The sequence below is a fragment of the Mastigoproctus giganteus genome, chromosome 2, assembly GCF_048544385.1.
Source record: "Mastigoproctus giganteus isolate SK-2022 chromosome 2, ASM4854438v1, whole genome shotgun sequence".
NCBI classification, from domain to species: domain Eukaryota; kingdom Metazoa; phylum Arthropoda; class Arachnida; order Uropygi; family Thelyphonidae; genus Mastigoproctus; species Mastigoproctus giganteus.
The window spans coordinates 98,512,117-98,617,884 of NC_143576.1; the positions used below are offsets into that span (position 1 = coordinate 98,512,117).

A 105,768-nucleotide genomic window follows, 5' to 3' on the forward strand; every position below is an offset into this window, starting at 1 on the left:
CGGTGGAACAAAATCCAGGAAGTTTAGACTCGCAAGCCGACCCTGACGTACTGCAAGATAAGACAACTAAAATAATCACAGATACAAATTTGTACAAGCAACGAAGCTATCAAAAAGAAGAACCCGAGACCTGGAGCTCACCCCTGGTGGACTCCGGAAATCAGTGCCCTCCGCAAAGTGGTAACCAAAAGAAGAAAGGAGTTTCAACGAGCGCGCAGGACGTGGCCAGAAGCCGAAGTAGAAGCCCTCAGGCAACATTATAGGGAAGCCAGAAACCGATACACGGACGGCATCCGGAAAAGTAAGGAACGAACCTGGGAACGCTTAGTGACAACAACTGGAAATGATGACCCTTGGGGAACAGTCTACAGGGTTATTAGCAACAAACTCCCTAGGGGGGAGGTAGTGACTACCACACGAACCCCACAAGGTCAAATGACAGCAACTTGGGAACAATTGGTGGACAACATCTTGAATGCCATATTCAAGGAACCGGCAGTCCCAACTCTACAGGAACAAAATCATCTCTGTCAAGAAAACCTGAACTACAATACACAAATCATGGAGTCCCCCTTCACCATGGAGGAGCTCAGTACTGCTGCCGCCCGGATAAAAAAGAGAAAATGTCCCGGCCTAGACATGACAGAACTCGAAATACTTAAAAAAGTAATAGAATATACACCACAACTTCTACTGACCCTGTTCAACAGATGCCTAGAGGTAGGGAAATTCCCAACAAAATGGAAAACGGCCAACATCAAACTTATCATGAAGAGTCCGACTAAGAAATCAGAGTGCCCGAAATCCTACAGGCCCATCGCACTTCTTTCAGTAGTTAGCAAATTATTTGAAAGGCTACTGCACAAACGAATCCTCCAACACTACGAAGCAGCTGGTCTCCTAGCTGGGAATCAGTTTGGATTTAAACCGGGATCCTCCACAACAGAAGTCCTCAGAAACCTAACTAACAAGGTCAAAGAATGTGACAACAAATATTTCCTCGTAATAGCGATTGATTTCGCCGGGGCGTTCGACTCACTCTGGTGGCCGAGCGTCTTGGGCGGATTCAGGAAAGCTAAAGTACCCATCAACCTCTATAAAGTCATAGAAACCTATCTCTCACAAAAAAAATTGAGATAAACACTCCATACAAAAAGATCGCAAGAACAGTACACAGAGGATGTCCACAGGGGTCTGTATTGGGCCCACTCCTCTGGAACTTGGTATTTGATGAGTCCTTGAGAATGGACCTAGGCGCAGTGGGGGTGCAGGCCTTCGCAGATGACCTGATTTTGACAGTGCAAGCAAACTCCAGAGCCCAATTGGAAATCCTAGCTAATCAAGCCTTGCAGATACTCCAACACTGGGCCAAGAAGAATTTCTTAACAATTTCACCGACAAAGACATTGTCGGCGCTGCTCAATGGAACCCTGCAACTGAGACGACCACCCCAGATTAAGATTAATGGGACAACTATCAAGTTTGCTAGTCAACTAGACAATAACTTATCCTTCCAACCACATCTCAAATTCCTAAGACAAAAGATCAGAAACTACTCTGCCATGGTAGCTAGGGTCACAAGGCGAGACTGGGGTCTCAAAAAGCGTAGCCTAGCCTTATACTACAAGACAACCTTCCTCCCAATAATTACATACGCTTCAGCAATCTGGTATGACAAAACTGCCTTGGTCGTAAATAAGAGAACCCTGGATGCAATTCAACGCACCATCCTCCTCACTACCACCCGCGCCTGCAGAATGGTGAGTAACCCAGCGCTTCAGGTGATAGCAGCAGTACTTCCACTTGATCTTGAAATTGCAAGAACAGGACTCCTCTACTACTTATCTAAGGGAATAACCACCACTTTCTTGGAATTTACAATAGACCCAACAAACAACCATAAGGCAGAAAAGATCCGGCTTCAGTCTCACCTGCTGCAGGTGTGGCAGGACAGGTGGGCAGAAACAACCAAAGGAGCAATCACCCACAAGTTCTTACCGCAACTTGAAAAAAATCTATCCAAAATCGCCTACTTGTTTCCGAGGTTGCAAACAACATACTTGCTAACTGGACACGGCCCCTTTAACGCAAAGTTAATGGACTTCGCCCTTGTAGAGGACCCATGCTGTACATGGGTCCTCTACAAACCTGGGAACACTTCATGTACGACTGTCCGCAATACGAGGATCTCAGGTGCATTCTAATCACGAGTATAAGATACCTCCCCAGAGGGTAAGAGTTTCACCTACTGGATTCAGAGCCCTGACCAACTTCGCTCAAGAACTCTTCTCAAGAAGGAGAACAGTATATGCAATACACCAGGAGCGAAAGACGACCAGCCAGATAACAAATCAAAACATCCTTTAGGACACACCCCAGAATGAAAATTATGTGGAAGCTACTAGCTGTCTACCAAGAAACCCTGTCTATGTACCAACAAATATGAGACCTAAGTGAAACTGACAAATATACTGAATGAAGATAGAGAACCAAAAACAAAGACATTCAACTTGGACGGGACACTATCCCACGAGTGACTCTACTATCGGACTTATGACTACACTACGACTGATGCAGCCTCACTGCCATGTAGCCAAATGGCGATCTCTACCAGCTCCCTTGCCTGGTACCTTTTTTTCCTATCCCTGGCAGGGGGAAGGAGGAGGAGATGGTCTTCCAGTTTCCTCCCTCCCCTACCACCCAATATATTTCACCTGGTGAGGCATGGCATGCCTTACTGACCATCTGGGGTTGCCTTCCCTATCGACCCCATACTTCTGTCTTTCCCCCCAGTCTTCAGTCTCTTCCTCCTACTCTGACTAATACGCCAGCGTAAACCCCGCATAACTAATTAAAATTAACGATTTCTGAACTGAATCATATCAACCTCTCTTGGCTTTTCTAAACTTAAGTGCTCCTTTTTTTTTTTTTTTTTAAGGTCCTAGCCACCGAAATCTCAGGAAATTAAGTGGCAGGACCTGCCAGAGTGCATATAAGCTACTGGGTTCCTGATCTGCCTCCACGGGGCAACGTTGGGCCCCAATTGGGGTTTAGCGGCTAAACGACCAGAAGAACAACGGTACACGACACTAAACGATCCAAAACCCAGACACTTAAATCTCTGGCATTTACAGCGTACTGTAACACACCACAATGTAAACTACGTGGAGATGGGGAAAATCCCTGGTGCCGCTTGACCCTAAACACACACAGATCTGTCTATCACTGTCATGGATCCATCACCACAGTGTTCCAACTTTCTGCGCTTGCTCGGATGACTGCAGCACTGTAAAAGGACTGCACCCTGGAGAATACTTTAACTTGATAACATGCTGTTGTGTAAATATTTTCATATGTAAATTTTTCAATTTTTTTCCAATGTCCTACACTTGTATAATTAGCAATAATATTGTTTTTTCCCTCCTATCTCATCCTTGTTTATTACATTGTATTAGCCTTTACTGTAAACCCCTGGCTTGTAGCCGTGAAGGGTATTGTGTACGGGGTGTGAATTTTCTATGCAATAAAGAGTTCTTCAATGTTTCACTCGGAGGGGTACCAATACCAAACGTGCCCTCGCACACAGATGTCTTTTGTCAACCAGATCGACAAAATCAGTACCAAATTCTCTCGTCAAATGTGGATTTGCAGCAGCTGCTATACATTCGATACTCTCATTGTTAAATGATTCATCACCTTCGCGACCTACCCCGCCATTCTCTTTGGTGTAAAAATATGGGCCTCAGCTGCACTTAAACACCTTAAGCAGGTGTACACCGACGAATACTGCTTACTTAAAAGGGCCAATACCAAACTTCGTCTGCCTTCCGCTACCACCATGATGGCACAGGCACTCGAAATGTCGAGGGTGAAGTTCTTGATCATGGAAAAGAGGTTAGTCTTCACAGCCACACTCTTTACAGGTAGGTCAGATATAATCTCCCAATGTTTGGAGCGCTTGCTCTTGAAGGATCTCACAGCCAAGCCCAAGATCGTCACTCACACTTGTCGCTCACTACAATAGACTTGTCGCCCTGAGCTGTGCGGGCGCTGACTTTGAAAGCCTAATAAGTAAGAAGAAAGACAGGTACAACTTTATCAAAGCCTTCGAACCATGATCTACTAAAAGAATCACGATGCTCCCGTTTCCCATCCCCCAAGTTCATATCTGTCATCACTGGAGTCCTGCTGAATTATTGCTAAGCTGTATTCTGTTTTTCTCAAGCTGCTACATGTGAATCCCTGGCGCTCGTCGCCGTGATATTTTGTTGCAATTCTGTACCTAACAATGAAGATAAAAAGTTCACGTCATCGACGGGACTCGAACTCAGGTCTTTTACACCCAGCATAGAGAGGACGGCGATCCTAGCAACTGTACTATACACATTTGTCATGATGATATGTCTCCAGGGAGTGGTGCCTAGATTTGCTTGTAGGATAGATCTGGAGATAGTTAGGGGGTGGCCTACCACCCTGTTCATCCATCTAAGCAACCAGTACTCTAAACTAAGATAGTTCTGAAGGTATGAGGCAGGGGCAGATGACCAAGGTTAAGTGAAGAAATCGGTCAGTAGGTATGACATAATCATCAACTTTGGAACTGGTTCAGGACGGGTTTTCTATAAAAATGAACTGCAACTGTTTGTTCATTTTTCATGCGAAAACGGTTTCCTGCAGCTCAAGTTATAATCCTGTCAAGAGTACCTTGAAGTTGTCTCAATCATTGCTTTGAGTGGCAAGATATGCGCCAAGGTTATCTGCTTTAAAAAGTAGTAAAATAGTAGTTGGAAATGTCTGAGTTACTGAATTGATTTTTATAATGAAAGTAACAAAACTTCGCCCTGCAGTACACCTTAGATGAAATTACGAGAAAGGAAGTTTTGAATGCAGACCTGGAAGATTGCTGCTCGCAAAAGTTTGTAAAGAACTTTGGGAGATTTCCCCTTAGACCTAATGCGTTCAGATCATGCGAAATTCTAAGGCCAAGCTGTGTCAAAAGCTTTCTGAATATCTAAATAAACTAAGTTAAATGTTCTGTTTTACGAATGTATTATGCATCTGGGTTTCTGTTTGAACCAAGAGGTCTAAAGATGATCTACCAGTATGAAATCCACATTATTATTATTATTTATTAAAATCAGTTTATTTCCCAAGAAACTTTGGGTCACCCCGGGACGGCTCTGTGCCAGAAGGGTGTGAATACAGACTAAGGTGCGAGGAACACAATGTACAATAAACAAGGGTACATGCGTGCTCGACCCGAGACTTTTACAGGAGTAAATAAACAATAATGTACAAAATATACAAAATACATGAAGACAGAAAGTCTTTGTCATATACAAATTGGCAAGTTAAAAAAAAGGTCTGTCCAGGAGCAGGTGAGTATTATAGGTTCATAATCTGGTAACAGTTCTTGAGGATTTCCTTCCTGTAGGGCTTGTCTTCACAGAACTTATCAGGGTGGATCCTAAATTTATTGAAGATCCGAAGACAATTGGCTGGAACCATGCTCCTCAGGGAATCAATGCTTGACAGCGTAAGACGTAGAGGGAGACAGGAGTCGGGGTGCTTCCCTCTTGCCCTCCTAGGGCCAGAGATTAATGTGGATACTGATGGAGCATCAATTCGCCTCGTTATAAGCCGTGCAAGCGTGAGGACATTTGTCATGATGATATGTCTCCAGGGAGTGGTGCCTAGATTTGCTTGTAGGATAGATCTGGAGATAGTTAGGGGGTGGCCTACCACCCTGTTCATCCATCTAAGCAACCAGTACTCTAAACTAAGATAGTTCTGAAGGTATGAGGCAGGGGCAGATGACCAAATTTCCTTCAGAAATTTGGTCATCTGCCCCTGCCTCATCTGCCCCATCTGTGGAGGAGGTACCAGCTCCTCCACATTGTGAGGAGCTGGTACATTGTTGTTGTATTTGGCACAAGGGCCATATCGTGCCTGTTCACGATTTACCTATGACTATTTCGATATGACCATAGATAATTATACAAATTTATCCGTTTCAAATAGGTGAACAATTCTTCGAAACCTCATCATTGCCAAGGATATGTGATATAGTTAATGGTTTATGCGAGTTGGATTGGAAGCTAAAGCTGGATTTTCGAATAATTGATTGATTGTTGAGGACAGTGAATGACAATGCGCTTTTTTTTTTCTTATGGGAAGCAAAATTAAATTAAGTTTATTATGTAAATAATCCCAAAAGAAATTGTCGGTAACAGGAATCAGGCTGTTTTTTTTTAAATATTTCCGGATCTGGATGTATTTTGCCTTTTTTACAATGAATTGCAGTGGATTTTTCTGCTAGGGAATAACCATTCCGTAGTGCTCATGATCCTACGAGTAATATCAGGCCGTGATTTGTTTACTACTTTAGGCAAGCCCCTTTCACTTCAAGAGTCATTCATTTTTAGTTTTCAAGGAAAATAAGTTAGAAATATGAACACTTCTTTAACAGAGGCTGATTAATTTATTTAAACACGGCAATCTGGTAGGCAATGGAATATCCGCGGACGAATGTTCTTTTGAAACGTGTGCACCTTTATGGTGAAAAGAAGACATATCTGGACACTTGCTCGACTCATGTTTTGCAGATAATTTTGGATGAAGTTGCCGAAAAAAAAAATTGGATTTTCATTGATGAAAAAACTAATGACATGAGACGATATAATCAGTGGACCCATAACATACTTTAAAGAGCAAATTGTTGAACCTTTTACATGTTATCTTTCTAGACTGTAGCCGGATAAAAAAAAGGCATAATAATATCGCACTGTTATTAATGGACGCAGCTCCTTACAATTGTGATTTTCAAACTTTTTGACGCTGGGAACTTATCAAAAATTACTCGATATTCACCCATGATTTTGTTGTTATTCGACACTCGCCCTCTGTTGTTCTATATCTTTACGTCTATAGTAAATGCAACAGTATAAACTTCATTTATGTCTGCCACAAAACATGCAGACAACTGTTGTTGGGTTTTATGTGCACCAGTAACTTTGACCATATTGTGCCATATACAGTATGTCAGGTTTTTAAATTGCGCGTGTTCTGTGGTCGATTTGCTGTTCTAGACGAAAAACCCGAGTTTCCGGAAGTACCATGCTACCCACCCCTGAAACCGAGAACTCAGCCACGTTGTGAAAAGGCCTATAAAAATTCCACTCGTCATTGACGGGATTCGAACCGAGGTATTTTTCACCCAATGTATGGAGGACAGTGATTACACCAACTGTGCTACCCACGATAGCGCGGACAAGAGGGGGTGAAGGAGGGAGAGGTGTGCGGTACTAACATAAGCTGAACCACAGCTATTTGAAACTAACCGCGTCAATTAAAGCTGACCGGCCGTTGAGTTTGAAACAACTAAAACAAAATGTCTTAAATTTTGAATGTTTTAATAATTATATTTTAATCTACCAATCGCATTAACATATGCAGAGAAAAGAAATCAGAGTGAAAACGATACTGATACGATACCAAAATTTGCCGGCACCCTTTAGGTCATGACGCGGCAGCCCAAGGTGTCATGACACACTTTTGAAAGATCTGCCTTACACAAAGAATGCGAACAGCTCTAATTTCTTTTTCTTCGCACGACTAATTTAGCGCTGCACCCAGAGTTTCAGAGAAAGTGCGTAGTTTATTTTCTGAATACGTTTATAAACTTTTAAAACGTTTATGAATTGTAAATAAGTATTGATGATATCCGGGTAATGGCCATAAGCAATTAGTAAGTAATTATATATTTCATCTGTCACTTACAGCCTTTTATGTGAATATACAAGCTCATCATCTTCTGTTAATTCTTTTCTTGAATGCATATGTGATTCTGACTGAGACAGATGCATTTTAATTTGTATCATGCTGTATAAGAGCTTACCTTACGGTTAAATAAACAGATAATAATATAGAACCCGTTTGTGTCTAGTGGCAAAAACTTTTTTGTGAAAGCTTCATCACTAGAGTTCCTGTACCCAGTTATTAATTATATTGCTGCAGGAATTTTCATTAACTGTTAAAACGGTCTATTCTTCATTGCTGTTCAAGCAGGAATTTCTTCTTTTTTTTTCCATTCTACAAACGTTTCCTGGTGGCAGCCATGCTGAATACGCGAGGAAGATCGTGGTCTTTGTTTTGTCCACTTATTTTCGAGATCATTGTGGATTAAAATTTGACACGTTCACTAAGTTGCAGTTTTGTGTATCAATATTTATCCTTTCTAACAGTCATAGCTCCGTTTTGTATATGTTTAACGTTAGGAAGGCTGTCATATCGGTAAGGTATTCCTAATGAATTGGGAAAGGAGTGAATTTTTCATGATAGTTCAAGTTTAGGATGAAATTTAACTTTTGGACACCAATGCAGGGGAAATATGGACTGCCCGCACCAGAATATTAATACAAAATACGTTAATTATATTAACCTGTTTATCGAAAGTTTTAGTGAAATTCGTCTAGTAACCCAAAACAAGGATACAAAAATGCTAGAGATTTCTTTACATGAAGTGAACTAACCTTTATAGATCTGCCGATTAGACTTCCATGGGAGGAGAGAGTAGTGGAGTAACTAAGGGTACGAGAAATCATTAAGTACAGCCTTCCTGAAGTACACTTTAGTAATGTTAATAATGTCATTAGTGGTCATAATATAACCGAAAGTAAAAGATTTTTTAAGAAGAGCATAACGATAAAAAGAGTACCAGTATATCATGACCTCTAATAACAGTGTTAAGATTACAACTCTCCTATTCAAGTGCTGCACGGGTCGCAATTGGCTCGAGTAGCTCTTCTGACAAGTGAAGAAATTCACTGAATAACTTGTAATCAGAAGATCTATAAGTTGGATCAAATATACATAAATAGATGTAAAGAATATTACTACATCCAAAAAGTAAGAAATGGGCATGCTTAATTTTTTCATGATTTTTTTCGTGAAAGAAAAATATGCACCACACATGGATTACGAATTTAAAAGTGCGTCAACTGTAATCAGACTTTTTTTTTAATTTCCAAATTGTTCCATATCTGTCTTGGGTGGCACTCAACACATCGCTAGCGTAATATATATAGCATTACAGAAAAATGTTGGTCAACCCTGACGTACACAAAATTATGAAATGCTTTGGAGCACCAACGAATAATCACATTTTATGTAAATTCTTATTTATAAAAATAATGCAGAGGGCAGTGCGGTAGCACAATGATATAACTAAAACTGAATAAGGTCGAGATGCCAATTAAACTGTTCTGCTAGATGACAGGAATTTCTTTCACAATGTGTTGTTGTTCAATACGCTCAAGATTTCCAGCTGAAGGAGGCGTTTCTCATTCAAATGTTTAGGCAACTCGAATAGCCAGCAAGTACGACTGTCATGGGCGACTTCAACCTACGTCTCAGACAAGTTTTTGAAAAACTCGGATGATTGTTGCTTATCTGATGTCAGAAAGGGTACAGGAAGCGCTGATATCCTAAATCTACTTCTCAGTAAGGAGCCTAACTGTGTTAAAAACTTGACGGTGGGGAACCAATATCGGGCAGTGACAATCTATAAAATGGATTGAACGTAAACAAACTTATGTAGTCAAAGGTAATGGCGAGAGATTCAGTTTCAAGGGAGGGGGACTAAGATTATCACCGTACAGCGATAGTACTAAGGCATATAAAGAAGGAATTTAATTGAAACATAAGGCTTTGAAGAGATTTAACAAAATGAGTGAGGAAGGTCTGTTCTCCCTCGGAGAACAAAAACAGGGGACACAAATATAAAATCTCAGGGAATAACAGAAGATTGGATCCAATGAAGTTCATCTATGGGCAGCTGGCTGTCGAACATTGGAATAAGTTGCCGCCCAAAGTGGCTGAGGCAGTGAGTCTCTAAGCGTAAAGTAAAAATGAATGGTTATCATGTGGGAATGAAATAGTAGGAATATTCTGATTTGTATAAATTAATTTTTATTATTTTATTTTTGAATTGTGCAGAAAAAGTTCGTTTCCTTGCATAATAAACAATTAATTTTTCTTAATATAAAATATATATTGTATTTTACAGCCTTTGAAATACTAGGATGTGAAAAAAACTTAAACTACTAAAAACCATTCTAGAGTAATATGAGCACTCGTATGATCTCATCTCAAAGTATTTTATGGTTGAGTTTTGTTTATGACAACATGGCATTATCTTGTTTTAATAAAATAGTCCAAAAACAGGTCACATTATTTTATTAACATAACTGCAGACACTTAGGAAACTGTACAGTGATAGTCATCACATATTTACTCGTTAAAAACAAGTAAACTTAATATCAAAATATTCTAAGATTGAGAAAAATAATTATGCTCCTAAGAAAGAAAATCAAAATAACCTGCCTTAGAAATGCTAACTCTAATTATTCACTCGATCTTGTCTATAAGTAGATCTTGTCTACTTATTGTCTCTATCGAACGTATTTGCAGTAATCCATATATAATACATATCTATATAGACATCAGTTACTGCGTATAGTCACTTCTTTCGGTTTGCTGGACGAGGAACCCTAATTTCTTGTAGGAAAAAAAAAATCATTCTCGCTCGATACCAAAAACTGGTCCATGTTGTAACTCGGCCGTCACCAGGTTTACAAGTTCTTCAGGAGTGCAACCTAATATTTCACTAGTGCATGGAATGATTTTAAAATTTTCATTTGGCGTTAAAAAATCATTGTCATTGATTTCTTTCAAATCTCATTTGGTTCCAGGAGCAGCCTTAGACTTTCCGTTAACAACTGGCACCCTGAAAGAACAATATAATCGGTGGTCCTACATCCAAACTCAAAGCGCAGATGTAGGATGCGAGTTTGGCGTCCTAAGCCCTTATTTGGCTCTACCAAGTTTTACGAAATATTCTAGAATATCTCAAACTCTTAACTAGTTGGAGATGATAACGTCTGTTAAAAGATTGAATACAAATAATTTGGTAATAAGTTAGAACTAGCAGAGTTCCAATTACATGAAGAATCATCCATCTATTCTCTTAAGTTAATCTTTTAAAACTATCGGTCTAAAACAGGAGATAAATATTTCAGCCGTTAATTGTAGAATCGTTTTAATATACACTGAGTGGTTACTTTATTAGGTAAACCTACAATTTTTTTTATGTGGAATCTTCTTCAGTTACAGCATCACGTGTTCGTACCATGCCATATAAAGCAGAAGGGAAAATCGGTTCGGTTGAGTTGTGTGCGACATTCATTCTGTATGAGTACCTCGGAAGCTGCAACCTTGTTGGGGGTTTCAAGTACGATTGAGTCTCGTGAAATACAGTCGTACGTCAATTAGAAATGGGTCATTGATTAATCCGTTTATTCATATTGGTCAAATAACACCTAGCCAACGATCATCCCGTGCTATCAAGACTTCTGCAGGATAACAGAAAAGCTAGTCAGTCAAATAACAACCCAGTACAACAGGAGTAACCAATGACGCATTTAGAATGGGAAAATCGTCGTACCTTGTAATGGACTGACCTAACAAAAAGATAGTTATAGTGGGCTCACGAATACTAGATAGGGAAGGAGTGAAAAAAAATGTTGCCTACTCTAACGAATCTCGGCTGTTTCACGCTGATGGCACCAACCATATGATAAAAACAGATGAATCCATTGGCGGATCCTACCGGTTTCAATGACGCAGGCTGGTGGTGGCAATGTAATGGTGTGCGGAATGTTTTCATGGTGCAAACTTGGCAATTTTATACTAGTGGAATAACATTTGGTTGTCAAGATATTTGGGAATTGTTTCCGACAAGGCGTATCCTTTCATGACTAGTGTATTCATCTAAGAAATAACGCGTTCTTTTCAACATGATATCGCACCCGTGGGGTGAGGTTGATCGAACTCTTCGGAGTAGAGATCCGCAATTATTCGATTTGTAAATGACTATGGGAAGTAATGGAGTCAACGTGGCCCAATATCTCTGTTGTACCCTTTTTTGGCATTTTGAGTAAATGCTACTACGAATAAATGCTGTTCAGAGTGCTAAAGGTGGGAAGAGCTAGTCACTATTACGTAGGTGTACCTAATAAGCCACTCAGTGTGCTTCACCTCTGTTAACAATATAGAGCAGACTACGGAATTTCAAGGAAGGTTTTAGCGTTTCTTGTCACTTGAAAACTGATTGAAGTAATTGACATACAAGATTCATGGTGGTTCATGCTTGGTCGCTGAAGTCAATAGGATTCCATAATATGAACAGTTCTTTAGAATGTCTCTATTTGACTAAATGAGCACGTTTATGCTGATAGGCATCCTCTTCTGCCTGTTTATCTATGAGGTAAACCACAAATCATCAGAAAGTAAAGATGCCAGCTAAAGACTTTAAAGTTTAAGATTTAAAAACATTGTATGTACATGGCTTCTTAAAAGCATTTTGCATTGAAATGCATTACAATTAAAAATTGCTTTTTCTTCTCCAGTTGGCGTACACGGAGAAAGGGACTATTCTTTATTATAATGTTATCACATTTGGGTCGAGCATACTTTTTCCTGGAGGTTGTTACTGAGACCATTCTCTGTATTTCTGTCTTTAGAATATACTTGCTTCACCGGTACCTCCACCTTTGGCAGGGGGTTGCCCGTTTTTTTACTCTTCTTCGGGAACCACACTTCTTCTAGATTAAGGAACGGAGCCTCGTACAGCACGTGGAAAGTGAGCGCAAAGGCAACTGTCAGGAGGAGATTGCCCAAGAATTCATATACCTAATGAAAGCACAATGAATATTAATTATTAATAAACATTGCTAAAATATTAATATAAATGAATATATCACGTAAATATTAAAATAAATTAAACACTGACATAATATTTGTTGGGAAAAGAAAAGTGAACATTTTCCACTTTTTTTAAAGTGTTCATTGGATGTAAAATTACACGGGATTCGCAGGAATTATAAAAGTTGGAACTATCCCAATTACGCTGAAAACAAGAATGAAAATCAAATACTAACCACGTGTGATTAGTATTTCGAAATTCGTGCGAAAATAGCAATAAAATGGAATGTAAGAAAAACTAGTTATACTTGGAGTCTGTCCAACTAAAAAATTTTATTTTCTGTTTCGCGATTCTAAATGGCCGATGATCAGGGCTGCGACATCAGTAGAACTTTGAAGGGTTAGTTCTGTTGTTTTGACATAGTTAGGAAAGTAGCCAGATTCTTAAATTGTTCATCAGGCTAATTTCAGGATATTTTAACCAGAAACAAGGAGAAATTACCATGTTTCTCTGGTAGAAATTAAACTGAAATGAGCTAAAGTTTTGATCTTAGAGAATCAATTTTAGTCTGAAGCACCTGCTGAAGATTAAATTTCTATTGTTCCAGAAGTGAATATTCGGGATGGATTTTGCCAAGTCCAAATTCCATCACAGTAAGAGTGACGCTTTCCAGCCACTATTTGTATCACTTCCATTGGTGCGATTCGAAGAACTGAAGTAGACTTAGTTTCCAATAGAAGTTCTTCGTTATGCATTCGTTTTCTAAGGAAAATTCAAAACTATGAAAGTATATAATAATAGAAAGATTAATTCTCAGTAAAGTTAGCTGGCTCCTTACTCGTGAAAATTAAAGCTGTAATTTTCCTCTGTGGGGGATTTTCTCCCACTACTGAGAAGCAAATCTGGGGATTTCACTTCCTGGTAAGTGAATTTACCTGGCGAGACGTACGAGGGTCGTTTAGAAACTAAACATTTTGACTGTTAACGAATTAAGTTGTATGCCCAGTTAAAGCACCTTCCTGCGCTTGTGTACCGCATTTTATGGGCTTCCTAAAACGCTTTTCTTTTATGTGGTGCTTATACAAAGGTGCCACGGATATGTCGACAGATGAACAAAAGTAAATTCAATTTAATTGTGATTTATCACCTTGTATGAACATCACTTTGATGTAAGGAATAAACAATCCTGGAACCCATTTTTAAACACCTCGCCCATATAACAGAAAAACGTGTTAGGAAAAAAAATCAATTTAGTACACAGTTTAAGATCTGTATTAACTGCGCATAAAATTTAAAGCTAATGTCTTAATGCTCAGTAATCAAAATATAAATATTTCTGAAAGTCTTTTAAAAATAAAAAGGCACAGCAAAGAAACAATTCCGCTTTAAGGACACTATCATTCAGAGAAACACGCTCTGTAAATCAACCCTCCCCTCCCTCCTTAGAAAATACAAGGGGCGGCCAGAATAACAGAAACATTTAGGTACAAAAACCCTATGAAATTTATTAAAGCCAGGGAGCGCCACACATAAGCGGCTGGTTAGTTGTACATGCAAATCCCTTTTCGACAATTCTCTGTCATGAATATACATGAAAGGAAATTGCTTCAAAGAGCCCGGTATTTTGATCTAGCATGGCTACAGGAGCAGACCAAAACGACTTTGAACACAGTGAACACAAAGTATGAGTTTCCAGCTCATGTCCTTTGTGGAAACAGTTGCAGTATCAAAGACTGCCCAAAATTTAGAATACAGCGATTGTGTGAAGCTTACCCCTTCAAACACACATGCAGCATGTTTTGCAGTGTATTCTGGAAGTTGGGGAATTTTATTTTTGCTGCACTGTATATTTACTTTACCCATTTCTCTCGAATTCAACGACTACACTTGTATTGTACTATGTACAACAAGATGCAGTACAGAAGTGCTATATTTTATTTTATAATAAAATATAGCACAAATATTAAAATAATACGCTAAGCACACTATAAAAATATGTAAATGATAAGAGTTACAAGCTTAACTGCTGACACCTCAGATGAATTCGTGATTTGAAAGTGAAAACTGATATAATCCAGGTAATTGAAACAAAAAAGCTGAGGTGGTATGGACATACAAGAAGAATGGAGAAGGATAGACTTCCAAACTTCTTTTTAACAATACCATTTCGTTTTGATTGCAAAGATTGATTAGCAATTATTGTTCTGCTTTTATATTTTACAGTAAATAATGGTTTGAACTTTAAATTTGGCCTCTATAAATATTATTTATTTATTTGCTATTTTTAATATAATACTAAATTAATGTTCCATTATTTTTATAATTATAAAAACATCATACGATGGAACAACATCATACGATGGAACACACTGTAACCGGGTGCATCACCTGTAATGCGTTTAAATCTAAATAAATAAATAAATAAAACGAAAAATTGAAAGACCAAAGAAGAAATGGCATGTGACTGAAATCTGTGACTTGGCTTAATTCCCTGGAATGAAGACTATTTGAAAGTAATAAATTAACTATATAAATTAAAATAATTAATAAATTACGTAATTGCAATCGGGATGGCACTTACTATGTCGTAATGATGGAAGAAAAGTGGCACCCGCCTCCAGGCATTCTTCGTCCATATGACAGGGAAGTGAAGAAGGTAGATGGAATAGGAGAGGCGACTTAGTGGAATGAAGAATTTCCAGGACAGAAACTTGTTGATAAGACCTGAGAGAAAGGTAATGAAGTTGTGCTATAATTAAGGACGTCATTATTTGAGAGAAAAATATTCCACCGATGCCCTTTCTACGTTTAAGGCACTTTTTAACTGCATTACAACTAACTTAATGGATTTTTATGCAAACTGTAAACTGTGCTTTAAGGATATTTTAAGCAATTCAGAAAATAGCAATGCTAAATTCTTCCATTTTCTTTTAAGTTCTCTTTGATTGCTTATGAACAGGAATCAAGGCGAATGTCAATTATTTTAATAGTATATACTGCATTTATGCAGTTAAGATACGCCAGAGAACTTTATTTTAGGAAATCAGCAAATTAAAATTCATTCAGATTAAGTATTTTATTTTTTCATTTGTATTAATTTTTTAAAAAAACATCACCGCTGTCGCGATTAATATTTATATATTCAAAATAAATTCTAGCAACTTAATAAAATAATATCAATCTTGTTTTCCTGACACAGTTGGAAATCGGTGATATATTAGAAATAAGCATCGGATGGAACATAACAAGCAAGATATATATAACTTTGCAATTTGGGAAGAGCTGTAACACGCTTAAAAATGCTTGTGTTAACTATAAAGAATCCGATATAGATTTGAACTTCAATAACTTACCTGCTCGTCCGCTCACACTCATGTATATGAGCCAAGCGATGCCAATGCCCCATCCCGTCCGATGGAGCATGGCGTATGGCACTGAAATGTCAAGGCCTGGAAGGAACCCTCTGTTCCATTCATACGGGCCAAACATGATAGATACGTTCAATGCAATGGCGGCACACCATCCCAGCAACTGGACAATCTGCAAAGAGGCAACATTTACTCCATTTGAAAGTTAAGTTCAGCCATTTAAGTTTTTATGTTTATCTTTATTTAAAAAGGCAACATCAAGAATACTCAACGTATACGCTCAAGTTTTCTTCTATAATCTGGAGTAAGAAAATGTAAAACTCCTTTTTTACTGCGAGAGAATCTTAAGTAATATTCTCTTACAGAAACTCCTTTCTCTACTCGAATTTCAGGGGAGAATTCTGTTTCCTTCTTGAAATGAAAGACACCTAGAGATAAAGCAGCTATTTGCGTTTTTGTGTGGTGGTAGAAGGGCATTTCTTCCCTGTACATAATAAGACTAACATTTTCCTGAAGCTGAGAGTATACGTGCCAACTATATTCAGATAATATTTACACATTGAAAATAACGGTTTTTTACTTACTGGTTTCATTTTCATATTTCGATGTTTCCATACGATATAGCCCAAAGCTAGTCCTACACAATAAGTCCCTACGTGAGGATACGGACGGAAGTAGACAAGATTTAGCATTCTCTTAGTGAACCTGTTAAGTGAAAAAGTATTAAAAAGGTTGAGAACAACCAAAACGATAATTTTAAAGATTAAATTTTTATTATATTCACACTGCTATAAAATGGCATACACACCTTGCAAAATTAAATAATTCTATAAGGAAAATGATCAACAATATGCGCTATCATGAGATATTTCACTTTAAGAAACATTTTATTGAAGTTTCCGTAACTACACAGTTGACTCGTCATAATCATCATCTTGTTCTTCCCAATTTCCCTGTTTGGTGCAAACTGGTACCATACAGTACTTGGTGAATATAAGTTGGGTTATTGAATGTGGTATTTGTTTTCGTCTGAAAGTAAAGTTCTGACGATGCAAAAATAGTAATAATTTTTGTTATTAAAAATGCAAGAAGAACAGGAACGGTGTACAACCTGTGTTTTATGGAGTATCAGTGAATTTACAAGTATGTATATACACACACTTGTACAGCCATAATACAAAGCTCTCCGTTTCCGACAACCCAGACGTCTCCAAACGAAGGTTATGCTTGTTGTTTGTGGGCTTTATGGCGCAAAGGCAATATGGCCATAATGCGCCTAACTATAGTAAAGTTCAACGGTCAGTGCTCTATTTTTTTTTTTTTTTTTATCAATATGGATTGAGGTTGAAGTTTAAAGTGCGTTATAGTGTTGTATCTTTTTGAGAAGAGTAAAGATTTTGTCCATGTGTGGCGTATCTGCTAGGAGGTGAGCAATAGTCAAGTGTTCGTTGCTGAATGAGTAAAAACGAGTTTGTCCCTCACTGTTGTAAATGGGGCAATCAATGAGTATATGCTGGACTGTAAGACGAGTGTTGCAGTTTGTGCACTGAGGTGGATCAGTGACTACAAGCGGATAAAGATGTGTCAAGTGTGTGTGGCCTATCGGGCTAATACGACTTCATGTCGGTTCTCACGTATACTGGATATCCATGGTTTGAGATATTTTTTTAAACCGAGGTAGCTTGTTGTTGGCTTGACCCTGCCAGATGTGCTCCCTTTATTCAAGACATCGTTTCTTTATAATGTACATGTAGTCAGATGCAAATGTAGTGAAGGATTGGTCTATAGGATCAGTAGCCGTTTTGGCAGCTAGGTCGGCATATTCCTTTTAAGAAACTCCATCGTGACCATGGATCCAAACAAAAGTTTGTTTCTTCTGGTTTAACTTAGTCAGAGTATTCCAGATCTGTCTATGTAAGGGTTATCATCCATCGTATTCTTATATGTAGCTTGGATAGCACTAATAGAGTCAGTAAAATTAACATTGTACAATATGGTTGTTGAGAGTGTGTAATTTGGCTTTTGTTTCGAGCTACGCGAAGGTTTAGCGGTGAACCCACAACACTGTCTCAGAAGATGCATTTCAAAGTTCACCATGGTCTGGCGAGGCACATCATTTGAATTTATAGCATGTGCGAATGAATCTGGGCTTCGGAGTACGAAGAAGTCAAATGATGGCTCACGTTCGTCTTTTATGTCTTGGCCAGCTGAATCTTAGATGCGAATGTCTTTTTACGAGATGGTGAATTTAGCAGTATCCAGTAAACAAGTTGTTTCTTTATATTTCCATTCTGTTCGGCCTTTATTGTGCATAAAGACTGATTACAGCTAGTACATCCTTCCACTATGTTTCAAGAGAAAAAAAAGAAAAAAAGCAATTCCGATCAAAATGTGCGATTTGAAAATTTCTCCCCAAAATATCGGTACTTTTTACAACGATTATTAATTATTTAAATGTGTATTATACATACAGTATTATAATACTCGATACAACGCGGGAGCTGTGGATAACCTTAATACCTGCGCTACAGCTTAAAGTAACTTTCCCATTTCTTTTTCCAATTTTTAATGAATAAAAATGCTTTTATTGAACTGAATTATGCTTTTATATTACTGAATAAGTGCTTTTATTGAACAAAGAGCAATTTTCATGAGTTTTTTTTTTTTATTATTTAAATAATGCCATATTTTAAAATAAAAATGTCAAGGAAGAGAAAATGTTAAACCTAGAGACGTTTCAAAAACTAACTTTTATGCGATCAACTGTCTGCACCTTGATTACCAGATGGCACCACTATCGCGAATAGCGTAGTGGCGCCATCTATTAGATTAAATTGGAACTGTGCTAAATATTTGTTAAAATGTAATTTGATACCCTGAAAAGACCATTATATTATTATTAAAATCCATAGGGTGCAAGGAAGCCTGGGGCTTATGCTCCACGGACCAAAAATAAAATAGAGAAGTAGAAAGGAATCACCAAGAAAGAGAAGAATGATGATATCCAGCTTGAGACCCTGGGTGTGCCAAGCCCATACTCGCCAGATGTGAGCCGTGCGACATCATGTGAGTAACGAATGTCGAAATACAAGAAGAAATACCGAACACTACGTTAGTTACTATTTTAAGTTCCCTCATAAAACAACCAAAGCACAATACAGAAAAATCTGGCACAATACAGCACCACACTAAGGCTGTTATGCCACATCAGAAATGCTACGATATTTATTTATTCAATTAATCTAGTACATTGTAATTGTGCAGATACCTAGATTAAAATAGTGTATTTAATACCGACTAATGCAATGGTCAGAGTTGATTTTCGAATTTGAACTGAACATACTTCCTCTTAAATTAAATACATACATGCCAATTGAAAAAAATAACTAGCTCTTTCTACTATCTACTCTAAAGAGCCTTTATAAAAAAAAATTTTTTTTTACTTATCTGCTCTAAAGAACCTTTATCGAAATCGCGGTATGCCTGCAAAATCGTAAAGTTGGAGTAAAACATATACTCAAGGCATATATTACCTACACTTTGCAATCTTGCAATGCTTGTGATTTGGAAAAAGGTTCTTTACAGCAAAAAAAGTTGCGAAGTTACACAAGGTATACATTTTATGAGATACATATCTGCTTGTTCTTAATTGTTATTTTTAAATACAGAAGAGTGAGTAACCAAACAGTCGCAGGTCTGTAAATGTTGAGAATCGGACACATGCTCAAACTTTCTTTCAAGATTGTTTCGGGGTCATCAGACCCCGAAACAATCTTGAATGTACGATCCACATGTTATGAAACGCTTTGTGTTACATAAACTTAGAACACTTTTAGGGAGAGCAATACCGCTGACAATTCGGTCCAGAATAAAATCAGTATGCTAAGCTAATAACGAGTCTAATTTAAGATATATTGGGGTTACAGTAGAAAACATCTGTTTGCAAGGTGAAGCAGGCTAGTTTTATAATGGTGCCCAAAGTGCTTCAGCTATCGCCATTTGAGAATTCTCCAGCAACATTAGTTCCAAAACCGCGAATTATCTTGACAGTGATGATTAGCCTTCTTTGACGTAATATACCTGGAAGCGTCAATCATTGCCAATTTATGAACTGTGTTAACTAATTTGTGCTCTCTCTCCATTTCAGGTGACACATTTTAATGTGCAGCGAGTTTTCAAGTGGACATGGAATTGGAGTGTTGAATAAAAGTGACATTAGATCTGTTTTTCAGAACGATTGATGATATTAGGATGTTTCAAAGTGCTAAGATTAGTGGATTAATGTTTTAGGGAACAACTCATGACAGCTGACACTTCGTCGGGTTGATCTTCCGGTCGAAGAGTGTTTGCAAAGTCCATAATTTATACTTGATGTTCAGAAACACGAGATTGAGGTGGCTAGAAGGCAACTATATATTCGTGATTTTTTACATCATCAGCATAACAGAGGATCTCGTTCTTGTATGCCATAATTAGAACCTTCAAGGGTGTAAAGAATAGTACTGAGAGAACCCCCCCCACCTTGGAGAAGGCCCTGTCCAAACATTTCCTTGTAGATTTGTTAATTTAATATATTAGTTAGAGCTAGTACTTGCTAAGTAGTTGCTGGCTCTAATTATTTGATGCCTCGAAATGTGAATGTTAGAGAGTATATCAAGATTTGTTTCATTCATAGAGCGAATGGCATTAACTGCTCGTATGAAAACGTCTATTCGAACGCAGACAAGGACATCTGCAGAACACCAACCATTACGAATTATTTCTATATCAACTTCTTGGGTTTTATTTCTGCCATTGTTTACCCCATTGTGGAAGCTTTCGAAAAATAAATAGGACAAAAATGTTATTTTTATTAACTTTTAACTTCTTGTTACTCAGTCGATCTTATTTCAGCTCATATCAGTTAGAATTACGTCGAATTTAAATCCTTTAATAAACTTCGAATTCGGTTTCCTGATTTAAATACTATAACTCCGCTTTTGTCAATAAATCCAGGTCTCTTTGAATACAATAAATAAAGTCAGTTAACTGATAAACTTAAGGATTAGTATTATATTTTTTGGTTTTTTAATGTATTTCATATATTTCAAGATATAAAAATGGATTAATACGTTTAATATATAATAAATCAAGCACATTAATTTTCTACTTACTGTTCATCTGGTGTGAAATACAATATCGTTGGATAAAAGTTATTGATAATGGTGATTGCAGCAGTAACTGCAGTGGCTGCTAAAGCAAAGAATATCATCACCATGAAGCCAACAATCGGCCACCTAGAATCAGAGAACAGTCTCATTTTCAACATCAGTGAACTCAATCAACAAAACATTTTACATACAAGTTGTTTTAAATGTTTCAAAAAGTTATACTTAGTTCCAGAAGGACAACATAATTTTACACATTATTTAATCAATTTATTAAATCCCTGAAGCGAAAGTTAAACAAAATGCTTAAACCACTTTAGTACCATCCATTAGTAATAAATTCATTTGTCATTCATTTAGATCTCCGAGGAAACTTGCCAAATTTGCCTTGAAGGATATTTAAAGTTTGATCTCAAATGTCGACAAAAAAAAAAAAAAAAAAAAAAAAAAACTTTAGTATATTAGGTCTGCCTTTTGGTAAGGAATAAGTAAGGTTTCGTAAGGTTTAAGACTTTTGTCTAATTTCTACTTCAAAGACCCAACAAAGCCATTTAAAACTGCACAAATAACATTTCGTCAAGCGCACCAAGTTTCTTTTTTTAATTTTTGAGAAAGTTCACTTTTTATTAAAAAAGAACTTCTATAAACAGGAGTGGTTGTTAACCTTGAGTTGCGTGGTTGTTTACAGGTACGGATATTGCACCTACAATTATGCAGTGACAAAGATGTCCCTCCCATTTAAGAAATACCCTGCTCTCTTAAGTTTTATTTATGCCTGCTCATCTGTATTTGCTTTCTTAAAGAAAGATTGAATATCTTTAGAAATAAGCGATTCATTTGTAGCGAGTGATGAGTTGTGTGTACTGCAATACTGGCAAAAAGCTCAAGTCTTTCATACTCGAGAGGCCAACGCACTCTTTACTGAGGGCATTGCCTATCTCAGTGGCTGTTACAAGCGATATCACAATACACAAGGTTATGTCCTCCAAACCTCGTGCGTCATCAAAATATGAGATTTGTGATAAGGAGTTGTGCCAAGTTCGTGTATATTTTGCTCCCTTCTACGTAAAATCCACTTGGAGGAATTTGCGAACTAATGATGCGACGAGTGATTCTCCAAGGTATATTTGAAATTCATCCATAAAATTTCTCCCGTTAATTCTTCGAAAAGTAATAAAGAAAAAATTAAGTTCCAGCTAGCAGTGTAACATAATATTTAGTAATCGAAATGCAGTACAGTATGTGATATTTAATAATACATGGCACACATCCTTCAACTTAAGATCCGCTATTCAGAAACCTCTCCCACGCAATAGAATTTCGGATGGATTTGCAGATGGAATGAGTAAAGACTGACATCAGCATTTGGAAAACAAAGATGAGTAGGAGCGTGTTATAAGCCAGGTGATTGTGATGGGTATTAACGAGCATTTTTACATACAAATAGAGCGGGCCAGAAAATAAGAATGTTTTTAATGGAGACTTGTGGGTTGGTCATTCACCCAGTGGCAAGGTATTTCTCGATTTGCTGTTTATTTATATCAGCATGGTTAGAGATTCCAGAAGTTGAAAGAAATATTCTAGTATGATTATCAGTAAGAATTAATAAGATATCTTCCAATAAAGGAACCATTGCCAAGCAGCGATCACAATGTATTAATGAGGAATTTATTTTAAGAAATAACTACTGTCAAGGGAAAGGATTTTCCTTGTCACAAGAGAGAGAACAATACTCTTGTAAATTATTTTAAATGCGATCAAACTGAAATTTTAATAAATATAAATGCTAAACGTTTAAGGAAGCTATTCTGAATGCTACTGTTAACTTTTTATATCAGATATTTTGAAGTTGTAAACCAAAATGTATGTCAGATGAAACGATGAAAACAGTGACCAAGAAGGAAGATGCGTGGGACGATTAAGTTATCTGATCCTGTATAGTAAATAGAACTTGGTCCCATGTTACTCAAGGGGTAAAACATGCTACGGCACATTATAATAAGGTCCTTTGTGGTTAATAATGGTCTCTCAATTTTAGGTTTTCGAAAGATCATGGGTTTTGGTATAACATTTGTTCCCCATATCGAAGGTGCCATGTTCGATGGTCATGATATTCCCCGCGTATGAATACAAGTCCATGGAATTTTGTGACCTATTTTCAGCCTACGGAAAGCTAACAACTGCGTGCACTTCACGAGTCTATTCCTTCAACGTTTTGAGGGATTACTGAGCACATAACAATAACTGGAGGAACAAGTCGCGGTCTGCAGGCTGCTGTTCTTAAAGGTTGGTGTTAAGGTCAAAACTGTGCAGCTAATGAAGCCAGATAGAAGTCTCCATTATCTTTGTGTTAAATCTCAGGGGTTCGTTTTCACTCACCGCTGTAGTTTTTCTTTGAATATGAAGAAAAATCTTCAAAAAAAAAAAAAAGTGATGTTTTTACCTAACATTTTCGAAATTAATGTTGAGAGTTTTTAATTAAAGAGAAAAATCATTAAAAGAAAATCTGTAGACAAATGTTACATAATAGTGATACACAGGCAGTTAAAAAAGTAACTTTTTAGAAGGAATTATGAGAGTAAGTTTATATTTCAATGAGAGTAACTTGTATAAAACGAACAGAAACTTACTTGTACAATGGAAACAACACCAGTGGAGCAAGGAAGTAATAATGAATGTCTGCAGATATGTACCACGTATGGATAAGACACTGCAATAAAATATTAAACATTAATAGAGCTTCTGCAGAGAGAATATTCACTGCTAATTTTAATTTAACTTGATCCTTAAATGTTAACTGGAAAGAAATGCATTTGCATAATACATGTACAACACGGAATGATCCCGGCCATGATTAAAAGAAAAACCACGAGGAACAGTAATTATATCGAGCAGCGAGTGTTTACAACTAGTTAAATATTAGAATATTAAAACTTTGACAACATTCTCACTTACACTTCGTGCTTTAGGTTTCTAAACTGGAGTTTGAAGAGCATTATGTATGACTATGTGATGACAGATTGGAAACACTGGCGTTATAATACCAATAATAAACTTTAATAGATTGGAATTTCATTCCAATCATTACAATATATTAAATAATATTTATGACAATGATTGAGGTAGCTAGAAAGTCACTTAAACAGTAAATGAGCTAAAGTTCTTACATAAAACATATATGAGAAGTTCTTAAAACGTCTTAGCATATTGCGATCAAAGACAGAAAATCTCTTCTTGTCGCCCAACCATAATCTCAAGGATATGCATATGAGAAAATAAGGATCACAGATACGCTTCACGTTTTAGAAAATAAAGGTGCATTAAAATTAAATGAATGCAAAATTTTCATTCGGCATGCGAATCCCATTTTCCTTCATCTCAACCTCGCGTTCTTTTTTACTTCTTTCACTGCAATTACAGGAAACTTCTGTGTTTCCTTATACGATCTGTGGTTTGTAAGGCCAGTGACCAAAGAATGCATACCCTGCATTATTAATACGCAAGACATTTTAATTTTTACTTCCAAGTAAATTATCCTAAATACCTTTTCTACTTCAGTCGATCTGCTTCCTTTCTTTTCTTTTGCATTATTCTCTTTGAGGGGGAAGGAGTTTGAGTGTATCATTATGGCTACGTAGGATATAATGATAGGGAAGGAAATAACGTTAGCTTTCAGCAAACATGTCATTTCCTTATGTCGTATTGACACTGCGGAAACGTTGATCGTATTTTTTCTCTTCAGGGTTTACACATTCTGCACAAGCTAATAGCGGTATAAAAGGTATCGGTATTCTTAAGTCGCCATTCTCTTTTGAAAAATACAATCTCCTAACCCAGCGGTATTGTGTCTCGAGATTGATCTACCAACGGAATAAGAAGGAGACTTCTTATTCCAAAGCATCTTAACCGAAAACTACAAACACTAAAGTTGTAAATGGTGTTACATGAAGTGCAATTACACCGCGTTACAGACAAGCCACTACCTCACTTCTCAGCAAAGATTAAGTTTCTCCTGGTTTAAGAACAAGAAGTGATTCTCATTGGAAGCAATGCTGTTTCCTTGCCACTACACTTTCCGGGATTCATTACCTGTTTTTGGAAATTTGCTTACGAAGTGGGGAGTTCAGAACTATGAAAACTTTTGAGACTGAAATATTGCGAATAAGGGGGAGGATGCAACATCTTCCTCTTCAAGATCAAAATTTGGCCGCATCAAGTGACAACAATTTTATAAAATGTTAAGGATACGCAAGATTAACCGTAGATTATTTTTATTTGTTCAGTAGATTCGAGTAAATTATAAGTCATCTGAACCGAACTAATTCCTTCAAAGCTGCAAAAACATTGAGTCCTTCGCGTACTGCGTTTCGATTTAATACGTTTGGATGCTGGTATCAGAACGCAGTTAAATTGAATGCTTGAACTGTTCCGATTTGGATTGCTTCAGCAAAAAAAATAAAATAATTTTAATTTTTCGCTTAAAACTGTTACAAAACTTGATTACTGGTAGTAAAAAGAATTCTTATTCGATGGATTGCTTTATTTTGTCATTCTCAAAGTTTGATTCCCTCTTTTTCGTGGTATAATGGTAAAAAAAAAATTCTGTTAGAGTTTGTTTAAATAAACAATTAATGTTTTGTAGAGTGAATGAAAGCAAAAGTAATAGGCCTCCTCCTAATAACACCTGGGCCGGCAATGTGCCGAATTTTGTTATAAAATTATTCTTATTCACTATCTACAATTGGTGCCTGAAAGATCAACATTTTCAGCCTTCCTAGATAAACTGTCACTTTCTTTTCCTATTCCGAAAACCACTAATCTTGGTGCCTATAAGGATTGGCACCGGATTTACATCTCATCTATATTCATAAAGGGGGGGGAGGTTCCATTACGTTTAATTTACTAAAAACTCGATTTCTGGCCTCTGATGCTATCAAGCGGAACGCCCAACTCGACCTACTTTGCTCAAATCTTTACGCTTTTTTTGGATGTGGTTCCCCGTGAACACGTCTGTGGTATTTTAGGAAGCATTTTATTCGTTCGTCTCTGCTAAATCGTACTCAGATTGAAAGAGTCATGTATATACTCGTAGTTCATTATTCTTTGTGTTAAATGCAATGCGTAATTAAATTTAAATCATCTTTATGTTAACTATATGATACGTTATTTGTATATTATTTGGATTTCAGTAAGGCTTTTGATATTGTTCCTCACCAAATTATTGTATAAACTAAAACATTGGAGGGGAGGGGAGGGTGGAGAGATGTGGTTATGAATGGGTAATTCTTCAGAGTGGACTGGAGTAACAGTGGAGTATTTCAGGGATCAGTGCTTGGAACTCTTGTTTCTTATTTTCCTAAATGATATTGCTGGAATAATACAGGAGAAACTGTTAAAGTTTGCTGAAGACTTGAAGGTTGAGAGGGTGCTTAACAATCGGAATCAAGCCGTGCTGCTGCAGAAGGATCCGAACCTGAAAAGTGATCTTCAAGATTTAACGCTATTCAACGCAAAATATTTCATTTGGGGAACAGAAACCCAAGAGTAGTTTATAGATTAGGCACAGAGGAATTGAAGGATGTCGGTATGGGGTATATTTGGGGATCATGATACAAGACATGAAATTCAACATGCAGTGTAAACAGGTAGCAAGAAGGGCACGTGGTATTCTGTCGACGATTTATCACAATTTTGCAAATAGAGAGGAAGAGGTCATTATCCTTCTATAAAACGATGATGCGACAAACCTTGAAAATATTATATTTAAGTCTGAAGTTTACATCTTTAGATGTAAACTTCTGGAGAATGTGCAAAGAATTATCCCTGAGGAACAGTTTAAAGAACGTGGTCTGCACAGTATAACAAATATCTTGGGGGGGGGGGGGGGTGTATGAACGAAGTGTATAAAGCTCTGAGAATTATAAAATGAATGAGGAAAGAATATTCTCAGTGGCGAGTAGAACAAGAACCAATACCAACTATACAGTCTTAAGGAAGAACAATGGAACAGGCCTTATGAAGTTTATCTTGGGGCTACTAGTTGAGGAAAGTTGGAATGAGTTGCATGGGTGGCCAAAGATTTGGAAAAATTCAAGGAAGAACTGGACTACATAGGCACTTTTTGACAGATACAGAAAGTGTTGGCTTCCTCACATCATTATGCTATTTTAATACTAATATCTAACTGGATGGATGTTTTTTTTCTCACTTTACAAAAGTGAGTTTCTATATGATGTAAACCCCTCTGGCCTAGGACGTACAGGACAGCCATGTTAGGGATACGTTTCCTCTTAATAATAAACTGATATTAATTATTTATCTATATTCCTCTTACCTTCCCCACAAATGAGATATACCAAAACTGCGTTTTGGTATATCTCATTAGTGGTAACATGCCTTTGCCTCAAAATATCGGCATGTTCACAGTTAGAAGCCTGTTAAGATGCTAAATTAACTGTCTGTACTTACCATGTCATCGAAATTCACCCAGGTGTTAAGTGGCAATAACGCCATCCACCATCTTGCTTCACATACTGAAACTTCATGTCCTAACACATCTTTCCAGACCGGACCCGAGCCAAGCAGAGGAAGCAAGAAAAGAATAGCGAGTGTCGCTCCAACTGGAGGAGTTAATCTGTGGAGAAACCAATATTATAATATGTGTCAAAACATTAAGGCTGGCGTGCCGGAGTGCTAAAATGGCACCACAAATAAAAGATGTGGATACATAACTTGTGAACTTTTAGCTTCATCATTTACTTTAGATTAATTGCGCAGGCCTACCTCTATAGTAAAATCACTGTTCTTTCAAATTATGGTGCAGTTTTATTGGACTGACCAGCTAGTACTTCCAATACTGCGTAACCAGATGAGAAAGTAAAAATAAATACATCTGCAAAACTTCTCAAATAAAACAGTAATACAAGCTCACTTCTGTAATAATAATTTAATTTTTTTCTTGAATTGGTGCATACATTTACTGGCATTGCAAAATAAAATGAAACTAAATTAAAAGGGCGAAAACAACAGTTCAAATATTTCCATAATTCCCGGCATTAAGTATAAAAACTACCTCACTTCGATAGTAGGAAGGAAATGTGTATTCAAGCAAGTACATCAGTATTCGATGCCGAAACTTTAAAATTATTTGCAAGTTGTCTCTATTTACGTTGACAATTTAAATTAGTTTTATTTAGTGGATAAGTGGAATGGTCAAATCAAGAGTGAATTCAAATCTACCTTACATGATAATCTGGTTCTTTCTATCGAACTTCTTCAAATAAACACAGGCCTAATAAATGGATATTTCTCTATATAAAGATGGTTATTCCGTGAGGACTATTTTCAAAAAATTGGGTGTTTCATTAAAGGAATACAAACTACCATTAGTCCTTTAAATTTCATTAAAAGGAATACAAACAACCATTATTCCTTTAAATTTCATTAAAGGAATACTTTGTGTTCCTTTATTGGCAATTTAAAGGACAAACCACGATCAGGACGACCGCCCGTAACAACGGAAGCACAAAATAACACCGATTTGTAAACGCAATCGACGACTTACTGTACATGAAATCCGAACTGAGTTCAATAAAAACAGAGAAACTCTCGCGTCTACATCCACTGTAAAACTTGGTCTTGAACAAGCAAGGCTTGGTCGAATAGCGGTCCGAAAACCCTTGTTAAAACCAAAGGTCGAAAGAAACGGTTGGCTTGGTCTGAGAGCCATCAACATTGGACAACTGAGGAGTGGAAAACTACTGTGGATGGATGAACCCAAATTTGAAATATTTGGATTCAAGCGTAGAGGTTATGTAGCCAAGTGGTCAGGGCGCGAAGGTGAATACGTACACGTGCTTTGAGTGACCGGGTTCAAACCCCAGACTGCTAAATACGGTGCTGTTTCTTGTATTCTCTATATTGTGCGCTCCTCTGACCGTTTGGTCGTCCGTAGTATAAACAGAAAATTCATTTATTTTTATGTGAAACTATCAGATGAAGAAGAAATGGTTCCACATTTTTTAGCGCCTAAAGTCAAGCACGATGGTGGTTCCATCATGATTTGTGATTGCTTCTGTTTTTCTGGAGTGGAAAACAGTCAGTGAGCAGACTTCACGGACTTGATTATCAAGTCCGTGAAGTCTGCTCATCTTCACAAAATTTATGGGAACCTTGCAGACCCGTTGGAATAATATTAGTCAAGAGACACTATTATAAAATCAATCGCCAAAATGCCACGTCTGCGTAAGGCAGTGGAAAAATCTTGTGGGAGCATTTTGATGAAAAATCAAGATAGTTATTAATATTAATCATTTCAATATTTTTTCCTGTAAAATTAAATTTTTTGTCGTAAGTTTTTGCTTAATAAAAAATTCTTAAAATGTTTTAGTGTTTTTTTTTTATTAAAACTTACATTATCATAACTAATTTAAAAAAAAAACAAAAACTTGTTATACGTTGTGATTCCAAAAACTTTTAGGCGGAAGTGTATGTATATAATAACGAGTAGCAATATGACGCTACGGTTTAAAAATATATATTCTCTTTATATTTCAGCACGACCTCTAGCTTTCTAACCTCTAGGTTAAAGTTTAGAATTAATTATTTCAACAATTAAGCAACAATCATTAACCATATTTAGCAGTCACGAGGCTTGAAATACGGTTCACTTTAAACGCGTGTACTGCTGAACTCTTGCATTCAGCACACTCAGCTATGTCGGGCCAACGAATTTTTGCAAAAAGGTAACATAAGAGCCCAGTACAAGCACTCAAAAGAAGCAACAGCATCCAGATTTGATTAGCACCAGAAACGAAAGAAATGCAAAAGGGAAATAACTCGATTTAAGCATAAATTTTTATTTAAATACACAGTTTTATTTTATATTTATTTAAATACAAAATTGTTTAACTGCATATTTAAGATAAATATACTAAGAATAGTATATACATAAGCACAACTAGTCAAAGATAATACTGAATATTTTATTATTATCTGTTTATTGCTGTACTTTAGAGCATTATATGTTAATACAGAACGTATAAATAAGCCTTAATACACATTATATTGTAATATAAATAAATGTTACTTCAGTGTTGTTATTGCAAAACAATTTAAGAATATACTCATATTACAATATTGTAATTCGATCCGTGGCTGAGTCAGTTGGTCTCAGGCGAGGATAGCAAAATTTCATCCCCTGGAAACTCAAGCTTATCGTCCAGAAGAACAGACAAACCGACTATAGAACACACCCAATTTACGGACATAAATACACAAGAATAGATAAAGTAATTCTCGGGTGGCTCTAATATGATAGTTTTGCATAACCCTTTTGAGTCCTCCATAGCACGATACATCGCTGTCTGTTAATTGTTTGGAGAGGTTTGGGTTCGAATCCCGTCAAAAACTGCAGGAATTTCTGAGTACGCTTCATTCGGGGCTGTTGTAGTTAGCCAATCTCGAGTGAGGGTTTGCTTATGAATTATTGCAGTTTCAGCCTGCCATCGGCATGTGAATACATACTTTTTTTACACACATAATACACTTAACGGTTATGAGCACACGTTTGAGAAGGATGGTGGTACCTAATAAATACCAATATTTATTATGTACCACCATCTGTTGTTATTAGCACCATACTATATGTAATTACCATCCAGTCCCTTGATAATTACTATTAATTATCAATAATTACTGGCTGCAGTAAAATACTGCATTAAAAAAAAACTTACCGCCACAATCGATGTAAGTAATAGCGAACCCAGTTAATTCTTCCTTGTTTTCTTTCGAGCTTCTTCAGATTAGAATGGGCAACCAGGAAAGCTCTATTTAAAAAAAAAATCAGAATATTTAGCGGTAATAATAATCGACCATTTTATGACTAAGTCGAAGGGATTCTCTTTTCTAAGGAGTGGATGATCACAAAATACTCCTTTATTTTGTTTAAAGGAATTATACTAATAAATCTGAGTACATATATGGGAAAAAGACTATTTTGTCCTCTTAAAATGTTTTCTGACAAACAATTTAAATGCTGTGAATACTTTAATTGTCTTGGCACTCACAGCAGAGCAAACTCCTACATCAGGAGTTGAAGTACTTTTAAATAAGGGAGATCACTGTTGCAGGACTTGTTGGTCCTCATTCTTGAAAAGTACTCCTTGAAATTGGCCGCAACAGATGTCATCTTTTAAATAAACGACTAGCCTGTCAGTGATGCTATTTGAAGGTGGTGCAATACCTAGGCAGCTCTGTGGTATAGTAGTTTGCTCTGTTGAGTACTAGGACCACTGCAGTAATATTTATATCGCAGTTTAAAGTCTTGTGGCAAAGAGTGAAAAAAAAAACCGAATAGTTCAGTGCGGATGGGTTTGACTGGATTTAATGCCAGCCTGGAACATACAAAAATTTACTCGATTATTAGTAAAATAAAAAAGAACTTTGCCACAGCTCTGACTATATTAAAGATTGCAAAATTAAAGTTATATGATAAGAATTAATTTTAATTTCGTTACTCACCCCAAGACGAAAAATGTATCTACAGAGAGCCAGGCGTTGACAATCGCTTCGAAAGTTACATCTTCCAAATACTGTTTTCCATTGTCCATCCTCGCTATTAAGATATAAATCAGAAAAATTGGAGCAATAACAGAGAAAGTAAACTGCGGAAAATTTAAGATTAACACGCAATCAAGCCATTAGAGTATATCGCGATAATCACTACAGCAGATAAATATTTACAACTATTTTATTTAATAAGAGGTTCACCGCGAAAAATTATTAGTATATGAACAATCTGTATAAACATAGGCTCTTGTAGAGATGAATGTCACAAAATGACTTGAAAAACAACACCAGCCTTTATGGTGCTTTCTCATTCTTCCAACTCAACTACAGAATCAGTAAAGTTTATTGTTAAATGATTTTCAGGAATCCACAGCTGGGAGAGTCACGGCTAATAGACGGATCAAAGACAGAAAAACGTTGGGCAATAGAACTAATAGGGCAAGATCACTACGGTACGTACTAATTTCAGGAGAGTGGAATAATAAAGAGATGATCGCTATTTGTTTTGCACTGTCCGAAAAGATGACTGAAGCGTGCACAATGAACGTGAGTTTTATAGAGCCACAAAAGATTAATATCAGTTTATATCATGTGCAAACCATCTGTCTACCAGTAATTTACACTCCATTGACAATATTGTCCCTCTCCATCTAGATATTATCATTATAATATCTAGATGGAGAGGGACAATATTGCGGTTGAACTACACTACTCGACAAAATTAGCAGAACACGTAGAAAATGTGGTAACTCATGCAGCTAGAAACTTCAGATAGGTACAAGGGACATTTAATGTACAAGATTTAATTGTACAAGAATTACCAAAAAGGTCGCATTATAGAAGTTGATATATGATGCTCGAAAATATGATCGCATGACATCAGTAAGGCGTATAATCTCCTCCAACGGTTAAACAGGCCTGGCAACAATGAACCATATTCAACATTCGGGTGGCTATAAGATTTTATGGCAACATCCCATTCTTTCACCAGCGCAGACCTTAGCTCACGAAGTGATCGAGGAGTTTTCTGTCGTAAGCAGTGCGACGCCCAAGGGTGTCCCACACATGTTCGAACGGATTTAAGTCTGGTGATCATGCTGGCCACGGCAGTCATTGGATATCTTAAGTTTCAAGATATTCCACCACAACTTGATCTCTATGTGCAGTGGCGTTGTCGTGCAAGAAAATCTGGGCCAACTGCATGCCTAAAAGTCACACATGGGTTCCAGGATCTGTCTCGGTACCTCGATCAATAACATGAAGGTGGTGGTGGTGGTGGGGGGGGAGTGAAGCCGTTGATCATTATCCCGCGGCACAGAAAACACCGCCTCCTACTGTCAGTGCCCCTTTTCTGATGTTCGAGGAATGGTACTGTTTTCTTCCTTGTGTACAAATGAAATTACGTCTGAAATCTGTTTGTAGGATAAAACTGGACTAATTAGAGAATAGAACTGTAACTCATTTCTCAGAACTCAAAGTCACATGTTCATGGCACCAGTTTCGACGAGCTCTGGGGTGGTTTGGGGTTAATGGGATACAAATCCCCGACTTCGTTCCGTAGAGTCCTCTTGAATTGAAACTTCTTAACACAGTCCTAGAAATATTTTACAAACAGTTCTGAATTGGAAATACTTTCCAAATGTTTTCCAGACAGTCTTAAATTTCACCTGTGGCCCAGCAAACTCAAGAGACGGTTGATGGCAGGGCATTGTAGGGTTCTGTCTTGCTGTTAGAACCAGGTAGCGGCCAGCTTTTTTCTTGTAATGGTTCCGGTCTCCTGAAACTGCTTCCATAGTACAAAGACAACATTGAATTGTTATGGTTTATAACAATAAAAGTGCAATTTAAACTACGTTCCCTCTCCAAGTCGGTGCACTTTTGGATTCCTTCACACAGCCCAGTGTAACTGCAATTTCTGTCAGACTCCAGAAAAAAAATTAACTGTCCTCCTTGCACTTTAATAACCACACAAAATCTTGATTGTCCTTTCTCTTAAGTTTTTTGAACTCCTGCTGTGGCGTACCTGGAGATGTGGTGTTTCACCACTGCCCTCAACGTTTATAAATTTGTTTTTGATCAGAGTGTACGCAAAGTTATTCGGGGCACACGAACGCAATCATTTCATAAACCCATTTTTCATTTTTGGTAAGTTCACCAACTAAAATTTAGATGAGAAAACCATTCTGCTCAATGATTGGTTGGAATGCACGCGGCTAGCGGCGAAATAAATCAACTTCAAAACGACAAATCGTGGTTAGCCACGCATGCGGTGTGTGGTGGCTCCATCTATTGGCCAAATCTAAAGGCTTGGAGTTTCATTTTGTAGGTTAATAATTTTATTTAATACGGCGAACGCATTTAAAACATTCTCCGATAACAAATATATTTCGATGTTCTTCGCTTTCCTAATTCACGTCACGCCTAGAAAACACTTCTTGAAACAGTCTGCTGTTCAAACGCGCTCCTCTAATCAACACAACACAACTTGAAATTCTATTATTGTCGTTGTTATCGTTAAAAGAACGATCGGGAAAAGTGAGACGAGCAGCACGCACTTAATCAGAGTGAAAGAGCTTTGGTTCTGTTTTTATTCAAAATAATCCCCATCTGACTGAATGCACTTATTACACCGTTAAAAAAAAGTTTTGAAAAGAGTGAGAAGGCGTCGAAAGGGATCGTGTTCAATTTGGCGGTTACGTTTTTCTTTGTCCTCAACATTGACATCGCTTTCCTGTGACGGCAATTTTAACCTTGGGAAAGAATTTCGCTGAGTTAGATCGGGAGAATAGAGTGGATTATTGATCTCTACAATGCCACGCCTACAATCAATGCATTGCAGCGAAAACACTTCACAACAAGTGTGGGACGGGACGGAGCATTGTTGTGCGACAACCAGCTGCTTTTCTCTCGAATTGTGGCCTCACCCGGAAATACGCTAATAGTCTTTGAAGCACCTGCACACAGAACGTAGCATTCATTCTCTCCCCTTCAGGTACAAATTCTTCGTGAATCACAACCCCGTTCGTCGAAAAATCATCTAGATTCTGGACACGAAACGTTTTGGGTCTTGGTGATGACTTTGAAGTCCACTGCATGCTCTCACGTTTTGTCTCTGCGCCGTACTGTAACATCTGATACTCATCCCAGTGACAATACAGTTGAGGAAATTAGGTTTGTCTTGACAAAGTGTTCTCATGATCACACTTTGTTGCTTCTGCTCATCCGTGAGGCTGTACGGCACAAATTTTGCAAATTTTTTCCCTAAATTTTGATGGACAATGAGGAATAGTCGCGTAATTCATATCCAACTCGTCATCCGTCATTTTGGGGGTCAAACGACGATCTCTTGCCACAATTTAGTGAACTTTTGCAACTTTGTTCTAATTTCAAGAGGTTGACGGACGTCCGCTTATTGGATCACCGCGAGCAGCCTCATGTCCATCGTTAAACCGCTCATGGCATTCAAACACACTAGTACGACTTTAAATTTCATCATTATAAGCAGTTTTTAACATTTCATTCGTTTCTGGTGCAAATTTTCCAATTTAAAGCAAAATTTGATATTCCTTCATTGCTCCATTGCAAAATAGTGACACGGAATGTTAACACTACTAACGAAACTGGTTGTTACTTTCAACCTGCTGAACAGTCTCTGTACCACCCTCTCCTGGAAGTTTCTGAACTACAACATACCACTTCCGTTTATTTTCAGGCTCATCGAACGTGACCTCAATAGCAAAAGTCCGGGAATTTGTTGCCATGCCGCGTGTTGTTTTATATAAATTGTAATTGTCACGTGGAAAGTTGTCACTTAATCATATAAATAATATACAAGTCTTCTGTTTATACTCCTTGACTGACCACTTAAGGTCACAGGAACTAGAGATATGAGACAGAGAATACAGGAATATCACGACTACAATCGCGGTTAACTGATAGGTCGATACTAAGTTACCACAGTTTGATCTCCCATCTACTGCTTAACGTTATCAAGACAGTAACATTAGGTTTAACCCCACGAGGATTGCTATTGAGTTCCTCCTCTGTTACAAAATACAGATCACACCCAATATCAGATTCGGAAAATATCAATGAAAGGAAAGGAAGAATAGATGTTCTCGGTTTTCATAAGTGCCAGCAACTTAGACCATATTGCTCTGTTGCGTATTATGTCTGCAGAAGCGTGTGCTCATGGACCGAACACACACACACACACACACACACAGCATGTTGCGCGGTGTGAAAAACCCAGAATAACTCACCAAGGAATTCTACCCCCCTCCGCCTGAGATGCTAACTACAGCCTCAATTTAAGCAGCCTTTGTAAATTCTTCCCCTCGTTTACGGGATCTCCAAAGTGGCAGCCCACTTGTTTGCCACTTTTTGATTATGGAGGACCAAAGGGTAAGAAATGCACTGTATTCTCAGAGTACGTGCTAATGATTTAATTAGCTAATTCAATTAATTAATAAAGGGAATTTAATAATGGCATTGAAAAATTAGCTGAGGATCAGTCAAAATTAATAAATTGTAGAATTCAATAGTTAATATTAAAGGATTATATGTGTGACAGTTGATTTATGGGATATGGATCTATGAAGAGAAAATGAGTGGGATCAACGTGACAAGAGTTGTCAGAAACTAGTTTATCTACGATTAAATTACCGTCCTATTTGCAAAATATTTCTGAAACCAACTACAAAAGAAGTGCTATTTTTCACGAACATAATTTAGACATTTTTACAATGCTTTAACTTGTTTTCGAATAGGGCTTTTGAGAAAACAAAATGAAGATGGAATTGTTATATTGTTACTTACAAGCTACAATATGATCAACCTCCGCTTTCTTCATCTCACTGATGAGGAGGTTAAAAACTAGGGATCGGTTAATGTTTATGCGAGTCCAGACTAGCTGCAGTGTTCTGGATGTTAAAGAGCAGAGAGCAACTGAGGCCAAAATGTGCCTATTCCTATATCTGATTCTACAATGATTTGGTCCCATTTGGCATCAGAGGCGATCATATATGATTATTTTCTTAAAGAAGTAAAACAGCTCATATAGATTTGCACTATTCCCAGTAATACTGGTAAGAGATAAGAGTTCTTGCAATCGTGACAGTGAGAAGTACTTCTTTTGATATGGGAATAGTACGTACAATCTAATGTTGTCGTTGTTGTAGGGTTTTAGGAGAATCAGCCACTAAGGCCATATTTCTCTGTGTGTTCTGTCTATGAATTTCATGTGTTCTGTAGTCAATTTCTGTTTGCTGGACAGTTTCCTGGAGAAAAACCATGCTACCATCGCCTGAGGCCGACTAACTCAATCACGCTCTGAAAAAGGGCCATAAAATTCCTCATTTTGAGGGGAATCGAACTCGGGTCTTTTCCTTCCAGTGTGGGAAGGGACAGCGTATTGTATTGTATTGAAGGGACAGCGTAGTTTATTGTATTGAATAAATACAATAAAGCGATCTTACCAAATGGTACCATTTGGTAAGATCGCTTACCAAATGGTACCTAAGAGGGCGTGCAATGTATGTGTTTGACAGTGAGCGGTGATAAACATTGCATGCATAGAGGAGGGTCGTCCCCGACAAGAAGAATCAAAGGCTGGGTGTGTATGCCCGATGCGTAATCTTGCTAGCACAACTTGTTCCCGTCTGCTTTGCCTGATGCTGGAATTCCATAATATTGGTTCCTGTTTGATTTGGAAAGCAATTAGTTATTCATTTGTGACTTCCACATTTCTGATCACTGAAATGTACAGACGTCTTTTATAAGCCTCAAAAATCTATACAATACGTGGTAGTATGCTGGTACTGTACCGTTTGCTTCTTTTGTTCCCTGATCTGCTTTCTCATTACCTGCGATACCAGAAAGTCCTGAGCCAAGCAGAACTTCAGCGATTATTATCCAGTAGATGATTTGTTTTATGATGGGATGCGAGACTGAAAATTTATCGTCCAATGCGGACAACGCCCTCATGAAATCGATGCATATTACGTTGTGGAAGGTGTTAATATTCCCCAAAGTTAATTTAACTGCGTATAATTCTGCAGTATAACTGCTACATTTAACAGGTAGTGTTATGGAGACTGTAAAAGAAGAAAGGACAGCCACGGCACCAACAGTAGTGTTTACGAACCATCTATATATTAGTTGCATTGAGAACATGGCCTTTATGCAGTTGCTTAATACTTACATTTGCCAGGGATTTTTCCCCCTTTCCAAAAATAAGTCTCATAGAAAGGGAGATTTACGACCAGGTGGGGCAGGTACATCGGTCTCTTGATGTATACAGCCACTCCCCGATTAACGTAAGTCGTATTTTACTAAGTGGGAATTTCACTCATGCTTGTGCAGCACTCGCAACTGTGCTCGCTGAATTGATTGAATCAAAAAAGAAATGTTCAACGAACGTGTAAATAAAATTGAATAAATACAATAAATAATTTATTTCATGCGCAAGAAAAATTAAAAAATTGTGCAATTACAAAAAATAGAGGAGACGGGCATAACGTCAATAAGTTTTACCACTCGAGCATCGTTGCCAGAATCGACGTCTTCAGCTGATAAGTACGCCGCTGCGGAGATTGAGGGCTGTGCAGATTTAGAAGAAGTTAGCCGCTCAACCGTACGAAAGAACATATTAATGGATGACTGGACGGTGGCTTTTTCTTCTTTTCTTCGTAGATTTCTTTGTAGCAAGCAAGCATATCATTCACCCCTCTGTTAACATATAACAATCGTTCGCTCTTAGGATCCATCTTCTCAAACCTCGCCATCGCCGATGCAATTTCACGAAATGGCCATTGCAATCTCTCTGGTGACGAAGCGTCTCGGTTCCTCATTTTGCTCATCTTGAGCTTCGTCAGCAATTTCTTCTTTCACTATCGCTGCCTGCAAGTCAATAAGTTATTCGTTAGATAATTCCTTCACTTGTTTCCTATTAACTCCTCCATGTATTTGGCAACAACCTCCAACTGAAGTAGATCTGTAACTGTAACTTCTTCATATGATTCGTCTTTTTCAAAGCCTTGGAAGTTTTACGTACGGTGGGCATATTTTCTTCTATGCGCCTTTTAGTAATTTCCGCCCAGGCCTTATGTTTAAGATGGCGTGGTAAATATTGTAAGATTTCCAAAAGTCTCTTAACGTATAATTTTTCTCACCGTTTACTGCAGACAATGCCCGAGCAAATGTTGTATGCTTTTAAATTCGAAATAACACTCCGATCCATAGGTTGGATAAGTGAAGTTTTAATAGTAAATACAAGTGAAAATTAAAGTCAATTGCAATTATGAATAATGCTCGCTGATGGCTCACTGCCAGATTCAAGCAGAAGTAAGCAAAAGAGAGTAAGTAATTCAAGTAGAGAAAGTCAAAAAGGTTCCAAAGCGGTTTATAGAGTCGGAAAAAGGATACGAACAGCAAACGAATTGATAGAATAGGGTTAAGAAGATGAGGTCAAAACGGCGAGACTGCAGAATAGAATGTCCCTGGCAATGAACCTAACCTCAAGGAATAGACAGATTCACTAATATCACTTTAAAAGGGGAGAATATCAGAGGGTAATTAGGGAAGGTGAGATGGTCGAAGAAAAGAAATACTGTTAATATAAGGAAAACTGTTTTATAAGAATATAACGTGAAAGGGTCGCGCTGAAATATTAAATATTTATGGCCTCGATACCTTTCTTTGCTTAAGCTTTTTCAGCATGATCATCGAGGAAAGTCTATTTAGCTGGGGGGCTTAAAGCAGAAAGGTTCCCGTACAGGTATGTCTCGTAACGCGATTCATTTCCTGAACTTACAGGCAATTTCCAACTTTGTTTTTCTGGAATACAGAATTTCGCTGTTGATAACCTGTGTACGTTAAATATTTAAATGCTATTGGTTCATTTATTTGCAGGTTTTTATTGATAATTTTAATCATGCCTGTTTATATTTTAATTAGTCTTTACCACATTCAACGAATTTATTTGGTGTTTTTTTTTTAAATTACTATTGTACTTAGAATCGTTAAGTACTTATTTCTTTTTTTCATCTGGTTTACTTTTTTTTGTAATCTATCTATCGGAAAGGTATTAGGCTATAATACCTAACTATTAGGTTGAATTCATTTGTTCATTAAATAAAAGTAAAAAAAAAAAAAAAATTCCATCTTACCAAATGAAGCTCTATAAGCGAATCCGTAGGTGTGAACCAAAACAATCCACATCATACTCAGACATCTCAAGCCGTTCAGAACACCGAAATTATCTTTGGACACGTCTGATTTCAATGCTGATTTGACATTGGCATCAATAGAGAACGCCTTCATTGTATCAACAAGCTTGCCTAAAAGAAAATAAACAAGGTATACAAGTTTTCTCCTTTACAGCAACAGAACACAACAAAATGAACTCTCTCTAGGACGTCCATATTTTTATATGCATCAAACAGAATTTCATGTCACTTATCAACATGAATTATTTCGATAACACATTCTGATAATTAGAACTGTTTCGTCCACTTTTGTGATTTTGCTGATGGCAGAATTTAAAGATCACTTAAATTACGAGCAACAGGATTATTTAACTTACTAGATAAGTGAATTAACACTAATGCCCACAACGTAAATGAATCTCGCCTTTATAACACAACAACCTGCCTCGGCACCGCACTGCTTTTAAACAAATAGCATAGTCATCCAGTTATTCTCCTCCATTTATTTAAAAAGATAAAACATTGCTACTGCAGCCAGTTTTGGGAAATTATTAGTAGCTTACTAGATAGTAGGTGGCCTATAGTGATAATTCATTAAGAAATCCTGTACGTCAAGAACTCAAGTGTGAACGAGCAAGTCTCCTCCTCTTTTCATAATTTTGAAAGAGGGAAAAATGGCATTAGTTATTTTATAATTTAGAAATTAAAAAATGTGTACACTGCGGAGGATCGTTTCCTGTGAGCAAAAAAAGATGAGTGAGGCGAGTATGGCCTATTCGGCTTCTGGCTAGGATTACTTTTCTATTTTTACGAAGGCTGGAATTCCATAATTGTGGTTCAGGTTTCAGCTGAAACAGCTTGTTCTGTGTTTGATTTCTCCACATAAGTGCCCACTGTTTCATACATTTTCTCTGGATATTGCATCAGCAATCGGTATACGGGACTAGATCATTTGTTGATGCTATGTTCGAGGGATGTTTTGCAGCATCATCTGCATATTCATTTCCTGGAATACCACTGTGCCTGAGATCCAAGAGAAGACAACAGTTTGCTGATGCTCGTGAAGACGTATTAGCGCATGTCTTATGAGTTTTAGAGAGTTGAGAGAGCGTAGTCTGAGTCCGTATATATGATGCTTTTGATTGACAGGAGTGAAATATTTTCCAAGGCAATGGGATTCCTGCCTTCACCTGTTCTCCTTGAAGCTCCTTTGCTGACACCGCCTCTCCATCGGCATGGGGTTAGATGCTTTCGGGCTCTTTTGCTGGCCTGGGACACTCCCCAGTTGGGATTTTAACCACCCTCGATGAATTCTCATCGAAGGCGTTCTGCTGACGCTCGTCAACTGACAGGCGTGAGATTATCTGGAGGTTTGGCTCTCTGCTGGGGGGGTAGCCTTCCGCCCTACCTACCCTTGCTTCCTTCCCCTTTTATTACCTTTCCTATCCAACTCGTTCCGTTCCTCTAACTTGGCCACTCCTCTCTTGCTTTGCAAGTGGAGAGAGAGCCCGTCAGGCGTTCCTTCTACCTTCCTGGCCCGGCTCCTCGTGCCGGTGGACGGATGCTAAAAGGCTCCTTCCATGGTGATCGAGCCTCCCGGTAACTAAGAGGCCAGTCAAACAACACACTTATCACACAGAGCCCCCACTGACTGGCCTTGCAATGTTGTGCCTACGTCAGAGTACTCAAACTCGGATTTGTGGGGAACCACAGGAACCGCTTGACAAAAACACTATGTCCACTATTTTCCAAGGCAAGCTTAATGGCATGAAGCTCAGAAGTATAACTGCTGCATTCTGCAGGAAGTGTAAGTGAAATAGTTCTATTAGGGAAAACAGCAGCTGCACCCACTTTATTACAAAACTTTGAACCATCAGTGTAGATCTTGGAAAAGAGGGAATAATTGTGTGCATAGAAAATATGTAGGTGCTGGATGTTTGCTCTTGTTTATTATTACTATCCTTGTTTCCAGACGTTCTCCGCGACATCTTAGTCCTCATAATACATAGCTGTCAGTCACTCGTTTGGACAGATCTGGACACAATTACTGTCGATAACTAGAGGAATTTCTGGAATCCTTTTCAGTCGGGTCTGTAGTCAACCTCTCTCAGACCGAGGAAGTCTGTTTTGCCACTGTTGTTTCGATTCTTTAGGCTGCACAACGTGCAAATCGGCAATTTAAAGCACACTGCTCTAAAACATAAGATACTTAAATGATCAACAAGCTCCCCTGCGATTAAAATATAATAATTGGAAAATAAAACTGGAGTACGGCTGTCCTTGAATGCTGTACACCATACATGCGCCTGTTTTTAGCACAGTACCATTCCTTTCTGTACTGAAGCATTCGTGAATATCAATTTGGTATACTCCTCCTGTTATAAAAACTGGTTATACAATCGCTGCTCCAACTTGTCACTAACTTCTACAGATGTCACTTTGTGACTGTGCGCAGTATGATTAATGCGAAGAGAGAAATATGAAATTGTTCAAAAGTGACACCGATCCACATTTCATTATAAAAATTAAAAACGTCCCACCGTTTAATTTAACAATGAATGTATTAACGTTAGTCATTAATCTTGTTAGAGGAAAAAAAGATTAGCGCTACAGTGCAATATCAAACAATTTCTGTTATTCTACTGTAGCGTTAGAGATGAGACTTTAAAGCTATTGACAAATTTGTATTGCTAAAACACTCCTATTCCCGAAGTTAATACCCCATTTTAATCACAGTAATACCGAAAACAACTTACCCAGTATTTCAAACCCCATCCGATAATTTTTTTCTCTACATTTAAACATAATTTTATATTGTGGTATTTTCTACATTTTCAATTTAAAGGTAACTTTGTTCGCGATTCTTTGAAAATACATAAGCAAAATAGTTCCTTCTTAAATGGAAGCATTATGCACAAATAAGCTTCTTTACTCTTTCGCACAACATAAAGGGGATAATAAATGAGTTAAAAACAAGGTCATTAATTGTTTGTTGTTTTGTTTTTAGGAGCATTAGCAACTAAGGCCATATTGCTCCAGGGATATGCGGTGGTAATTCTCTGACCTTTCCGCATCCTTCGTATTTGGTGGTCACAGGCTCGAACCCTGGTCTAATCAAGAAGCGTGTGCTAGGCACTGCTGCTCCTTCCCACCTGGCTACGGAGGCGCCAAGGTCATTAACGTATGGTATTTTTAGGAGTACCGTAGATTTATCACTCCATTCAGCAAGAACACTACGAGGGGGGGGATTCAAAATATTTTAATTCACCCAGAAGTAATTGTGACAGAAAGATTATTTTTGTTGATACCATAGCAACCACAAATTTTGCTTTCGATCTCACTATTCATTTTTTGTCTTTGCAGTGCTGAATGAAGTGTCGCAATAGAAGACGTGGAATACAGATCAGCAATTTGGTTCCTCTTTCTGCAAGAGAAAACACCCGAAACGGTCCTCCACGAAAAAATGGTTGCTGTAATGAACATTGCACAGGTTACAGTATTGTTACACATTGGTATAAACAATTCAAGTGTGCAAGAACCTCAGTGCATGATGATGAAATTCCAGTACGTCCAGAAACTGCTGTAACAGAAGTGTTGCAAAAACTGAGGCATTAATCCTGGAAGATCGCGTATTAGCGTCAAAGAAATATCTGCAGAGCTCCAAATTAGTGTAGGGTCTGTGGAGATAATCATCCATCAACATCCATATGAGTCAGTGTCTGCTGTATGGGTTCTCAGACTTCTGACCCCTTACCAGAAGAAAAGGGCACTAAGTGTACACGAAATGTTGTCGATGTGCCAGGAAAAACTGAAATACTGCCGCAGCCTACTTATTCTCCCGAACTTGCGCACTCGGATTTCTTCCTCTTTCCTATCCTGAAGTCCTTCGTAGAAAATACTTTTCTGATGAGGTGATTTCTGCTACCGAGTCGTGGTTGTGAAGGATAATCTGTGACCATCTACAAAACTGTCCTGCGGAAGTGTATTGAGAGATGGCAAAAATGTGTAAATTTGTCTGGTGACCATGTTGAAAAAGTGTAATACATGGTGTTTGTTTTAACCTTCTATCACAACTACTGGGCGAATAAAATCTTTTTTGAATCCTCATCGTACGGTATGGGACATCACGTGAGACAGTACTGATCAACATCAGATTTTTAAATTTATTTTTGTGGATTACAAGTGTTCCATAGGAATCTTTGTATAATTCGTAATGAATTAACTATTCAAGATGTTTCCAGTTATTCATTAACTTACTATTATTTTTATTTTCACTGCTGCCATCAATATCGTCTGCTTTGGTACGTTTCGTTATTAAGTCGACTATAGTTCCAATTATTGCCATGAGGACCATGAACCCCAAGACACATCTGAAATGAAAAGGATCCAAATATTGATAAACAAATTCACAGGGAGCTGAATTTAAATTATCAAATAACATTTAATAAAAAAAAAATTAAATTTGTTTTTATTATAATTCTAATTGTCATTGGCTGACAGAGAAAGTTGGCCTTTACTTACATCATTGCAATTTGCACCTTCGACAGACTACTAAACGTAAACTTTTCTTTCACTTCGCAATTCCTGACGGTGGCTTCAACTGGCATATCTTTGGTTACTGAAATAAAAATACAGTTGCGTTTAGAACTGGACACTTCAAATTTCGCGCACACTTTCACGCAATTTTAATACACTTCCCAATGAAAGAGAAATTTGCTTTAAATGTTAAGATATTGACCAAATTATGAGTCCGTTTTGAAATATGACTAGATTGGGAGAGGAGTGCCAATCCGCAGAAGGGAAAAATTATCAACACTTTTCGTTAAAGAATGCTTTACATAATTTCTTTATTAAAATTCGACTCTTGCATATTTACGCATATTAAATGAGGATCATCCTCTCACGTTTCGATCTATAATAATTTTCTTCATCCTGCTGAAATTGCATGTTGAGAGCTGCTCTACTTTCAGAGATGAAATCCGGTGCATTCCGCGATTTTACAATTATCTACGAGTGGCGGTGAGCAGCAGATGTAACTTTTCGCTGAAAATTTACAGAAATACTTATTACAGTGTGTATGAAATAACTCCTCAAAGTAAGCTTTTGCTTCTTATTATGCTCTGATTATTGTATTTAAAATATGGTTCTGCTGTATGAAAAGCGAATTATTGTACCTTGTTTTTTCCTGTTTTGAGAGGAAAAACAAAATGAAGAAGCACATGATTGAAATTTAGAGCCCTGCACACGTCGTGGCATGAATTGCAACAGGTGTCTGAGGGAGTCCAGCACCAGATTCGACCATTCTTTCACATCAGGATATTTGTCAGCTGCTGCATTGTGGTCGGTAGAGAACTACGCAGCCGAACTGCCCTTTCTTGTATGTCCCAGACATTCTCAATTGGATTCAGATCTGGAGAATTAGGCGATCATGGTTGGTGTTGGAAATCGTGAAACGTTCTTCTAACCATTCGGATACAATTTTTGTACGATGGATAGTTGCGTTGTAGTCTTGAAAGAATCCATCGCAATCCGTGTAAAAATGAAGTGTAAAGATGGTCTGATAAGATAAAGATATTCATTACAAGTAATAGTCTTATAATGGCATGAGGGGACTCGTCCCTACCAACACAACATACCACCTCCAGCAGCTTGAGAGTGACGGACATAGTCTGGATGCATAGACCAACACAACATACCACCTCCAGCAGCTTGAGAGTGACGGACATAGTCTGGATGCATAGCTTCACGCCATACTTTCACTCTTCTATTAGTGCACAAAAGTGCAAATCGAGACGTTAAACATCATGATTCTTTTACACTGTTCTACAGTGCAGTTCTGGCGGTACCATCCCTTTCAATTTGTTTGCGGAAAAAAGTGGATTTCGTTTAGGGGCACAACTACCAAATCCTTAAACTCCTGCCGCACAGTTCGGTTGAAAATGGGTATTTCTTTGATTAAACTGAATTTTTAGTCATTTTTTGCACACCGGACCTTTACTGAAGCACCAAGGATACCATGCGACAACTTGCACGTGTATACCGTACGTTAAATTTGACGCCAATTGCAAGACGTTTTTAATTTTTTGGTGACTATTCAAATAGTACAGTTGTCAAAAACAATCTCTCCTTAAGTAGCCCTCTTATGCCCCACTTCCTCGTTTTGAATACCTCTTCAGCCTTGTTAAACAGAGAAAAATAAGCAATCTGTAACTCTTTACGTAAAACGAGTTGGGTGGTAAAATGGCTGTTGCAACGGCTTTTTCACCGATGACGATTATGCAATTTTAAATTAACGCAGATGTCAATATCCACAATGCTGATTTCGTTAATATTCAGATATACTAAACTGATATCAATCATTTTCACGAAATAAAGTCTTTACCTAGGTCGACTATCTCTTGAAGGTCATCTTCGGTGCATGTCGAAGGAACACACATACCAAGTCGAATAACCATCAGATAAAATATCGATGCTTGTCTGGCGAAGTCCTGGAATGCCTGAAAGAGAATAATTTCGATAAGTTTCTCTCAACTACTTCAGGAGCGGAAAACGTATAGCACTAAGTCCCTCCAAAGTTAAAATGGCAATACACTATTTGATTCATTATCATACCAATATTTATTGAGACAACAGCCACAAGAAGAAAGTTTGGCGGTCCATCTTTATCAAAGATGACCATTGAACTATTTTATTCAATGCCATACTGATTTTGAATACCTTCTACAAAAATATTTAATATATGAATGTTCTCAGTGATAGTAAAATGGTTCTGCTTTCAAATCTGAACTGGAATTCAAAAATTAGGCTATCATAATGAAATCAAATCTGAGATACTGAAAAGAAATTATGTATCGGATAGAATTGTATCAAGGTATTTCCTGGAAGGCATTATAATAAGACTCGATTACACTGAGTTGTTTCAAAAGAAATGCACTTCTGGTTTTGCAAACCATTACTATCCAACACAAAATGGCGAGTCTTGTGTAATTTGGGTATTAAATATGAGTACTGTCACCTTCGAAGAGCTAATAAAAACTCATACGCAGCTCCAATGCTACATATAACTGATGAGAGCGCACAGTGGAAATAAATCCCTGTCCTCAAAAAAAAAAAAAAAACACTATCTCAGCACATCGACAAAGTTCCGAGAGGAAGTTGTCATGCCTCAATTTAGTATTATCACTATTACCAGTAGCAAATGGTGCAAACAAGCTTATAGAGCATCAGCCAGGAAAAAAAAAAAAAAAAAACTACCAACCTCAACCGTCCATCCCCTCCAAGAATTTGCCTAGTTCTTCCTTTAATTTATTCGTACTATCCACTTCCAACAACAGATGGAAGCTTGTTCCAAAAAGCAACCACCCGCTGACTAAAGGCGACCATCCTTCCTCAATTTGAATTTATTTAAGCTTCTTCTGGTGTAGTCTCAGAAAGAGAAGGAATGCCATGAATATTGAGTTTTCTCAATCTATTCAAGGCGTTAAATACCTCAGTCATATCTCCTCGCAAATGTCTAGTCTCCAGACGCTGCAATTTGAGGAAATGGAAGCCTTTCCTAGTAAGAGCAGTTTTGTTACCTTCAATCTTTTTCCCCTTCTCTGCAGCCGTTCCAGTTGATTTACATCTTTCCTGAAATGAAGCCTCTAGACCTGTGTACAGTACTCAAGGTACGAGCATGGTCGTGTACAAAGGGATAATCACTTCCTTATCCCTGCTAGAAATATTCCTGTATATCATTGACAAAACCCATGAGCTGTTCTGGCAGCCTGTTTGCAGTTTGGTACAGTATATTAATCTGGAATTACTGCTACCCTTATACATTACTTTACATTTGTCAATGTAAAACTTCAACTGCTATTTCGCAGCCCATCTACCCCATTTTTCTAGACCCTATTGCAATAGGTTACTTTGATCACTGTCATTAACCATCCTGCCAACCTTTGTATCATCTGCAAACTTAGACATTAAGCCTTCATCAATATCATTAGCAGATATTGAAAACACCAACGGGCCCAACAATGAACCCTGGTGAATCCAATAATAACATTAGTCCACGTAGAGCGCAGTGCCCATTGATAACCATTCTCTGTCGTCTCCCACTAAACAATTCCATTAATCCATAGCAATAACTTGTCCTTAATGCCATATTGCTCCAGTTTATACAGCAGTCTTATGTGCAACAGTAATAAAAGCCATCCTGAAATCAAAATTATTTTGTATCCATTTCTTTTTGTGAATTGATCATAGTATCCAATCAGATTGGTCAGACAAGACCGCACCTTAACAAATCTGTGCTGGGACTGCAGTATAATTGCATTCTTGTCTAGATGGTCCTGCATTACTTCTTTAACCAGTGACTCCATTGTTCGTGGAACATTTAATAATAATAAATTTTCATTTATTGCAACTACAGCAAGCCCATCACAGCACTAGGCTAGGGGCGTAAATCCAGTACAAAGGAGACAAATATATCAAAAAAAAAAAAAAAAAAAAAAATACATAGCATATTCTATATATACATTAACAACGAATATGAATTATAATGATCAAAAATATATATTGCAGAACATCACATTTGGCTCTCGGACGTAGTTACTGGGTTTCAGCAGGCAGCTGTTTGTATTTCTCATAATTTGTTTGGAAATGACTCCTGTAGGCTTCAGAGTTGAGAAACCTCTTACAATCAATGTTGTGATAATTTATGAGGTGAAGGGATGCACTGGGGAACATCCTGTCCATTTGTTTTAGTCTGGGGAGTTTGGATTTGAATTGTTGTTGGTTTCTTGAGTTTTCTCTGTTGGTGGGAGCTATTATGTTGGCTAGGTTTGGTGAACTAGTTGCAGAAGTAATTAACTTTGCAAGAAGCATGACTCCAGACTCGTTGATCATCTGTATCAGAGGCTTTGTTTTTAAGTTTTTATAAAACTGTTGCCTGGATATTGTACGGGAAAAACGAAATTTATTGTTCAGCCATCTAAGAACCCAATACTCTAGGGCAAGGAATTTTTTTACGGTAACTTGTTGAGCGCCAGACCAGATTTCGGAGGCATAAGACAGAATGGGAAAAATGCATCTCTGAACATGGTTAATGACTGTTTTTCTATCTTGAATCGCCGCTGTTTCTTGCTTGATCAGCCAGTTTGCTTTTTGAATTTTTTAGCAACATATACATAGTGAGAATTAAATGAAAGATTTTTGTCAAAAAACAACTCCTAGGTCTTTGTGAGCATATACGTTGGGAATTGAAACATTTGCAATTTTAATTTCTATGTGGTTTGGTTATTTCTGGAAGGAATAAGTTATTTGAGCAGATTTGTTTGCATTTATTGTCAGATTGAGATTCTTGAGATACTTGATGATTCCGCACATCTGTAAATTTGCATCATGGCTAACCTTGGAAAAGTCATCACAGGATTTGGAAACAATAAACATCTTTAAATCATCGGCATAAGCCAGCAGATTTGGATTTTCTTGTAGAAGTGGTTGTAGAGATGCTGAAAATATAACACTGGAGAGAACACCTGCTTGAGGAATGTCTGTTGTGGTTGTGACGAGAATATTATCAGTATTAGTGAGGAAGATGAGTTTTCTATGATTTAGGCTGTACTGTAGATAGGATATAACCATTGTGTCAATGAGGAAATGATTTTTCAGTATTTCAATGGCTTTCTTGTAATCAATGTTGTCGAATGCACCTTTGATGTCTAAGTAAAAGACATCGCATTGTGCTTCATCCTGAAACGCAGTTTGGATGCGCACAATGGTGTCAGATAGGCTTGTTGTTGTGGAGCGCCCTGTAGGACTAAAATGCATGTTGACAGGTGCATTAGCGAAGATCACATCCTGAAGATACGGCGGCATGATCTTATCAATAATTTTAGCGATTATTGACGGTACAGCAATTGGACGATAGCTTATATCGTTATTACTAGTAGCCTATTTTGGAATCAGGGTAATTCTAAAAGTCTTCCATAGTCTTGGAAGGAATGGCTGGGGGTTACGCTAACAGGTCTGTAATTATTCATCTCGACTATTGATCCTCCTTTGTGATACATTCGCACACGCTAGTCTATAAGGACCTCCCCTTAACCCATGGATGTTCTCATAATTATGGCTAAAAGTTTTCTTACTTCTTTTGATGCGTTCTTTAATATAATTGTATAAATCCCATCCACTCCAGGCACGGTTTTTTATGTTTAGGCTCAACGATTTCTCTCCCACTTTCCTTCCAGTTATAAGAAAAACATTTCGCTTCGAGTCAGAGTTTGATAAACTTCTGGTATTCCATTTCCTAAAGAACTTAAATTCTTTAGAAGAAATTAGGTTTAGATTAAAGAATTTAATCCAATTGAAGTCCGAAAATCTGGCTGACTACTCTCTGAAGAATATCTTCAACTCTAAAGGAATTCGCCGACTAGCTGAACCCTATGTGAAAAAGGCATTATTTTATTGAAAATTAGTTCATTAATTATAGTACCTTTTAAAAGTCTCATAGGTTCTGAAAGATCTCGTTCCTCTACATATAAGAAGGTATATGTGAAAACCGACGTTTGCCGTCTATTATGATGCCTCCTCAGACCGCTGTTTTGATAAATGGTCCATTTGCTGATGTTAGGGGAACAGAACGTTCCATTCTAATAATATTGGCTCATCCGTAAGGAGAATGTTGGTCCATCGGTTTTGGCTCCACAGACAGTGTCGTGTGCACCAAGATAAGGTATTATGTGGGAGATGGTGTTGGGGAGGAATAACTAACTAGCCATTTCGTATAGTCTCCTTTACTGAACATTTGTGTATGTATTCATCTACTTTGAAATTCTTGCCTAGAATCCCTAAAGAAGCTGTCCCGGCTATCATTTCCCATTAAGTTGTTACGGCCTGATAGTGGCGGTTCCGAGATATTTTAACTCTTCGCTGACCTAGAACTTTGTTTGGAGATATTCTCCTGATGCTGTCTTCAATAGCAGCTTGATCGGCACGATACCTCGTCATCTGCTACTCTTTTGGAGAGGTCTAGGTTCGATCGGCTAATTGCAACAGAGGCTGCAATTAGCAGATAAGGCGGTGAGAGTAGGGTACCTCCACCCTTGAGTTATTCTTCACGAGACACTTATCTCGGGTGTGGGCGTCAGATTTCTCTCGAAATCTTTCTAGGAAAGAGACTAATCGACAGAGAGCCCATGCAACCTACAGACATAATACACAAGGGTGTAAGAGTTTCGGTCCCGGTAAAATCCTAAAACTGGAAATGCTTGTTTGTTTGTTCGTAATGATATTGCCATAACTACGAAAATTCAATTCTTTACCCATTTAAGGCTCTGACCCCCCCTACAGATCGCAGCCCTTTTAGTCACTGCACTGAATCTTCGGAACGTACATTACATTCTACAGAAAGAAAACACCCAATCAGATATATTCTGTACCGCGTTAGATTTACAATGTTAAATTACACTGACATCAAATATGATGTAAAAATTTACGCAATTACGTTTAAACAATTAACATTCGCTTCAGCTAAATTTAATGAAATTAATAATTTGAAATAACTTGAAATAAATTAATAAAATGCATTCACTCTATTTAAACGAAAGGGGAAACAAACGCATCTTAATCGATTTTATAAGAAAACCACTGATTAGTCGCAGTTAGAGCACAGCGTTTTATTTCATATATAAGACAAACAGTGCCATTATTAAAAGAGCGTATAATTTATTTTCCTTGTGATAGGATATATGCCATCTCATAACTTGCCAGCGGTGTATTTAATTAGTGGTGTCCCTTATTCAACACATAGCTATGGCCCATTTAACTTACAGAATCAGGAGCCGTGAAGTTCTCGAAATTAAGCACTTGAGTCTTCAGCGTAAGGCGTTTGGGTTTTGGTGGCAAGATGGGACTGGCTTCCAGGGTGCAGTACTGCCCTCTGAAGTTCTCAACTTTTTTAACGTTGTCATACTTAACAATAGCGACGCACTCATCGTAGTCTCCATAGTCAGAGAAAGTTCCATCTAACAAACCTGTTGGAGGTTTTCCAGTGGCGTCAATCACTGAAAAGATAAAACAAAATAATCGGGTAAGATTCACTAGATGCAAGCCATTCATTTTAACATTAACTTAAGTTTAAAAAAAAAAAAAACGTGCGAGCTCATGCACAACTTCACTGCGGTATTTTCACTTAGATTAGACATGTGAATACAATGTTCGTCTTACTGGTTTAAGAGTTCAAAGATAGTTTGTGGGAATATTCCATGTGTAATAGAACTAATTTTGCCATGATTTTACAGAATCAGAAGTTTCTTAGAAGAAAAGAAACGCTAAAGCCAAAGCCTAGTTTTTTTTGATGCATGGGAAGTGATGCTTGTGATCTGCTTATACCAAGAGAGAGTGGATCACAGGATTATCCTGAGTTCCAATCTTTTTTGATATAAGGATCATCCAGTAGAGAAATGACCTTTCCTAGAAATAGAATTGTTCAAGATGAGAATGGGAACAGCACAATATTTTTGTGAGAAATAAGGAAGGATTGTTTTATAGAAAACTGTACCATGGGTATAAAAAATATAAAGAGAGAACACGCTTATAACATTAAGACAAATGCAGGATGATTTTCTATTTATGTTACCATTTTATTCATGTGAACATCAAAACATTGTTTAGAAACAGGAATTAACACTTGATTTATAAATAGCAGTGTTGTCATGGCACATGTTCAGTGTGTCGAAGTGTGATTTTGAGAAGAACATGATCCAACGTTTGCTATGACAGAAAAAAAATGAGGTCTTGCTTCAGGGCAGGTATGGTTCTTTAATTGTCCTGAAACTGTCTAAAAGAGTTTCAGGACAATTAACGAGATGAAAATCACTTCAGTTGAAGTCAGTGACAGTTCTTTGCCATACACAGGGCAGTGGTTAGAAACCTACCCAGTTGTAAAAAAAAATTAAACTAAATCGATTCCTGCAGTATGGGTTTGCACCGTCCAGTTTCAACTGGACGGTGCAGACTGTCATCTTTATCAATGCCATACCAATAGGAAAAAGGCAGGAAATCGTCGTTAACGACACTGACGTTAACGTCGCTTGTGACGTTTCCATCGACAAACACTGGTCCAAAAATGCCAAAATGCGGGGAGTGCACACCACAAAGTGATCCTTTGTGCGTATAATAGATTAGTGGACACAATGTGTTTGTTACGCGATGCTAGTGGTTTCCCACAAAACCGTACTTTGAACTGCAAAGGTCCACAGATTTGCAGGTAGTGATAGTGGCACTGTGAAGCTGCAAGAATGCAGAGCCAAATGAGTAAGTTGTTGGTCTGCTGTTTGTGTTTTTCATCTAGCAACTTCCTGGGAGGCGCGATCACCAAGGAACCACCTCCCCAACATCCGACCACGGCACGAGGAGCCGTTCTAGAACAGTACAGGTACTTTTACAAGGCTGACCGTGCTCCAGGACAACAGCAGAGGCGACCTAATGAGAGAAATAAAACATAGGATAGAGAAGATAAGGCTGGGAGGGATGATGACAGAAAAGTTATCCTTCTAGACAGTGCGGAGTTTAAACGTAAAGTAGGTGTGGGCCGAAGGGCGAAAAGAGGGCCAAAAAAAGTAAAATGATGATAGGCAGAGAGAGAGAGAGAGAGAGAGAGCCGTAGTGATGGCAGAGCGATCACCGAACATCCCACTCTGGAACGACTCCAGAATCACCAAGAAACTCCGAGCGTGATGAAGTATCCGAAGGGAGGTAGTATTCCGGTATCATGATGGAGTGGACGAAACGACGACAGAAGAAATTATATAGTACGGGGATCAAGCCGACCATCCTATTCAGAACAAACCCTGGATCAGAAACAGCTTCACTGCTTTTCTTCCTGAATAAACCCCATTTACACAATATGCACTATATACAGTCTGGTAGAAGGGTCAGGGCTTTCTCACAAAATATTCGCAGAACGAATTCTAGGTCTGCTGGAAGAAGAGGGTCCAAGGCAGAGTTCGAAGAGAAGTGCAAAGGAGTAACACACTCCTTTGTTCTGGTCAATAGCATAAAAGATGGTGGTATCCAGAGTTGTAGTGACTGTTTACATGATAATTACATGAAGCAGGGCCGCCTGGAGCAGGGTTTTCTAGGTAAGCAGAGCAGAACGGAAAGAACATCGGCTGGGCGAAACAGAGGTACCAGGTTCAGAAAACCCTTTGCTGTACCATGCTGGTTCGGCCCAGAATCGAGAGCCAAAATTCAAGATTTTGCAATTTATACATCCAAATGAAATTGCGCTTCTCCAAAAAACCAAAAACTGTTTATAATGCCAGGTTCTCGCTTTAAGAGTGCATTGAATTGTGGCAAAGTAAACACTCCGTTCTTCGCATTTGGCATTAATGGCTTTATGAGCAGAATTTTGTAAGGATATGCAGACGAGTCACTTTGATAAATCTTCTTCACGGTACTGTAAGACACCCTCATCTGTCTTGAAAGTTTACGAAAATTCTTTGGGCTTCGCAGAAATATATTCCGAGCTTATTAATCCTCTATAAGGTTTTAATGACGGTTGATCTGCATGACCTTTCCTATTATCTAAAACATTACCTGTTCTCTCAAACTGATATTCTAACCTCAACGCTGTTTGGGTTGTTGGTCCATCACGCACTCCCAAAGCTCAGTCAGTATCTTCTCTGAGCAGACAATTTAATTTGCACTTCTTTAGTATTCCTTAATAATAAACACTTTCTCAATGCTGTACGCTGCCATTTTCTTTATGAAAGCTGGAAAGTATTAAAATGTTGTCAACCATATCTTTAAACCCATCTCTGTAGAGAAATTAATATCACTAAGAATAGAAAAAAAATCCCTGTATGTTTATTATTTGTTATTAGCGGAAGAAAATCGCAGGTGGCTAACTGCGTCTATAGGAAAAGACTAGCAGTATGCCATTTTCACTCCAAAGGATTAGAAAGGTAGTAACACGAGACAAAGATGCGCAATAACAATTCATAGAATGAGATAAATACAATTATGAAGGCAACGGGTAATAATGAATACGATCAGCTTAATTAAAGAATGGTTTGCCTCTGGCGAGACCATGGCAACATAAGAATACACGTATTTCTTATAACAAGGAATCTTAATGGCCATATTAAAATAGTAGGAAATAAATTCATAACCAGTTCAAAAGTAGAAATTATCTCGGTAAGCTGGAAGATTAATAAACCAATTTCAGCCTGCGCGAACTGGGAAATTGAATATCTAATTCCGAGAGGGAAGCTATTTGAGTAAAAATAATGCATATTTTCTTTTGATGTATACTTTCTGAAGAGCATACAATAAATTGTTTTTATCGATCCACACATATCGATCCGATAATGCAATGATTTATGTAAATATCCATTTCTTTCTAAACAATGGATAAAGATGGCAAACAATATCTTATTGAATGATGAAACAGATAAGGGATCAGCAAAAGTTTGCTGATCCCTTATCTGTTTACAATAGAATTGCCGGTGGTGGCATATTCATCGTTTACTGACAAAACATTTTATTTCGCTCCCTGTTAAAATTCAGGATGATTCTTGTAGATTTTACCTTGCTGAATTCAGTTATGGCAACTATAATCCTATAACATCCACCAATTTTAAGGGAGAAGGGATTAAAGTCAAAAACTAAGTTTCTGGTAAAAAAAAGTATTTGATGTTTTAAGAAAATATTACATACAGTACTAAATATTGAACAATGGGTCTATTAATTTAATTTTCAAAAATGTTTGATAACAAAAACACTTATTGTTGTGTTTTGCCTTTTGTAATCGTACATTGGTGTCTCCCGTACGAGATTCCAACAGTAATCTGCCAACATATTTGGACTCCATTTTCCCTGGTATCTCATTTTTCATTTGAGAAATATCTTAGTGAAACTTTTCACCTTGTTCTTCGGAGACAGCTCCCAAGTTTTCAGGAAAAATTTTAAATGGGAATGTGGGAAATGAATCTAATGTCATGTTGTCTCAACTCTCTGTAAGCTAAAATAGCACATCCACAATCACTAATTTTGTGATCTCTCACTGCATAAAAAGTTCTGGCAGACGTTTTAGAATGTCCTCCAGGCTTTTTTTTTCTCTGTAGAATTAAATTTTTTAGTGAATTTCTCATCCTAGAATGCAGTATGATTTAAGATCCCACAAAAGTTCATTTTTTATCGTAGCCTCACTGATTCAGGGAAGCCTTTTCTTTAAACAGGAAATTCCTTTTTTGTCCATCGCTTTTACAAATAATTTCATCGAACCTAGCTTGATATGCAATGGAGGTAAACAGATTTTATTTATCCACCAAAGGAGGATGTGCTACATTTTTCTGGCCTGGTGTAGTTTCTGAATGGTCTGGCAATTTTTTACCTTTTCTGGCAATCCTTCGCTCAGCTGTCCCACTCGCATAAAAAGCAGAAGTATTTAGTGTATCCACCTTGCAACCCACTCAGCAAAGCTACCACTTTTAGGTCGGCACAAATATTCCATTTGTATTCTTGATAGCATATTTTTTGCAAAAGAACCTGTAGGTTCTCCTACGTTTCCTTCGTGTGAACTGCATGGGCCAATGGTATAGATGGATACTTATTTCCATTTTGAAGTAAAACTGCTTTCAAACTGACGTTGGACGACGAATCAATGAAAAGCACCACTGCTCTCTCGGGGAAATGCTCCAGATGCAACTCTTTCATTAATTCCTGGACACCGTTACAACAAACAAAAATACGATCCATGGAATAATAGGTGGTTATATTAGATTGCCTCTTCCTATAAAAAGGATACCTTGACACCCTTTTCAAGATGATTCCACTGCTGAAGCTGTGATCCTAATAATTGAGTCTTGTTTTAGAGAGGTTCAAGATCTCTGACCAAATCGTTCAATTCTGAAAAGTCTGGATCTGTACTCGTTCTGGGGACTCCTTTTCCGATTCTGAATCAGAGTCAAGTCCATAAGTTTCTGGTGGCTTTGGCACTGTACCATCGTAAAGAATGGGCCTTAGAGCAGAAGGTATGATGGGATACTGTACTTTATGCTTCGATTTCCCAAAAAAAAAAAAAAACCCAGAAATATTGGTCATGAAAAATTAACAATCGTTTATGTGCTCTCGAGGTTCTCGCCATATCAAATTGTGATAGTGGCTTCACTGCGATTTTAATAGCAGTTCTCCGTAAATCTTGCAAAAGCTATGTCTTATTTCAGCAAGAACGCCACATACTTCATGTACGGTTGAGGTACGCGCACATAAAGACACAGTTAAGAAATTTTAGATTTTTATTTGTAATTTAAATACACTTCACGATTTACACTAATCCACGCAACACTTGTTTACAAACACTAAATCACTTGTTCACCACTCGCTTCTCTGAAACACTTTTTGGAATACGAAAATGCTCGCTTGGTGCGAAACCAACTCTTATACAGTGGCGGACAAAAAAACTGAATCACTTGTGAATTTTGCAAATAATGTTTTGCGCTGCATTGTGGGTTGCGAAATGTATTTGCTAGATGGGAAATATATCTCTGTGAATGAAATCCAATAAAAGGACTCCAACTGATATACCTAATTGCCTATATCTTCCCAAAGGGTAAAATGTGTAATTCATGAAAATGAGAAATCTTGCAAATTGCAATCATGACAACCAAACATTATTGCATTTATGTGTACAAACTGAAATGACAAGTTAACGTAATAGTATTATGTACTGTAAATCAGAAAAATAAGTCTTCAGTATTTTGTTGTTCCTCCTCGAGTTGCAATTACAGCCTTACAACGATCTGGCATAGAGTTAATCAACTTCTGGATATAGATTGCCCAATTTCGTGGTATCACACCCTTAATGCTCCTACAGTTGAATCATACTTTACTTCTTTTGAGCAATTTTAGACGACATTATGTAGCAGAAATTTTCAATAGGGTTCAAATCTGACCGTTGCCGGGCCAGTTCAACACTAATGTCAGTATTTCTGAGGTATGACTGCACCTTAAGGGAATAAAAGGAGGGGAAACATTGGTGTACGTATGTTTTACGGCTTGTAAGACAAGATAAACTCATCAAATCTAATAGCATAAAACTTACCAATTTTACTGTGTGGCAAAGTGCTGAGTCGTGTTAAAAAAAAATGCAATTTGGACGTCCGTGTGGTGATCCCTAATAACGTGTTTCAGGCACTCCTCCAAGATAGCAGTGTAGGTTTCTGCGTTCACAAGCCTAATTCGCACCGCCCCACCCCTTCGCTTATTATGCATCCCCAGACCATCTTGACCGGCGGGGAACTTTACAGTCGGTGTTATGCAGTCAGGATGGTATGCCTCCGATTTTCGTCTTCTCACATATTGCTTCCCATCCGAGCCATGCAGATTGAATTTCGATTGGTAAGAAAAGATGGTGTCCCATTGTTCTTTTGTCCATGAGACATGCGTTTTAGCGCAAGCAAGTCGCTTCTTCCTCATTTGTTGAGTCAACAAAGGCTTCTTGTGCCAATAGGTATGCAGACCACATTCCGAAAGCAGTCTTTGGATAGTTGCACTTGTTTCAACACCAGAGGCATCTCAAAGTCCAGTTTCAGATCAGAAGCAGTAGCATGGCGATTACGAAGGCATAGCCGTTTCAAATATCGATCTTGGGAAGGCGTAGTCGCTCTCTCACAGCCTGATCCAGGTCTTCTCTTCACATCACCTGGTTTCACGCTTTAATTTCAGCACCCGGGATACTGTTGACTGGTGACAGCCTATTTTATCAGTGATAGGACGCGTAGAAAGCTCTTCCTGGGACAGAGCAACAGCTACACTTTTTTTCTTGGTGTCAACAAATATGGAGCGATGCTTACACCTCCGAAAAACAGGATACTAATGAGCGGTGCACCCCTCCAACGCCGTATTTATAGAAACGGCTGATACAATACTTTGCAATTGCTGTCTGATGCAATAGAAGCGTTATCTGACGCAATACTTTTGCTTTGCGACAAAAAAAAAAAAAAAGACTAATTAAACTATCTTAGACGTTTCACTAAAAGTGTTACTTTTTTTTAAGGTGATGCAGTTTTTTTGTCCTGCACTGTATATAGTGGAAGAAATTTCTAGAGAACTCTCGAAAGTTCTAGAACCTTTCAGAAACATGCCCACCTTTCTTCCATTCGTAACAACATTCTAGAACGATCCGGAACATTCTCAATGTTGTAGAAAGCTCTCGAATGTTCTAGAAAAAAAAAAAAAAAAAAAGATAAAATAGATGGAAAAGATGATTAAACCAATTACAAGTCTGTTTTCAGTCATTAGCCTACGATATTTGAAAACTGAGGGTGAGAACTTTTCTAACCACGTATGAGTTTTTGAACATATTTCCTACGAGAATCTCTCGAAATATTTCAGGGAGGAAATTGATGCTGACCAGTGTAATTAATTGCTTGATGGGAATGTATCTGTTCTGTTGCTGACAAAAAAAAAAAAATCTATAAATCAGTTAATTCTACATGGGGGGAAGGGGTTAATTAAGCTTCAAATGAACTAAGGAATCTATATTGTTATTAATTTCTCTGTTTGCAGAATAAAAAACTAGAGCTGGGAGATTAAACCGTGGAACTCTTGCCTGAGAACGACTAACTCAGCCACGTTGGAAAAAAAGCCCATAAAAATTCCTCACGCCATTGACGGGATTCGAACTCTGGCCATTTCCACCTGATGTGTGCAGAACTGCGATTATATATAATGTGCTATCCGCGAGGGCATATATATATATATCTCAGCGGAATTTAACTTCGGTATTCAGTAATTGAACTCCCATTTACAGACGAAAGAATCTTCCGTAATATGCATTTCGAAAAGGGTGTTTCGAAATGGTTCTAATAGTTGTGTTGCGGACAAAAGTTTTATCATTTTCCTAAAAAACAAGTACTTAAAAACAAATTAAAAATTAAATCACCTGGTTGCGTGCACTTTTCTGGCGACAGGAGAATTCTAAAGAAGAGAACTTACTTTGTGCATTCACACCACATCACATTTCGTGTGTCATGCTGTGACAAGGGGAGATCTGCAGTGAATTGATGACATCCATGTCTTTTACTCGAGTGAAGGGTAGCGTGTATTGTCTCATGTTGACACAGGTGCTTTCGCATTCTATGAAGGAAATACAGGGATTCTCTCACCTGACAGAATTCCGTCAGGAGAATATTGGACACCGATGTTTCCGTGATGAAACAGCAGTTGTGTATATACAACTGTTATATTTTACAAGCATTTCTCACTTTCCAAGAAATAAGAACAAGGGAAAGGGGGAGGGGAAAACAGCGTGGACTACCGAATTTCCTTACTGACTCAACCAAGTTGTTATTCTTTAAGTCCTATGAAAATTGGCGTTATTCAGCAGTCAGCTGTTGGGACAGCCCTAGTAGAACCAATGCAAAAAGTACTTCATAAGAGTTCGAGAGGTAGTTCAGTAAATTTATGTCCTGAATTACCAAGGAGAAATAAATCGACCACAAAATAAAAGCAATATAAAGATCCACTAAACTGACTCATTACCTTAGTTGTTTCGTCATTAATCTAAAACAAATGAACTGAACTCTAAGATCCTCTGGTGTAGTTACAACTAACTACACCAGAGGATTTGAAACCAGGATTAAGTCCATTGTTAGTATATGGTATCGGAACTCTTCGTCACGTTTCGAAAGAAAGTAACATATTTACGACTTAAATATGCAAATAAGCTTTCCTTTTTATGACCGATATTTTCATTCCTTTTCCATGCTATTTCTAAATGTGTCTGTTATAAAAATATACATATTTAGGGAAAATCTTAAAAAATGCATATAAAAACTTTAATGTCGATCAAAACACGTTGAGAAATCAGGAAATGGAGTGAACATTTACATCATTTCCTCCATCTTCCTGGAAAGGAAATTGAGGCTGGTTCTACTATTGCAACTGAAATATGGGAATTGAGTTCCCCAACGTTTCTGTATATCTTATACAGATGGGAAAGCACTATCAGCGTCTTGGTGGTAGTGCTTTCCCAAGGCACCGAAGCGCCAGTATACCGCGTCTGTAACAATAGGTATCCAATCTGAGTTTCCATACTCGTTCAAGATAGACTAATGTGAAAAATATAAATTAAACCTGGTGAGAGTAATCAAGTAATGAAATGATTTAGAAAAATTAAAACGCTATTACACGACGTATAAGAATTTACCGCAAACTGCCATAAATAACGCTAAAGGGGTACTAATTACCATCCTCGTACAAGCAATGACATACGACCATTTCATCAGGGATGCACCAACACAGAGTCGCGCCTAGCGTCAGTTCATGTTGTTCAAAAAACAATGGCGGACGACAATTCGGGAAACTAAAACCGATGCGAATATTTATGGCTACCCCGATTCTAAAAGCGTTCTAGGGATGTCCATTTGTAAATAAACCATTTTCCGGCAGCAAATAGCCCACGTGTATGCATTCCTGCGCGAGCCAACGTGAAAATTTCCAAACACTCACATCTCTGACGTGGTCTTATCAGGTTGGTTGGTTGGTCTAGAGATTTATTAGGCGCATCGGCAACTATGGCCACAGTGCGCCAGTCTAATCAGACAGCAGAACGGCCACGGATGTCCCAATGCGAGCGATAAATACAGGTTGAAATTCTAATACGTAGTATAAATCTTAAACTGTTTAAGGAGTTGGAATTCGGCGATCGTCATGCAAACTTGTGCCATCATACACTGCCTCTTAGGTTACGATCGCCTGGAAACGCCCGCTTGTTTCTTATTACAATAACAGTATCTGTCAGGATGTATTATACGAAGGGAGGGCCCCTTAGGGGACCCTCCCTTCTTTACAGTCCGTGGCGTGGAGGCTCAGGAAAAGCGACAGATTCCTGCCAATGGAGATGCTCCAAAACGTCCAAGATATGGATGCTGACTACAAGAAATTCATTGAGGAGAAAGCCTACAGAAGACGTATCATCAGGGAGTAGCTCTCATCTTCAACCGAGTGACTGGCACTATTTTTCCTTGATTGGTTTGTTGATATTGAGAAAAAAAAAAAGTTTTCACGTGTTTACAACTTAATTTTTTGTTTTCAGAGTTTTCGTTTCTATATTAAAACCCTAGCATTTTTGCTGTTATGGGCATTGCATCAGGCATACATGTGAAATTTACTTATTTTCGTTGATTGCAATAAAGATATTACAATACCAAATAAAAACTGCAGCCATTATCAACCCACTGCAGGATGGAAGCCTCTTCAACAATTCATGCTGACGGAAATAGACCATAATCTGCCACGTTGGTCCCGTGCGGGTTGGCATTTCGGCCGTATTCAGCAGTCAGGGGCTTGAAACCCGTCTGCTACTGCACTCCCGCTCCTGCCACTCGGATGCGGAACCGAATACTTTGAATTAATTATTTGTCTTCCTCGGAATTATTTAATAGCATTTTTTTCAGTATTAATTTTTTTGTTGCTTCATACAGTTACGATTCTCAACTTGATTCCAGGCAATACTGTCTTCACGGTCAGCAAAGTGCTAGCCAGGCAAGCAAATGCGTTTGCCAACTTTTGTCTTACCTGTTTGTAGCGTTTGCAGTGCACAATTTTCAATGTAACCCGTGCTCATAGCTCAATGGCGTCTGTGAGAAATCGAAGTGAGGTCTAGGGACGTATTCGCTATTTACTAAAAATTACAAAATCTAAGAATGTTTAAGGCGTTTTCTTAGGAATGATAAATATATTTTGCTGGGTGTAACAAAAAAGTAAACGCTATTGCATTGACGCTTTGCATCAGCAGGAAAATTAGTGAGGTTTTCTTGGTAATAAACACATAAAACCTTGAGTTCGTTAATTAACCGTCATTGTTTTAGACATGCGTTGGAGTGATACAAACACTATCTTAAGAGGAAGAAAAGCTGCTTTATTAAACGAACTCGGCGACTTCCTTAAATTCTAAATATCCATGAAGGAAACACAGGTTCCTTAACCCCTGCTGATACTGTTGTAATCTAAAGTATTATGTATGCTTGTTTAGCACAACTTCCTCTTCCCCATCTCTCTCTCTCTCTCAACCCAAGAGAGATGTCAGATAGTCGGCAGGTTTCTTTATGAACGGAGCAACCAGTAACAGCTGAGTGGAAAGCACTAATTTGACAGAAATCCACTGTTCCCTCTACATCTACCCACTGACGTATTCATTAGTTTCTATAACAGGACACTTTTCCTGCTTTAAACCGGTAGTCGAAAAGTAGGCCAGAATGCCTCAACTTCGCAGTTCCCTGACGGCGTTATGTACAGAGAAAAGTTTTAGGTCCTTCACCACATGGGGAAGTTAAACAAACATTATTACTATTTCTTATTTGTAAAGAAACAGTGCTGTTTTTTGGCATTGCTAACGTGAACTAAAATGCGATGATTTTCTCTCTCTACGAGAGAATATTGATCATTTTTCCTTATTTACAATATTGAAAGAAAACAATGAATGGGACAGTGACACGCCCGTTAAATAAAAGCACCAACTTCACAGGAGAGGGTTTTTTTTTGCCGAGGTAACAAAAGATTAAGCAGCAGTGTATGTGTGGATTATAAAGTCGGTTTGCAAAATTTTGGCTGAATGACAAACCCTATTTTTCTGGTACGGGGAAACCACAGTACCCTTTCGCTTTGAGACAGACTAATCTGCCACTGCATAAAAAAAAACAAAATTTCTCCACGATTGGAATTAAAGCCTGACCATTTTCTACATGGAATTGAACAGTTTTAGTGTCCACTGGTCTAACCACCAGGGATGTTACGCAAAAATTAATGAGCTTGTCTTATCTAGACTGGAGTGTTTTCATAAACAAAGAACCTTGAATTGCTTTATCCTTTTTCTTCATCTTTGTTTCCATGTTGCGCGCGATGGCACGTTTATTTCCCTCACGGACCAATACCAGATTTATCAACAAGGACTTTGGAAAGGTCACTGCAGTTGTCTAATCATCCCCCCCCCCCTAAAAACACAAGGATGAGTTAAGTGTTTCACAAACGCTTCAACTCCACCCAGAATTATTAATTCACAAGGTGTAACATGGCATGAATTTCGCTTCGCGCAGGTGTCAACAGCAAAACGTTAAGTTTTTCATGGGAGAGAACGCAAATCTAAATAGCGTTTTCCTAACTGGCAAGAGATTTAATTTCTTTCTCTCACTAATTATTACAGAGCCATAAAATAATCTTAATTTTTAAAAAATGCTTTCTTTATAAAGAATGTACAAGAAATGTTCATTAACTGCAAGGTTCTAATGTCTGCACTTACTAGATTTAATATACACCATTTGTGTCATTATTAGTAATGCCAAGGTTTAGGCTTAAATCGATGTCAGATGAACTAACGAGACTCGTTGCACAGAAGAAAAATGCATGGGATGCATATAAATTAACAGGTGGCATAGAAGCCTATGATAGACATAAGCTGATCTGTAATCGTGTCACGAAGGAGGTTAGGCAGGCGAAGGCAGATTACCAGAAATCTTTGGCAAAGGATGCAAAAAAAAAAAAAAAAAAAACACAGCAAGGAGTTCTTTACTCTAGAAGGAAGGGGGGGTGAATCAGATTGGTCCACTTGATATCGATGGGCCAACAGTTAATGATCCTGCTCAAGTAACAAACAAACTAAATCAATATTTTGCATCTATATTCACACATGAGGAGTTATTCAGCGAGGAAAATGCCAGAGGTGTATAAAACTATCGTAGTGACTAAAATGATTTTTAATAACCGAGAGCAAAATGGAGAAATTGTTGAAGATAAACATAAAAAGGCACCTGGGGTGGATAAGATCTATACAGTTATATTAAAGGAGGCGGAAAAGGAAGTAAGCAAACCCTTAGCCATAATTATGAGAACTTCTCTGGACTCAGGGGAGGTACCCATGGACTGGAGATGTGTAAATGTGACCCCGATCCACAGAGGACAAAGGGTGACAAGTAATTATAGACCTGTTAGTTTAACTTCTGTTCTGGGGAAAATGAATGGAGGCATTGGTTAAAGAAGCACTACAGGATCATCTAGACAACACTTCGGTTACAGTTCGTACACAGCATGTGTTTGTGTTAAGGGGAAGGCTTATCTGACAAATTTGATTGGATACTATGATGTGGTCATAAAGGAACTGGGATGCAAATATAATTTTTATATCGTACTTGGATCTTAGGAAAGCTTTTGATACTGTTGCACATGGAAGACTACAAATTGGAGCAGTATGGCATTAAGGGCAAAATGCTGCTATGGATTAGGGGATAGTTGAGTGGGAGAAGACAGATTGCTAATCAGTGGCCTAATGTTATTAGTACAGTTCTCCAGGGTTCAGTGTTGGGTCCGTTGTTTTCTGTATTGATTAATGATATTGATGAAGGTATATCAGGGTTAATGTCTAAGTTTGCAGACGATACGAAGGTTGACAGGGTTGTTAATGACAGTACGGTAGTGCAGGAGGATCTAGAAAAGTTGAGCAGATGGGCTGAGCTGTAGCAACTGAAGTTTAACATTGACAAATGTAATGTACTGCATATGGGTGGCAGTAACCCCAGAGCAACATTCAACTGTGTGGTACTACACTTAAGATGGTAGAGACTGAAAAGGACTTGGGGGTAATTGTGCAGTCAGATATGAAGTTTTCTGAGCAGTGCAGACGGCCTGCAAGAGTAGCTCATGGTGTCTTGTCAATGATATACAGGAATGTTTCTAGCAGGGATAAGGAGGTGATTATCCCCTTGTATAACGCAATGATCAGGTAACACCTTGAGTACAGGTATACAGGTCTGGAGGATAGGCACCTGCGAGGTGATCTGATTGAGGCGTACAAGGCCTTGAATGGTTTGAGCAAGCTCAATGCTGATGATTCTTCCTTTTGCCCAGATTAATCGCCTAAGACGACAAATTGAAATTGAGGAAAGACAGTTGTAGAATAGATGTGCGAAAATTTTCCTTTAGCCAGCGTGTGGTTGATTGCTGGAACAAACATCTGTCGTTGTACAAGTTGACAGTTTAAATAAATTCAAGGCAGAAACTAGATCTAACATTTGGAGCGAATGGATGGGTGAAATGGGAATTTTTTTTTTTTTTTTTTTTTTTTGGCTGATGCTGTATGAACTTGCTCTCTTGCATCTCATATGCCTCTACTAATGCTAAAGTCATGCAAGGAAATGGAATTTTTCGCATCAGCTAAAAGAGAGAAATAAAATAAAATAAACCGAAGTAATCGTACCATATCCATTGCCTCAAGGAAACCATCCAATTCCGCTTTGAACTTAACTGGACTCACTGCCTCAGTCAGTTTGTCTGTAAGGCACTTATTCCAGTGTTCGGCAAATCACTATTCGTCATAACATCGTCTTCTGCTTTCCCCCGATTTTTTTTTTTATATATATTTCTCCCTGGTTCTTATCGCACCTACGAGGGAGAATTAAAAACAAAAAAATTTCTCATTCATATTACTCAGCTCCTTGAGTACCTTATTGATCTCAATAATATCTCTTCTTAAATGTCTGTCTAGTTGTTCAACTTTGGCATTTCATATTCAGCACTTTGAGCTGTTTTTCATATGGGTTTCTTGGACGCCTCTCCAGAAGTTCTAGGTCTTTTTTGTTTTAGGTGCGGTCCTCAGACCCGATTATAATATTCGAAATGTGGTTTAACGATTGTCCTGAGTAGCGGATAATGACGTTATTTTTCTTACTGGCAAAGCCCTATAAATAACAGGACAGCATGTAGCTACCTAGCTTACTTAACACTCCAAAGAAAATCATGTCAGACGGAAATTGTAACCTCAATTCGTCTTCCTGACAAATCTTCTCCTATCCCCAGCTTATAGGAGACCCCAGTAGCGAAACTACCACACCTCCAGGGTTGCAAATGCTTGGGAGAGGACAGCTGATTTCATATGGTTGTTAACGATCACGTGAATACCATTCAGCAACCTGGCAGAAGGGAGCTGCAATTAATACGCAGTTTGGCCTCCGCGTGACTTCAGAATTTGTTCCTCAAATCTAATATTTACGAACATTAAGCTTAAATTGCCATTGTTGCTTAAAAAGACCGATATATGATTTTTTTTTTTTTGAAACAACATGGCCTCTTTCAGTTTAAGATTTTTCCATCTTCTAATCAATCGAGAATTTTGTACAGCTTCTCTTAGTCAATATCATTTATGAAAATCAGTAACTGAGGGAAATCTAACATAGTTAGTTGCATAGTGTTAATTGTCTTGCAGCACGGAGTGCTCCCCCAGCTCCACGGGGGAAACTTAACACCGAACCCTAAGGACTCTACGAGTTATACTGGTTGATTGGTTGTTGAAGGATTTTTGGCGCATCAGCGACTTAGGTCGTATATAATACACCTGTAAATTGCGTGTGTTCTGTGGTCGATTTACTCTTTGCTGGATGAAATACCCGAGTATCCAGTTGATAAAACAAACCATGCTACTTCGCTTCAGTCTGACTAACTCATCCACGTAGTGAAAAAGCCCCTTGAACTCCTCGCGTCATTGATGGGATTCGAACTCGGGTCTTTAACACCCGGTGTGGAAAGGACGATGATAATACCAATTTGTGTTAGCCAAGACAAGGGCGTGTTACACTGGTCTACTCAGATAATTAGCAGTTTGACAAAGCTCTTCTTTTTTATTTTCAGCATGTACAGACTATTACTCCATTGTGTACTGTGTCTCTACAATTGCAGGTTCAAGGGCTGATTTGTATGTTGATCTCCCCGTGAGCTAATTCAGGATTGAAACGGGGACCAAATGTAGGATCTTGCCAGCAACTTTAATTTTTTCCAATTTATACAGAGTTTAGGTGTTAAAATTGTTTCTTTTATATATGTGTATGGAGGGTCCGTTTCTCGATCCCCTATAAATTAACATCAAGACGAAATTGTAGAACGGTTTAAGACGGTTGTCAAAAGAATGAAGAATAGGCTGATCCATTCAACTAGTGGTGCATGCATTTCTGGATGGGGAAGGAATTCGTATGTTCCATATTGATAACTTTTACAGCGTCTAAACACCAGTACAACTGTAAAACAATATAGTTGGGTTGATTCGGCGCAGAACCCTTCAAGCCTTTGGCGCTTACACCATGCAAAGAATGAGCAGCAGTTAGAGACTACCTGCATGCCATTAACCTCGGAAGCGAATCGGAACGGATTGATTGACGAAAAGAACCAAAAAGAATTGACTGCCAGCTTCCGTGTGGTCCGATAAAAATTCCTCTCCATTGTTCGAAATGTTGAAAGATCTTGCCTTCCATCATTTCGTAATAGTGCAGAGATTTCGTGATTCACTGATATGTGGGCTTGGGAAACTGTCCTCACTTTTCATCTTGTAAGGTCTCCATGCCAAATTCTATATCGATACTGTGGATAACTCTGTGGTATTTAAACTCAACTTAATCTACGGAACTGTACCTTTCCATACTCCAGTACGGTAATGCTCTGTGACATACCTGGTTTCAAGAAAGCAGGGTTCCAAATTGGCCAGACTTTTCCAAAATGGCGATCTGGTTCACAGTGAGTTTCTTGGAGACAGACTGCAACACCGAATCAAGAAGACGCCAATACACCATATTATATTACCGAGATGGCTGTCTGCTTTTGAAACTGGTCGAACGTGTTTCATAAGAATTAGTGTTGTTATTTTGTCCAAATTTGCCACTGATTTCAATTTCCTTTGTAAAAATTCAAAATTTTTTTTCAACATTACATGTCTATTTACTTGTAGACAAATGAAAGTGCTCAAGTTCTACATGCTGACTCTGCAATAGTTGTTATAATATTGTACTGTACTCGTGCTTTTTTACGAGACAATATACGAATGCAGAAAATAAACCGATTTGCCGATATCTACCGCGGTATGAAGGAAGTTTGTTTCTGAACTGCCCAAGGCACCTTTTGCTTTTTCGAAAGTGTCTGATGGCCATAAACCTGTAAATAGTTACTTGATACCAGTTCAGAGAATTTCCTCATCATGAGGTAACACGACCCCAGGGACTAATCTCGGGCAGCGCTAATCAGTGAGTGAATTGGTGATTTTAGAAGTGAAACTGATCGACTTTCACTTTATTTTTTGTATTTTCTTACTGGGTTGAAGAGTTTAGCAGCTCTATCTCCACATTCTGGTATGGGCAGTCAGGGGTTTACCCTGGCTGACTAAACGGGCGAAGTGCTATTGGAGTAAAGAGGCATCAAGCGTTAATATTCCAATTCCGTGCCCTGAGAACCCGGCCGTTAAATTTCTGTGGGTGTTTTTACTCACTCAGGATAGATTTCCTTAATCATTTATTGATCCATTTAGGGTACGCTGTAAAATTGGGATCTTGGTCCTCTCGAGTTGTAAATAGTTTGCCATTTCTCATTATTGATTTGCAACTTTTATTGTATATACTATTTGTTTTATTATATATCTTGGAGAGACAACCAGAATAAGGGAAATCTGTGATGAGTGCTTTAGTTGCAGTCCTCTGTCATTTCTTATTTCCGTCAGCTCATCATCTTCTGCAACAGTTAATTCTACCGATTCCAACGCACTTAACACAAACAGATCTCTTATCCAGTCCAAAAAAGATACATCAAGTGACGGGAAATACTTTTTCGCTGTTTTTACTCAGCAGTGACAAACTTTGTAGTATTAAATCGACAAGATTTTTTTGTCCAGTCTTCGACTTTGTCAGCTCAAACATTAACTTTCTCTTTTTTGATTCTGGCTCTGACATTTCCCAAGGCTTTGGAAATGTCAGCTAGGAAAGCAACTTTATTGCACCAGGTCTCATCACTAAGCAGATCGTCAGCTCAGACTCTTCAGACGTAAAAAAAAAAAGCTCTGCCCTCAGTTCATAGAACCTTGAAAGTACCCGCCCTCGAGATAGCCACCTCAGTTCCGTGTGCACTAGGAGTTGTTTGAGAGCAGCTTCCATGGCAGAACAGTGCTGAAAACAATCTCGATTTTAATGGTCTACTCTTGATGTAGTTAACCATTTTGATCGTCTCATCCAGTATTTTTTGGAGCTCAGGTACTACTGATTTTGAAATGAGGGCCTCTCTGTGCAGGAAACGGTGTAAAAACAATGCCAGTGTTCTTTTTGTTTGGCCAGTGAGACGAATCCTTTCAGGCTTCCCGACAGAGTGAGCACCATCAGTGCAGATGCATGATTTCCATGACAAATCGTGAGAACTGAAATAACTATGGACAACATCAAGGATGTCTTGGCCTTTTGTTTCTGGAAATGGTTTTCAAAATAAAAGTTGCTCAATGATGTCTCCTTTACAAACAGACCTGCTGAATGCTTTGGGCTTTTCCAGTGATGTCAGTTGACTTCTCCAACTGGATGGCAAAAAAAAAATCGGTTGTATGCTTTTTTGGACGGCATACAAATTTAAAGAAAATCTTCTCGGTAACTCAATGTTAAGTGTCTTAATTATGGACACATTTTAAATAGTGTAAAAGATGCCATATGTGGGTATTGTGCAAGGTCAGAACATTCTTACAAAGATTGTACTGATAAAAATGATAATTCTATTTGTTGTAATTGTAAATTACAGAATAAACAGGCTGTGCACACGGCAGTAGACTGAAGTTGCGTCAATTACGTGAAGGCTCTACAAGTTTACAAAAATAAAATTATTTATGCCTAATCTTTCAAATATTGTTCAACTCAATGCACACGAGCAAAGAATGTGGTTGTACAATTAAATTTTGAGATGGAGAATGGAGACTTAGATATTGCTTCGATTCAAGAACCGTATGAGGTATCTGAAAATATTCGAGGCTATCCAAGGAGTTATCGGACCTTATCTGAGGGAGTGCACCCTAAAGTAGCAATAATTGTTAGAAGAGCTGATTTGATAGTCATGAAAGTGACAATTCTCTCAAATGAACATGTAATATGTTGAGGTGATTGGAGGATTCGGCAGTATCTATTTGGTCTCCATTTATTGTCAACACAGAATTTACAGAACCATTTATAAATTACTTGGAAAGTATTTGTGAATTGTTACCAGGTAGTCATATTATAGTAGAAGTGGATTTTAATTCAAAATCCACTCTTTGGGGTAGTTTGGAGACTGATCCTAGAGAAGCATTACTTGAGAATTTCCACTCTGCCTCATTTGGAAGTGATAAATGTACATGGGCATATACCAACGTATTCTACAATTCATGGGCAATCCTATATATATGTGACCTTGGGTGCAGTTTCCATTTTGAATAACGTCTATAACTGAACAGTTACTGATCACTTTACAAGTGACCATCATGGAATCTCTTTTCAGTTAAGATTTGGTGATAATTTACGAGAAGTGGGAGAAATAGAGCGGTTTTCTGTACAGTCAGAAACCTGTGCTAAGTTTTATTTGACGTTCAGTACATTTGTGAATAGTGCCAATTGAGACAGTATAATAGTTTTAGAACAGGTAGATAAGTTACAGAAGTTATGTATTTGGCTTCTAAAAGTAGTATGAGGAAAACGAAGCTAAGAAGTAGCCCATTTTTCTAATGGAATAGTAAATTAACTTGTAAAAGGATATATTTAAGAAATGTACAGAGAACTCCAGCACTATAGACGTATAAATGATTCACAAATATCAATTTTATATTGTAGAGAACAAAGTGCGTAGAAGTTGCGTCGGGGCTATAGCTAAAGCAAAACAGTTCTCTTGGAGAACTGTAGAGTAAAGAGGATCAACAGACCCATGAAATTCTTTTTTTCAGGCTTATAGGTGAAAATATTATTTTAGTAGTGTTCATTTTACAGTGGGTAGTAGGACTGTGGACACATTAAATTGGGTTGATTTCGTGAATATGATCTTGGATGAATTATTTGTTATTTGTTTTTTTTTAGGAGCATTAGCAATTAAGGCCATATTGCTCCGGGATATCCGGTGGTCATTCCCTGACCTTTCCGCATCCTCCGTATTTGGTGGTGACTGGCTCGAACCCCGGTCTAATCAAGAAGCGTGTGCTACGCACTGCTGCTCCTGCCCACCTAGCTACAGAGGCGCCTGGATGAATTGTTTCTAAGCACACAAAATGAAAACATTGAACAGCAGCAATAGAAATGGTCAAAGGCATTGCTGCATTTCGAATAGATATGAGAGAATTACTATTTACTTTTGATGAAATGTTTAGTGCAGTAAGCTCAGGCTGTGGATGGTCTCTATTAAATGAAGGCCCAGCCTTCATTTAATAGAGACCTGGGCCTTGATTTAATAGAGGTAAAAAAGGTTTTTAAAAAAAGAGCATTTCAAATCAGATCAGATTTGTTTTTGAGAATGTATAATGAGTGTCTTGAGTAGGATGTCTTCCCCAAAAATGGAAAGTTGCTAATTTAAAATTGATTGTTAAGTCATGATAAATTGCTCATGAGCCAGGTTCATATCGCCCTATTGCTCTGTTGTCGGTTATGTCGAAAATATATGAACTGTATCAGTAGGTTAGTGATTAAATGCAATGAGAAAGGAATATCCTCTAGTAACCGGTAAGGTTACAAGAAAGGCAAATCTACGGAGGGCGAAAATCTACGGAAGAGAGGTAAAAGGATCTAAATGGTAAAATGTGGGCAGGAATATGAGGGGCGATATATCCTTGCATTATTTATAGATTTTCACGGTGCATTCGATATGCTGTGGTGAGAGGGCATCCTGTCGAGAATTAGGAAAGTAGAATGCGCAGAATTGTAAAAACAGGATATTCTGAAATATGTAAGAACATTATGAGAGAATGTCAGAGGTCGGTGATTGGTCCCCACGCCTGGAGCATGATTAAGGATGAATTTTTGAATCGGTAGTATGCGAGTATGCATATGCTGACGATTTATTATTCCTATATATGGAAATGTGAGAACACAAATTGAAGATCGTGCTGCTGAGATTTTGGGCGATTTAATTGAATGGTCAAATTTATATAAACTTAAATCTCCAGGACTAAGAACGTTCAAATGCTATTGAAAGGACGATTAAGTTTGAATAGATGCCCACTTGTTAGATCACAAGAAGTTTCCTTAAGGTATGAGACTGTTGTAAAAGATTTGGGGATGTACATAAGGAGAACTGTTTTACAGAACATGCCCAATTTTTAAGAAATAAGTCGAACATTGTATGTCAAAGCTGAGAAGAAAAATTATTAGGGTTTATTGGGGCATTAAAGGGAGAGCGTTAAACATGTCATATGTTGTCTTTCGTTCCCATCATCACCTATGCTTCTATGGCTTGGCTGCAGAAGATTCCAAATTCTGTTGTTAAAAAATATTTCGGGCACAACGATTTGCTCTCCTATGTATAACCAGAACATGTCGTATAGTATCTACGGAGGTCCTGCAAGTGATTGCAGGAAGACTTCCAGCATATTTATTGGTTATATTATCTGCTGATGCAGATTGGAATTTAAGGGAAACTATTTTGAATAAGTCTTCATGTCTAGAACCGGAAAGGGTGTATATAAAAGAAGATATTAAAGGTGAGAAGAGGATACTGAAGGAATTGACATGTATATGGTACCAGAGATGGGCATCCTTCGAGAAGGGTCGTGTAATATACATGTTTCTAGCACGTGTAGATGTTTTAAATGTGAAGATAAAGACCTGGCAGCATTTACGAATGCAACCTTTCTCATTACGGGACATGGTCTTTCTATGAGACAATGGATGAAAATGGTCTCTGCACTTGTGGTTTACAGGAGACATCTGAAACATATGAATTTCAATAGACACTTCCTAAATTTGACTCGCGGCACACTCAACTCGATCACCATCGACATCAACCTATGGTCAAGTCATATCGCGATGTCTTTGTTTGCAAAGAACTGTTGCGTAAGTGCCAGTCAGTCTGCTCAACTTTTAGTCTTTGTTTTAATTACTATTACTTCTCATTTTTGATACTTTATTTTTATCTCTGTTCGTTATTTTATGTAACTTAATTTCGGAATGTAGCTTAAGTTTGTATTTCTGTGTTTGTTCACTTGTATAGACAATTTATTGTAAGATTCCTTTAGTTATCTGCATACAGAATCATGAATATATACGATTTAAGTTAATAAAGAACATTATTACTCATTTCTTCCTGATAGGGGTTCCACCTCGTGAAGGGTATTGCTACCAAGTAGCAAAGGGTGGTTGTTATGTCTGGTGTTACTGTTGGTCGAGGAACTGACTATCCTACAAATGTTCAGGATTGCGAATTTCTGGGGGTTCCTTGTAGGTGTTTGCTGGGAGACCTATTGCTGATGGGCTGTTATTATGTAGGGTCTTTGGCACCATACCGGTGGTTGACACTATGATCGTTGCTTGCTGCATATGTCAACATCTCTGATCTCCTGTCTTAGGTTCGTTATTATTGTTAGATTGCGATAATTATGTAGATATACGGATGGAGTTAGAGGTCTATTGGCCAAGTGGAACGAAGTAGTCTACGGATCATGTTCACGAATAAAGGATTTTCACTTTCTTTAATAAATTTGTGGGTTGCTGTGTTTAAAAGTAAGGCACGGCTGAGGTTAAATAGTAGAGCCCGCCTCTACTATTTAACCTCAGCAGGACGTTAATCTGATTGATCGAGATGGGATGAGCGAGAGGTTTTACGTAGAAAACCACTTTATGCTTTATTTATCTTGCTTAGGGCAAAGTGGTAATGTTCCTCCTATTAGTTAGTTTAATTGATTTAATTTAATTTTTAAATAATTGTTTTATTCACGGCTAAGTTACATTATGTAAACCTATATTCACGTATAAACTTCGGTTTGGAGAGTGAGAACCTCTTTCAGAAGGAGAGGTTGTAAAACAAGCATTTTTAGGATGTAGTGCTACTGTTTTCAGATTGTAAAGAAAAAGACTATTATAAAGCGTATAAATAAGTTACCAATAAGTTGCAATACTATTAAAGATCGAGTAATAGAATTAGAAAGAAATATTTCTTCTCAAATACATAACGACTTAAAGTCTGTAGAAATGTATTAGATTGCTTTAGATGAGAGTACCGATGTAAATGGTTATGCACATCTAGCAGTTTTTGCTCGATATAATGCAGGCAATATAATGAAAGAAGAGTTAATGAAACTAATAACATTGAAAGGAAGGTGTACCGGTCATGATATTTTTAAAGAATTTGATAATGCATTTAAAAAAATGCAAATTGACCTACAAAAAATTTTTTTCTGTAACAACAGACGGTGCTCCCAATATGGTGGGAAAAAAACATTGGTTTTATTCAGCAGCTTAAGCAAAATATTAGACATTCTGATAGAATTTCATTGTATAATACACCAGCAAGTTCTATGTGCGAAGCAAGGTTTAAAAACCTTTTCTAATGTAATGCCAGTTGTAATTAAAGTTATTAACTTTATAAACGCAAGTGGTCTTAATAAGCGAGAATTTGCACAATTATTAAATTGAGTGCCGATATTCTGGGATTTTGACATACAATGTTCGATGGCTCAGTTGCGGCCAAGTTCTTAATCGGTTTGTCATTTTATTAGACGAAATAAAGCTCTTTTTGAATGTTGTTGTTATTTGTTGTTATTTTGATTTTAGGAACATTAGCAACTAAGGCCATATTGCTCCGAGATATGCGGTGGTCATTCCCTGACCTTTCCGCATCCTCCGTATTTGGTGGTGACGGGCTCGAACCCCGGTCTAATCAAGAAGCGTGTGCTACGCACTGCTGCTCCTTCCCACCTGGCTACGGAGGCGCCACTCTTTTTGAATGAAAAGAGCAATAGTTATGACGAATTTTCAAATATAGATTGGCTAAATGATTTAATGTTCTTATGTGATATCACTCAGCATTTCAATGAACTGAATAAAAAACTTCAGGGACATGGACAAATTGCATTAATGATGTTTGAAAATATCAATATTTATGAAAAAAAAAAAAACTTGACATCTTTGCTAAAGATTTGGAAATGAGCACCATGAAATATTTCCCTCAATTACAAAAACATTTTCAAAACACTAAAGATTTTGAAAATATTCTTGACATTCAAGAAAATGCAATTAAAAATATTTAACCATTTTGCAAGAAATAAAACAAGCTTTCCATGAGAGATATAATCAATTTAAAAGTTTGGAAAATACATTTCGCTTTATTTTATGCCCACAAAGCAGAGTACGATACAATGCAGCTAAACGATTTTATGTGGCTAGGTATCACTAACTTAGAAATGGAATTAATTGAATCCCAAACAGCATAGTGTGGAAAAATAAATTTGAAAACTTGATTTTCGAAGTAGAAGGAAAAATTTCAGAAAGTAATGCAGATAGGCCTAATGAAGGTCCCACACTAAAAGTTGAAAATATTATATTATAACGCATGGTATTCTTTACCGAACAATTTTACATGTATGAGGAAACTGGCTAACGCTCTTCTCACAATGTTCGGGTCCACATATTCATGTAAAAAATTGTTTTTCCCAATGCATTTTGTTAAATCTTCCAACGGGAATAAACTTGGAAATGAATTGACTGCAAAATGTATTAAAGTAATGAACACGAAGTATGTACCTAATATTAAGAAACTGTCTGAAAGTAAGCAACAAATTTCGCATTAAATATACTTTTATCAACTTTATTACACATACTGTATCTGTAATTATGTTAATTATTAATGAAGAATATTTCAAAATAAAAGCGTTTTCTTTTATTCCTTGCTCATTCAAATACTTTGTGCAGAGGCAATACTGGTCATGATGTCACCTGGTGCGGTACAAGGTATCAAATCAAGCTTCGATATTTACTTTTTTTTTTTTTAGCTCTTCACTTGCAAAAGTTAAAGTTATAAATCAAAAAAAAACTTTTTTGGATTATTTCAAAAGTGAGAACCAAAAAGATTCAAATGCCAACTTTATCTCTTAACAAAATGTTTGATGTTTCCAAATAATTGGCACCCTTTTTACCCCCCCCCCTCCCTTTCTAATTGAGGCCACTAACTTATGACTCACGGGCTAGTATTTAAAAAAGAAATAAAAAATAATTGACCCACTCTTCAAAAAGGTTCGCCATTACTGCGATAGAGCAACCGAATCCATGGTCCTAACTCATCCTTTTATTTTTGGGCCACTCTAAGAAGGCAAAAGGAGGGAAATGTTCCCAGTCGAAAGATAATGTGAGGCAGCTGATCACGGGATCTTGATCTTTCGACATTTCAGCCAACTTTCTGGCCAAAGGACACAGATTGTTTAGCGAAACATTGCGTTTTCACATGCATATTAATAACTAGAAATTTCATTTTGATAAATATTTCATCAATATACAATTATTTTTTTAATATTATACAAATTATTTTTATTATACAATTATTTTTTTAATGATAGCCGGTGGTACATATTTTAGGAATGGAACAGAAATTTTAGAAATTTCTCTTCTGCCCATAAATTGGGTGTGTTCCTCGGAAAACGAGTTTCAGGGGAACCAAAAACTTGCTGTCCCCATCTGAGACAGAGTAACTCAGAAATTGAGTGAAAAAGAGCCAATAAAAGTTCCTTGCGTCATTGACGGAATAGAATCCGGGCATATTCCAGCCAGTATGGTAGGACAGAGGTTATAACTACTGTGCTACCCACACAGACCCAGCACAATGGATAGCGACAATGATTGATCGAGTTGATAATGATTTCCCGTGAAGACAGAATAACTTGGTACTTATGGAATTCCTCTATGAATTGAGGAGCAGGCCGTGTGTTGCCAAGTGAGAGTTTAAGGGTTCGTCCAATTCCAATAATACACTAAATGCAAAGAGATGATATCACACACACCATGGTTTTAGTTTCTTTGACTCAAATTCTGAACAAATCTCTTCCCCACCTTTCCATACTATTATGCGATATAAGATAATTCATTATAAGAGCCGTAACTAGGGTTTGATGGCGCCAAGGGCAAATAAAAAATTGGCTAATATGGCCCCAAAATTTGGGGCCCAGGGCACGTGTCCCATCTGCCTCACCTTAGTTACTCCACTTTTCATTATGTAATAAATACCCACCGATGGTAAGCAACAGGGCACTGCATAGTATAGCCCCAACAAAGTAAAACCTTGAAAAATATAGTAGGAGGAATGATCAGAGCTAATATTGTTTCTGACAGATTTCTCCTACGCCCTGCTACGCATTAGAAATGAAGCAGGTCGCGTCCTATTTTTGTTCGCATCCCTCCCTGTAACCATGTGTCCCTCTACATCTTTGGGATAACTTTGTGCAAGTCGGAAATGCTATATATGAAATCCCTCACCTTTGAACCTTCCATCAGCAATAAATGCACAAGAGTGACAAGAAGGCCAACGTATTCGGTTATGAAACAAACTTTGTTTTCTTTAGAAGAAATACTTCAAGACTTAGGAAGAAAACAAAGTTGCCATGCTGGGTTGCGATATGTCCGTACTGAGTCGTCGACAAACAATCGGTTTAGAGCAATTTTAGTTTCGCGAGGTCATTTCGAGCCGATGTTTATCATTAAAGTACTTTTTGCCTTACGCACAACAGGTTCAACAACTGTGCAGCAGAAGACCTAATTGTTTTTCAACAATTAGGTCTTCTGCTGCACAGTTGTTGAACCTCAACCATTATAGGGTTGGAGTTTTGGATGCTGAAATGTTTCTCTACGAAACAAACTGAATGTTCCAGTATTACCCTCTAGGACGGTGCGCTTGAACCTTTACATTCGTGATGATCCAACCGTTATTACAAGGAATAAGAGATGGGTTGTCCTCTTTAAGAGTGCTCTGGATCTCTTTACTATGTCAAACATATTCGGATTTGTGGTCTTTTCAATTGAGTTGTAGAAAAATATTGAAAAGAGAAATTTTGTTCTCAGTGGCATTTTGAGCGGGATGTACTGTCGTCATTCATAACTTACGTTTTATTCTAGACAACGAAACTGGTGCGAAGTTTTGGCCTTTTATTAGACGGTGATATATATTGAGTTGGTTTATTATTATTTTTTTGCTGTACTCTTATATGCACCATTGAAGATCGTTTAAGAAACTTTAACATTGTTTGATACGTCCTGACTTTTGGTTTATTCTGTTTTCGAAGCATTACTTAGGCTTAATAATGAACTCGTTATTTATTTACACTGTTAGTGGATAAGTTCGTACGATAATTAGTTATATGCACTGCGTCACAATTGCGTAACCGAAGACAAGCGTCGTATGCTTTCCGCAAAAAAAAAAGGAGAAAAAAGTGGGAAGAGGGTCAAATAGTAAAGACATCAGTTGAGAGGATTCCTATTTCTGTGTTACATTCAATAAAAGCATCACCCAGCAAAGCAAATCTATAAGTTGCATTCAGGTTTTCCAAGTCTCGTGTTCTGCCTGGTTTGCATTTTCTCGCTAATTAATTGATTTTCACTGACATTTCTTTGTGCCGCTTCGTACTTGAGAAAACAGGCACCAGTTCATGAAATAAACCATCAGCTTCTCCAATAACGGAAAATTCACACTGATAACATCAACTTTTGGTTACCCAAGTTGTATGCGTGTAAACACTTATTAAATACCAAATATAAAATAAAATCTTATTAGTTAAAACGGATTTCACTATATATTATCGGGATTCCTGAAATAATTTATTTTCAATGAATTTCTCAGATCAGGTGTTGCTGATGCTGCCAGCAAGGCGTAAGCTAGAACAGCGTCAGTTTAAAAGGAGAGTCATACACACAAACACGACCGAGTTTAAAAGTTCACGCTGAATTGCGAAATATGCTCTGAAATTATTCTCAGGTGTGTGAAAATGCGATTTTAAAATTCTAGAGAGATTCAAAACGCTTTCAATTTTTGAATAACGTAGTTTATTTGGTTGAAGTGTAGGGGAAGGTTGCCTGAATTGGACCTCCTAACTTTGCAAGCTAATTATTTCGAAACATGTTGGTACAAGTCTTTGAAAATTTATCATGAGAATCAGCATAAATACTTTCATCAAATAGTAATCACTTATATTCGTAATGATGTTAGAACAACTTTAAATTCACTCCGAAATTGTAGAAATGGTCCAATGTAGGAACCTGCTCTTCGATTGAACGAGTAGGTTACTTAGATTGGACCAGAGGTGGAACTGTTCTAGAATCATATAATACTGTTTTTTATACACAGTGGAATATATAATACAGATGTACCGTATTCAACTCTTAGAAAATAAAAACGTACTTTATTGTTTAATGGGTTTACACACAGTACATTTTTCTGCTGTTTACACACAGTACACAAATAAAGCAAATCAGCTTTCATTATCTTGCTGCTCTACAGTAGGCTCTAGGAATTCTAGGACCCTGTTGGTACTTAAGTTTTTTCCTTTAGTCTTTCGCTGTTTCAGCTCCTGCTAAGAGCAGGGTCTCATAAAGGAGCGGGGAAAGTTCGGTTCGAGGTTATCTAGGTCAAGAGACGCCTAAGGGAACCTAGAACCAGCTCACTTCTGAGTTGGTTCTAGGTTAAAGGCGATATGGATTCTGGGTTGAGGTAATTTTTAATAACCTTATCAATAATGCATTGATAAGTTTCAAATATCAATAAATTGCCGATTCATAATACTATTTAGTTTACATTGATGTAAAATGTGAACATATTTTGTAAATTATCTATTTTTACGAAGTGTGAATAGTTAATTGACTGACAACAGTTAGAGTATTTTTGAAAATGCGTTTACTTCATTGGACCACCAGTCAATTCTAGGCAACAAAGCGCTATCTTGTGTTCATCATTCTGATGCAAGTAGTCAAAAGATAACAAAGAAAGAAAATCGGCAGTAATTAGAAGAAATTCGAATCTATTAATGAATTATAAAGATTCAGAAATCACCCAGAAATCGTGAGAAATGAAAGCCTTCAAATAAGATAAAAAGCATCAAAAACGCTTTTCAGTTTCCAATTCGCACTACTTGTTCGATGAAGACGAAACTAATGTGGCAGACTACTCGTAAAAATGTATAGCAATTCGTCATTAGATGCCAGCACAGACATTAAAATGTTATATTTAATTCTGTGGTCCATCCTAGAGCTGGTCCAATTCAGGCAACCTTCCCCTAAATGTGTTTCATCCTACCAAACTGGTATACCGTCACTTGCATTATTTATGGTTCACTGAAGAAAAATATGAAAATTAAGGAGCAAAAAAAAATAAAGTAAAAATGTTCTTCAGAAAATAGTTAAATTATAAAACGAATCGACCTGACAATACTTCTCAGCTGTCGGAGAATAGTGACCAAGTGTTTCGATTTCTTTTCCAAAGCGCAATAAGTTATTTCTTATGTCTGCAAGAAAATTCTTATTAGAAGAAAAATATTACGTTTTTTTAGCCATCGGTATAATATCAGGAAATTGCATGCATTACGTAGTCGGCTTTTCTGTATGTTGGATTTAAAAACTGAATTTCGTAGGACGAAATTGTGCAACCCCGCATGAGAATCTCGGCCGTGATGCGAAATAAAAAAATTAAGAAAAAAAAAAAAACTTTCTACTAGAAAGATTAATAAAAAAACTTGTTTTGGGGAAAAGAAATTTCATCATCCCTAATATTAAGGATCGCATAGATTTCTATAGAAAATGAAAACCGAAAGGCAGTTTTCCAAACTGCGGAAAATATAAAATAAAATAATTATATGGAGTCTTGTTTTGTGCTGCACCTGTATGCTTTTGGTATCATGATTCCAAATATGATTTCCTTCCATAAACGAACTTTATAATAGATGCTGCAATTACAGGTTGCTTTCGACTGAAACTGAATTGGAAAAAGCTCAGAATCAGCACTATTAAAATTATTTCATAATTTAAAATTAATGTTATAGGACTGACTTTCTGTAGACAAAGAATGGTGATCTGTTCTTTAATGTGAATATTAAACAGCCTGCGTGATGCTGGTTAGAGAAGAGATTTCCATTTTATTTTTAATCACAAAAAAGAAAAATGTGAGAAACGAATTCAGGAACCTCGTTCAGACAGTCTTGCAGAGACAAGGCTGCGTAAATGGAATTTCATAGGGGTTAAGTTAGAGCGAGAATTCTAATTCACAGTCCTTGTGGCTGCTACAATCACTGGTTCCAACATCAAATAGAAAAAGGCGTTGGTTTGAATCCTCGCGGCTAGAGGAACTTTTCTGCATGCAGTGGCCTAGTTAGTCGGTGGAAAGCGAAATGTTTTTAACCCCCCCCCCCCTTTTTTTTTTAATTGAATCCTGCAAGTGTCCATGAATTTTCGACAATTCATGGACACTTGAGGGACAATTTATAAAACAGTAAATTATGTTCATCAGAATGAAAGGGATAATATCAGAGGAGTTTCGTATGAAAATGGAGTGAAATGGGAGTTTGTGCAGCCAACATTTATGAAAAGATACTTTAATAGAAATTGTAGATAAAGAAATTAGCATTACATGGATTGATAATTACAATATTTTCTGATGGCGAGACCTGTCTGATAATCGCCGAAAACTGGCAAATAGTTAAAGAAAGTAAATAAAGAGCTCTCTTTATTTACTTTCTTGCAAACAAAAAATAATCCTGATAAAATTAGATAATAAAAATATAAAATATAAATTTAGAATCGGTAATCTTATCTTCGAGAAGGATGTTAATATTCATTTACTGATATCTTGGGGAATTTGAAAGTTAGACTAATAAAATATTACGTCTGATCGACCCTTTTGTGAGGATGCGAGGACAGTCTCCAGTTTTGACAGAAAAGATGGAAAGTTGTTGTTGGGTTTTTGGAGCATCAGTGACTGTGACCATATTGGTCGGTGTATGGTGTCTGTAAATTGCATGTGTTCTGTTTGCTGGACTAAAAACCTTTCTACCCTCGCATAAGACCGACTAATTCAGCGAAATTTTGAAAAATACCCATAAATTCCTCTTTTCATCGACGGGACTAGAACTCAGGTCTTTTCCACTTGGTGTGGAGAAGACTGCGATTCTACCAACTGTCTACCCTCGAGGGCAAAATGGAAAGTTCAGAAAAATATAGATTTGCAGACAAACAAATGGCTGAATATGACAGTTCACCTCCTGCAAGAAGATATTTAAGACGAAGCAAGCCACCCATAGATTACCGGCAGTTTACAGACACGATATGTTGATGCCAAATGGCCTAAGTTTCTTCGGTTCATATTCAAAATCATCCAACAATAGCAGATTCGCAACGCGCATCCCTGCGAAATCAACATTCTCAAATGGCCGATATTTGTACTGAAACCGAAATTGAGACTTCTGAAAAAGAAGTGTGATACATAATTTTGTTCTGGTACCAGATAATTGTGAGAGTTTATGTACGTATAAGGTCATTAAGAGCGATTGTATGAACTTTATGACATATTCCTTTCGGCTCAGAAGAACTGTGGAGAAAGTCTTCCTCTGCACCGATTAACTCAATACTGAACACGATAAGTCTCGGAATATTTCGTTTAAGTAACCGAATCCTGATTAGATTACAATTTTCTACGAATTTATCAACAAAAAAGAAACGAGTAAACCAAATGGGGATGTGGTTTCCTATAGCAACCTGCTGACGCCATTTCTCGTGTGCTGTAAAATGAAACTTTCTTCTTATGACCCCAGCACCAACAGAATAGACTGTCGAAGTGGTTTCCGCGCATGAGTAACGCTGCTTTGTTAAGCCGATTAACCGAAATCCTTCACGTGGAAAATATTTTAAGGGCAAAATTTCAGTTTCACTGGCTGCTAGTGTTTGTCGAGTTCTCCCGTCCACGTGGCTGCTTGAGGAAACACGCTCGGCTCTAACAGGGAAGTGGACTGTGAAAAACTTTCTTGCGCATCTTGGGAAGTTTAGGTGCACGCACTAAATCCTGACGGGTGTGCTGTTGTCGCCGTTACATAAATCAGTACTGACACACTTTTGAGCGCGAAGTTCCTCGTGGTTCTGTTTTTCTAGCCGAAGACTGTACGAAAATCTTAAATTGCGGAGTGCTCACTATTAAAAACAAATGTAAATATGGAGGTTCGCTGTGCGTGTACATTTAAAAAAATTAACGAACTACTTAGTAGAAAGTGACGCAGGAAATGAATAGAAATTCAAAATGGAAGGGAAATTCTTCCTCAATCACTATTCCCCGAGGGTAAATAAAAAGAAAGGGAACTGTTTAATACGAATCTCACACAATTGGTAAATCAGGAAGTGGGAAAAGATCTATGGTGCGGGCCTTGTTTATATAATGCGGAAATTGAGGATTTCCGACAATTTCTTTGCTTGACATCCCAGAAGTGGATGGACCATCTCTCACTTTCTTTGTACACCGGGCATGCAAACAGAGGACATATGTAAAGTTTTATTGGCAAACCAAAAACTTTGCGATGAAGGAAAACATTTTTAAATGTCATATTAGATTGCGTCGTACAGCGCTGACTTTCCAACGCAGAGGCAGCCTAATCTGAAATTCTGTACGATCCTCTGTTTCTTTTATAACCAAATAGCAAAGAACTTTCAAGAAAACTGATCCGAAACCATTCAGGTAAGTTTTTCAGGCAATTTTCTATTCCAATTGCCAGTAAACAAACCTTCATACACTTATATCTATGTAGAATAAAAAATATCCACATCATCCTCATAATTAATAATAATTATGGTATAATAACAATTAAAATAAATTGTGTTGCACGCTAAAACTACGTAACCGATATTTGGGCACCAGTCGGCCAGAATATCCTTTAAAAGAACTTTAATATCCCGACGAATCGGTGGCAATTATTCTCAACTTCACCAGGAGAAAGAAGTATTCATAAGTATAGTTGGTTAGTTTAGAAACTCAAAAGTTAGACTATTTCCATGTCAAATAGTGAGTCTTTTTGAAAGGGACCACACGAATTGGGTTCCTTTTCATTGGACAAAAAGATATTTGCGCAGGAAACGTTTCCATAGGAAGTAGATTTCCCACAGTGTTTCCTATTCATAATTTTGAGCATCGGAAATTAATACTGTTACTTGAGAGGTAGAACAGATGGACATTACATAGATATAGAGACTACAACCAGGGATACTACAGCAAGATAAAAGAAATTTCGCTTAGATAAACATTCATCGGCAACTGCTCTCTGGGATATTGCAATTAAGTGTCCCTACACTCTCGAGATTATCTTTGATTTAACAATTGGTGTGGTTAATAAGCGTGAAAAAGAACTTACTTCGAATAGCCCAAGTTTTCAGATCCTTCAGACCGAACAGAAACTGCATCAAGCTCTTGCTGCAAGGACCAGACACTTCCGCTTGAGTTCCAAGCCTGACGAGGGTGGGCATCACCTGCTTTATAAGGGATGCGACCTGCTTCCGAGCATCTTCCTCGAACTTCTTCCATCTCTGATGCAGTTCGTCCAGTTGCTCCGGTTCTTCCGTTGTAGTAGGAGTCGTCGCTTTGTGGCGGCCTACAGACGACCTAACAGTTATTGGTTTCGTGGTGGGGGCGGCGGTTGAAGGAGGACGTTTTGTGACAGAACTCTTCGGTGTCGTCACTGCGGGAACTGTGGTTGAAGTGGCGGTGACGTTTTGAACTGACTGAGTGGCAACTATCGGGTCCGCCGGAAGTGCTGCCACATGGCTTGCACTGTTCCAGACGATCACTAATATTATAGCAATCAGGAAAGCCACGTGCAAGCTTGACCGACTCATTGCAAGGAAGAACCGTAGGAATGTGATCTGCCGCACTATAAACCGATGCTCGGTGAACCGTAAGATAATTATATACGGAACTCAGCACCACGTGGTGATTAGCCATCCATTGAACAACCAGCCCACCGAATACTCCCCTTCTTGTCGATGAGTCTCCTTCCAATAGCAGCGAAACGAACAGTTAACTACTTACTAAAAAAAAATTAAATACCCTCTTTGGTTGAGCTGTGACGTCAGAAATCCACTGCGCAAGCCCAGAGAAACGACTAAAGTACTATTGCAGTGTTGTACTCAACGAGATGCTCACTTCACTCGCTTTCAGTTGTTCTGTTTCTCATCCCACCACGTGCAACTCACAGCAAAAGCAGAGAAAGAGAGAGCTGCGGTAGAAGCATGATAAACTGTGACAAGTGCTGTAAGTTACCAGCTGACCTCATTTACCGATACTTTCCAGCGAGACGCTTTCTCTGTTTTGTTTTTTTTTCCTTTTTTGCGCTATTGTGGGCCACACTTTCTCAGGTGACTGCACTCTGTGTTTGCCCCGGGCAGGAAACCATCTGTCGTTTGTCAGTGACCAGAGGAACGTACCTAGTTCTTCTACTACAGATAAAGAACACCAGAATTTCCTTTTTTTTAAATTACAGTAAGCGATGAAAGTTCAAAGCGAACTGAGTGATAACGGATGTCGAACCCGAACTTTTGTAACAAAGACTCTCCCCACCGCACTTATAACAATTAAGCTTTTTTTTACGAAACTGTTTCTTGCCTGGGTAGAGGGCTTTTTATTTGCTACACCAAACAATATCACAGTTATATCCCCTCATTGCATAAAGAACCATTTCCCCAAGATTTTAGGGTGAAAAGCGAGCAATCAGTAAAAAATATCACACAGTATTCCGGACAACGACGCATTCTGGCATCTTCCTAATAACACACTGTGGGTGTTGCAATTAAAAAACGTACCAGTGAGTTGTTACGCTTATTTTTAAGTTTGTTATTTACCATATGAACCATATGAATGATTTTTATCATATTTATGATGAAATTTCAATTTTCTATTAAAATTAGTCTACGTATTATCGTTTCGATTTAAGATTCGAATTTTAAAAACCCATTCTGCTCAATGAACTTCTTTTTCAACGTTGATCTCGTTAACAATTTAGTCAAAAAACAGTGTAAAACGAGATGAAACCGATTTTATTTATGAATAAAATAAATATTTTATTGATTAGAGATTTTATGGAAAAATAGTGGCATTGTGAAGGGAAATGTAGATTGATATGAAACCATTTAAATTTCGGCTGTTTCCAATTAAAACATTAACGTTTTAATGTGCAGTGGACACGCTTAATGCAGTCATATACACTGTCCTACCAAAATTAAAAGCGCAGTGAGTTACGAAGAAAAAGTATTTGTCCGAAAGATTAATAGCGTGTGCCCGCTTTTATGATGATTGCTTTAATGCGCCGTGGATGACTTTCGATTGGTTTCTGGTAGAAAACTGGTGGTATTATGCTCCGCTTGTCTTCTAATGCATTCTTGGACTTCTTTAATTAGGGCAAAAAGTCATTTTGCCCTAATTTGGCGTTCCAGTGCATCCCAAATCGTTATTCTCTTTAAACCACACGCTCACAGTTCTTGCTGTATGACATTGAAAATTTTTGCGTTTTAGAGTCTCTTCCAAGTAGTTTAGGATTATCTTCAGTGCCAAAGAAACTGAGGCGTTAGTATCTTGTGTCTTGGTTACTAAATATATGAAGTAACAGTGTATGTGTATCATAAAGTCGGCTTGCAATTTTATTTTTCAAAATGACAAACTACTTTTCTGGTAAGGGAAAAATACACCGTACGCCTTCGCTATGATACCAGCTAATTCACTACAATAAAAAAATAATTTCTTCACGCTTGGGATTCAAGCCTGAGCATTTTCCACATTGCGTTGTACAGTTCTAGTGGTCACTCTTCTAGCCACCAGGGATGTTACGCAAAAAACATAATGAGCTTGATATTACCACACTGAAGATAACTTATCTAGACTGGAGTGTTTTCATAAACAAAGAACCTTGGATTACTCTTTCAATCACTGCCTCTAAGACTTTTCCTACCAGTGAACCTTGAATTGTTTTATCCTTTTATTCATCTTTTGTTTCCCTGTTGCCTGCGATGGCAGGTTTATTTCCCTCACGGAGCAATATCAGATTTAACAACAGTGCAATAAGGACTTTGGAAAGGTCACTGCAGCTGTCTAATCCTCCCTAAAAAAACAAAGATGATGACTTAAGTGTTTCACAATACGAATGCTTCGCTCCACCCAGAATTCTTAATTCATATGGTGTAATTTCGCTATGCTGAAACGTCAACAGCAAAACTAAATGGTTTTTCATAGGAGAGAACGCAAATATAAATAGCGTTTGCTTAACTGGCAAGAGTTAATTTTTCTTTCTCTTACTAATTGCCATTTATAGAGTCACAAAAATGGGTATCTTAATTTTTTAAAAATGTTTTAAAAAATAAACCATCTACAAGAAACAGTAAGAGTATTCCTCATAAGTGCAAGGAAGCCATAGACTTTTGCTTACTGGCAAAAAGAAAAAAAAGTAGATAAGAAAATACAAATTATACGCGTCCCTCTTCAAACAAGTAACTATACAATTAACCTTTCCATTTATTCGAACTGTCAGCCGCTCTACCTGCGAGAGCAACTTGTTCCAGCAATCAATTTGCTGGCTAAAAGAAAAACTTCCTACAGTTTAATTTAAAACTCAACCCCTGTAAGATTTTAATTTATGACCACTTGTTCTGGACTTCTTTATAACATTGAGAATTCCGGCTTCATTCATTTTACTAATCCCTCTCAGAGTATAAATCTCAATCAGGTCATTTCTGAGGTGTCTGGTTGCCAAGCTCTATAAGCCCACATTATCGAAGTCTTTCCTCATACTGTCGTCCTTCTGCGATCTGGCCATTCGAGTAGCCGGTCTTTGGACCCTTTCAAGAATCTGTCTTTTTTTTTCAGATGAGGTCTCCATACTTTAAAAGTATTCCAAATGCGGTCTTACAATTGCCTTATACAGTTGGATTATGATCTCCCTATCTCTACAGGATAAGGTTTGATAAATCATCGATGGACACCATGGGCTTTCCTTGCTGTCTATTTACACCGTTCAGAAAAATTCATACCTGCCCGTATCGTAACTCCCAGATCCCTTTCCTCCTCCACTGTTTTTAATTTAACCTCGTCACCAAGTGTAATATTTATTTATGGTTTGCTATTCCCAAGTGTAAGACCTTGCATTTAACAGCATTGAAACATAGCTGCCTTTTCTCTGACCACCTTTGAAGTCTGTTCAAGTCATCCTAAAGGACCGCTGCTTGGCACTGATTAAACGACTCTGCCAATCGTTATGTCATCTGCAAATTGCCACCACGCCTCCCATCCCTTCGTCGATGTCATTTATGAAAATGAGAAACAGCGGTCCAAGAACTGATTATTGAGGAACCCCACTCGGACGTTACACCAATCTGAAGAATATCCATTAATCAACTCTGCCTTCTGCCCTGCAGCCGCCATCTTAGAATCTTACTAGTATTCTAACCATTCAAGATTATACAGTAACCTTTAAGCATTATTTACCCTTAAAGCCATGTTGTGTTTCCTTCAGAATGTCATATCTATCTAAATATCCCTGGATTGCACTCAATCTCTGCCTCTAAGACTTTTCCTACCAGCGAAGTCCGATTAACCGGTCTATAATTACCAACTTCACTCTTAGAACCGCTTTTATTTAGGGCGATACATTGGCACTTCTCCAATGAAATGTTCATTAAGTGCAAGGTTCTACTGTCTGCATCTATTAGATTTAAATTCCCCTTTGAACTTAACTAAATTAGACTCTCCCCCTCGGCCACTCTGGAAGGCAACTTATTCCTGTGTTCGGCAAATCATTATCCATAGATGAACGTCACAAGATCTAGTCTTCTGCTTTTCCCCGATTTTTTTTTTAATTTCTGGCTGTTTCTTGTCTCACGAGGGAGAACAAACCTTTCTAATTCGTATGATTCAACTCCTTTAGTGCTTTATAGACATCAATCGGATCTCTGGTTGTCGAACTTTCAGTTCATATTCATACTTTGAGCCGTTATCAGTTATCATTCCCACCGAAACTTTCTCTGTACTGATCATTCGGCCTACAAGTTCGAAATGAATTTCGATCCGCCGCTGATCACCTTTAAGGGCCAAAATGTTTGCATATTTCGTAATATGCACACCTTTCTTCAATCCTAGGGGTGATCAATGACTTACGACAGCTTGGCTGCTGCTAGGATTTCTTTAAATGAAGGAAACAATGAAAAGGAAAGACAATTTTAATCTGATAACAAAACAATACACAACACATGCAAATAAATAGCATTGTACTATATTGTTTAGGCAAAGAATAACTGGTTGTTTTAAAAGAAGTGTAATGCAGCATAAGGGAAAAAAACCACATTCTATTTAAGAAATGTTGGTCCTTTATGTTCGCTTTTCTCAAATCATACAAGGTATAACCTACGCAGTAAATTACTGTGTGCGTTTTGTACGGCGAAGTTAATTTCAGCGTACCCTTTAAGAGTTCTCTTCTTAAGATTATTCGAGGTTAAGAGTTTAACCGTGTTTGCTTTAAAGAAAGTCCCTCTTCGAAAAACAAATCTCTAAACGGTGAGGCTGCAGAAACCATAGCTAAGATAAATCCCCCGCCATAGTCTAAAGATTTGCCTCTAACTGCGTAGCAACCACTCGAAGAGTTTAATGGAGCACCATTACGCTGAAATGAAAGCCTCTGTACAGCCTTGATGGTTGAGTCTTCTAATCAGTCAAACAGAGTTAGGAGATTGAAATTATTTCAATTAAAACAGGGACAAAATTTTATCTTCCCACAAAACGAAAGAAACACCATTGGTTTAATGGCATTTCTGCATTAGTGCGGGCTTCGACAAATAGAAGATCACAATTGTGGGTACATTATATCGTTGCACAGGCATCGCGTCGATTCATAAGATACTGCCTAGAAACCTGGGATTATTTGCTTCCTGGTCATTGGCAAAAATTTAAGATTTCTGCGAATAGCTTCATGCAATCCTCGTTGTAAAAATATTAGATGGGAATAGTTTGTTCCTCTGTGCATTCCTCCAGATCTTAGTATGCTCGATCCCACATGCAGAATTAAGATTTTTTAGACACTGCTGTTTGGATCAGAAAGGAAGGCTAGTGCATATTTTACATATCCTAGGTTGACAGATTGTTTTGGGTGCATCGCTTGTTTTTGCGAGAGTACGCCATTCAGTCTTCATCGTAAATCGTTTGTACACGTTCACACAGATTGCGCTCGTTTACCGACCATTGATCCGATGACACTGTCTGTCATTCCAGCATACTCTATTTCACATTTGCTCGCAAGGTCATCTTGAAGCAGAATACTCTAATTACTGTTGTTAACCACACTCTCAAACTTTGTATCATCAGTAATCTTTGGCATTCGATTTGTTATACCTTCTTCAGTGCTATTAATGGAGATAAGAAAAAAGTAGAAACCAAGTACTAAACCTTGTGAAACTCCACTCGCGATCCTAATGCATCTAGAACGCCTGTCACTTAACCACATTTATTCTGTGAAGCAATTTAATGTCCACCCGCTAATGGCACACTTCCCCAGTTTATACAAAAGGCATTCAGGTGGGACAGAATTATACGCCTTAATGACGATATAAAAGCGATGTCAAAATCTCTTTGCACCCTGCTCTTTTTTTCTTTACAGCTAAAAGTATGAGAAAGAGTTCCACCTGCTTTGGTGGTGTGGAACCTGGAATTAGTAGGGATTATTTCCCCTTGGAAAAAAAAAAAGCCTTTGAGGGGCCAGAGAATAAACATGGGCCCATAATTTTATGGTTGGAGAGAAATTTTTACATCTCGAATTCCTAGTGACGTCCCTATCAAAGTCCAAAGATGCTCTCACTATAATAAATAAAAGACTGGTAACTGATCTTAACGTGTATTTTAATGCAATTTGATAAATTCCATCAACTTCTCTAATAAGAGTTAAAGAGTGATAATTTCTCTTCCAATGCCTTTTCATTTATCTCGAAATTTAGTTTGCTGTTATTGTTATTTGGTTTTTAGGAGCATTAGCAACTAAGGCCATATTGCTCCGGGGATATGCGGTGGTCATTCCCTGATCTTTCCGCATCCTCCGTATTTGGTGGTCACGGGGCTCGAACCCCGGTCTAAGCGGGTGCTACGCACTGCTGTTCCTGCCCACCTGGCTACGGAAGCGCCATTTAGTTTGCAGTTGCTGCTCTTTGTATAATACTGTGAAGTGAATAAACACATTATGAAAATGATGCAAAGATTTAGTGTGATTGATTCTAGCGTTTGAAAACGTTAAGAACTCTTTCCCCAGTATAGTCTACTTCGCCTTACTTGTCACTCGTTTGGCTTAGTATAGTTTTAATCCCTTCGGAGACCAGATTCGTAGACTTCTCCAATCTGGAGAGTAGTTAGCTGATCTCAAGATAGGAGTACGGTTTCTCCATGTGTTATTCTGAAATTTTCGGCCCGACCACACACAAATATACAACAAACCATATAAACTAGATTTCTAGTAGGAAGTGTCCTTTGTCCTGATTATCCTATACGCAAAAATTCTCAAGAACAATAAGAACCATTTATTCGACTTCAGCACTTCTGACTCGTTGAAAAAAAATTATTACAGACTAATTCATAATTGTCATGGTATCCGGTGACACCTGATAATTCCGCGCAGCTTCTATTTCTGGTTCATTTACGAAATTCACCAATTTATTGGTCATTTGTTTTGCTATGGTCCCTTTTAAAGAGGCCCCTTTTTAAATTTGTTAAGACCACTCTTAAAATATGCAAAGAGAAGCAACTTCAAGAATTATTTGTTTAAACATTCCATTTATCATTGGTTTTTTTTTGCCAGTTTCTTCTTTCGTTGTATGTTATATTAACCCTCACGGGTATCAACAGTGATTATAATCACTGCCCGGGTGACAACGGACTGAGTTCGATCCTCGTAAACGAGAGGAATTTTTATGGGCTTTTTTCACAACGTGGTTGAATCAGCCTGTCTCAAACGAGTTTGGTTTTTCGTTTACCCAAATAACACCGCAATTACAGGCACGATATACTGTCGCCTCATAACCTTAGTTGCTTTGGCGCTTTACACATTCACACTTTAACTACAAACTAATAGCAATATTTCTCATATTAAGCTATGATTACTTCTTGAAAAACGTTTACTTAGGTTCTTAATATCAGATGTTCAGCAAAAAACAAGGTCAAGGATAACTTTTCTCTTATCTGGGGCATTGCGAACGTGCTAATGAATTATGGGGTCCGTAATATCTACCCATCTTCGCCTAAAAATTAAATTTCCCACAAGAACACGTTCAGATTGGCTTGCACACTATTTGTCTACATAAATAGTTGTTCATGGGTTGTCCCAAAAATACTCTTCTGGTCTAAACGCTTTTGGCAAGCCAGAATAACTCGAGTTACTGTTGCTGCCAATAGTCAAGAGTCCAATATCAAATCACATTCCAGTAAGTCAATCAATCGAATTAATGGCTGTTAAAATTATCAATGAGCATAAAGAAAGCATCCGCGTTTACAAAAACCAAGTCCAAGTCTTATTCTGCTAAGACTTGTCTTCGCATAATCAAGTAAAAATACTCATTTCATAATAATCATTAATCTAACGCATTAGTACAGTTTGATGGCAGAAATTATAACGAATTAAAAGCAATAACATTTATAAAAGCAAGTTTACAGAATTAGAGAAGTTTATGGTTAAATGATTTATATTTCGCTGCTGCATGCCGTATTTCAAACAGCACTTTGAATATTCAAAAGTCATGACCTACTCTCGTATAGCTCAGACATTACGTCGGTAATTCCACAAGAGGGGAGTTCTCTTCGAGTTGCCGCTGACATCGGGTAAAAGAAGGCTCGCCGATTGACCTGAATAAAAAGAAGCAAGAAATTGCAGGACCAGAGGTATAGGACCATTAAGACAATCAGCAACGTGAGAAAATGCCTTCCAGCACAATGATAGCTCGTTAAGACTGAAGTCAGCTAGTCGCTGGAAACTAAATCAGTTCTGCAGCGTACACTGCAAAACTGATCAGAATACATGCACACACTTGACATTTTTCATCTTAAATATGGCGAGCATTCAATTTTATTCACGAGTGAATAAAACAAGAGCTTTATTAATACGTTGTGTTAATTTATTCATTGTAGATTTTTACCTGATATAAGTGGTGCAGGAAAATGTTGCCTCCCTGAAATACTTGTATGGGAGACGGACCCGGTCCCTTGAAGGATTGTTATAATTGAAAAGAAACTGGAATTTTCTTTTCTTTAATCAAAAAAACTTACTGCTGTAGATCTTAATTTAATTTTCAGTACAATCACACGATATTTTTAAAAGGTATTTTAGTTTCTCATGATGCTTTTATGATTCCGGGACTCTTCTTTATTCGTGTTCTTAAAATGGGAGCTCTGTGGGTTTCCCATTTCTCGGCTGCTTGAGGCTAAACGTAAACACGAAAACTTTAAATGAAAGAATGCTTCCGAGTTGCATATACCATAGCCATATTTCTTTATCTCTAAAGAGAGGACAGGCACCAACACCAGTTGGAGAAAACTGGTTTTTTGGATTTATAGACGATCGATATGACTAAAAATAAGAAGAAAAATAAATATTTGAAAATAAAAGTAATAAAGAAATACTAGTATATAGAATTAAAAAAAGAAAATAATAATGCTAGCATATTCTTAATTTAATTTGTTTGTAATTTAACGTACATTATGTTTAGGCAACGTGCAATTGGTTATGGCTTGCAACCACCGATGCTTATCCTTCTTTCTTTAATATTATTTTCCCTCTCCATTTTTTTCTCAATTATTTTTAATTGTCATTTGTGGTGTAATATGTAGTAGTAGGCTAAGATACTAAACACTGCTCCTGCATCCGTCTACAGATCAATTTGCATTCTTGTTATGTAACTTTGTTTTCTGTTAGAGGTTTGGCTTTGTTATGAAGGCTGTTAGCAACTATGGTTTTATTTCCAACATAAGGGCTACCGTTCTGCAAATATATCGCATTGGTGGGCAAGATTAGTTTAGGTTCAAAGTACAGTCATTCCAATGTTTCCACTTTAAATGTAGATGTTAACGGTTCCACTGTTTGGCAACGATGACACTTGACAACACCTCGCTTTGTCATATTTGACTTTCGGCCACAGTTTCACCTGTTCAAGAATGTTTTCCAGACTTTTCCCAATCGCCAAGTGTAACCGTCTCCTCTACTATAGCACCTACTAAATGCGCAAAGACAAACACTTCTTTATAATTCGTAAGAATCTGTCTGCTGTTCTTTCCCATTGCCAGTGAACCCATTTCGCCACGAAGTTTTAAAGTATTCCTACGTGCGCCAAACATGCTACCTCTTCGATATAAAAATTTTGAATAGCTTGATGCATATAACCAAACCTCCATGGTCCCAACACAAAGCAGAAAGGCAATATCTTCTTTAAATTGCATGCATTCTACAGTGGGCATTCCAGGTTTACCAGGAAAATAACCGAGTAAGTGATTCAAACACATTTCCCGAAACTGACATCTGATGATGTGAAAAAGTCCACAAACCTCTTTATTATATTAGGAAGAGGCTAGGGCTCAAATGATTTATTTAAACCCAAATAAATTATTTGGACCAAATCCCATTTCGATACGATTTTAACTCAAATTATTATTTAGCTGTCTTTACGAACGCTATGTCCATTTAGAAAAGACAGTACCATATTTGTACAAGATTCTCTCTATAGGTAGATAATCGCGATTTGTGCAGATTGCATTTAAGACCTGTAGTCCATCTATGTAAGAAGTTAAGTCAAACGACAGTAACCAGGAGTCAAAGAAGGTGTTCCCTGAAAGGGAAGTAATCGACAAGATAGAAGAAATATGGATTCGCGAATTTACAATCAATGAGCATCTTAAATGCTATTTCTAAAAGCAAGTCTTTTATCTCAGTTGGCTGAAGAAGAGACAGCCCGCATTTATGCTATTTATACATTCAATAATGGGATTTATGTATGCATACAAATATTGAATAACCTAACAGATAGTAATTTCTTACTCTAGACCAAAATATTTAATTTTTAAAGGCTTTGAAATGGAACCGTGAGCGTTCCCTTTGAATGTTTTCACAATATAAACAGTGATTTATAAGTTAGGATTTAAAGAACGTAACAATTATTTCAGCAACTGTAAAGAACCTTTAAAGTCTAAAATCACAAGTACGAGAAATGAAACCGAGAAGCTATGATTTCAAAGGAAACAAGATCTGAAAAATCTAGAAGTTCTGAAATGCAGTAGTCTGTTAGTTGTATGCATTTTGGAACGCAACGATTTCTTTGGGGATAGTACGCCAGATCACAGGGTTTACGTGTATGTCTGTAAAACTGCACGGTGGTCGTTGCTATAATGGGATTTTAGGAGTATCAGCGACTAAAGCCACATTGCTCCGTGTATATTGTCTGTAAAGTGCGTGTGTTCTGAGGTCGATTTTCTGTTTGCTGGACGAAAAATCTGAGTTTTCGGGGAGAAAAAGCCATGTACCCTCGCCTGAGACCAACTAACTCAGCCAACATGGAGAAAAAGGCCCATAAAAATTCCTCTCGTCATCAACAGGACTCGATCTCAGGTCTTTTCCAGTGTGGGGAGGATGGCGATTCTACCAACTGTGCTATCCATGAAGGTAAAATTCACGGACTAATTTGCACATTGTACTTTTTTTCTTCTTAATTATATGGGCTCAATTATGAGTTAGAGGAAGATTGCTAAGTAGTTCTTCAGTTAAGTGAAGCGTTTAAAAGAAGTCCCGGATACCTATAAATGATGCACGTCATATACTGAATGTGTTTCAGAATTAATGACACTTGCAGATAGGATACAATCAGGTACAACGCTAACTTTTAAAACAAGTGTCGACGCGAAATAGCATGGAGTGAAAGTCGTAAATGTGGAGTCACACCTGCCCTGTAAGCATTGAAGTCGAGATTGGACCTTCTACACCTGCAAATATAAACTTACAAGTTTGGCAAAAACTGAGTATTCTCATACAGATACTGTTTCAAAGATAGGTACTTATTGTCACTGCAGTCCTCTTTTTGAACAGATCCAGTATGGATCTGTTCAAAAATCGCACTGAAAAATCGCTTAATCTTGCTGCATTTTTATCCGTAATGGCTCGGTTAAATTTCTGCTGTGTGCACAAAGTTTACAAATCTTTTTGAAAACTTTGGTTTTTTTTTTTTATTTAACTAAAAATATTTTTTAGAGTTCTGCCATCTTGAATTCTGTCCTCCGAAGTGTAGTACTTACATGATATTGCCCAACAGAACAGTGATATCCATTTCATGACACAAAATACTTTGATTTTCTTAGATGCGTCTCTTATTCTTAGCATCATATTGAATAACGTCACTAGAATTAGTCAAAGGCAGCAAAGGCTGACGTAGAAAAACAAGAAAAACGAGCAGGCAATAAAAACAAATATTCCCTCAAACTTTCGCCTAAAAACATTAAATTTCATGGACTATGAAGTGTGGTAGAGAAGCATCTTTTACAGCAGTAAGAATATAAATACACATTAATACATGTGCTCTGCGCAGATAAAATAGAGCTGCAAAGAGCAATTGTTTTCTATTGAAAAGTTGTTTTATGTTACAGATAAATGTGGCACAAAAAGGAATTGCTTGAGTGGAACTATAAGGAAATGTCCTTGGAGTCGATATTCAAAGTCATTCTTGTCCTGAAGGAATGATGTAAGATGACACCGCTTTCTCCTATACCAAATCTTTATTTAGAAAACCGCCTTTTGAGCACCTGCACAAACGACCCTAGTCAATAGAATTCTTTTAGCATCGTGAATTTCATTTAAAGGGTTTTTATTTTCCTTATCTCTGCCGTTACGATTGATGGGAATTTCAGTAGACTCAATGATGTCAATTAGCAATCCAATCGAAGATTTCATTACGATTCTTTAAGACTGCTTATTACGTTTTAACTCCAATGGGTGCTTCTCTCGATCAGTTCCGGGTAGTATTTTACGACTTTCTCCGATGTCACCAGGTTTACTTCAAGGATAATGAAAGATCGATTAATGAAGTAATACTGAAGAAAGACGAAATTTCCATAAAAAGGCTGTTTTTTTGAGAATTTAAGAAAATTGCATAATTAAATAGAAATTAGTCTTATTAAATTGCAGTTATTAAATGCAATTTCGTTCAGCCACCTTTTTCCCCTGTAAGGTAAGCGATTTAATGTCGCAAGTATGCGATGTATAGAATAACCTAAGGTTAGCTCATGAGTCCAAGTGGATGACTTCTTTCATTAATGTTCAGACTTATACTTGAACTGTACTTCACGTGATTTAAATTTTAGAATTTCTAATGGCTAGTAACCGAAGTCACAAGTACTCATTGTTTTCTGTAGTTTTTTTTCTATAAACTATAGTTCATTTTGTTTTACTCATAGCACTTCGCCTGAAGCTGGCCTGGAAACTTTTCACATGGCATTAGTTCTGTATTGCCCACTGATTGTAAAACGAATCGACTTGGTTATTGCATAATTGTATTTAAATAAACTGCATTCTCTCATAAAACAACATTACATCTCCATCTTGGGCAATACAACCGTTTTGCTAAATTTTCCACTAATTGATGTCAAGCCAAGGACCATTCCAATCCAATGACCCACCATTTCGTGGTGGAAGGGATTGAGTACCTCAATGAATCTGTGAGCTACTCCAGCGGTAGCTAAGCTACTGGCATAAGCTAAGCAGGGCCAGTATTTTCTATTACTATTTTGCTTCTTATTGTATATAATTATACAATAAGAAGCAAATTAGTAATAGAAAATACCATCCTGGAACAAGTAAGTTTATTTAAGTATCTTGGATTTTATCTTTCTTATGTCGAAGAAAACGATATAGAATTAACTTTCCAATTTTCTAAAAGTTACAGGTTTAATTAATAATATCCTAAAACCCAATAAAGTTCGAAAGCATACAAGGATAAAAAGCTTATAAAGTGATAGCAACACCAACTTTACTCTATGGAAGTGAAACGTGGACAGCTAAATCAAAAGATGAGAAGAGGACTGAAAGTCTGAAATGAAATTTATTCGCCGAACCAGTGGCAATAGATTATCAGACAAGAAGAAAGTTCTGATATTCGCAAAGAATGTGTTGATTCAATAATAAAATTATTTATTACAGAAATGTAGGACAATTCCTGCTACTGGCAACAAGAGGAATTAACATTAACCCCAGGGGCTCAACATCTAGTGAGTATGGGCTTGGCACACCCAGGGTTCTGAGCTGGATATCATCATTCTTATCTTTCTTTGTGATTCCCTTCTACTTCTCTCTATCTCGGGGTAATTCAGAAATTATTTTATTTTATTATTATTTTTTTGCCTGGTGCAGCATAAGCTTCAAGCTTCCTTGCACCATAAAGCTAATAATAATACAAAACTACATGGGTACACAGCAAATACATAAGTGTTAATAGATTATACAGAGCTTATATTGCATTAAATAGATTTTAGTTATTATATACAAGCTGCAACACATTGAGACAGTCTTGTAACTTTCAATGGGAGTTAAGACTAGTTCGTCTGACAATTGCAGGAATGCTGACGGCACTTGACTATGGATTTGCGCTGTTTTTTCCTCTCTCTCTCTGTAGGCAGTATCTTTGGACCTTACATTCCAATCAATATTTTCGGAGTACAGCGCGCCGATGATGCTGTTCGGGAAGTGTCGCTTGAAGGTCGAGAGCTTCTGCAGGTTAGAATAGAGAACTGGACGGTTTCTGAGGAGTCTACCAGGGATTTTCAAACCTACGATTTCCCAGATATTAACGGAAGTCGAGAGCAGCGGAGCACAGATTAAGCGCCATTGTGAGCTTCCTCGCATATGCCATGTGCTGGGCCGTGGTATATCTCAGATTTATGCAGAGCTGTGATTTTGATATTGTATGGGAGTAGGTGAGCCCAATTGTTGGCCCACTTTAGGACCCAGACCCTAGAGAAGACCGTAGCGCGTCCTCAGACTGGACATAGGAGCAGCCGACCAAACTTCAATACCATAACTGATGATAGAACGAAAGTAGCAGTGGAGAAACTTTCTGACCGCTTCCTTGTTGTGCGATCTACAGAGATCAAGTTTCATACCTAGAAAGCCCGCAATGCTCTTGAACGCAGTTGGCGGACTTGCTCCCTATATATTACATATATATTTATTTCTTAAAGCGGTCCCAGCCAACCAATGGCAACCCCGCTGTCAGTTACACATAATTTAGCAGTACTCTTATATATTCCCTCTCCTGTTTGCCCAAGTACAGGGAGGGAAAAACCTGCCATGACCAAAAAAGATTGATACGAACAAACTGAAAATAATCAAATTGCATAAAAAATAAATATACATAATTAAATTTCAGACAAAGTCCAAACTTCATTGGAAAGAGCTATATATCTGTTCACAGTCTGTTGGAAAGCCAGCAGCTCCAGGAGCTGCCGAAAACAGAAATGCCAGCACAAGGAGCTGGAGTTGCAGCGGATATAGCAGACTCAAGCCTCCACGATTTCACAGAACTTTAGGTAATTCGGCATACACCATACGGCATTACAAATCCAAGGCTTCCAGATGTATAAGAGCCTTCCGCCTAAGAAATATTGCAATTGCAAAGCCAAGAAGTTCTCCTATTTATCAATAGGTTAGATTTTCGTCCATTACCACTCCTAAGAATTTTACTGAATGAGTGGCAACGAAAACATTGCCCGCAATGGAGGGCCGCAGAAATGCCGCGGGATTGAGGTTTGCCCGTGTTCCAGGTGAGAAGACTATGCATTTTAATTTTTCAGGGTTTATTTTAAGCCCCAAAAAAAAAAAAAAAAATAAATAAATAAATAAATAAAAATAGGCGGCGCATTCACAGAAAGAGGACAGATATTTGTCCAGGATGACAGACTTCGATAATTCCTCTGCCTGGTCTGGAGAAGTGTCAGCAGGGTTTGAGAGATAACATAGAATATCGTTGGTATAGGCCATAAACGAATGAGATGCATTCATTAGCGGAATAAATATCACTGAAAAAAAGCGGTGCCGACAACGATCCGCCTGGGGTATACCGAATTATACCAGTTTTGTGATAAAGTTACTCCCTTGGTGGAAGGTAAGGAATCCCTTAGTTAGATTCCTGAGGAGCTTCGAGACATTACCCGTGAAAACAGTTCTCCAGGAGGCAACATAAGTAGCTTAACTTGCACTGAGTCAAAGGCCGCTTTCAGATCAAGAAACACAGCATGAATAAGATAGGCCTTGCTCCCAGGCTTGAAGGGTTTTCAAATTCATAGACTATGCATGTAATGGGTGATGCTCGTGAGAGTGAGTAATGTGTATGCTGAAGTCCCTGGGAAAGGATCTGATTGGCAACAACTTTAAACATACACTTCTCCAAGCATTTGAGAAAATGGGAGGAGATTGAAATAGGCCTATAGTCAGCAGTTGAGATCGGATTTTGCACCTTTGAAACTGGGATGACCAATTGAGCCAAGCGTTTGGGACGACTCCCTGTTGTAAAATTCTGTTAAACAACTTTGTTAGCTCATCGCAGATGAAGTAGGAGTATAGATAGAATCTATAAATACAGAGGAAAATGGATTAATCATTTGGACAGGATACGCCCAGCAAGATTGCCAAAGAAAGTTATGAAATATCGGCCAGTTGAAAGAAGAGATCCAGGACGTCCGAATAAAAGATGGACTGAGACCAGAACAAGCCATCTGGCCATCACCATCCTTGAAAGATGGATGTCAAGCAGACAATGGTGATAATGAAAATAGAGTTCCTACCCGTGCTCTTTAATAACCATATAAAATTAAGGCCTTCCGAATCTTCCGAAGTTGGCGGACTTATAGGTTTTGTCAATGCAAACAGAAGAGATTGCAACGCAGTTAACAGCTTGAAGACAGTGCACTTTTAAAATAAACAGCTAGTAAGCTCTTGAATACGCTTTATAGTTGTTATAATAGGGTTTTAGGATATCAACAACTAAGGCCATATTGCTCCCTGTATAGTGTCTGCAAATTGCGTGTTCTACGGTCGATTTTCTGTTTTCTGAACGGAAAACCCGAGTTTCTGGGAGAAAAAACCACGCTACCCCCGTCTGAGGCCGACTAACTCAGCGACATTGTGAAAAAGGCCCATAAAAATTCCTCGCGTCGTCGACGAGACTGGAACTGAGGTGTTGCTTTTTTATTGCACCACAGAGAAGTTAAGAAATGAACAGTTGGCAATGGTATTAAGAAGGAATCACATTGGATTTCGATTACTTGAACATAATCGACCAAATTCTTACTTCGGATCTGATAATACAGGGGTAGCCAAGCTTAGTAGTTTTGACACTACACAAGATTATCTTCGATGGCCGCTCATCTTCGAAGCTTCTATGGAAACTTATATTTTCATTGCGAATTGAAGAAATTACTTTTAATGAATAAAAGAAACGGGTGCTGAATTTTTGCTCAATTTCATATGCAATCCTCATTAAGGTATGTTTAATTGAAGCTGTGTTTTTTTTTAAACGGACCAACTAAGTTAAAAATATTTTTGAAAAGAAATTGTACCTTCGGAATAGATCAGAAATGGAAAACCAAAATACAGAGCTACACATTTACAAATAAATAAAAAATAAATAAATGTTCTGTTTATACTCCGGGACGACCAAACGGTCAGAGGAGTTCACAAGATAGACAGAATACAAGAAACAGCGCCGTATTCAGTAGTCACGGGCTTGAACCCAGGTCACTGGGTTCTATAATATACGAAATATAATTCAAAAGAGACACTAGGACAATTCAGGAAAAACTATAAGAGGGAGGTAAAGGAATGGAATAAAGAAATAGCTAAAGCAGTACAAGATAAATATCTTAAATATATACAAAACAGGAAAAGTGAGAATGAAGAAATATATAAACAAGAACGCAATAAAACTAAAAATATAAGGAAGGCTAAAGCAGAGTCATGGGCTAGATTTATAAGTACAATACACATGATGTTCATGGAAGACAAAATTTGGCTTATAAAATAATGAAACACTTGAACAGCACAGAGAAAGACACTTCAAGAATAAATATAATAAAGGAAGAACAATGGAAAAAAACATTATGAAGAATTGTGGAAAGACCCAACCAGGGTCGTGCCGTGCTATGATACAGAGAGGCGGCATAAGCAGCGAAATCAAAATACAATTTGAACCATAAAGAAAGAAGAACAAGGAAGAAAGCTAAGCTATGTTATGAAGGAATTCTTAGTACAAAAGTCCTGTTTAGATGAGCCGTCCACATCCACAGCGACTGCTTTGGATTTGGCAAATAAAAACTCAGTGCCGCCCCAATCACTTCCAGAAGTTGTTGAAGAGAGCCAAAAAATAACACCATCAGAAGTTCATCAAGAGCCGGGTAGCAGTAGTAGCCAGCAGATATTAAACGAAATTCCTTCTGATCCTGCATTATGGAATGCTTTCTCCTGTCATCTGAAACTCGTCAAATACTGGTTGAGAGGGGTCCACATCAAATTAAGGAATTCGAGTTTCCTATTAATAAAGGAAGGCGTAATAGGCCGCCGTAGCCTAGTGATCAGGCGCGCGGGTGCATAAGTACACGTGCCTTGAGTGACCGGGGTTCAAGCCCGTGACTGCTGAATACGGTGCTGTTTCTTGTATTCTGTGTATCTTGTAAACTCCTCTGACCGTTTGGTCGTCCCGGAGTATAAACAGAAAATTTATTTTTTATTTTCGCCCTCGCATTATTTGAATGTGTTGAGCAATGGTGAAGTCGTTGAGAGAAGTTGGTTGATTTACTCTGTTACAAATGATGATGCCGTTTTTTGCTTTTGTTGTATGTTATTTGATAATTCGTCTGCTATTAGTGACTAGCCCAAAAAAAAAGCTATTCTGACTGGGGAAATCTTATAAGAGCCCTCACAATGCACGAAAAGTCTGTAAATCACAGAAATGCTTTTAGAGCATGGAAAGAATTGGACATTCGATTAAAGCAGAAAAAAACTATTGACGCTGAATATCAACGAATTATGGATATGGAAATTCAGCATTGGAGAGGAGTTCTAAAGAGAATTATGCCAATAATTAGACTATTGGCCTCACAATGCTTAGCTTTTCGTGGAACAACTGAACATCTGTTTCAGCCTAATAACGGAAACTTCCTAAAGTTGGTAGAATTGCTTTCTGAGTTTGATCCAGTTATGGAAGAACATATCAGGAAAGCTCAACGCGAGTCTGATAAATGGTCTGTGACCTATCTAAGCAGTAATATCCAGGGGATATTACTGTGTTGTTGTGGCGGACCCCAGGGTTTTCCCCATTAGCCGCTATTATACTCCTTGTGTTGAGGCTCACGGCAGAACCGGCCATTTGTATGTAGTGTGTTGGGTGTGTAAATGTTATGAGGTATTCTGTTGTTATGTAGTCGGCAGGTACCTGGCTCTTAACAGGTGGGAAGCAGCAACACCTCGTCACAGCCACGTGGAGGCGGCCAGGATCTACTACCTTCATGCTAATCTACACCGGAACAAAGTTCCAGCAATAATATACAAGATGAATTGATAAATTCGATGGGAAATGTAATTTTAAGCAAAAAATTGTCGAAATAACAAAAATCGCTAAATATTTTTCGATAATCGCCGACTGTACCCCAGACATAGGTCATATTGAACAGCTCTCATTAACAATAAGAGTTGTAGCTTTTAGCTCCATTCAAAATAAATATGAAATTGAAGAATTCTTTATTGGTTTTTTTGAAGCTAGTGATTCAACCGGAGAGGGTTTGACAGAACTTATTCTGACACATCTGGAAAAGTTAGGTTTTGAGTTAAAGTGGCTTAGAGGACAAGGCTATGACAACGGAGCTAATATGAAAGGAGTAAGAAAGGGTGTACAAAATAGAACACTTGAAAAATATCCAAGTGCGTTTTATGTGCCCTGCGCTAATTGTGAATGATGCAGCGTCTTCTTCTACAGAAGAAACTTTTTTTTCTATTGTACAAGAACTTTACACTTTTTTTCCTGGTTCTACAAAGCGTTTGGAAGTGTTAAAAAATGTTTCACAATTAACTCTAAAACCATTGAGTGCTACTAGGTGGTCAAGCAGAGTAGATGGGTTAACACCTTTACGATTTCAACTTTGCGAAATCTATGATGCATTATTTCAAATAATAGAAGACGTCAGAGACGCAGAAACTAAAGTTAAAACAAGAGGGTTAGCAAAAAAAAAAAAAAAATAAAAATTACAAGTTTATATGCGGTGTAATTCTTTGGCATGATGTTTTATTTGAAATAAATTCAGTCTCGAAGCTATTGCAATCTGTAACTATAAAATTTGTCAGATTGGGTAAGGATGTTATCAGAAGCCATACAAAAAGTAAAAAGTTATAGACAATCTGGATATGATCACATGAAAATTGCTGCTAATGAGATTGCAGAGAATCTTAAATGCAGTACAGAATTTCCTGGCGAAAATGAAGTTAGAGCCAGAAGGAAAAAGCGTCAATTTGACTATGAAGAAGCTGTCGATGAACCCTTAACACAGGAGAATAAATTTAAAATAAACGTTTTCAATTATATTCTGGACATTACCCTTAATTCTCTGAATGAACGATTCATGCTTCTGGAACAGCAAAAATTTAGTTTTTATATGACATTTTAAAACTCAAGGATATAGATGACAAACCACTAGAAAAATATTGTAAGTCTCCAGTCAATACTTTCCGTCGAAAATGAATCAGATATAAATGCAAATGATCTTCAAGAAGAATTACGTGAGGTATCCCGAACGCTACCATATTCTATGAAATCTTTGGATGTTTTAAATTATTTGTGCCAAAATAACTTAATTACTTTGTATCCGAATACTGTTGTAGCTCAGAATTTTATTAACACTCCGTGTCTCTG

General features: G+C 37.7%; 2 protein-coding genes across 2 annotated transcripts; one reads left to right on the forward strand and one right to left on the reverse strand.

Annotated features, from left to right (window-relative positions):
• Nucleotides 1–12,476: 12,476 nt before the first annotated feature.
• On the reverse strand, nucleotides 12,477–85,668 carry LOC150089452 (nose resistant to fluoxetine protein 6-like). The gene is made up of 15 exons (XM_090389987.1): nucleotides 85,188–85,668; nucleotides 51,869–52,101; nucleotides 46,437–46,551; nucleotides 44,576–44,672; nucleotides 44,312–44,424; nucleotides 40,016–40,186; nucleotides 31,800–31,893; nucleotides 31,013–31,105; nucleotides 27,747–27,912; nucleotides 23,909–23,988; nucleotides 21,285–21,407; nucleotides 16,716–16,836; nucleotides 16,117–16,303; nucleotides 15,345–15,487; nucleotides 12,477–12,750 (listed from the first exon to the last, which is right to left on the reverse strand). The coding sequence occupies exons 1-15, from the start codon at nucleotides 85,666–85,668 to the stop codon at nucleotides 12,511–12,513; spliced, it is 2,457 nt and encodes an 818-aa protein (XP_090246113.1). The 3' UTR covers nucleotides 12,477–12,510.
• Nucleotides 85,669–103,787: 18,119 nt separating this feature from the next.
• On the forward strand, nucleotides 103,788–104,818 carry LOC150089453 (uncharacterized). The gene is made up of 2 exons (XM_090389988.1): nucleotides 103,788–104,127; nucleotides 104,622–104,818. Exons 1-2 carry the CDS (start codon nucleotides 103,788–103,790, stop codon nucleotides 104,816–104,818), a joined length of 537 nt encoding a protein of 178 aa, XP_090246114.1.
• Nucleotides 104,819–105,768: the final 950 nt, after the last annotated feature.

Excerpts from the sequence above, each read along its gene's own strand:
- LOC150089452 (XM_090389987.1), bottom strand. The coding sequence starts at position 85,668 with ATGAGTCGGTCAAGCTTGCACGTGGCTTTCCTGATTGCTATAATATTA. Across the intron at positions 23,989-27,746 it reads GGGTGAATTTCGATGACATG|TGTCTTATCCATACGTGGTA; the intron begins GTAAGTACAGAC and ends ATTTTATTGCAG. Across the intron at positions 15,488-16,116 it reads GAGTGTGAGCGGACGAGCAG|GTCTTATCAACAAGTTTCTG; the intron begins GTAAGTTATTGA and ends CCTTTCTCTCAG.
- LOC150089453 (XM_090389988.1), top strand. The coding sequence starts at position 103,788 with ATGCACGAAAAGTCTGTAAATCACAGAAATGCTTTTAGAGCATGGAAA. Across the intron at positions 104,128-104,621 it reads GTCTGTGACCTATCTAAGCA|CTAGTGATTCAACCGGAGAG; the intron begins GTAATATCCAGG and ends GTTTTTTTGAAG.